General features: G+C 36.8%; 5 protein-coding genes and 2 long non-coding RNA genes across 9 annotated transcripts; 5 read left to right on the forward strand and 2 right to left on the reverse strand.

The window, feature by feature from the left end:
* Positions 1-7,511: 7,511 nt before the first annotated feature.
* LOC100892093 lies at positions 7,512-11,724 on the reverse strand. Its single transcript, XM_011677514.2, has 4 exons — positions 11,542-11,724; positions 9,830-9,870; positions 8,711-8,840; positions 7,512-7,904 (listed from the first exon to the last, which is right to left on the reverse strand). Exons 1-4 carry the CDS (start codon positions 11,629-11,631, stop codon positions 7,803-7,805), a joined length of 363 nt encoding a protein of 120 aa, XP_011675816.1. The 5' UTR covers positions 11,632-11,724; the 3' UTR covers positions 7,512-7,802.
* Positions 11,725-15,576: 3,852 nt separating this feature from the next.
* LOC100892646 (protein FAM227B) lies at positions 15,577-45,226 on the forward strand. Of its 3 annotated transcripts, XM_030976886.1 has the most exons (18): positions 15,577-15,679; positions 17,709-17,854; positions 19,576-19,684; positions 20,533-20,676; positions 21,548-21,568; positions 24,340-24,452; positions 25,101-25,205; positions 26,176-26,274; positions 27,519-27,623; positions 28,024-28,150; positions 29,391-29,522; positions 30,786-30,943; positions 32,050-32,204; positions 33,173-33,250; positions 33,963-34,107; positions 35,048-35,101; positions 37,441-37,473; positions 44,688-45,226. In XM_030976886.1, exons 2-18 carry the CDS (start codon positions 17,765-17,767, stop codon positions 44,802-44,804), a joined length of 1,785 nt encoding a protein of 594 aa, XP_030832746.1. In that variant the 5' UTR covers positions 15,577-15,679; positions 17,709-17,764; the 3' UTR covers positions 44,805-45,226. The 3 variants fall into 3 exon arrangements, with proteins under 3 accessions (XP_030832746.1, XP_030832748.1, XP_030832747.1); XM_030976888.1 differs by lacking the exon at positions 35,048-35,101; XM_030976887.1 differs by lacking the exon at positions 21,548-21,568.
* Positions 45,227-48,266: 3,040 nt separating this feature from the next.
* Positions 48,267-58,774, reverse strand: LOC591788 (N-acetylgalactosamine kinase). Its single transcript, XM_791339.5, has 9 exons — positions 58,621-58,774; positions 56,638-56,726; positions 55,420-55,543; positions 54,783-55,023; positions 53,392-53,490; positions 52,103-52,255; positions 51,473-51,683; positions 50,377-50,581; positions 48,267-49,554 (listed from the first exon to the last, which is right to left on the reverse strand). Exons 1-9 carry the CDS (start codon positions 58,683-58,685, stop codon positions 49,350-49,352), a joined length of 1,392 nt encoding a protein of 463 aa, XP_796432.4. The 5' UTR covers positions 58,686-58,774; the 3' UTR covers positions 48,267-49,349.
* Positions 58,775-58,977: 203 nt separating this feature from the next.
* Positions 58,978-64,777, forward strand: LOC591808 (39S ribosomal protein S30, mitochondrial). The gene is made up of 4 exons (XM_791359.5): positions 58,978-59,691; positions 60,343-60,451; positions 62,354-62,515; positions 62,954-64,777. The coding sequence occupies exons 1-4, from the start codon at positions 59,005-59,007 to the stop codon at positions 63,223-63,225; spliced, it is 1,230 nt and encodes a 409-aa protein (XP_796452.3). The 5' UTR covers positions 58,978-59,004; the 3' UTR covers positions 63,226-64,777.
* A 39,931-nt stretch (positions 64,778-104,708) lies between these two features.
* Positions 104,709-108,338, forward strand: LOC100893806. The gene is made up of 2 exons (XM_003730584.3): positions 104,709-105,043; positions 106,284-108,338. Exons 1-2 carry the CDS (start codon positions 104,968-104,970, stop codon positions 106,715-106,717), a joined length of 510 nt encoding a protein of 169 aa, XP_003730632.1. The 5' UTR covers positions 104,709-104,967; the 3' UTR covers positions 106,718-108,338.
* Positions 108,339-113,786: 5,448 nt separating this feature from the next.
* Positions 113,787-116,126, forward strand: LOC105439907. Its single transcript, XR_971443.2, has 2 exons — positions 113,787-114,198; positions 115,338-116,126. It is a non-coding gene; the product is annotated as an uncharacterized LOC105439907 (long non-coding RNA).
* A 15,606-nt stretch (positions 116,127-131,732) lies between these two features.
* Positions 131,733-135,542, forward strand: LOC105439908. The gene is made up of 2 exons (XR_971444.2): positions 131,733-132,113; positions 133,808-135,542. It is a non-coding gene; the product is annotated as an uncharacterized LOC105439908 (long non-coding RNA).
* The last annotated feature ends 8,637 nt before the right edge of the window (positions 135,543-144,179 follow it).

The raw sequence follows: 144,179 nt of genomic DNA on the forward strand, positions 1-144,179 counted from the left end.
GTTAAGGTTTTTTTTCCTTTTTTTTTCTTGAATTAAAATCAAACCAAGGCTATCTAATATAACAGTTATTGACTGGCAGGGGGTATATAAAATTCTTTGGACCTGAAGGGGGTTATATTTTCCCTCATGACCATATTTTCCCTCAGCGCTGTGCGCTTTGGGAAAATATAACCACTTTGGAAATATAACTCCCTTTAGCAGTCCAAATAAGGTTATATTACACCCCCTGCCAGTCAATAACTGTATAATGTATCAATTGTTTGATGTGGTATAAAAGTACATGTATGTGCATACTTTTAAAAGGTTTAATACCATCATATGTAAGTGCATTTATGTACTTGGAATGTATATAATTGGAAGGTAATATTTCTCTGTTGTATATGTTATAATCCTAGTCAAGATATGCGATTTCAATAGATTTTAAATATTATGTATGATACTTGATCATGGCAGTGATTTGGAATTGTTCTTTATCTGGCAATTCCATTAACAGATGATCACAAAAAAATTAATTATTATATATAGTACACTTTGTTTTGTAAAATCATTGGTCTGTATATCTAGTTTAGTTCAATTATTAGATCAGCATGGCAGTGATTTGGAATTGTCCTTTCTTCTGGCAATATCATTAATAGATTAATTTGAAAAGTGGGATAAATATATCAGTATGCTTTGTTTTGTAAAATCCTCTATCTGTGTATCTAGTTTGGTTCATTTATTAGATCAGCATGGTAGTGATTTCGAATTGTGTTTTTTTTCTGGCAATACCATTAACAGATGATTATGAAAAGTGGGATAAATATATCAGTGTATGCTTTGTTTTGTAAAATCCTTCATCTGTGTATCTAGTTTGGTTCATTTATTAGATCAGCATGGTAGTGATTTGGAACTGTGCTTTTTTCTGGCAATACCATTAACAGATGATTATGAAAAGTGGGATAAATATATCAGTGTATGCTTTGTTTTGTAAAATCCTCTATCTGTGTATCTAGTTTGATTCATTTATTAGATCAGCATGGCAGTGATTTGGAATTGTGCTTTTTTTCTGGCAATACCATTAACAGATGATTATGAAAAGTGGGATAAATATATCAGTGTATGCTTTGTTTTGTAAAATCCTTCATCTGTGTATCTAGTTTAGTTCATTTATTAGATCAGCATGGTAGTGATTTGGAATTGTCCTTTTTTCTGGCAATACCATTAACAGATAATTATGAAAAGTGGGATAAATATATAAGTGTATGCTTTGTTTCGTAAAATCCTTCATCTGTGTATCTAGTTTAGTACATTTATTAGATCAGCGTTTTTCAACCGGGTTGCAGCAGCACACTGGGGTGCCGTCAGACATCACTAAGGGTGCCGCGAGATGATTTGAGTAATATATTTGTTTAATACTTTTTTGGAATAACCTCTATTGATGAAAATCAAATATTAGAAACCGCTAAATTATGTATTTTTTAGTGAGGAAATGGCATTTAAAAGATTTTAAAGTTTCCTTCTCATTTACTTCCTTGCTCCCAGCTTTTAAATATGATTTCTAGTAGAAAATGCCTGAGTACCTCAATAGTAAAGCAACGAGGTTTCTATTCCACAGTGAGATGCCCAAATAAGTACTGTCTAGGCAATATTTAGAAACAGGATATTCCTGGGCAATGAGATGCCTGAATATCCTCGTATTTGTGCGTCGAACTGACCGCATACAGTGATTTTTTTTTGTATTCATGTATTGGCAGCAAGGTCCCCGCATACACTTAATTTGATATTTTATCTAGTGTTTTGATTATAATATAATTTTGCCTTCATATTAAAAGTGTCATTATTTAATTTGCTCGCTCAATTCGCTTTCTCTGCAAAATTTAGAAACAAATTTCCTCATGTGTACGTGGCATGTGACAAGTGTCAGAGTGATACAAAAATTAATCTTTTGGAAGTGAATTTGAACTTTGGGGTGATGCAAAACTTTTTATTTATCAAAAGGGTGCCGTGATTAAAAAAGGTTGAAAAATGCTGTATTAGATTATGCAAAATTAAAATGTTCTTATCAACTATATCTGTGTAATGAAACGTACGTAATGATAACTAATTCTTTTATAGTTTGCATGTGTGTCTCAAAAGATAATATTGAATTTTGTATATTATATTATATCATACACAGGATGTCAAAAGATGCATTGCGTATAATCGCCCAAAAGAAGAAAGATCCCTCCCTTCTTTTCCTGAATGGCAACTTGTTTTCTCCATAATAAAACTAATTTCGTTTTGTTTGGTCTTTCTGTAATCCTAAATAGCAATTCTTTTTGTGGGACAATAAATTATTGTGCCTCTAAAGTGGAAAGAAAAGAGAAAATGGTAGATAAGGATTAAAAACACAAAAATTAAATATTAATTTGTTATTATTGTTATAAATGGTAATTTTATTGATTACATCCATAATACTGAAATTGTTTACTGTAAGTGTAATACGAATTGATTATAAAATGTCTTGCAGCTGCTTTTATGTCTTGTCTCTAAGAAACTTTGAAATATTTCTCTTTTTTTCATTAAGAATGTAATTTTTGTACACATACAATAATGTTTAAATAATAGAAAAGACACTTGTTACCACTTGGTGAATTGTATATATTTTATCTTCTATACTGAAAGCCTGATAACATCTCAAAGATGTATGTTGACAGTGTTTATTTCTTTTAGATTTGTTTTTATTTTCTGTTTTTTGTTGTGTGCTTTTTAATTCGTGTTCTTTCATAAAAGAAAATTACAGCACAATCATATCTGTATTTCATATACATTTTGTAGGTGTTAAAGGTATAGACCACTTTTGGAATTGCCCCCTCTCAAAAAATGAAATGGAAGCTCTTATTACCGATCATGTGAAAGAATATGATTTGACTAATACGTGATGATACAAATTTGGCCAAAACGCCCACTGATTGATATATTTAGTAAATTATCATATCAATTGCAGTAGGCCTACACACCAATACTTATATGCTAAATGATCAACCTTTTCTGATCGATTCAACAACGTTTCTTTCACAATGCAATCACATGACCAGAACTGGTCTATACCTTTAAGGTTCTAAATCTTGCTTATCGGACGATTACTTTAATCATACTTCTGGATGTACAACTTTGTACAATTAAAGGTTCTTTTAAAAAGAATATATGAATTTAACATGCTTTTGATTGTGAGTAATGTTTCTTCAGGAATACTGGATATCAAGTAGCATAAAATCCTAGGGTGGTGAACGACTTTCAGTGAAGCGTTTAGGGAGAGGGAAGACTTAACTCCGTTTCATTGACGATCAGCCATAGACGAAAGACTTTATGCATGGCTGATTATCAATAAAACGGAGTTAAGTCTGTTGTCAATTCTGTTTGTTGCTACGGCTGGCAGCCAGTGAAAACAAATTCGTTTAATCAAATTATGGAAATGCAAGCATCACTTTAAACAAACAGAACTTTGTTATTCCTGGCTTATTTTTCCTGATAGAGGTGTCATATGAAAGGGCAGAAAATGAACTTTCTAGAAATGTGATTTTCTCTTTGAAATTCAGATACCGCCCGCCAAATGACTTTTTGGTACCCTCTCTACAAATTGTTTTAAATCACTCATGCATGAAATATGCATATGAGTTGCAAACTAATGAAAGGGGAGGATCTAAGCTTTACAAATATGTGTCATTTAATTATAATAAGTTATGATAAAATATCAATAATTCTCGGTTTCGTTTTTTCGGGACGCACTGTATATTGTTTTTGTATTAATACAGACATTCAGTAAAAAAAAAAAAAAAACAAGGATGTGTGGGATACAGAAAAATGGTTTTGCAAATTCCATACAAAGCTGCATCCGGAATAAACATATTGATAAAAAGAAATAAATTAAAAGAATTAGACAATTGATCATGAAACTAGTTTTGAAACAAATACGCCAATTAAATAGTAAAGGAGGTACTATGTATATTATACTATATATATATTTATATATTTATTTGTATGTTTCCAAAAGGTAGGACAGTAATGGGAAATTTCAATTTAAAGGTTAAGTCCACTCAAAAATATTGAGTAAAATCGGACAACTATATAGTGAAGTGTATAAAATACTATGGTAACTTCAATTTTTTTGAAAAATTCACTCATTTACATATTCATGGTATAAGGTCATGAAATTCACAATTTTACCCATAAATCGTATTTAAGCATTCTTTTTCACTTCATATATTTTTTAAACCATTTGGAATAACAATACAACAACAAAAAAATCAGAAGAGCCAGGTTATTCCTTATGCTATCTCTTGTTTTGATAATTTCTTAAGTATCTCATTGTTTTTTTTAACTTATGTATTTTATTGTTTTTGTTGTTTTATTTCATTTCTAACTACAATTTTACTATTTTGACCCCAAAACAAATACCTGAACTTCAAAACAAGATTAAACAACCAATGTTTTATCTCTTTTTAGGAAAAATGATATTTCCGTATGTTTTGTACACAAATCACAAAAATGACAGATTTTCGGGCTGACGTGCGAAGACAAAAAAATAAATAAGTCATGAAAGGAAAACTTAATATCTGCCGCGGTTTCGGAGTAGTCGCGAAATTACTACAGGATTGGTCAAATTGACCCCCCCCCCCTCCCAGTTAACATAGGGTTAAGGACAGAGGTCCCCTAGTTGATTAGCATAGTAGCTCACATATGCTTTTAGCAGTCACGCAAAACAAACACTCGCAAACTATTATTCAATAAGATCTGAGAATGCATACTATTATTAAGATCTATTAGGAATAAATCTTTGTCAAAATGATTCCATAAATTGCGGTAAAAATAATTATTCCACCTTTATGACCAACAGTGTACCGATATTACATCATGTTGGCATAAGATGACACAAAAAATGGATAACAAAAATGTTTGTGACCTAACAAAATATGAATGATTTCTGAAGAAGTTTGACTAGGACGAGAGCTTAAAACAGGGACACAGGGACAACCTGCGCCATTTTTTGCTTTCATCGTATTAAAGGGATAGTTGAGTTTAATTTGTTGCAGAGGGTGCTACACAAGATAATTTTTTTGTGAGATAATGAAAAACTGACTTAAATGACAAATCATCTTTGATAGTTAAAAATCGGTTCAGACACGACTGAAATATCCATAAATATAACGATTTATAATATTTGTGGTGCCCCACAAATATTTGATAATTTGAACCAGCCGTTTAAAAAATCATTATTTGTTTTATTCTAGTCAATGCCGATAATCATAAGAGCAATAGCCATGCACTTTGAAGGCATGCGCGGTCTGAAACAAGAACTCAGCTATCCCTTTAATGTTCACACACTTATAAATGAAGAGATTAATATCAGAACACACTGTAAATTACCATTTCAGAGTGGACATTGACGTGTACCCTCTCACCCCCTCCCTCATTCATACAGTCACATTATTGACATGGAGAGCATGGTACAAACTTTAATAAACTCTGGATGTGTTTAACAATATAATTTATTAGCAATCACCTATTAACATATTCACATAAAATTGTATAAAATAATTTACAGCAAATAGCAATAATATAAACCTGTGATGACAAATTAAGTTGGTGTCCACCCCCCCCCCCCTACCCCCCACCGTAAATATTGAAATATGTAATTCTCTAAAATAAGTGCAAAATATCACATTCTTTTGAAACACTGTGCAGGATATTGTGAGACTCTGTAGGGTAATCCACAAATTATGAAATATGGAATAAAATACCATTTACACTAGAATGAAAGTTATATTATAAACTCCTGTAAATTTGGCATGCATATACCTTCAAACCATAAGCATTTTATGTTCAAATATGTATACCATAAAAACAAAAAAAAAGCTATTCATGAAGTACCTTCAATACTTAAGGAATGATACATGTATTTCTAAAATGTCCAAAGTGAGACCTCTCCATGTTTTAAACAATGACATTTGGGGTCGGTTTAACCATGTGCTAACAACTGATTTAGAATATTGTGTCTGTCTAGGACAAGCTTCAATTGCCCACTTCAGCTTTAGAAGTAGAAAGATCAATCATTGAAACCTGAGAGGCTAGGTGATACAACAGATACATCCGACTGGGATAGAAAAAGAAAAAAAGGAAGGTCAAATCGGGGCAGTGAAAAAAATACACGGGGGCTCGGGGCGATTTAGCCCCCGAAAATCAGAAAAGATCGAGCCCCATAAACTTGCATAGAGTTCAATGCAAAACAAATTTTAGAATGTTATTTTCATGCAGGCAAACTTGAAAAGTAGCCCCCGAAAAATAAATATTAATTTTTTCCCTGAATTGGGGTGTAAAATAATTGCATATATCTGTATCTGAGCTTTTGTATGATGCATACAAATATTCTAAAAAGTAAGCCACATTTGAAAATACTGACAGGTATTGTACCTGTGAAATACTGCACAGGACCATAATACGCATCGTTGATGAAGACTGGTAAAATACAGTGTCTAAAAGTTGCAAGCATACCAAATGTGGAATAATACATGTAATAGATTAATCATACTTTTAGGACAGGTTTGAGCAGACAAGAAAATTTCCTGTTTTGTGGAAAATTACCCCGATGACCAAGCAATTTAAAAACACTGTCTCATGTTTTTTTTTTATTGTACGTGGATGAGTTTCAAAATTGCATGAACTGGGGTGCTCGAATGTGTAAATACATTGTATGTTAAAGGAAACCAAAACCTTCATACTAAGTTACTTTTATTTTTAAAGTTTAAGATATTTGAAAAATATCAGTGACAATTTGAACAAAATCGGGCAAGGAATAAGGAAGTAAGAGTGTGTGTGTGTATTGGGTTTTTACAGACGTGTATCAATCAGATATGATTATTTACGTCTGGGACCGACCTTTAAACGTCACCATCCGAAAGACGTGACTCAGTTTCGAACCTGCGTCCTCGGCTGAATTAGTTTGTAACTTCCACTTTTTAGCTGGATTACAGGCGCACGCCACAACGCCTAGCTTTTTGAAATGACTAGTCACTAGAGGGCGGTATTCAATTTGATGACATCATCTGTGAACAACTCTCCATGCCTTTTGTACATCAAATTTAATGTTTGTCCTTCTTTCTTGTGATTGAGATAATGTACTCCCCCGAAAGCAAGATATAGAATGCAAAATGATATTCTACTTCACATGTTATGAAGTCGGATCAAGAACACAAATAAATACGAAGAAAACAAAAAAATTGTGAAATTTTATGTACAAAAGGCATGGAGAGTTGTTCACAGATGATGTCATCAAATTGAATACCGCCCTCTAGTGACTAGTCATTTAAAAAAGCTCTTACTTCCTTATTCCTTGCCCGATTTTGTTCAAATTTTCACTGATTTTATTCAAATCTTTTAAACTTTACAATAAAAGTAACTTAGTATGAAGGTTTTGGTTTCCTTTAACACACGTTTACATATGCAAAAGGCTAAGACACTGGATTTTTATGCACATGCAATGCAAAATGCTTTGGTAAGGGACAAAACATTTTCCTCCTGTGATTCAAATGTGCAAGTTAATACAAAAATTTAAGAATATAGTGGTACAATTTCGGTAATACATCTATATGTTATACAGTTAATACTAATTTGAAAAGATTTGCTTATATGGGACACATAAGCACTCACTTCGACAATATTTCAGTCATCGTGCCGACTGATCAAATATGCTCTATCTCATTCAGGAAAAAGAGGCGTGGATATCGCTAAGATCCCTGTAGGCTCAAGAACAAAATAGTCCATTGTATATTTTCATTGCATCCTTTTCAGTCGCGTTTAAAGTAGAAAGCTTTTCCTTGCGCCCGAAGTTCCTCCTCAAATTGGCCATACTCTTGGTCTATGAGCTGTCGAAGTGCTGCTCTTCGCACCTGTAAATGGTACACAAAAGAAAATCATTGATATATATATATATATATATATATATTTTAATATTTGTTATGGTAATATCTAACCACTTCACTATTCCATCTGACAAGGAAATAAACATGGGAAAGTATGAACATGGAATTCTACAAACTGTACAGCAAAGTTTAGGTCCATTTGTTCTTGGAAAATGTAACCAAATGATCACATACCAAACTTCTTTTCTTTTCTTTTTAAAAGATGAATATAGACAAATACACTCTACTATAATACCATCATAAGCTCTTACATGTATATCAACAGGCACTCCTGCATCATAAAAGCCTTCAAAGTGATGTAGGTGGGTTTACTATCCAAATACTGATAGTGCTAATAATCATTTCTGGACATTAAAGCTCATATATCATGGACCAATATCTCTTTTTCAAGAACCCAAGTCAAAATACAACACTGATTACGTACATGTTTATTTAAAAAAATTAAAAAATGAATTAAAAAGACAGCACTGAGAATTACTATAAATCTGCTGTGTAGACAGTAATAACAGCCCTTACAAATTGTTTTTACAAATGGGTTGTGTTGAGTACAAATTATATCACAGATCTTTACAGCTCCATGAGTACTCTTTTATGAAGTATACAATATATAAACACAATATAAAAATAATGTACTCTTCTTGTAAATGGGTCTTGAAATCTTTTAACGGTTTTGGAAAGAGTGAAATGGGGCATACTGGTAGTGGAAATAGCTGTGTGTTTCTTTACAAAAATAAACAAATGAATAAATAGCAATAATTATTGACTGAATTTACCGCAATGAGGGTTTTGCCAGCAATGGCAATCTCGCCTTTAACAGCGGATTTTTCTGTTTTCAATCTCCTATGTGCACTGGCTTCTTCTAGCTTCTCTGTCCACACTGCCTTCTGGTTGATTAGAAGTTCACTGAAAGGAAAACAAATATAAAGAAGTAAATAAATATAAAGAATAGTATAATTTTTTTTTTTTTTTTACAGGGAGCAGTATTTGCTCATGCTGCATCTGCACTTTACAACACCATCTCCTCTCGATCGAAGGTATCATCCACAATGTGAAAGTTTAAAACCCCTAACAGGGATTTGCAAGGCCCCTAAAACCTATTACAAAATGTATCCGTAGCAGCAATATAAGTTCATGAAAAGATTTGCAAAATTTCAGATCAAATGACTCTGCGGTTCTCTCTGTAGGAGCGAAGAATGAAACCCTCGTTTTGTATACAACAATCGGCTGAATAAAACACTGCCAGTTGCAAAATTCAAATTTGAAAAGAAAAAGTAAGGTAATTTTGCCAAAAATGAATATTTTGCCACATACTTTCAATTATGACTTTTTACAACATTTTGACTTTGACCATTTTCACTGTGCAAATCCCTGCAATGCCCTTTAAAACACTCCTTAAAACATAATTGTTTGGAAAACATCATTACTGAGCAACCATTTTTCAATTACAGCACACACCTTTGATTTTACATCTCCCTCCTAAGGGCATAGAGGCAGTACCACATCATTGATTTGCACTATTAAGGCGCAACTACTTCAAGATTGATGAATGAAAATCAATTTTGTGCATACTTGTCTAAATAGACATGTACAGTATATCAGTTTAATAACATGCGGATCAGTTTAATAACATGCGGTTCAGGTTTGAATTCATCTTTAAATGAACCTAATACTTCAGTCCCACTACCAAACCGACTCCACACCAACTGATTTTGGGCTATTACTATTAGGGGTAATGTAATTTTTTTGTTGGGTCTGGACGTAGTCAGGCTGGGGTCCATCGATCTCGTTGGTGTGACTGCATGAGGTATTAATGTGCGACAAATCTACCTGTAATGAAGTCATTGAAAATATCAAATACAAATGATGCCTAAAGGAGTCTACTTTGAACTTACTTCTTCACAATACCTTCTCGAGCTGCCATAAGTTCATCATACTAAAAGGGAAATGAGAAGAAGAACAGAATAACTTTACATGATACAAAGTGTTTTTATAGAAAAATCTAGTCTAGAAACATTTTAAATGACATCATTCACTGTTTTAAATTATTTCATGCACTGTCACTCTGCCGGCACGTTGCACAGACATCCCAGTTTAGCTGTATTTGGAATCTAACGTAACACAGCATTGTCAGCATTACACATAAACAATGAATAGGGTAGCGCGCCCAGTATTCGGTCAATTCCCAGTATTCGGTCAGACAGCCGTTTCAACAGCTGTAACAATTTAAAAAATAATTTATGAGCCACGAAACTTGCACAAATCAGGCAGCTGAACAACTTTTCTTAACTCTCAAAATTAAATCAGATTTAGGGCCCCGGAAAGATCTCCAACTTAGCTCGAAATTGGTCAGTGTCGCACAACTTTCCGCACTTTCGCGTTCTCTTAGCACATGCGCTAACATGCATAGCCATATGTAGAAGTCTATTGCGAAACAACTACGAGTGCTGTCACAATGAATTTAGTATGTGTGTGAAGAGAATCACTTCCGTGTTCGCTCCATCGCAGCGAATTTGCAAATGACGCACTTGCTGATGTGCAAGAGGTATTTATACGATACCCTTGCCATGCGGTATCGCTCAGCCAGTATTCGGTCAACGCATTGACATTCAGTGCTTTATCGCGCAATTGTGTGAAAATAGTGCGCAAATACGCTACGCTCCTTTGCAACGGAGATACCACGCACAAATCGCGTGACCGAATTCTAGTCGGCGCGACCGAATTCTGGGCAGAAAAATGCTCCGTCTTCTTTCGGAAGTCTTTTGCTTATCGTTATTCTATATTTTCAGTGACTATAAAATCCTGTTAGAGGAATAAATTTCTTTTCTTTTGATGGGTAGATTGCCCAATGAAAGAGGTAAGAATTCAAAATATTAGTGATTTCCCCTTAAGTGACCGAATACTGGGTACTCTACCCTATACATTAACGATATTGACTTGGAAGGACACAAATCTGTTTAACAGCAAAGTAATAACATCTGTTTTGTCACATATAGATATAGTACTGTTATAAAAGGTCTAGACTACAGTGTATACAGTCTATAGTCTAGACCTAGACCTACTAAGTACTATACAGTGGCGAAATGAGCAAAAGCGTTTGGGGGGGGGGGGTGACAAAAAAAATCTGAATCACCCCACTCTAACATGCAGGCCCCGCTGAACGTTTCTCAAAGCTTTTCACGCTTCAATACATTATTACTCTTAATCCTTGTCTGAATTCATTTTCGCTCATCCCGCGTGAAGCGCTGAAGCTTTCAGACAGTACTCAGTAGATCTAGACCCTAGACTAGTAATATCTACCCCCGCGCCCGGCCGTGCCCTCTCTCTCTACCGATGTTTCATGCCCAGTACTATAGGGCCCTGCATCGTACACATCCAGATCCAAAAGGGGAGGAACAAGCACCCCCCCCCCCCCCCCCCTGCGCCTTGCCCTTGCCTTTCCCTCCTCCACATCCACACACTAGTAGTAGTCACACATAAACGAATGTCTCTACCGCCGGTACACGAACACCATTTTTAATGATATGGGACTGTACTGAGTGAGGGCAGCTAACGTTTGCTAAACTCAACTAAAAGACACAGCAAAAGACTCCAAATAGCTCCTTACCTTTATCCGTTCCTTTTGTCTATGCAGAGCTCTCTGTAAACTTTTGTTTTCAATGTTATTTTCAAATCTGTAAGATGTTGCTTCACTCATTTTTAAAGTATTGTGGATGAAACAAATTTAAATGCGAGAGAAAGCTTATTGTTGTTATGGATACGATCAGGTAACCGCACTGCACCAGACCGGCGGTTAACCGGATAGTAGGGACTTTTCGATTTGCACGTTCACTAGTATTTACTTTTTGAACAGGCTGATAAAAGAAACGAACTATGCTCCATGCATGCAGCAATAGAGGCGGCGAACCCGGGGGGGGGGGGCACTCTCCCCCTATTGTATAAGTTACCATTAAGTACCCCTTTAACATAGGAAAGGTGCCCCTATTTTTTATTTAAATAAGTGCCAATTTTTATTTCGAATAGTTGCCCGTTCAATGCATTTTCCTATAATAAAAGTGCCTAATTTCCACCTCTGAAAATTGCCTCCATTTAAATCTGACAGGTGCCCATTTAACTTTAACAAGTGCCCTATTCTTTAGTTATAAATTCCCCTTCCCCTTCTGATAAGATTAGTGCCCCTTTTTTAATTTGACACGTGCCCCTTTTTCTTTCTAATAAATGCAATTTGTCCTACTCATAAATGCCCCTTAATTCTGACACCTCTGATAGATGTCTCTATTAAAATCTCATATAGGTGCCCATTTTAATTCTCACAATTGCCCTTATTAATATCAGGTGAGTGCCTCTTTCCAGGTACAAGAAGTGCCCCTTACCATTTCAAATAAGTGCCCCTTCACCTCTTATAATTGCCTCTTTTCATATCTCAAAGGGGTCCCTTATATTTCGGCAAGTGCCCCTTTTCATCTCCAACGAGTGCCTTTATTAAAATTTGAGAGGCACCCCTTTAAATATGTAATAAGTGCCATCTATAGTTTCATCTGCGAATAGTGACCCATTTGTTATGACATGCGACCCTGCATCCTTTTTAATTAGTGCCATTTTCCTGATAGTGCCCATTTCCATTGTAAGAAGTGCCCTTTTTCTGTTCTCTGCCTTTCTTCATTTCTGGTGAGTGCGCCTAATTATCAGGTGCAAGAAGTGCCTCATTAATTTTCACCTCTGATAATTCCCCTTTTTACTTTGACCACCATTTTTTTCTTCTAATAAGTGCCCTTTTCCCTTTGGATAACTGCCGCATTTTCACCTCCGATAATTCCACTATTTACTTTGACTGCCACTTTTCTTTTCTAATTAGTGTCCATTTCTCCTTTGGATATGAGCCCCTTTTCCTTTCAGCATGATGTGCTCCCAATTTTTTTTCACTGAAATTTGATGTAATTATGTTTTTTTAATTAAAGATCTTTTCAGTCTTTCATGACAGTGGCGGATCCAGGCCCCCCCCCCCCCAAATGATCGCATTTTCAGCCGGCGCGATTTTCAACTTTTCGGGAGCGGACAAAAAAATTGGGCTCCACCCCCAAGAAATCCTGGATCCGCGCCTGTTTCATGATTAGATTGTGCTTTAAATCCCATCGAATTTGTTGCACATACTGTGACCTCATATAAATCTCAATATTTTTTTTTATTTGCTCCCTTCCCTCGCTCGCAAATAAATATTCAGATCGTCAGACACCAAACTGCATAGTATGATTGCCTACGCAATATCTTGGAGCACTCATTATCATTTCACAGATGTAAGATATTACTTACATATTATCAGTATAAATATTTTATACAACTCACTCCCAGATCCTAATCAAATGATTGGTCATGCGCGGTCACGTGTGATTCATTTACTAAGCCTATTGCATCATAATTTGTATAATATATCAGTTCTCATAATATCGAACATTAATTTTATTCTCTTATGACATTTTACTAGACTTAGCAATATAGTTTTTTTTTTCGTGTTCTTGTTCACAACCCTTTATGAATGTTATTTGTCATACTTTAATATTTGAAAGGTGTTGTAACAATTCAAGCTCTATGCTTCATCACCTTTGTGTGTTTATTCTTTAAACTGTATAATAGACATATAAATGCAACTTGTCTTTGATAAAACATTGTTATAATATTCTTTTCACGTGAATTTAGTCAATTCCGATGAATTGTGAAATTGTGAACATGCATAAATAAATAAATGTAAAAAGATAAACAAACATTGAAATCATTACTGATAATCTTATCAAAATGGAGGGGTATACAACAATGTTTAAATATTGTATATTTTTGCTATCAGATTTCCTTTTCTAGGTACCCCTTTTTCCAGCAAGTGCCCTTTTTTTATTGGTGCTCCGCCGCCCCTGACTCCATGTATCTCTGTTGATCAGAAATACCCAGTATCGTAGCTACGGCGGGGGGGGGGGGGGGGGGGGCACGGGATGATTGATTGATTGATTTTTATTCGACAAGCTTCCAACATACAACAATATACAATAATAACAGATCAAAAATAAGTCAGCTTGAACAGGATAACCCACGAAAGCTCGAGAGCTTATTTCCAGTGGGGTCCCTTACAGACATGTATACAATTAATAAGTTAAAATAGTAATATTTAAAGACAGATAAGAAAATTAAAAGAACTACTTATTAAAGATAATAATAATAATAACAACATTAAACTGATGATAGAAATGATATTAAGTACAAGAAGAAAAAGAAGAAGGAGAAGAAGAAAAAGAGGAGAAAGAAGAAGAGGAAAATAATGATGAATTTGTAGAATTTCTATAACGTACGAAAACATAAGTATATACAACATGAAAAAGTATGAACCGACAGAAGAATAAAAATTTCAATCATATAACATGTCATTCACTTCTCTTCTCTGTCTGTCAAGTATTAGGTATTCCTTTAATTTCCTCTTAAAATGATCATAGTTTCCTATTTCTTTTACACCATTGGGAAGGGAATTCCAATGTTTTATGGCATTGTAATAAAACGAATTTCCAATACCACCTACTCTTTCTGGTAAGTTAAAGTTGAATCGTCTATTTCTTGTATTATAATCATGTACGTCAGGGCACACCCAATCGGAAAGATAAAGCAAATTTGTAAAATGTAAAATGTTCACACTTAAATGAGGCAAGGGTTATATCCGCCCCTTCCGCGGCTTAGACAAATGAATGCTGCTCCCTCAAATTTGACAGCGTGTTTCACGACTGTGTTCAGTGCCGCGTGAGAATTCTAGCTAGGGCCTAGGTTTGGAATAATGTCAACTTCATGAAAACAAAGTATAATAAACCGCAAAATGCCCATGCACATAATATATATTTTTATATATATATATATAAATATGTTTACATCACTTTTGGTATTTTGATAAGAAAATACAATTTCAGAAGTGGTGTACTCACCTCGCTCAGCTCTTCCCTCCCTCGCAAAAGTTGCCTGGCTATTTTGAGGAAGCGAGGTCCATGAATATACCTCTTTGCCCGATTATCATCATGATTCGGGTAGCATATGGCGCCCGAATACATTTATTTATTGTATTTTAAGATCTATATCCAAAAAAAAAATACAACAAAGTGTTTTTTCCCCCTCTTGTTCACTTCTCGCAAAATTGATAAATCAGGATGACTTTATACATCATCTCCTTTATTTAGAAGTTATCGGAATACTAGTATGCGTGTTAAAAGTCAGTGGCGGCATGATCCGGGGGGGGGGGGGGGGGGCGGCCCACTGGGAAATTGAACCCCCGGGGCCGGGGGGGGGGGGGGGTGGGTATTCAGATTCGGTTTGGACGGTCTGCCGCTCAAGCCTCGAAACCTATAAGGGTCATTTTTTTTCGAAGTAAAGCCCATTTTTCACAAATTTCGGGTGTTTAATTGCCATGCAAAAACCCAATTTTTTTTTGAAATTTTGAAAAAACGGACCCATGCATGTTTAGGGATTTTTGTGTGAAAAAGTGACCCGTTAGAGCGGCTCACCCCCGTTTGTCTTTATATGTGAGTACCACCCCCCCCCCCCCCCCCCCCATATGAGCACCGATTGTCGAGTTTATTTCCCTTCCATGCATGCATGCACTTTGGCTTTCTATACTAATTGCAAGAACTAGTTTAGCGCTTTCCATACTTTGTCGTTGATCGGCGCGGCGTCGTCAAGGGTCGAGATTTTCCGAGAACTCAATAAACTCTACAAGAAATTAGGTAATATAAACAAGACCAAAATACTTTTTATCACGATGAATTCAACATGATAGAAATAATGTGGGTATAAACGTGTTGGGCTGTAGATTTATGTTGGACGTAGGGTCTGTGCTAACTTGCTAGAATTTACGGCTGGCAATAATTCAGACGTCAGATCAGCTGCAGTGCTTGCGAGAGGCTGAGCCGAGGACGTACAGTACCGTATACCCGCCCGGGCCGGGCCTATAGGCAGGCCTTGAAGCTCAGCGGCGGCTCGAGCTCGATTTTTTTTTCCTTCCTCTCTTCTACTCCTCATCCTAAATTCTTTTTCTTATTGTCTTGTTCTCCATCTTCTTCTTATTATTTATTCTCCATCTTCTTCTTCTTATTAACTTTAGGTCTAGATCTAGAGAATCTAGATCTAGATCTAGACTAGACCGAAAGCTTCAGTCTCTATAATCGTCGGTTGTTCCACTGAGACTACGTCTGGCTCCACTAGACCTCCGGTTATAGAGACTGAACGACTGCCTATGCCAGCCTGTGTTGAACTTATTCCGCTAGATTTTAGCCGCTAGGCCCCTCCCACAAACTTGCCACGGCCGTATTGTTATGCCCCCAAAATCCAAAATGTCATTTTACCTCGTCCATATCCAATTTTAAATTAGGCCTAGGCTATATACATCGGTTCCACTTACTAATTTGATGTAAATAATCCGTTTAATGGTCCCTTTTAAGGAAATTATGGGTCAAAATCGACATCCATGTTGAAAATCTTGCAAGCCGTCCGTTAAACTCTCGCTGCCGTCAATCTCATCCCTTCTAGTCTACGCCGAAGGCAAAATGATAATGAAGGAAAAACTGTGCGCCATCTACACGTTCGTAATGGCGTTATCACAGTTTTTTCCTTCATAATCATTTTGCCTTCGGCGTAGACTAGAAGGGATGAGATTGACGGCAACGAGAGTTTAACACGGCTTGCAAGATTTTCAACATGGATGTCGATTTTGACCCATAATTTCCTTAAAAGGGACCATTAAACGGATTATTTCCATCAAATTAGTAAGTGGAACCGATGTATTATAGCCTAGGCCTAATTTAAAATTGGATATGGACGAGGTAAAATGACATTTTGGGGGATTTTGGGGGCATAACAATACGGCCGTGGCAAGTTTGTGGGAGGGGCCTAGCGGCTAAAATCTAGCGGAATAAGTTCAACACAGGCTGGCATAGGCAGTCGTTCTGTCTCTATAACCGGAGGTCTAGTGGAGCCAGACGTAGTCTCAGTGGAACAACCGACGGTATAGAGACTGAAGCTTTCGGTCTAGATCTAGACTAGAAAGTCTAGTCTAGACCCTCTATTTATTTTCCACCTTCTTCATTCTCCATCCTCCATCTGATGATCATCTTCTTAATCTTATCTTTAGAATTAGAAGTCTAGTTTAGGTGAGGTCTAGAGTCTAGTTGTAGATCTAATTATTCTCCATCTTCTCGTTTTTCTTTTCTTCTTCTTTTCTTCTCCTTTTTCATTTCTTCTTCTCTATCTTTTCTTCTTTCTTCTTCTTTCTTCTTCTTCTTCTTCTTCTTCTTCTTCTTCTTCTTCTTCTTCTTCTTCTTCTTCTTCTTCTTCTTCTTCTTCTTCTTTCTTCTTCCTCTTCCTCTTCCTCTTCCTCTTCCTCTTCCTCTTCCTCTTCCTCTCCCTCTTCTTCTTCCTCTTCCTCTTCCTCTTCCTCTTCCTCTTCCTCTTCCTCCTGTTCCTGTTCCTGTTCCTCTTCCTGTTCCTCTTCCTCTTCCTCTTCCTCTTCCATTTCCTCTTCTTCTTCTTCTTCTTCTTTCAACCAAGAACTGAGTGGAGATGTTACAATTATTTTTCATACGCTTACTCTTTTTACAGTAGGCCTATACATTTTGTGTGAACACCATAATACTTTTTTCTTCTTCTTTTCTCTTCACATTTGCTGGAGATCAGCAACAAAATGCTGCATGTAACTTTGTTCATCAACAGGTTTGAGTACTCATTTCCATTCTCTTTTCATCTTCATCTTTCTTTCAGGCTCTATTGTCCAGAAACGAGTTGGACAGCAGCAGCAGGAAGCTGCGGAGTTGACAATGTCAAGTTCTAAAAGAAGCAACAAGGCAGACTCCTTCAAGTATCCTGTCCAGTCTTTTGAAGAATGGGTGGAAAGGGAAAGAAATGGGGTAGGTTTGTAGCCAGTGGTATCACTTCATGTTGACTTTGTGTACCCATGAAAGTTAAAAATTCAACAATGAATAGGGGTAATTTCGGGGATATCAGAGATGCCAAGTTCAAAGATCAGCCATGCCTGACATTTCCGTGAGGGTATATCGTGTAGCATATATAGTGTACGTTTAGAAATCGCGTGTGACCTGACGTGATAGCCGGCCTGCATGCATGCTACGTGCATGCGATATGCGTACACGAACCCTGCAAGGAGCTAGCTGAGGCCCGGTAGTGTAGCAATTACTACTTTTTTTTCTTTTTTTCGCAGTCTGGCCTTAATTGATGCGTGACAAAAATTCAGTCTGGCTCTGATGCGTGACAAAAATGGTTGCCATGCGTGACAGCGTTTTCAGCAGGGTTGATCGGTAAATACCGGTGGCGGTAATTACCCGCGGTAAATACCGGTAATTACCGTCTGGTAAATAAAATGGGAGTCCGGTTAATATGTAAAAAACAGGAAATGTGATTTGAATTATCTATTTATTAATGATTTTACTTGTTTTTAGCCTCAACAACTGAAAATATTGTTCTGAAATAATTAGCAGGACCATTACTCGTAGTAGAAACACACAAACAGATTTATAAAATCCACAATGCATACATACATGTACAACACACATACACAAATAGTACACACCAGAGCAACCATACCGGTACTCACGACACCACCATTGTTATTATGTTCAAAATTGGACAATCCCTATGAACAAGTGAGTGAAAAAATATATTTCCCAGTATTTCCTGGTGAAAAGCGGTAAATACCAGTAAAAAGCGGTAAATAATACCACTTATTCATACTGTTCTCCCTGAGGGCCCTGCAATCATATTAACAAGTAACGAGAAGTTATACATACTCAGGAGACTGAAATCATTCAAAATACCTATTGAAGATCTTATTTTTTTATTTTTTTGTTTTTTTATTTACAGGTACATGTCATGTCAAGTTTGGTTAATGATGTACTATTATATTTCTAAGGCATTTGTCAAGAGGTCTGCTGTCAACATCTATGTTGACAAAAAAAAATTAAAGCTAAGTCAACAAGACGAGAAAAGGTCCTGCAAAATATTGAGGAAAAAATTATGTTTGAAAATAGAATGTGCTTTATAATTATATAAAATTCAAGAAATATGAAGTCAACTTGAAGGTTTAAGGTTGATCTGCCTTAGGTTAAAGGATATTGAATTGATAGTTATTATTAGTTATGTTTTTTTTCCTGCTGTCAGCATTGAAATATTTGTTTATAGTACAATTGAATGGCCTCATAAAAATCAAAGTAGAGATGATATCAAGCTCGGCAATATAACCAAGGACAGGGCTATTTCCATTTGATTTTGGTATCAAAGCCTTTTGCAACATGGTTGTTAAATATTTTTTGCGGGGGGGGGGGGGGGGGGGGGGAGGTTTCAGTTTTTTATTTTTGGGTGCAAATAATTTTCTCTTCGTGAATTTCATAAAAGCTTGCTCCTTTTTTCAAAGTAAACAATAAACATATTTTTTTGACAATATATTCTGTGTTGAGTAGAATTTTTCAATTACAACCTGTATGTATTGAATTGGTATCATAATTTGTTGAATAATTTTCTTTAACTATCTACATTGTACATGTACATATTATATAACTATTTTTTTCCTTTTTTTTTTCTCTCTTGAAACCAAATCACTGTAAACCAAATCTAGATGGACTGGCCTATTGTTGAGATGGATAAGATGACCGTTGACCTCAAATCAGGGAAAAGACTTCTTGGTACACACGCAGAGATTGTTGAGGCTCTCTCTGAATTTGCTTGTATCCTTTACAAATTCATCACCTTGCATGTTTGAGCCAGAAAGACAATTACTATAAAGTATAAACTTAGCAGTTAGCTATTATGTTGCTTTGCACTTCAAATTTCATAAACTTCCATTTTCTTAGAAAAGGACTTGTGAGAAGAAAAAAAAGTGCGGTTAGTAAATTAGGTGCATGTATGGTTGAATACTTTCCTTTTCTCTTTCCTTTGAGAAAAGAAAGAAAAGTATATATTTATTTTCTTAGTGCAGGACAAATTGAAGATGTGCTTAAAAGGTATAGCACTTAGTTGTCACTATTCATTTGATTGAGTGCAACTTTTTTCTATCTCATTCGTCATCAGATTTTCCTCAAACCGACTTGATAAGAGGGTGAACTTCCCCTGTGAATCACTCTACTACCATGCGTCTCCTTTTGTTTGTTTAAACAATTTGTTTGCACATATATTGCTTAAAGGCATATTGTTTTACAATGCCAAATTTAAAATGCGTGGCCCTACGTGTTATCAGCATCTGTGATATAATGCAATATTGAAGCCCAAAACAAATTGTGCTTCAAAATGATAATGAAGTGCCTCGAAAAAGTAAAAATCTTTGAGTGACCGTTTTTACCATACCCATTATCCCCAATAGACTGTAGTGTTAAAATTTTGGATTCCAATCATAAATATCTTGATAATCAGAAGGGGGATCAGCTTGTTATCGTCATGGGATTCCTTATTGACCTAAAGGTTTATAATTATGATTGCAGCATGAGCTAAATCCAGGATTTTGTTTAGAATCTGAGGCAAAGATACCCAATCCCTTTAACAGTTGTCCTTGACCTCAACAACCTTTTCACTCATCTAGCATTTCCTATTCACATTCTGGACAACTTAGAAGCAAAGGTGGACAGACTCCAAGAGCGACTAGATGTATACGCTACTCAGGTCGTTACAGATGATGGCCGGTCGTCACGGTTACAGAATGAGCTCTTCCACTCTCCTGCAGCAGGTAACACAAAATGATTCACTTATTTTTGTTTCTCTCTCTTTTTTCCCCCTTGAAAAATGAATTGCATTCAAGGTTTTATTTTAGGAACTCATGAAAATTTGAGTCTGAAACTTGCAAGTGATGAGTTATGTAAAAGTCATGAAACTCATTCAAATTGTTTTTCATCAGAAAATTGTTACATTAACACGTCGTACATGAGAGAGAATGTCAGGCACTTGTAAATGTTAATTCTAAAATGTAATATCATAGAAAAAGGATTGATTCCACACATTAAACATTTGATGAAACTAGTGAAGCGAAACATCAAACACAACAGAAAACTTTAAGAAAATATAAATTAAATATCAATTTGGTGTTTTTTTGTATGTTGTAGTTATTACATTGGTTTCAGTCAGAGAGATATAGCTAATTGTCAACTGAAGTGATTAACCTCCACAAAGAATACAAAAGGTGAAATAAGCACGTTTTCAGACATGCCAACTGTTCAGATTAAAGAGGAACATTCCTCTTTTTGGGAGAAGATAATTATCATTTTAATGCAGGTGTTCCTCTTCCTGTACAAATTTGTCTGTAGTATTGAATAGGAGAGTTAGGATTGTTTCTCTTTTTTTTGAAAATAGCATAATTTGTACAGATTTCTGATTTTCAAATGTTGGCATGTATGTGTTTTACAAGACGCTGAATGTATCAAGGGATAACTGGATTGCACATTGCAAAAAAACTTTTTAAAAAAAAAGTCCTTCTGTAAAAGCAAATGTTTGTATTTTCCTTCCAAAAAAAAATAAATTGTGAGTTGTCTGTAGAAAACCTTTTTTCTGATAATTTGAATTTCTGAACCTTTAATAATCATTGCTACCTAATGTGTTGCCAGGCCCTGTCGTATACAAGCCAGGTATGTATAGTGTGCATTGCATCACTCGTAGAACTAGACACACTGCATCGTTCGCTCACCTGCTTTTCAATTATTTTTTTTTGTTCACTCATGCAAGCGACCATGTTCATTATTTGTTTGCATGGATGGTAGAGGGTGTTTTGGAGCTGTCAGTCCATCTGTCTGTCTTCTCCTTTTTTTAGATGACACTAGCACTTGAACATTGTGCACCATTTAAAGATAAACTCCAGTTCTGGTAAAAAAAGAAAATTAATTCTAACATAATCAAACAAAACTTACACTGAATGTTCAAGATTACAAATAAATGACATGTGCCAAACAATTTTGGAAGAAAATGTATACTGGCTGAGTAATGAGCATAGAAAGACAAGGATCAAGGTAGTACTAGCTCCCACACCATGTGTGTTGCCACATATATAGCTTTCTGTGTACAGTGCTTGTTACTTTACCAAGACTCGGTCAAATTTATTATGATTTTGATGACTCCAGAACCTTGCAGTGCACACCAATACTTACATGCTACATGATCAACTGTTTCTGATCCTTTCCACACCTTTTCTTTCGATCACAATGCAATCGCATTACCAGTACTAAAGTTTATCTTTAAGTGAATTTATTAGACTTTGCTGAAGGATTGTGTGCCTAGTACAAGACATACAACCCTATATCAACAATTACGCACATGTTTATTCACATCATGTATAAATTTTAAAAAAGAGACCCCCCCCCCCCCAAACAAAAAACAAAATCTGCTATTTCAAATAATTGAGGAATGAACTGATTGGATTTAGGGAATGAGAGGTAAATGTTTACAGATAAACTTCAAGCCATAATCTACTAGAATCACTACTGCAAAATCCCTACTAGCGCCACATGTAAATAAGGATTACCCTCACATTGCACATTTGCAATGTATACATCTACTTCTTTTTCTTTTCATTACAAAAATCTCTTGTGAAAACTATACCCCAGCACTATAACACAGGCACCAATATAATTCAGATGGGGTATCACGACCCCACTTTCGTTTCTCTCGTTAAAACTTTGACAGAGCCACTATACCCCAGCACTATAACACAGGCACCAATATAATTCAGATGGGGTATCACGACCCCACTTTCGTTTCTCTCGTTAAAACTTTGACAGAGCCACTATACCCTAGCACTTTAACACAGGCACCAATGTAAATCAGATGGGGTATCACAACCCCACTTTTAGATCTTGTTAAAACTTGGACAGAGCCTTGCAGCTCGCGTGAGAGATGGCAGCTGTACTCTTCATCATCTTACGTAATAGTGTAAACAAACTCTATGGGGCTCTGCCTGAAAGGAAATGAGAAGTAGGAAATATATATTTTACTTGTTTTAAGATATTTTCATCTCCAAACGTCACTTATATTATAATTTAGATGAAGACCATAATGAAAGTTCAAACGAAGCAAAATGACCCAGAATTGGCAATATAATAACAATAATTGTGGAAATTAGCACTCTTTCTCCCTTTCTCTCTCCCTCTATCATGCTTATCTCTCTCTTCCTCTCTATCACCCATCAATGTCTCGGCAGGGGGATTAAATTGTATAGCGCTAGTGTTTACTTTAGGCTTAGCTCTAGGAGTAGTGAAAGTCAAATGAGGGTTTCAATTTTAAACAACGAGTATTCATCATGTGCACCATTCAAACATTCGCTCGTTAAAAAATGCACTAAATTAGGCAAACCCCTGCATAATGTTCTCGTTCCTTTTTTCTCCTAGTCTTTTAGATGGATAACAGTAGTTATAGTTCACTTATTTAGTTATTTTTTTAGAAAGTTAGAGTTAAAGATATTGTTGTTGTTCGTCTGTTTGATGCACATTTATGTTAATTTTGTTGTTGCATAATTGCTCCTGCATGAATTACATATATTGTTTACGTTCTCACAGTATATGTTTCTTACAGAGAAAACTGTCATGTTTCATTTAGTGCAGTGTTTAGGTGTGCAGGACCAGTCATTGAAGCACCATCTCTCTGTTGCAAGTGTCACATGATTATGTAGATGTAGAAGGAGCAGTTTGAAGAAAATAATGCACAAATGTATGGTATACTTGTTCATATCTGTCACATAGTCTGTTTAAATGATTCCAATTACAATGAAATTAGTGTTTGAGGAATATCAGACAGGAGTATTGTATAATAATAATAATAATAATAATTACAGTGCTTATATAGTGCCTAACACTTACATGTACTGTCAGAAGTCTCTAAGTGCTCTACAATAATGCAGTGCAGCTGTTACGCCCGCTGCGTTTCAAGGAATAAATTCCTACCAGATACCCATTTACTTCACCTGGGTGAAGTGTGGCAAATGTAGATCAATGCTTGCTAAAGGACATTAGTGCAGCGGCGGGACTCGAACTGCGGACCTTGTGATCGGCAGTCCGGCGACATATCCACTCGACCACAACACCTCTACCATATAAAACCTGTTGGATCATGCAAATCTGTTTGACTGATACAGGATACAGGTTGTAGATATACTCATGTGGGTCAGTATTCTTTGAAACCTACCTATTGATAACTATCAGCTTAGATGATGCTAATGATAATGATGGCCTCTTATAGAGGCCATTATCTGTTAGCTGTTATCCGCCTCTGCTAAGCCCTCATGCATTGAGCTTGCTCTAGAATGAATTATGGGATAATAAAAGTGGGTTCTTGTATAGCGCTCATGTCTGTCAGACATGACACTCCTGGCGCTCCCTTATCCTTATCAATGTAACTATTTTTTTGACAGTGATGCATCGTGCGGCAAACAGTGACATGGTGAAAGCGCATCGTGTTCAGGAGAAAGACAACAGTACTGAGCTCCGAGCTCTTATTCTGGGCAGCAAGGCTAGAAGTCTTGAGGTAAGCCACAAGCTCAGTATTCTTTGATTAGTTCTTCTCCGATATTATATGAATATACCAAGCTGTGAGAAAGTATAGTGGAAATTACCCATCTCAGGAGGGACTGGCCTGGTAGTATTCTATCTGAGGGGCAAAGCTCCGAGGAAAAAGTAGTAACTATTGCCAGTCCCTCCGAAGATATATAATTTTCGCTATACTTTCTAACTAAATGCTAGGTATATTTGTTTTGTATCTCTTCTTTTCAAGTAATTAAAACAAAATAAAAAAATGAGACAATATAGCGCAGGCCTGGCTAAAGTACTGGTGACATCCTGCAAATCACTTTCGTATAGTGGGGTTCGATAGTGGGGTATGATAGTGGGGTACGATATGTACATATCTAGTGGCAAGACCCAATAAACGCACACCCAGTGTGGATGCGCAGTAGTGCCTTGGAAGAAAGTATTAAGTAGAGCATGCAGAGTTATGCCCACGAAAACATAGTGAAAGCTATTTGGAGCTCTGGCAGAGAGTTGTTTTTCCTAGTGAAATTATGTTTTATCACCTGAGCACCAATTGAGCAATCGTGTATTTAGAATACTCATGAATATTCATAGAAGGGATATAATTACTAGAAACTGTTTTGTTGTCTTTTCCTCTGTTCTAAAGGTGATGAGCTACCCAGGCTTCAATAAGAATGAACTAACAGAACTTCCTCATGGCCTGGAAGCGCCTCAGATCTTAGATAGAGTTACCAGGGCCCAGGATTTCAATGTAAGTCACTTTGATGTGGAGGCCTTGCACGTTTCACGACTCTTGCTCCTGCAGCACTTGATCTGCAGCCAGTTTCAATGTACAGTGTAAATTGTAAGTCAGGTAGTAGCGGTCCTAGACCGGGGCTTATGAGGCTCAAGTCTCCCCCACAAATTCTTCTTGAGTGAGGCACATGCCGAAACTTAACGCAGCAATTACCTCCAACCTACCCCCCCCCCCCATTCCGCCACCCCTGTAGCCCCCCCCCCCCCCTATTATTTTCTTCTAGGACTGCACCTTTGCACAGAGTTTGCAGGTTTTACCTGCGGCATTCGCTCTGTAGACAGTTCACTAAACATTAGTGTGAACTCTGACCCATTGTTTTATATCAAAGCTCAAGACCCTTAAAGCCGGCCGGACTGCACTAAAGCTCTACCTCAAGTGCCGTCTCGGGTCAGCTGTAGCAGTTTGGTCCTGTTACTCGCTGCATCGTTGGTTCCACTGAACTTTAGAATAAGTAGGGTAGAGTTTGCAAGATGATCATGAGATGGCGCTGTGCAAGTCCATCAGTTCAGTCTCGCTTTAAAGTCTCTGACATAAATGTACTATCCAAATACTATTTAATGTTTATAGTGTGTATACATGATGTACTCCAATTTTCGTCCCCTTTTATTCAGTCATACCCAATTTGTCACACTAATAATTACCCCTTTAATAATCATCTCCTTGTGATACAGTTGAAACAATTTTTTTCACAAGGGGAAAACAAGCTACCGATATTCCTGAATCTCCACTATGAGGCTCCATCATGCACATTAATTGCGTTTATTAAACTAATGCACTGAGTGGGACGTTCTCATGTTTGAAACATCTGTGGATATTTTTGGTTGTTATTTGTACCATGCATACATGTGCTAAAATGTCTCACTATGCTCTAATACACATCTCATCATAATTTGTTTGCTTTTGATTATGTTATCCCCTATTTTAGGCTGGATTCAACAAGTTTTGGAAGAAACTGTTCCTATCGGAAGCATCGGTGGCTGTCATGCAAGATATGTTTTGGTGGTTCTTCATAGATAGATACGAGGTAATTAAGTCATTCAACCCATATTTATCTAAGTTTTTTATGCCTCCGTTACGAAGTAGCCGGAGGCATTATGTTTTCGAATTGTCTGTCCGTCCGTCGGTATGTACGACGTCCCGTTCTTGTGATCACGTTATCTCAAGAACCGATTGATGGATTCCTGCCAAACTTAGGTCATGTATGTATCTTGCAGAGCCAATGAATTGATCGGATTTTGGGGTCACAAGGTCAAAGGTCACAGGACTCATTATGTATGCATAAATAGCTGGTGATCACATCATTAGAACCGATGGACGGATTACCATCAAACTCAAGACATGTATGTATCTTGCAATGCCAATGAACTGATTAGATGTTAGGGTCATGAGGTCAAAGATAAAAGGGTCATACATGTATATGAAAAATAGCTTGTAATCACGAGATTCTGAGAACCTGTTAATGGATTACAATTAAACTTGAATTTGAAAAATTGCTTCTGTTTTGGTTTGTGAAATCGCTCTATGGCGGAGGCATCATTTTCGACTGTGGGCAGTCGAAGTTCCATCTAGTTTCTTGTATCATGGTTTCCAGATACAGGTATCTTGAACATCAGGGAAACTTGAAAATTAGTTACTTTCACTTTAATAATGAATAAGGGAAAAGATCTGTGGTATGCTCTCCCTACAGACATCAGACTAGCAGACCAGTTGAAGGGCTCCAAAATATATAAAAACATATTTGTTTGATTCGGCCTATAATTAATTGTTCTCTCCCTTTTTTCGGTTTATTCTACCTATATTGTACTTTTGAGTAAGTGCCTTTCAGTTATTCTTCTTTTGCACCTGAAAGCCTTGAGCAGACAAGTTTAATTCTTCCTACATGTATATATACAGCCTATATTAACTGAATACGGTAGATATTAATGTAGGTCATGTTACTGATACTACGGACAAAGGCATTGGGGCACCAACTTCTGGTCCTTCAGGATCACTTATGTGACCTTCTTGTGTGATTGCTTTTGCTGAATGTTATTTGTGCAGCACTTGAAAAAAATCTTCCTGCCAAGATGAACGCGTCTGTCAAATTATTTGTCAAAGACAATCAATATCAAAGATAGGCAAATACACTGGAAGTACAATTCCCAACAAATTGGCTGATTTGCATGCCAAAACATTAGATGGCCACAAGCCTCTGGCTTCCGAGAGCTATAATAGAGAGAATCAGCAATTACACAAAATGATGTTTCATTCATTTTTTTTTCCTTATAGCCTAGGAAAGAAGAGGAGAAGAAAAAGCTTTTCAACAGGATTGCAGACAGCTTTGTTGCCCTGTTTGTCAGTGTGAATCCAGAAATCAAAGATAAATTCTTTGTGGTAAGTTGTATGCACTCATCAAATTAAACCACCTACGATGTCACATGTAGATTTGTATATTTAAATCATATCATGTGAAGCAGGAAGAAGTCTTCTGAAAATGTGTGTATAATTGATTGATAAAGAGTTGGAAATTATAGCTTGAAACTCTCTCGAATAAAATTCTCTTTTTGCTTGTGGAAATGAAAAGTGCAAATTTTGCAATCCGTCATTTTACTTTATACTTGGTCTGATCCAATCTCTAGTTGAGATATATTAAAACTAAAACAACAACAACGATGAGATATACTAAGATCTTGGATGTGGTCAGAAAACACGTTTTTATGATTGTGTGTGATATACAAATGAAGAGTGTTAACTTGCCAGTGAATCTATGTGTTGATTTGATTCTATTCCATAGGTGTATTCAGACTGCTTAGCTCAGGCTGTATTTGCAGCATACTGGGAAGCCTTCATTGACTCTCATCATCAGCTTGGGGATAGATTCAAACAGAACATTGCTTCTATCTGCTCGGAGCTCACTGCAGGTACCCTATCAATACAAAGCTTCTAAAGAAACAAACAAGCCTTGTTCAAACACAAGTGATGCAATAGAGTACCGAAGCTGTGACGTCATAAAAATCTATTTTTAGAATTTCTCAATTTGTTCGTCATATTCCGAAAGAACATAAAAAATAATGTCCAGATGTCGAAAACCAATTGAATATGTTAAGTATTGGCTGAGATATGACCATCTGAATATAGGAACTCAGTGTTATATGCTCTGGCTCCTAATGGTTAGGAGCCAGAGCATATAACACTGAGTTCCCATAGGACATATATTCATTCAGATGGTCATATCTCAGCTAATACTTAACATATTCAATTGGTTTTTGACATTTTGACATTATTTTTGATGTTCTTTCGGAATATGAAGAAAAAATTGAGAAATTCTAAAAATAGATTTTTGATGACGTCACATTTCACCACTCTATGAACTGGCTCATTAATCTGCTGTGGCAAAATAAAAAAACTAAAAAAACTACCAACTCGTATTGTGTTCCTATATCTTTATCTAATGAAGAACAGATATCAGTACATACATGTAGGTATGCTTTTTACTATCAGCTTCTGTTTTTAGTTTTCTTTTTGCCTTTCATTAATACTTAAATAATTTAATTAATATATTATTTATTTACAACCATTTTGGAGCTATTTGTTGCATCATGTTTGAACGAAGCTGTGGTCATTGTACATTTGCATATATACATGTTTCATTTTTTCTCCCACATTGATGATAGATATCTGTTCACTTGATTCACTTTTTACATTCAAATCATGTATTGCTTGTAACAATTATGTATAGCCGGCAATAATATGCCATGCCATGCCATCATGTGTTCTTTTAATACAGTGTTTGCCGATTCAAATTAACCTGTTGACTACTGGAACTGGGTGGCTACTGTATGAAGCCTATGGGAATAAATGAATTCAGTAGTCAATCGGCTTAGAAAGTATGCTACAAATGTGACATATATAGTTATTCTCATCAGAACATGGAAGATATGTGTCTTTCACATCATACATGTACATACTGTAAATGCCTGTACATGCATGTAGCTCTTTGGAATAGCTTCATCAGTATTAAAATGTGGAGGTGTTGTAGTCGAGTGGTTTTAACATTCGACTGGAGATGCCAAGGCCGTGGATTCAAACTTAGCGATGGTATTCAGATATTATCAAGATGATTACAAGATTATCTTTGACATCATTTTTTTTTCCCTGCAGGTGTGAAACCCAAGCCGTTGTCATGGAAACACTGGGATGTGAAGAGGTTACAGCCTAAGAGTATGAACAAGGAGAAAGAAGAGGATAAGCATCGAGTGGTGCTGATTAAGGAAGGTCATATCAACAAAGATGGTGAGATTTATACACTTGATTAAAATTGTCAGTAGTTCCAGTAGGACTGCACAGATGTATTCTTTTAATAGGCCCATCTTCATCAGCTCGAGTTTGCCAAATAACCTGCTATTTTCAGACTTGGGATATTACCCCGAAGCTCGAAATTACGTCTTCACCAGACTGATACGCTCATCACAAACTAGCTTGGACGGGCGCAAATTAGCCCGCTATTTCCCAAATAGCGAGATATTTTGGAAACAAGACCAAGATTTCTCGGGATATTCTCTCGACCAAATATCTGCTCTTTGCAACTGCGGGCTGATGAAGACACAAATTAATACCCCCTTCGCATACACAGATTTTCCTTACGAGTCCTTACGGATCTCCAACTCGTAGTCAATCGCAAGCATCCGTAAATAACTCGCTGGTATCCGTAAATAGCTCCTCACAACTTGCAACAACTCGCAGACACTCGTAAGGATCCGTGAAAGGAGAGGCAAAATTTTTGACATGTCAAAAATCCTCTTATGATTGTCCACGGATTTATTTGTCCGTAAATTACTCGTAAATAGGTCGTAACAATCCGTAAGTATCGTAAACTGCTCGTTTCAACACGTTACCATCTGTAAACTGTTTGCAAGAATCCGTTAATGACTCGTAAAGATTTCTTTAACTATTTGTTTCGGTTGGTTTACGATTTGTTTAAGGATTATTTACGGATTATTACGAGTGCTTACGTGTTGTTTACAATTTCATTCGGGTCGTGTTCAATGGCTTTATGGATTGTTACGAGTTATTGCGAGCACTTTACGTGTAGTTACGAGTACTTTACAAATAGATACGTATACTTCAAGTATTCTTACGTATCGTTTACGTTTTGGGGGAAATGTATAAAAACTGCAAATTTGAACACTGCATTTTCAGATGTTATTTTTTTGGATAAAAATCGTAAGGACTCGTAAATACTCGTAACTTACTCGTAACTATTTGTAACAACACGTTAACAGGTCGTTACTAACATGTAGTTATCCGTGACAACTCGTAACAAATCGTGGAATTCTGCCGTAAGTATATCGTAATAACTCGTAACAAACCGTAAATAGCTCGTAATACCTCGTAACAACTCTTAAATCGGTCGTAAAAGTGGCCAAATCGTAAGGATCCCTGAAAGATCCGTGAATTTCATAGGGGGCTATTTAATGTGCAGTTTAATATATTTCATATAACAAATTCTTTGTGTGGAGTTTATGCTGAGCAATGTTTCTTTTTACCTTTGTTCAGCTGACTTCTCCATCAATATTGACATACCGGATGAAAGCGATTCCCTTGCCAATGAACTCGGTTCTACCATATCGCGTGAGATGACCCTTCTCAATAAAGGTCACCGCTTTCCTCAAACCGGAGCCACCAATGCTGAGGGGGCTCAAACTGAAGTTGAGGTCAGTGTGAATTTTGCTTTTATACTTGTTGATGGTTGATGATGATTGTTTTACCTGACTGCTAAAAAAGCATGTACATGTATATGCTTGTAAGTAAAGCAACTAGAGGACTGATGGCTTTAGGTCCTCTCTGTGGGACTTGGTAATGAGGATTTATGTCTTACTAAAGGGCACAGGGGCATTGACTTGGTTTTGAGCCAGGGACCTCTCGGTTACACGACCTCTGCTCTACCACTGAGCCACTTAACTCATTGCAGATCCTAATCAAATCATTGGTCGAATGCAGACATGTTTTGAGACTATCACAACTATTTCTGGTTTTATTCAACAATATTAAGTATACGATGTGCACTTGTAGACGTAGAGTTGAGTGAGCGTATAACGCATGGACACATATGCTTATACTCATGTAGTACTGCACGTGTAGGACTGGTAAAGTATTTGCGCTTATACTCTGTGTGCGCGCTAAAGTAATCCTTGTAAACAGATTTATTTGTCATTGATAATGCATGGGCCAATCTTGAAATGACTCCTTATTTTATCAAACAACAAGGATCTAGGAGTTCCGTTGTATAAACTAAATGATACATGTTTTCACTTCTTTATTCTACTGTCTATCCGCTCTTGTTGAAGCTCTATAAGCACCTATCCTTTAAAATTGTCAGGAGTGATTGTATAATGAACACATGTGCATCATTTGTACAATGTGTCCAGTGCTTAACCCTGACCAAAGTCGATCACAAATCATATGTGACCCAGTACCCCAAAACCACCAAATGAAATTGCAAGACCAACAATTCCATATTAAAAGGCAATTGGCTGGAATGCTCCCTGGTAGAGTGGAAAGTGTGTACTATGAAGTTCAGAATCTTAATTGAAATCAGTGACAAGTGTCGTAAACAAATGCATTGGTTGGTTAAGTTGTAACTGGTCACACGTTTTACATACATATAGAAACAATTATTTATCATAATTTTCATTATAACATGATTTTTAATGCAATGTTCATTGTTAATTGTCAATTTACCCTCCCTATAATTTCTGTTGACTGGCAGTGTGAATATTATGAATAATACCCTGTATTATGGGCCTACCTTTTATTCTAGTCCCACCAAATAGGACCAGGACCTGACTTTGAGAGAGTCCTCTTTAACATCAAGGGTCGTAGCCCTCTTGTGGCTCACTACCTTCATATGAGACAGCTGGCTGGGAACCAGAACATTGGCCGACACGTGCGCAGGACAGAGGTCGAGAAACTACCGTATCCTTTGAAACATCTCAGCTTACGAATAGTCTGTTTGGAGTCAGAAGTGTTCTAACTTCATTTTACACAGAGTTAAAGGTATAGACCAGTTTTGGAAACGCCCCCCTCTCAAAAAATGAAATGGAAGCTCTTATTACCAATCATGTGAAAGAATATGTTTTGACTAATACGTGATGAAACAAATTTTGCCGGGAAACCGCCTACTAATTGATATATTTGGTAAATTATAATATTGATCCAGACTGCAGTCATCACGATCGCGTATATAGTCCCATATGCATCTTTCTGTTTACAGTGCTTGTAACTTTACCAAGACTGGGCCTAATTTCTTATCATTTTGATGATTCCAGAACCTTGCAGTACACACCAATACTTTATATGCTAGATGATTAACCTTTTCTTATCGATTCCACGTTTCTTTCACAATGCAATCGCATGACTAGAACTGGTCTATACCTTTAACAACATTCTGGCTCCAAACGGACACTTAAATTGGATAAATAGGTTTGCGTATTAGCAATGTGTATATATATTTGTCATTAATATTACAGCTTATTGGGGAAAAAGGGAAGAAAGGAAAAGAGAAATGAAGGAAAATAAAAGAAATTTAAAATACCCCATCATTATTTGTCTAATACAGGTACATTTATTTATAATCTACAATGAATAAGAAAGTGAAGTAAAAGATCTAAACTGAGAAGACTGGATTAAAGAGCTTGCATTTTTTTCTTCTTCAAATTTAAAGTTTTTTCAAGTATTTTATTATTAACAATCTGACAAATTTCATGTGTTTTTTGTCCCTTAGACCACCAGCAACAGTTATGAAGATATTACGATTATAAGCTCAGTTTACTATTTGAAAAATTAGCTTCTAAGAAGCCTTTCAGTTTTTGCAGTCTTTTTCATTCTGAACTCATATTGATTGCATACTTATTTGTGACCCTTGACCTATAACCTCTGACCAGTCCGCCTGCACCTACGTATCGTGAGGTCATCAAAGACTCGAAATGCATGGCCAAGGCTATGAGTACAGAATATCAGAAGTAAGTATCATTTTCATACAAATACACACAACTCTACAATGATCGGTTTGCCAAGATGTCCCACAAAAGCATAAGCTAATTTCATTAATTTTGTAGAACCAATAAATATTGGAGGTATGATTCCTATTTGTCTGCCTTAAAAACAATTTCATATTCCTCTCGTTTCTGAAAACATCCATCTAATGTAGGTAAAATACACTGCATCTGTAATTTTGTTTGCTTAGGAGATTTCTGATCTTCACTAGCTGTAGCAGGTGTGCAGGGGGTAATATTTCATACCTGCCAACCCTTACAAATAATCCAGAATATTCTGACTTTCTGGATTTTTAGGACCTGAAAATTCAGAATATTCAGATTTTTCAATTTTTCAATTTTTTTTGGTTTTTTTTTTTTTTTTTTTTTGTGTGGTAGTGGTGGTTCTAAAGCCAAATTATGCTTGTTTTATCATGTGCCACGATTTGAGAGTTCATGTTCTGTGTTAGTTGAATTTTTTGGTTCAAATTTACCGTGTATTGCCAGTCACACTGCCCCTGCAAGTTCAATTTCTTATTTTCGAAGGCATAGTGTGCTAAAAATTCTTAATTCTTATTTTCAAATGTTGGCAGGTATGATATTTAAGTGCCTTGAGTAGGCCTACCTTGCACCGTGGAAGAACCCCTCATTCTTTTTATTGTTAATTATTATGATTGGATCTCTTGAATTTGCTCATTAGGATTAGTGAGATACTGAACAAGGAGCTAGCTGCTATTGAGAAGCAGAGAGTCCAGCAGGCAAGGGAGATAGAGGCTCTTAAATCACAGATCCTTCTGAGGTCTCATGATACCAAGATCCTAAGTGAAAAGATTCTAGATTTCAGGGTGAGTATAAATCTAATGTAGCCTTGTCTATTGAAGATGAAAATGATGATAGTAGGAATCTGATGATGTTTACCAGACCATGATAGTGATGATGAATATTTGAATCGAATTGAATTGATTTATTTCCATATTTCCAGAAAAAAGGAAAACAAAAACAGTATACACATTATGCATAGTACATGTAATTATTCAACAAATTAATGAGATAATAACATTAGAAGAAAATATCAATAATAACAAAAGCAGAAATACCGAACAAGATAAGACAAATAAATTAATGTCAATGTGGGCGATTATAAAAAGGGGTGAACTTATAGCATAAACCTATACTTGTATTAATAAATGTATAATTTATATTGGAACAGAAGACAAAGCAAAACAAATTATCATTTGACGTAAATAAATTACTGCAGGTATTAACATGATGATGATGATGATAATGATAATGCTGTGGATGAAGATGATGAGGATGAGGAGGAAGAGATGGAAGATAGTGATGATGAGGTGGAGGAGGACGATTAGCATCGTGATTGGGAGGAGAAGGAGGGTATTGATAATGCTGCTGTGGATGATGATGACATTGATGATAAATGATGGTAATGATGATGATGATGAGGAGGAGGAGGATCATGACTAGGATCATGATAATGACACAGATGATGATGAAGTCAATTTTGGTGTTGTTAGTGACTGAGGGATGAGAAGGTAAAATAATATGGTGGCCTACATGTAGAGAGTGGGTGGGAGAAAGAGATATATAGAGAGATAGAGAGTGAGAGAAAGAGGAGAGGGGATGAGGAAGGGAGAGAGTAAAAGGAGGAATTGAGGGTGGGGGTGGGGGGGGGGGGGGGTAACTGATACCAGGGACTACAAGTCTGTTTGTTTTTTAAAACAACATCACACCTAGATTTTGTCTCATCATGTATGCGTTTACTTGTAGGACCCTGGAAACAGGAGTTTCCAAAATGTTCTGGACTTATCATATTATGTAAAGGTAACAGTTGAATGGCATGGCATGGCTGACTATGTTTAATCTAACAGTTACCTGTGTATTATATCTTTAACTGCATGACCTGTTGAATGTATTTACAGGAAATATTGAGTTGCAATGTAATTGCGGACATGTTTTTGTTGATTTGTAAGCTTGTTTACATGATAACCTCTAATAAGTTATCAACTTTTAATTTCATTTTATGCATGATTGATATACAGGAACTGGCTCTAATATGAAGTTATTTTCTGTAAACGTGGCAAATTAATGGTCCACTGTTTAACTAGAAACTTTTTAATACATGTACTTGCTGTACATGTATATGTAGGGTAAATGTATGAAACTTCTGGCCATTTGTACATGTACATGTCAGTGGTTGAAATTGAAGTATTTGAACACATTATTCAAGATATTTTTCCAAAGTATTTTGCTGAGAAAATGGTAGTCATTTATAAAATTATAATGCATGAAAATGTTGCGTTTGCCAAACGGTTTTCATAACACTACAGTCTATTGGGGAAAACGAGTAATGTAAAACCTGTCACTCAAAGATTTTTACTTTTTGGAGGCACTTCTCGATCATTTTGAAGCTCTATTTTTTTAGGGCTTTAATATTATACCATATTACGGACACTAATTGCACGTAGGGCCGTGCATCTCAGATTTAACATTGTTAAATGCCAAAGGCCATATTTTGGCAAATTTGTCATCTGGCGCATTTGTATACATCTACATTGTATCTCTATCTATCTAAGTATCTTCTCCCGATTCGGAGGTTGATTGCAACATCTCTCCATTTCACTCCATCTTCTGCCGTTCTGGTGCACTCTTGCAGTTTTAGTCCATTCCAGTTCTTGACATTCTCTTCCCAGTTGCTTCTGGGTCTCCCTCTAGGTCTACTTCCTTCCACTCTTCCTTCCAATACATCCTTTAAGAGGCTTTGGTGCCTTTTAATATGACCAAGGTATTTGATTTTTCTCTCCTTAACTAATCCTACTAGTGCAATTTGTTTACGCCCTGCCATGTGCAATATCTCTTTGTTGGTTTTCATTCGTTTCCAGGATATTTTCATCATTCTTCTGTAGATCCACATTTCAAAAGATGTTATTCTATTTTCCATGGCCTTGTTTATTGTCCATGTTTCTGCTCCATACAATAGGACAGACCATACATAACAGTTTACTAGTCTCAACCTTTAGAAGCGCAAATTTCACCTTTCTATTTGTGAATAATCCTTTCATTGCCAGAAATGTATTCCGAGCAATTTCTAATCTTCTTTTTGTTTGTTTGTTTTTATTTGTATACAACCATTCTCAATATCAAACAAAGTCTCTTTCCTCGACTCTTAAAAGGACACTTGAGTGTTTTTAATATCTTATAGCTTTATTGGACCACAATTTCTACATGTACATGTACTGTTGTTGTTTTGTTGTTTTATTTTTTATGGCGTGTATCATTCATTTATGAATATTGACGCCGAATTCAAGTTGCATTAACAATTTGAAATGGAAGCAGAAAAGAGAAGGACAAAAAATTGATGCTGTTCAATTTTTCACATTTTGCGGAGATACCTCCAGGGAACAGTGTAGCCTACCTAAAAGACTTTTTTTCTTTTCTTACTGCATGCTTTTCAAAGAGGGATTAGAATAAGAACCCTACTAATCCGCCAATCGGCCCTTCCTTCCTTCTCCCCCCCCCCAATTTTCTTACTCAAAAGGCAGGGAATATTGTTAGATGCCATTTTTCTTTCTTTTTTTTTTTTTTTACTCAAAGGTGGGGGGGGGGGGGGGGATTGAGGGAAAAAAAGTGCTCACTACCACCCCTGAATTATGCAATTCGTGGTCAAGATGTATCTTTTCATAGCTACTTGTACCTCAAGGGTCAATCTACATCTGTATCATGAGAAATAATTTGAACAGTTTGATACTTGGTGTTATTGTTTAATACTATATTAAAGAACATGCCAACCTACAATGTATGTATGTATTTGTTGACATGGGTCATTCCCAATAATACACTAACTCAGTATTAAATTATTCATGCATGTGTAGTGTAACTTGTATAATAGAAGCTCTGTGCTTGTACTTGATATAATTAACAGTAACAACAATGTTTAATGGTATTTAAACTACTAGAACTAGCTTTCAATGGTAGTCTCACAGATTTATCTGTGATGATGCTTTAAATAGTGAATTTAAAAAGAAATTGTACTAAAAACGGTATAAATTCATTCTTAATATTGAGAACTTTGTATAATGTAGTAGCCAACATGTAAGGTCGATTTTTCATTTAAAAAATACTCTTAAAACATGATCTGTTTGTTCATTCCTTCTTGTTTTCAGGGGAAGGAGGGTATGCTCACCATTATGAAGCAAGTAAGTTTATTTTTTATTTATTTATTTATCTATCTATCTACATTGACATGTATTTATCTATTTATTCAATTGATAATTTAGTTGGTCAGAAATTATTTGTGTATTTTTGATGGCATATGCATGACGGCTCAATAGAGGAAAAAGAAGGAAATGCATGCAAGGAATACCTCAAGTATTCCTACAGATTTATATTTGATGCTTTGTGATTTTTTTTTTAAACGAAAGTTACTGTTAACTTTACTTGGCCAAACAAGTAGTTCTTGGAAGTTCCATTTTCCCCACTGAAGGAAAAAAACAAGACATCTCTGGCAGTGTGTGTTGTATTTTTTTAATTTCTTTTTATTCTACTATCTTTTGACATGCTTCGTCTCTCTAACTGAGTCCTGTATAGATTTCAAATGGAGTATTTTGCTATCAATGAGGAGCCACAGAAGTAGGAAATTTCTTTCTTTTTTATTGAAAACTATACAGAAGACCTCCAGGAATCCAACCAACGATTATGGCCTAGATATATTAATGCTTGTGTATGTTAATGAGGAATAAATGTTGTGGACACCAATTGCTTGATGCAATGTAAAGTACTATCACACATGGGACGTAGTCCGATCTCACTGCCTCAAGCAAATCCTTTGCTCCAGGGGAACAGAGTATCAGGAGGAAATATACTCTTGGACAAAGATTTTGACTATGTGGGAATTTGAAGGAGCAGTATTTATGTGCTCAATTATGCCTCTTCTTGTTTTACCTTGATATCTATCCCAGTTTTGTAAAAGCAAGCAACCAGGGTGGGCAATGTATTTGTCTCGCCTGCGTAGCAAAAAGCGAGACATAGGCGCCGCTTTTCCGGTGACAGCGTTGACGACGGCGTCAACATCAAAAACTTAATCTAAACCTGAATTTCTAATATAATTTTGAAAGTATAAGTTCTTATTTAATGAAGTGAAACTTGAACTAAATCCCATGGCTAATTAATTGTCAACAAAACCTTATGTTTTTGGTATAATACCAATTAAGACTTGTCCTTTCCTGGTGGGAATTTAAACAAAAATTGGTATACTATTACTCAGTCTCCCAAAACATCAAGAGCAATCCAGAGAATGACATAGATTTTTATTTTAATCATGACGCAGCCAGCAAAAAGCACACATTGTTTATTCTTCTTATCTAAATACACAGCACAGGGGGAAAAAAGGGTCAAGTATAAAGGTAGAGGAAGACAAAAATGAGCTTGGCCCCCAAATTAGTTTTCTATTTTACCCTAACTTTCCAATATTAATGATTGAAGAAACATCAAATTTTCTTTATACAAAGTACATGCATGTATAGCCAAGCACGCCAGAAGCAGTTTGGGATTGAGGGAAACATTCCGGGGGGGGGGGGGGGGGGGGGGGGGGCTCACCTTTCAGGGGCTCATGTCTCCTCACCCGTAATAAAAACACACACGCTTTCCCATGCCATCTTCTCACAATAATTACACAGGCACACATTTACACTCCATACAACACTCATACATACACACACCCTTCAGAATATTTTTATAAAAACGTATAATAAAAAACCAGCAAGGTAAATTTAAAAAGTGTGAACGCTGTATTAAAATAATTATCACTATTCTTCAATGATCACCATGAATCTGGGGGATCAATATGTATTATAATGTAATACTTTCTAATCTAATGTCAATTAAAAAGATGTTAAATCAAGCAGGAATACCATACTGTTAGTTAAGAGACATGAAATTAAATTAAATGTTAAATAATATTATATAGGTAACTATACAAGTTTAATTAAAGGTAATTCAAAGTTTTGGGAAATTTTGAAATTGGGTGGATAGCGATTCTTTACAATTTTGATATATTTGGATGCTCCTGTGGATTTATTATAAGCACTAGAAAATTTAGCCCCTAATACCACCTTCACATACACAGATGTTTCTTACGAGTCCTTGCGGATCGCACAAATTCACGGATCTTTCACGGATCCTTACGATTTGGACACTTTTACGACCGGTTTAAGAGTTATTACGAGCTGTTTGTGGTTTATTACAGATTATTGCGAGTTATTACGATGTATTTATGGCAACAGTCCATGATTTGTTACGAGTTGTCACGGATAACTACAAGCAACTAACGTGTTAGTTACGACCTGTTTACGTGTTGTTACGAACAGTTGCGAGTAAGTTACGAGTATTGACGAGTCCTTACGATTTTTAGCCAAAAAATAACATCTGAAAAGGAAGTGTTCGAATTCGAAGCTTTTATACCTTTCCCCAAATCGTAAACAGTTCGTAAGCATACGTAAAGTAAATGTATCTATTCGTAAAGTACTCGTATCTACACGTAAAATGCTCGTAATAACCTGTATCAATCCGTAAAGCCATCGTAAAATGACCCGAATAAAATCGTAAACAACACGTAAGCACACGTAACCATCCATAAACTGCTCGCAATAATCCGTAAGTAATCCGTAAACAAATCGTAAACTAACCGTAACGAATCGTAACAAAAATCTGTAACAAGTCATTTACAGATTCTTAGGAGCAGTTTACGGATGGGTACGAGTCGTTGCGTGCGGTTTACGGATGGTTACGGATTGTTACAAGCTATTTCCGGACAAATCAATCCGTGGACAATCGTAAGAAGATTTTTGACATGTCAAAAAATTTGCCTCTCCTTTCACGGATCCTTAAGAGTGTATACGAGTTGTTACGAGTTGTGACGAGTTATTTACGGATACCAGCGAGGACTTGTAAGAAAAATCCGTGTATGTGAAGGGGGTATTAAACACTTCTGCTTTCGAGAAAAATTGAATATACCAATTTACCGGTGCTCGGCCGGTAAATTTTAATAAATTTCAAATAGCACCTACGGCCGTACAATATGGTAGCTGCGACCATGAAAATCTCAGAATATGTAGTTGTGATATACAATTTCCAAACAGGAATAGCAAATTAGTCGATTTAAGTCAAGGAACATTGTTTTATAGCTTAATTAATATCTTGACCTTGAGAGGGAGTTATACAACATAAAGACTTTATTTATTTACAATGTCATAACTGTAGACTCGATTTTCAATCGCGACAACGTTCACTGAATATTGTAGGATCGCATATGCTTCCAATATGTTCATTTGATCCAAATTTATGACCCCATACCAAAACTTTGTATGTAGTAAAATTACTTTATAAATTAGTTGAGATAGAAAAATGTCTACACTGGACCATGCTTAAATTAGTTAAGTGTAACGCCCTCTGCATGGCTGCAAATACAAACGTGATAGTGAATCGGCGTACTCTTCATAATAATAATAATATAAATATGATAATTATTATAATAATGATAATAATTATAATAATAATAATGAATGATAAATAGAGAATAATTAACAATAATAATAACTAATAATAATAATCATCATCATCATAAAAATATTTTTATTACACAATGCTAACAGAGCGCTTATTATATGACTATAAAGAAGCTTCTTTTCTCACTTATGAATGTGATTCTGCTTACTTTTCATAAAACTGATGACGAAGATGATGATAATAACCATAGTAATAATCATAACAATAATAAAAATAATGATAATAATAATATAACAACTACAACAACAATGATAAAAGTAATGGTACCTAACAATTATTAGATAGAGCATATTTGTGTTAATTTCACTTTTCCTATGTCCTGTTTCAAAAAGTATGGCACGAAGAAAGCCTGCATTTATGACAATAAAGATATGATGTCATAGTAAACAAGAGCCAAAAACAGACAACAAAAAACATAAACAGAGAGTAGATTCCATGAACGTTAAGACATGTTTAATGGGTAAGGGTGATTAGCCTTACTTTATGATAGCGAATACATTCTTTCTCTTGCCATCACCATGTGATATCAAGTCATTCGCACGGTCTGTCATGTTCATGGATTCAACTTGTTCTCTGTACACATTGAGAAGACGGAGAGAATGCAAGCGTACCTTTGACATTGTAGATCTCAGGTAGGTTTTGACCCTCCGAAGTGTACTGGAGGAACGCTTTACTGTCGCTTTTGTGGCGGGATGTACATGTACGAGATGCAGCTTAAATAGTTTCACAACCTGCGATACGTATCATTTTTTGTATTCCCGACCTTGAGATGGCGCTGATGATCTTGTCCACTGACAGGCTCAATCCTGGTTTCCCGCTGGTTTCCTTACGATTCTCGAGTACTTGAAGCTGGGCTTCTAACCCAGGTCCATCGAGATTGCCCCCAAAATGGTTGACGACACATTCCATTGACTCAGGTGGGACCTCATTACGTGACCACGCCGACATGAGTAGATCCTCTGTCGCAGTCAACACAGTAGTGGTAGTGGGGGTAGTGGTTATTTTACCTGACTGCTAAGAAAGCATAAGTGCTTGTAAGTAAGCAACCAGACAGCCGACATCTTAAGGTCGTCTCCGAGGGACCTGGTAATGAGGATTAATGCCTTCAATGAGACCCTTTCCTGGAGCCCTGATACCAGCACATGATCAAAGGCTACGAACCAAACGCTCCTGTACATATCTTTGGGGGTCTCGAAGAGGTGTGCGTCTGTCTTGTAGTATCGGCATGGAGCTCTTAATTGCCGAGGAAGGTCAGGCTCATCTTAGTTGTGTTTGGCAAATGTTGGCGTTCGCTGCCAAACCTCATCAAAGAATTCTTCCCTTGTCATCTTGCTGAGTTGCACAATTGCTGCCTACGTTAGTCTTGCCACTTGCCCAGCTCACACTTCTGATCCTTGAAGCGCCGTACTGAGCCTGTCACTCACCTCGAATATAGAAAGACTCATGAGAAGGCCAATTGTGAACTTGAAGCTCAAAAAAACTCTCAAGAATCCATTCGCCCTTGACTGCATGTCCACAGCTCCTCTATAGTATAGAGCCTCCTTAATAACGGCTTGCAGGTGGGTTTCAACAATTTCATGAGAGGTCCAAGAGGTCTTCCTGGCCAACCACTTCTCTAGGCCCTCGACATCTTCGCATCGCAGGTTGAGAAGATTAAAGAAGTTACTATTCTACTCTGTGTGTCCTCTAATTGGCAGCCGCCTTGTTTCGCCAGATATTTCAAAGTTGTGAAAATAGTGAGAAGGTACTGGGAATTTTGTTTTCTTTCTTCCTGTGCCTGGGTATTCAACTTTTCAGCAATGTTTGCACCCTGCCATAGTTTATTCATTTTGTAGACCAGCAGTTGATGACCTTCGCTCTTTTCATGCTTGAGAAATTTCTCGGTTGCGTTTTTCCAGTTTGTGAAACCACGTTTACTGAAGCTCTGCTCACAATACCTGTACTGGGGACGTTCTGAAGGTTAAATGGTTACTCGTCGACAAATGTGGCAGAAAACGGCACCATTTCCGTCATTTGCGCCACTGTCCCATTCAATCCAAGATTGTGTCTTGTACCATTCAATTCAAAATCTTCTTCCAAGCTTATCTTTGAAATTGCATGTTGTAGGTTGATTTGGATAAACTAGAGCGCAATTATTCCTCTCAGATGGTGGATGGTGAGCTTCTGCCTTTTCTGGAGAAGGAGTGTGCATTTCTGCGTCAGAATCCGAGGACTGAACCATCTGCATGAGACTGGGGGAAAATCGGGAGGAGGCCGGGGCTTGGTATCTTCACGTTGAACAGATTCAGAAGATGTCGGGTGAATTTCCTGTAATGCTTGAGAGCTTTAATGAGTTTTTTGCTCATGTTTTGCAGATTGTACCTCATGAGATGTTGATGGTCCTTCTTTGGATTTTATTTGTTCTTAATTCTGTTTTCCAAAGAGATTCAAGATTGACTGCATGGCACTCTTTGGCACTTTCTTGTAGTCCTTTTTTTTTTTTAATCCTCCTGACTTCTGCACCTGAATGATTTTTCTTCATTTGTGACCAGTTAAATTCTCATGCAAACTTAGATGTTCTGCAAATAATGATAATAAAAAAATAAAAGCAACTAATATTACACGGCTAATAAAAGATAACGATTCATCTAACAAAAAATATGTAAAATTGAAATTACCCTCACTTTATTCTAAAGCAAAAGCAGACTTCAAAGAGTATAATGCCTACTCTTTAATTTTGAATATTCTTTCAGCCAAGGGCTTATACTTCTGAATCCTATGCAGTCATGCATTCGTGGAATGTTGATATAAAAGGACACAGATCTCTTATTCTTCCTAGCCGATGAATAAAAACGGGGGAATTAACCCTCTCGTGGTTAGAACCTCACCTCTGCCATGGGAGCCTTCTCTAAATGATTTTCTTTAAAAATACCCATGCTGGTCTACGTTAAGTTGAGCTGACCGTCAAATTTGTACTAATGTTGTCCTAATGTCCTTTACCAATATAAGAAAAATGATTCTTCATTAATACACCTCTAATCGATAAACAAAGAAATAAACAATTATAGATTCATTAATTGGGATAACAGCGTAAAGAGTTGTGCTAAATAAAAGAGCTTTAATACTTGAAGGGTGCTGCGAATAGAAGAACAAATAATAGGCCTACTTTTTCTTGATATGCGGGTATTGCTATTCTCAAACCATCCATTGATAAATATAGGGGCATGCAGAATGTTTAGGAAATTAAATTCCTGTTTTCTCTCCTTTTCTTTGAATGGAATATTCTTATGTGTCAGTCAATTCAGGTTTTAATATTCTTTATTTTATTTTTGGTTAAAAATATACAAACCAATCTCCTTTACTGCTGATTTTTTTTTTTTTTTTTTTTTTTTTTTTTTTTGGGGGGGGGGGGGGGGTCAACTGCCCTCGCCCCCTACTTCCGACGCCTATGTGTATAGCAAGTAACTGTACACAGGTACAGGTACACTCATACAAATCCTTTGATAAAGTACCGACAGTTTTTAAACCTGTACAATTTGTTTCTAAATTTCCCCATATACCGGTACAGTTTACTGTATATCTCTTCTCTAACACATGACATTTTTGCAGAATATATTTTTAATATGTTCACAAAGACTCCCCCCCCCCCCAACCAATTTATTTTAAAAAAAATAGAAATAAATCTAGAATAATTGCAGTAGCCCTATGCATAACCTACTGAAATATGCAAACATGGCAATGTCTCAAATGTAAATGTGCATGTATTATGAAAATCATTTCTATAGGCAATACAATAAAATATCTTGCAATATTATTTCTTGAAAGTCTTTACAATCTAAGATTTCTAAATGATTTTAAATATTTCCAGGACAAACCCGGCCCTGCCCGCACCCATCCCAGAAGTTTAAAGACCGAAAGCAGCACGGCGGAAGAAGAGGGAGAGGAGGACAATGACGAGGAGGCAGATTCAGAAGACGGAACTTGAAGGATTATTCAAAGGCCTCCCTCTAACGAGGCTCTCTCAGATATGCCGGGATAAATCATGGCAACTTTTCCAGTGTGGTTTTGAACATGTAGGACTAAGCTTTTAATATTTTTGGTACTTGTAGCTGGTACTAGTAGGCCCAGAGTTGACGTGGCAGATGGGAACAAGCCTTTAATAACACTTGCTACTTTACAACACCTTGAAAACCGTCCATGTGAAACTGTGCAGTATTCCAAGACTTTGACATCTTATGTTCTTGAAGCAGCCATCTAATTTTTTATTTTATTTCTTATGAGATTGATGATTGTGCTAATTTAAACAAAAGTATGCAATTCTTCCACATACATGTATTTAATTTAAAAGTGACCTTCCTGTCTGAGGTCAGATACGGATGCATGTGAAGGGGTTGGGAAATGATAACGGTAAGATAAAGAGAGAGAGAGGGAGGGAGGAGGGAGGAGGGAGGGAGGAGGGAGGGAGGGAGGGAGGGAGGGAGGGAGGAGAGAAGAGAGAGAAGGAGGGAGAGAGAGAGAGGGGGAGGGAGGAGGGAGGGAGGGAGAAGAGGAGAGAGAGAGAGAGAGGAGGGAGAGAGAGAGAGGGAGAGCGGGGGAGGGGAAAGAGAGAGGGGGAGAGGAAGAGAGAGAGGCTTATAGAGAAAAGGGAATGACATTTGTGTGGGGGTGCTCGTGTGTGTGGGTGTGTTTAAGAGAGAAAGAGAGGTAGAGGGAGGGGGAGGGGGAAAAGATGCACAACAAAAACTAGACATTCATGTTTATCATATATGTATGTGTGTGTGGCATGAAATTTCAAAACTGTATTCTGAAAGGACTGAAGAAATTTCTTAAAACATAATATGCCAATATAAATTTACACTGTAAAACGTAGTTTGATGCAAGTTGTATCATTTTCTAAAAAGAACTTTACTCTTTTCTTTCATAATTTTGTTTAGCTTGAAACAGATTTTCAAAATCCACTTCAATGTATGTTCTTTAATAACAGATTGTTCTGAAAAATTTAGACAGTCCATGCTAATTGAGATGCATGCTCAATGTGTGCTATCCTTTTATATTTCAATGAGTTTCAATTATACTGTGTTGACAATGACAGTCAAACTATTGAATTCTTAAAAAGATGTGATATTGTCATATAAATAATATTTTTGCATTATTTATGCACTTGAGTTTGAATGTCTGGTAAAACAATGTATTTGTCTCTTGGAATTATCTTATCCAATATACTTCCGAGGTGAAATGCCCCCCCCCCCCCCCCCAAAAAAAAAAAAAAAAAAAAAAAAAATAGGCAGGGGGCTGATATAGAAGTCTAGGGTCTCTCACTGAAACTTCTTCAAATGATCTCAGTCATCATTGTATGATATTGTAAATTTCATATTTTTATGAATGTAATATATTTGTATGATATGTGAATAAATGCAAAACTTTCCACTTTAAATTTGTATGAATGTTAATACATTGATTTGTTTTGTGATCCTTTGTAAATTAATATAGCCAATTCTTTATGATTTATCTCCACACACATACATCAATGATCTACAAACCAGCACTACATGAATAAAGTCCTTCATAAATACAAGACAGAAGCATTACATGTAGGAAACAAATATGTTACCATGATAAAATTTTAAGAGATAACTTTATTATAGGCACACGTTAATGTAGATCAATGAGTTGCTTTGTAGAATTTTTTACAATTTCATTAATATCGAAGATTCAAATATACATAAATACTAGACTTGGAAGTCCTATTGTAAAAGTCGTACTAAAATAAAAACTAAACTAAAGATGGCAACAATTATATTTATTGCATTGTGATCAGTACAGTTGTCACAATTTAACCCATTAAACATTGATACAGGGAGCACCCACCTCCAATAGGTAATGTTAATCATGTTGGTCAATTCCGCATATACCGCATATACATGTAGCATAGACACGCCCACGATGCATCGCGCCTCTGATACCTCGGCGATTTCGTAGACACACTAACTTCCGGTGAATCTCAGACTCGTATTCTGCTATACATTGATAGCTTTTAAAGCAGGGTCGCATATTTGAAGATACCAAAGGTCTCCCTTTTTTATTAAATTTTTTCAGTTATATGTGGTAGGAAGAATTGCATCTATAATCTACATGATCACTTGGTTCGAGTCAATGCAATTGATATACATATAGTAGAGGTATAGTGGATATGTCACCAGACTGTGGCAGCTCAGCTACAGCCGGGGTAATAATATGATACTTTGTATTAAGCGCAGTAAAATATATTCATAAAGTAGCTGCGCTATATAAATGAACCTTTTATATATACATTATTGTTCATTTTGACATTGCATCTACCTTTTATTTACGTGCCGTACATGGAAGAACAATCGTGCAAAAAGATCAAATGATTGGGTACATTTCCAATGATTGACCCATGCACATACCTCAACAGTTCCAATTCCAATAGAATTTTTGGCTAATTATGAAAGACCAGTTTCACATATCACTTGATGTAAATATACATACAGTGGAACCTTGTTTAAAGGTACCATGTCCCATTTGCAGGTAAAAAAAAAAAAGGTTAAACTCCAACTGCATAATAAAAGACGATACTAATTTAGAACTTCTCTCAAAATGAAAGCGCTTGAAAACTGCTTTTAGTGGGAAAACAACGACCATTAGTTGTCAAATCGACTTAAGTGATTGCAATCACTAAGTAATAGTCTGATTTTCAGACCCTTTTACAGAATGGTCTTTCGTTTTGAACTAGTGCACAAAGGTTCAATCAGTTTAATTTTGGCCATCACAAGTAGTGGGTTATTGATGTAGATAAATGCTCATGTACATAGCTGTTACAGCTCATTTTATGTACCGGTATGTTATTACCAAAGAAAAAAAGATGTCACTCATTAGTGTCTGAGTGTGAAGTCTAGAAGATAAACAGGTTTCCTTGCATAATTTGAATACTAGGACACTGCTAATGTTAAAATTTCACAAGTAAGACATACGTGACATATTCACAATTCTTGCAAAGTTCTACAGAATTTGATGTTGGCTGCAAAAGGGACATGGTATCTTTAATATAAAGAACACTCGTTACAAGGTAATTTATTTCAGTTCTACATGGAGTTCCAAATTCTTTTAAAGGAGAATCTTACCTTAAAGGTAAAGACCAGTATTGGAAATGAAATGGAAGCTCTTTATTACCAATCATGTGAAAGAATATGTTTTGATTAATACATGATGATAAAAATGTTGCCGGAAAACCGCCTACTAATTGATATAATTAGTAAATTAGTTTATCTATTGGACTGTGAGAGATAAACGCACGTGTCGCGCACGACTGCGTTGTCCCATATACATCTTTCTGTGTACAGTGCTTGTAACTTTACGAAGACTAGGCCAAATTTCTTATCATTTTGATGATTCCAGAACCTTGCAGTACACACCAATACTTATATGCTAGATGATCAACCTTTTCTGATCGATTCCACGTTTCTTTCACAATGCAATCGCATGACCATAACTGATCTTTATCTTTAATAGCATATTGCTGTAAAAGAAAGCAGGACAATTACAGAAGCGGATTATTGACAGTTTGAACCAAATCGGGCAAACAATAAGAGAGTTATGAATTTTTGAAAATTGTAATCACTAAACCTAATTTCTAATCGGCCACAAGAGTGACTACGTCACAATCAGAGATGCTAGTCTTCAGGCTTTTGCCTGATTTCAGGCCCAGACAACTTCCCGCTTCAGGCTTTTTCAGGCTTTATATTGTACAGCACATATGGGACCGTAACATGTTCTGGCTTCTTCTCAGGCCCAGTGAGTAAAACTGACTGGCATCCCTGCACAATACACTGACCGAAATGCCAATTAGAGATTCACAGAGATGTAGTGATTTCATATTTCGAACATTCATAACTTTCTTATCATTGGTCTGATTTATGTCAAACTTTCGCCATTTCTGTTTCTCTTATTTTTCTGCTTCTGTACAAACAAATGAACTCATTGCAATGGTTGGATTGCCCTCCAAAGCCCTGATATAACAAGGTTTTATTAGAACAACGTAATTTCCTTGGTCACATTGCAAGGAGTTGGCTATATGACAAGCTGCCATCACATTTAAAAAATAGAAGGCACTTGATTTTACTACCATTCCAAATATTGCTTGTCTTCTTTATACATTATTTACACCTGTACATCTTATCTACCGGTATGCTGTCTCTAAGCACTTTATAAAGTATAATAACAATCGCCTGAAAAAAACAAATTTTGTATAGGTTGAATGTATAAAATTGTCCTGAAAAAAGTTCACCTGGCACTCTATAGGTTAACGGTTTACGAGAGCAAAACATATTTAGGCGATTGGTATACTTAAACAGAAATACTATTACTGATTCAGGCATCTCTGCACACAATGAATGCACATTCTCCACTCCCTGGTGAACATTTTAGCCAGTAGCCATTTTACACATCCTACATATACCTGGTAGCAAATTAACAATACTAATATTTTCCTTCTTTACACGTGAACTGAAAACTATAGCTGATAGATAACTGCACCCCGGCCTGGCTGTGTCGCGAACAAACTTTCTGTGACCTTTGACCGCCTGTTCGGATCCTTGGCGTAGAACTCGTCCTCCACCTGCTTGAGGAAAGCCTGGAGGGCATCGGTGGGTACCATGGAAACCGTACATCCTGCCCATCCTGCTCCAGTCAGCCTGGAACCCAAAGCACCTGCCCTCCTGAGGAGTGATGGGGTTCGTTAGAGGAAGGGAGAGTGGGATAGAGTTGGATAGAGATACATAGAGAGTGTGGGAGAGAAAGGGAGAGGGAGGGGGGGGGGGGGAGTGAAGGAATAATAATAATAATAATAATACACAACATTTATTAGGTGCTTAATACCGGTGTTTCTAAGCGCACCATTGTCAGACTAAAAATTACCAACCAAAACTTAAAATAAACACACAAAATTATAAATCTGTTCTGAAAGAAAGAGAGAGATGATATATGTTATGTTGAGATTGATTAGAGGGGAATGGGGAGGTAAAAGGGTGAGATAGAGACACAGAGAGCAATGGAAGGAGAGAGAGTGAGTGAGACGGACAGGGAATAAGGGAGTGGAAAAGATAATATATGAGTTTTGGGAATAATTGGGTGAATGGAACGGGGACACGGAAAGCGAGATATAACACGTATCATCAGGATACAGTCCATTTTTAAAATATTTTGTATAAAAATCATGACAATGTCTATTAAAGTGGTCCATTTTCTAAAGTTAACCATGTTCTAAGCCAAAGCAAAGTAGAGTGAGACGGATGAAAAGACGTTATCATTGTTTCTAACCTCTCATCATGGATATACATGTAGTACTATCTATCTCAGTATCTTCTCCCGGTTCGGAGGTTGATTGCAACATCTCTCCATTTCACTCTATCTTCTGCCATTCTGTAGTACATGTAGTACATGTAGTCATTTATCCACTTCACACTGTTTGGACAATTATCAAAACAAATGTTACAAAATTATAGAATTGCAAAAGAATGTAAAGAGAAGGCTATAATTACTTGCAAACTTCAACCAGCTCATCCAGTTCAGGGCAACTGCACTCGTAGAGGTCTCTGCAGCTAGCGTGACTGTCGTTCATCAGGTCGCCTAGTAACTGTGCAGTGTCCTCCGCGCCTGAATCCTTACACAGGGCTTTGAACTTCAACACACGATTCGCCTCGCTGAAGACGTGCTTGGCTCGGTTGTGGAGCTTGAAATATTGCACTGTTTGGAAATGAATATGGTAGGGTCAAGCCTGTCTCCATCACTCAAAAGAAGTGGAGAAAGTGGCCTTCCTTGACGGGGTTTTAGGATACATATTTCGTACTAAGAGACAATACAGGTGACCACTGGATGACTACATGAGTGGCCTTTATAAAGAGCTGGCCACTAAGTCAGTTTTTACTACGTGTAGCTGTTGTTTCCATTCTCAATGGTACAGAGTGTGGACAATGTGTACATTAATACCTTGATAATGATGAAACTTAGTGTTTTTCTGACATCAACATGTACTTGTCTGCTTTTACGCATTAGATGACAAATCTTTCATCCATGCAATCACTACTGGATTTAAAAAAAGGGTACCTTCTTTTCCCTGTAGATAATGGGTTAATAAACCCGAGTACATGATTAATGGCAACTCTAGATACTGTTTACTTTTACTTTAATTTTTTTCTTTCTTTTTACAAAGACATCAATTTGCTTTCTAGAGATGCGATGACTACAACTTTAAGAGAAAAATATTAGAGGCAGGAAGAAAGAGAGATAAAGAGACAGATCAAGGGAAAGAAAATTGCTACAAGTGAGCGATAGAAATACATAGTGTACACACAGATAGATTACAAGATACAAGTGAGAGAGAGAGAGAGAGAGAAATAGAGAGAGAGAGAGAGGGACGGAGAGAAAGAGAAAGAGAGAGAGAGAGAGGGACGGAGAGAAAGAGAGAGAGAGAGAGAGATGGAGAGAGAGATAGAGAGAGATAGAATGAGAATGACAGACATAAAGAGTGAGACAAGGCCAGACAGATAGCGTAACAAAAAGTATGTACATGTAAGAACACGGAAGAGAAGGTGAGAGCGGGAGAGAAATTATAGAAGCAGAGAAAGTTTTCCTTACCATGGAGGGTGTTTGGACTCAAGCTCTCACTGTTCAGCTCATCTTGGGACACGCCCAGGATGCCACACACCTCCTCCTTGGTGTAAGACTTGGGATGCAACAATTGGCCTACCAGCTCCTCCATGTCAGAGAGGGAGACGCCAAGAGCCTTCTCCACGTCGGCTAGACGCCTCATCTTTCTCCACTCCAGCCCCTTGGACTTGGCTAGAATCTGGCCGGCATGGAGAGGAAGATTATACTAGTATGATTGAAAGAGCTACACAAATTTTCTTTACCAGACAATCAATGCCTAATAGAGATGACCGTAGCATATTAGTAGAGATAGTTGTGACACACACGCACACACATGGCACCAGCAGGCATGGATTCATAGAGCTCCAAATAGTTTCCTCTTACAGTAAATACAACATACAATCTATAGATCTCTAGGAGACACTGTTTATATATACATATAAATATATTTAATTTGACCAGGGAAAACAACTCACAGCGGCCTTTTATTGCTTGCATCTTGCTGTTCATCACTTAAAATTGATTTTTTTTTTTTTTTTGGGGGGGGGGGGGGATGGTAGAGAAGGGTGCTAGTATAAGGTATGAATGTATAAATGGCATTCAATCTTGGAACCTTACCTGGGAAGCTAGCCTGCATTCCACTACCCTGATGTTAAAGTGTGATGTAGAAGCCTTCTGCAGCTCAACGCAGCTATTGGCTACCACAAAGGTCACACCTTCCGGAAGACTTACGTCATGAGCTCGGATCGGGTTGAATTCGATGTGTTTCGCCTGGAGGTAGGGTATACAAGGAAAGTCAAACCGGTGTAGGATGGCATCCCCTGAGATGGGGGGTATGTAAATTGATGGATAAATACATCTAGAGGCTTACCCGACATGCTTTCAACAAGCCTGGGGGAATATGAATATTGGGTCTGTTTGCACTGTAACATATGGTCAACATAGGATTGATTATATACCTCACTTAAGAAATCCAGCCATCTGATTGGTCGAAACTGGAGTCGTGATTTTAGCCATTCCCGTAAACAAACGAAAAATGCCATTACTCGTTAATAGTCAATATCTCTACACTAGCACATTGCTAATAACCCCATATTGTGAATCTGATCCTCCTTTTAAAATATTGTATATCAACTACTTTTATGCTTGATGAATTTTTCAACTATTCATTTGTAACCTATTTTGATTCTTCTTTTGTAATAACATCCACCGGAACATGTTTATTGATGATAATTCCCATTTTGGATTCTATTTCAATTAATTGATTTGATTTGATTTACAGTATATGGAATATATAACACATTTCTCTTTTGCTATACTGCTCAGCAGTGCAGTGGTGATTTTCATGCCTACATTTTTGACCAATCAGAGGCCTTCAATCATGACATGGAGCATATGATTTATATAACATAAAGTGCACTATGCTGATGCCATTTTATTTTTCATTCATGTTCTTTTTAAAGTGTAATTCAATGCATGATCAAGTGATAATGGGAAGCTTCAACTTTTCGCTACAATTATTCCACATTTTGTGGTTTGGCTCAATACCTATTTATAAACCAGATACAAGAGAAGAAAGGACAGAAAAATACAGCAGCATACATTTTTGTTTTTATGAGTGCATTTGATGCTAGGAATTTTAAAATGGAAAAAAAAGGTTTTAATTCATTAAATTGGCAACACATTGACAGAATTAAAACCAAATCATTGTCTTTCGATCAAAAGTGGCCATTTAAAAAACTTGTGGACAACATTCTAACCATGTATATTATTTTCAGAGACATTGCATTTTATCCTATCATTGTAGTGATAAAAGAAGAATATTATTGTTGCCAATTTGAAGGACAATATGTGATCAATTTATCCTGTCCTGAAAAAACAACAACTGAAAATAACTTTGAACATACCGTTCCAGCTTTGGCAAGAAAGCAGATTGACTGGTCCATCCCTCCACCTTGGGTTCCGATGTAGTGCTCACACCTCATGCATATGTCTGCAAGTTCTGTCTGAGAAACAATGCAAGGCCAATTATGGTACGAAAAATAACAAGTTGTGTCATTATCGATTCAACTCACAAAATAGGGGTGATCCTGATTCTTGGATCTGGTGGTTGCAGCTAGAGCAATTTAGAAATGTGCTTCTGAATTATTGCAACCATTTCTATTGAAAGCTATTAATCACGGTGTTGTGTTGTGTTGCAAACTGCATTAATTGCCAGTGAGTCACATTGTACTACCGGTATAGGGTACTGTATTCTATTGTATTGTATTGTATTTAGTTCATGAACACTCATCAAACATGCAGCAAAATAATTATATTAATCACTTCAAAATAGATAGCATAATGATGTAACAAACAAGAGTTGGATTTTAAGTAAAAGGTCATTAAAATATCAAAATGGGGGGTGACATTGATGAGAAGCAAATCCCCACATCATGACGGAATAGGTTAAAAAAAAAATGTGTAGAGAAATTTACCCATGTTATTTCTGAAGTTTCTCTTGCTTTTGATCCCATATTACCACAAAACCTCATTACTAACCTCATCAAATGGGCGATCATGGGATTCCTGACTGACCTAGACGGTTTATAATTATGATTGCAGCAAGAGCTAAATCCAGGATTTTGTTTAGAATCTGAGGCAAAGATACCCAATCCCTTTAATATACTCCTCAACAAGTTTCCTGTACATTGCTCTAGGTGGATTTTATGACACTTGCTCCAGCAGTGATTGCTCGGTGGTCTATTTCTTACAATAACCAACTTCCAAAATATCTTTACTATAGTAACCCTCACCCTATATCTTGGACAAAATAAAAGCCTGGAGCAATTGTCAACTGAGCATTTATAAGGTCAAAGCACCTTAAGGTTATAATTTGGCATAATAGTGTTGAAAGCAAGGTTGGAAATAGTAAATTGACAAGTTGGAGAAATTGATGATTGTGAGCGATTGTCCCCAAAGTATGTATCAAGCATGATCACTATAATAATGATTATCTGTTTTTTTAAAGAGCGCTTAATATGAAATATTATCTTCAAGTTCTTGGCAGATTTTAATACCCTGGTCATCGGATGAACTCATGCACAATGTGTACCCTCTCCACTCTCTGGGGAGTATTCTGACCATATGGTCATCATGAGGGTATACGGCAATTACTATTAAACACAAAGGCTTTCATCGTCCTACCACTCCTGGTATGTAGTGGCAAACATAGATTAATGCCTTGCCAAAGGACATTAGTGCTGTATCGGAGATCGAACGTACCCACAACCATCGCTATCACACAAGCTCTACTCACCTTCGAGAAAGCTAAGCCATTAGCTTGCATGGTGGCAAGCCCTGCACAGCACACCAGGGCACTGGAACTAGACAGGCCAGCGCTATTGGGAATGTTGCCATCGACCATGATGCTCATGCCCTGGGGGGCGTCGGTCATCCCGGCCCTCTCGATGATGCCTCGGATTCCACACAGGATGTAGTTGTGCCACTCCGGTTTGGACTGGACGATGCTGAATGATGTCACGCTGGTCACAAAGTCACTGTGGAGTATACAGCAATTGGGTTGAAAGTTAACCAAAGATTTATTATCATAATTATGAATTATCTCTCATCACATGCCTGAATCCAAATCCAAATGTTACCACTAGATGCCCACTGGGTCTCAACTCCCTGAATAGCTGACAGGGATGTGCTGGTGTACCACTACACCGGCGCTTCCCCTTAATCTTATTCAAATAGTGCAGTGTGTTCTAATGTGCACAGATGGTAACTTTCCTAAACATAGGACCTTTCTTTTCACATAATCAGTAGAGGCTAAAGATGACATAAATACGGTAGTAATAAAGATTATGGTAAAAAGCTCATTAACACATACCGGTTTGTATAAACAACAAATTAAGACACAAGAACAAAATGTATTTGACAGGAGTCATTACTTGAACTTAAGATTTATGTTGCTCAAGTGTAGCTCAGTATTGTCATTTGTTGCTACAGCCATGATGATGTCCTGTTCTATCGCCATTGGCAGCACAGAGTAGCCACAGTAGTCGATGTGTTCCCCTGATATAAAATGCAAAAAATATATCTACATATAGAAATAGATATAATTAACAGCGATAACAAAAATTTCATATGTTTATCAATTTATTTATCTATCTCAATCACTTAATCACCAAATGATAAATATATAAATAAATAAATGAATAAATAAATATATTAATTAATAAATTCCTTTGTTCATTCATTCCTCATTCATTGACTAAGCAGAGAAGCGGCCACTGTACAAGTAGGGCAATTCCACGGTAACGGAAGGACACTCAGACAAGATTTTTGAACTTCAGGTTCATACTAAAAGAACTGTTTTATTAGTATAAGATGTGAAACAGTACAGATATAATAACTATATAAGTGCCTTTAATTCTCCCCAAAAAAATTGTCATTATAGTTAAGTAGTTTAAGAATGTGCATATTAATTATCTCGGTAACGGAAGGACATAAAAATGGACATGGTTTTTCCAGTTAATTAGTGTTTATCCAAACTTTGTGAAGTTGATGAAGCTTTCCACTTGACTGAAACACATTTTGTTCCCCATAGTTTAATACATACTAATAAAACATTTCTTTTAGTATGAACCTGAAGTTCAAAAATCTTGTCTGAGTGTCCTTCCGTTACCGTGGAATTGCCCAGTAGCCTTTCTAGACAAGTATAATAAATTCTTTTCTTTGGTATTTTTGCTTTTTTGGAGAGTGAGAGACACTAGGTAAATAACATTAAAAAACATGTAGACAGATGACTTTTATAGAGAGGTGGCCAGTGGCCACTAATACAAATTTGACTGTATAAACCCATTAGCAACTAGAGATTTGGTAAAAATGGCCTATATTACTACTCACTGGAAGATGTTGCAAAATTGCTCTCATTTTGACATTGTTCTGAACAATATGAAACATGCGCAATTTTTCTATGCAGAATTCTACTGTTGACATCGTAAGAGTTACGCATGTATAACATCACGGTAGACCCTAGAACTGATACTATAGCTTGTTGAAAACAGACGAAAACGAACAGGCGGTTTCGGGCGGTTCAGTGAGTAAAAGGAGGGGCGGTTTTAGGCGGTTTAGTTGCTTAAGGGTTAACCTGCAGAACATCTTACCTATCAGGTTCACTCTTCCAGAAGCTCTTGCCACAAATAACGGCTTCTTCTTGTACTTGGTCTCAAAGCTCGCACATAAGTCATCGATTCTGCAAATAAGGATACAATTTAAAAATATTGGACACAATACCACACACATACACACACACAGGTGCATACGCAGCAGGGGTTTTGGAGGTTGAACTCCCCCCCCTCAATTTTTTTTATATGTGTGATTTTTGTTGAAACCCCCCCCCCCCCCCCCCTCATTTTTTTTTTGATTAAAAAAAAAAAAAAAAAAAAAAAAAAAAAAAAAAATTATTTGTTTGTACCAAAGGGTGATCCCCCAAAAGTGACCTTACCCCCCCCCTCCCCTGAGTCATTTCAATTTTTTTGTTAGTCGTTGCGACATTTTTGGAAATAAAAAAAAAAAATAATAATGATTTTGCGTATGCCATTGCACACACACATGAATAAACAAACAAACAATACAACAAAATAAAAATAAATGTGTATCAGATTGAACCGTAACACTACAAAACCACAAAGACAGAGCAGCTCATCAATTTATTCAAAGAAAATTTGGGTGGGGGTGGGTGGTGGGTGGTGAGCACTATCAGAGTTCCCCTTTACACAAATTCAAATTTGTTTAAAAAAAATTGTCTCTATAATTATGCTGATTTTAACAGAAACAACAAATATAATTATCATTTCTACTACTACTACTACTACTACCAACATTTGTTGTTATTATCAATATTATTACTCTTTTATCATCATCAATATTTTTTTCAAGTCTCTTGATTGACCGTTTAAAATTGAAATTGAATAATAAATTACTGATGTAACATATCAATTAAAAATTAGGTGTTTTCATACTGTTCTGAAGGCCGATATAACAACCTATACTACAGAATCTACATGACTTCTGAATACTACCAACAAAACAAAAATATTTGGACATCGTTATCTTCTCTATCTCTTCATTATATTTAATTTTAGGGCTATCAAAAATCTGTGTGTAGAATTCATCTGACAATAGGCCCATTTACTTCTTTGGAAAAAAACCAATGGGAAATGTAACTTTAAAGAGTTATAATATAGAGTAACAATATAAAAAAATAATCCTCATAAGTAATTCTGATGGCCCCATGCATTCTAGAAAATTAAATCCGTCAATAAATAAAGAATACATTTTAAAAAAAGGAAACAATTAAGATATGATTAAGAAATAATTAAATGAATAAATAAGGAAAGCATCAGAATTAGATCATCATCTAGTTACTTTTTTCAAATTGGATCTGTTCATTATTAAAAAGCAAAGCATAACAATTCACATGTTGACAAGACAAGTGATAAATATTATTATTATTAATTATTGACAATAATTATTTGATAAACCTCTATGTGTGCCCCTTAGGATGCGTCATGCGTGTGTATGATATACAGTACGCAAAACTCAGCGTCTATATCATACACACGTTTATCAAATAATTATTGTCACCTGTACCTCTCTGCTAAGCTTTAAGAGAGAGGTGCTCAAGATCCAGCTCCGTTAAGCTACGGATGTCTTTTTAACTGCACATAGCTCATTGTAGACCTTTTACTGAGACACTACATGTATATATACACCTGCACAGCACCTACAATCAGTACGAGAATACACCCGACGGTGGCCTGTACTTATAGCGAAGAAGAAGAAGGTCTAGACTAGATAGATCTAGGCCTACCAACTAAAACAACCACGTAAAAAATAAAAAATTAAAAAAAAATCAAAAATAACAATAATAAGAAGAAGTTAATAAACAACTCAGTTCACACATTTCTGTCTTCGTCTTTGAACTTGAAGTTTGACTTTGATGAGTCTGACTTAATTTGAATGTTGTAAATTGCATGTGTTTGAACTTGAAGTCGAAGTTGATTAGACTTTAGAGACTCAAGAGAGTCAGTACAGTTTTACAGTAACAACAGTCAGTCATAATGTCAGTTCATAATTCTACCTACCTTTTCTTTTGAGATTGAGGGGTCTCACAAAGAACAGGTGGTTGATCCGTACTGCTTTCCTCCATTTTCACAGAAACCTAACTTTACAGTTACACTAGGCCTACAGTACAGCAAGTTAATGGACGTTGGACACTCCCCCTTCTAACCTCAGCTCAGTAAGTTCACCTGATCAATACATGTACACGCTATATGTAAAACGGCGTGTTTTAATACAAATTCATGTTTTTATCTAAATTTTCTAAATAAAATATTTAACAGATTTAAAATATTATTTTTTCACTTAAATTATTATTTTAATTAGATTTTAAATTAGATATATGAACAAATTGTTTTTTCTTTGATGAAATTATGAAGTACAGCTTTAAATTTGGCAACATTTTCAAGATGGCAGCGCCCTTGCGACTTTCTGCTGCTACATGTGCATCGAAATTATCAAGATTCCAATGGATTTTGCCACAATTTGTGACAAAAAAGCTAAACTTTTCATCTGAGACCGCCGTTGCCGAGTCAAATGAACCACAATATCCACCTATACCCCCTCCAAAAGACAGTAAAGGAGAGTTGATTCGCATCGCCTCGGAGCCAGTACTCGCCGCCGAAACTCCGGCGGAGATGATCTACGCTCTGACCAAGAAGTACACGTGGAATTACAAGATTCACCCTTATTCTTATCATCCGGGTTTCGTCGACTTTTATAAACACATTACGAAGACTGAAGTCGTTGAAGGGTTTCCTGATACCATAGAATCATGGATTGAAAGTGAAGAGGTGCAGAATCTGACAAATAGTGTATCGGATATTGCACGTAACGTTCTCTTGAATGATCATGCGATGACATACAGACACAAACAGAATACCGTATGGAGAGACAGAGATGTGGGAAACCAATTGTGCAAGAACTTGATTGGTTGTATTATTCCTTACCTGGCAGCATCTAACAAACATCTAATGGAGGCAGATGTAGACTTTGATGTGGAAATGCAATCCTTCTGGCAAAGAGGATCGCACAGATTTTATCAGTTTCTTGGCAAGCCTCTTCTAACAGTCCGAACAAAGCGGCCACTAAGAGAGGTGACTCATAAGCTTATTTAGTCTAGTGATGTCTCTTCAAATTATGTGGACCTATAATTTTAAGAGATTATTCATTTTCAGGATTGGACTTCCTGGGTGTCATGTTTGTGATTTGTTTTAATTCAATTTGAAAAGATTTTTAAAGCAATACATTAGTCATTACAAATACAAGTTTTTATACAATGAATCAACCAATCATATTGCAGTTTTTACTTTTGTTGATGATTATGAATGGAACTGTTGGAACATTTATGCTCATACATGTATTCTTCCTCATTTCTATGTTTGTTGGTATGTTGTTGTTTGTAGGTTGAATCAGTACTCCTTTTACAGATATTAAAAACAAAATTAGGCTTTGTACATATCTATAGTACAATGACTGATGTTCAAGTGGTTATAATTTATTTTTCTTGATTTTTGTTATTTTGACATTGTTCTGTGTAGTTAAAATGTACTAGATTTAGATTTTTAATAGACTATATTTGTTGTTTTCAATGCAAATAATATATTTTACATATTGCACATTTGCTTATGTCTGCAACAGGCTGTGTTTTTTATTTTGTAAATCATATTTAATTTCTCAATTATGTTAATTAAAGATATTAATACTCATTTATATGTTTGTTGTCTCTCTACTTATTTCCATCTTAGTTTGTGGAACAAGATGCAGACTTATGCCAGGGATCCATAGCAGACTGGCCGTACGACCCAAACACAATCAGTATTTTCAAGCAGAGTGGAAATGCAGTATGCTTCCCAGGTAAATATCTTTGAAGAAATTATGAATAGTCTTACACGCTTAAATATCCATGATGCAATTTTTCACAATTCGCTCACACACTGCAGGACTCAGTATTTTTTAATTTTGTTATTATCAGTGTGCAAATCATACATGGTTATAAATAAACCACTGCTTGCCTACTTCATATTTTGTTTCAGAATTTATTTTGAGAAGTCTTTTCTACAGCTTTGTTTCAAAGTTTTTGAATTGTAAGCCTTACATAAGACTTATAAATCAGTCATTTATCCAAATGCAAATCCTGCGCTTGTTAGTTGTGCTACCCTTTTCTATTCCAAGATATCAAATTTTACAATTCCTGAAGTAACTGTTTTTGTCTCGCCTGCGTAGCAAAAAAGCGGTGACGGCGGCGGCGGCGGTGATGGCGTCAACATCAGAAACTTAACCTTAGGTTAAGTTTTTGAATTGTTGATATAATTTTGAAAGTATAAGTTCTTAGTCAGTGAAACTTGGACTATAGAGTTATCAAGTATCCCCATTCATGTGAGTAGAATTTCAGGTCACAAAGTCAAGGTCAAAGGTCATTTCAGGTCAACAGACTTGGACTATGTTGTGGTATCATCATCGAAAATTAAGTTTTTGAATTTTTGATATAATTTTGAATTTTTAAGTTCTTAGTCAATGAAACTTGGACTATATGGTTATCAAGTGTCCCCAATCATGTGAGTAGTATTTCAGGTCACTAAGTTAAGGTCAAAGTTCGTTTTAGGTCAACAAAATTACATCAACAAAATGGCATCAACATCAAGATTTTTTACAAATTTGTTTGTTCAAATTCCATGAAACTTGTATGCATTTTGCAAGGGTTATCAAGTATCCCAAATCATATGACACAAATTCCAGGTCACAAGGTCAAAGGTCATTTTAGGTCAGTAGACTTGGATTATGATTTCACAACTTAATATGAGCATAAATAATTAATTTTTGTTATTTGTTCATGATTCTTAGTCAATATGAAAATGCTGATTATATTCAGAGGATTTCATTATTTGGGGCTTGCAAATGGGCCACCCTGCCTATAAATAATGTTCCAACCTCAATTTTTCATCATATCGAATTGCGTTATGCAGGCGAGACCGCCGAGAGCGTTTCCCTTGTTAAATTTCAAGAAGAAAGAGAAACCATATTCCCCATTATAATAGAAACATGTGTATGTAGATAGATATCATTTTGGCTCTAAAATGTGCAAGTGTCATGGAAAGGGTTAAAGTATTATTAGCATCCTCAAACTTGCCCAGCTGTCTCTCTACACTTTACCAAAATTCAGGCCTTGGAATTGTTTCTCAAAAAACGACCCAAACCTAAGTTTGTGACAACCCGCTAGGCTCGTTTTTTAAATACGTCTTTAAATCAAGTAGTATGTATCATGCTTGAGAAACCAAAATCACTCATGTCAGACAGACTAAAAAGTTGCAAATTTTACGATTTACTACAGCATCAGGAACTGCACCCCCCCCCCTTTGATTCTCGTCTTTTCAAAAACGCATTATCTCATACGGACCTTATCTTGCCCTGTATTTCCCTTCTTTCAGAACAACAAAAGCCATGACTCTGAAACACTGAACTTTGTAAAGTAGATGCCATGTCCAACTTCAATTTTTATTTTTTTTATTTTTTCACATTCTGATAAAAATCAAGATAACGAACATTTACGATACAAAGTCAATTTAAACAAATAACACAACAGAACAGAAGTATCAAAATGTGGGGGGACAAACAAGGCCAAAGGCCTATCAAAGGCTTGTCCCCAAACTATATCAATAATTAAATGTAAATTAAGAGGTACAATGTTGAGTCTCAACTCTCAAGTAGTCTATTTCGGAGACTGTCACATAAAACATGTTTACATTCTTCTTCTTCCAGGTTTCAAGCACGGTGCGGGCCACCTGAACGCCCATACCCAGCTCTATCTTACTGAAGAAAGGAGGAGTAAGGTGGAGGAAAAAAGCATTCTTCCAGATATTCTGCAAGGCCAAGGAATCTCCACCTCCTTTGCATGGCTAAATGCTCTTGCTCTCTATCAACGTAAGGAGATTCTGTTGACATTCTTAGGCTTTAGAACAGCCAGGATGGATCTAGGTTTTTGTGGGGGGGGGGGGGCACACATCCTTTAAGAATTCTGACGGGGGAGGATATCTTGTCTTTTAGCTATTGCTTTATTTAAAACCATCTAACAAGCGAACAAAGAAAAAGAAAGAAAGAAAAATAGGTGATCAGATTTTCTTTGTTACTTGTGGATTAAAGAATTACAATTTTGGGTTCAAAACTGGGAAAGGGGTGCACAATACTTTTTAATTTTTGACTATTTATAATGTAGTATTATATATCTCTTTTTTGTTTGTCCAATTGACAGGAATCTGATTACCATGGTAATAGTGCTTCTGTATAGTGTGTAGAGTCAATAGACATCTTTTAGTATATAAACCTTGAATATTATTGTTATAATTGTTTTTCATCTTGCAGAGCACTGCTGCTACAAAGACATCCCACGCCCCCTGACCTGCCAGACTATCGTCACTGACGGCAAGTACTTCTCCTTCTACTGCTACCAGCTTAACACACTCAGATTGGACGACCTCATGGGAGAGGGCAACGACCTCCGCAACGTCTGCTGGCAGGTCCGGGACGTTCCTCTCTTCTCAGCCGTGGAGGAGGATCAGGTGGTGGATTTTAACGAGGATGTTGTAAAGATGATGGTGGCTTTTCTAGCTAACCCAACCATTGGGGAAGGCTGAGATTTTTCTAATGTTTTCAGGAAACTGTTGATGTGCTTGTACCACGTGCAATGTAGGTACAATCAAATCTTTATATAAAGTCCGACCAAAGGAGCAAAGAAAAGTGGCCTTTGTAGGCAGGTAGCAGTTATGTACAGGTTTCTCTAGTATATGTTTCAATAAGAATGAAATTCAAGGGAAACTGAACCTGTTGTCTTAAAGCCCCACTGCACTACTTATAGCTACTGGTGCCCTCTACAAAGCAAACAATGCCTATGCGGTGACCGTTGGTCCCCCATGGTCCCCTTTTTCTTATGTTAATTGAGAGCTGATTTGATGACTGAGATAACCACCTGTCAGTGACCATGCAGGGAGGTCTAATCCCTTCTGGCCAAACTAGTGCAGATAGGCTTTAACAGACAGGTAGTCTTCCTATGCAGGTGGTAACTAAAGCAAGTTTCCCTTTATTTATTGTTTGAATGTTTTCAGGGAACTCTTGATACACTGGTACTACTTGCCAGTCGAATCTGTATAAAAGGATGTAGTATTTTTGTCATTTGTACACCGTACACTCGTGTTACTTTCAGAACTTATAACACAACACTCAAAGATTGGTATTTTTTCTGACTGCTAAGAAAACATGTACAGTATATTCTTGTAAGTAGGCAAGCATGGGACCGATGACTTGAAGTCCTCTTCAAGGTACTTGGTTATGAGAATTAATGCCTTCAAATCATATGAAAATCTCATTATGTACCTGCTATTAACCATGCAAATCTCTTTAAATATTATTCAATTTGCTTATCCCGATTACCTATTTGTTATGAATAATAATTGTGTTTCCTCTGACTGTTCAGTCAATGTAAGGGGTTTCCAATTCAACAAACACATTCCTGAAATATTGTGGAAAAGCCCATTTGCGATCAAGGACCGTTTTCATTAGTACATGTAACAAGTTCCAACATTCTGTGACAATTTGCTCTTAGCCTCAGCCAATCAGATGCATCAATTGGTTTCAGGAGCTTAGGACAGGTATTGTTTAGCATGTAGAGAGGTTTCCCAGTTTAGCTTGCACATTCTGTCTTCGCCTACAAGCTGACTCAGGCAGACCCTGTCTCAAAACTGAGTCGCGTCTTTCAGATGATGACATGAAAGGTCGCTCCAAGACATGAATAATTAATCATATCTGATTGATGCACGTCTGTAAACAATCCATTAGTGTTACACACACACAAGACCCAGCTCTTGGTTGTACACGTAGACTCTAAACAGGTTCTCTGGTAGTTCATTCAAATTTGCTTGCACCGTCTTAGCACTGTTATTGAAGCTGCGTTTCCAGCGAAGATATCTGAAGGCCATTTTGATTGTTACTCAGTATTTGTTTCTTTGAACCTGCTAAATGTAAGAACAGATATCAAGAGCTGTAACTGTGATCTCAATGCAATATCATGGATTTATTTGCACATATGCAACCAGGGGAGTGTTTCACGTAGATCCCAAGTCAAACTTAACTCTAAGTTGGACTTAAAAATTAAGGAGAGCCATTTGTAGCCTTAAAATGAAATATATTGTAAAGCACAAATTCAAGTATTTCAGCCTTTTTATGAATTCCACATCAAGAACATGAAATCTCCCATTATAATAGAAAATGTGAATGATTTGAATCAACATTTAATGCCTTTTAAAATATCTTTTACAAAATGTTTTCAAAAATGCTAACGGCTTTCCATAATCGTTAGGTCCAACTTAGTGATAAGTTCAACTTAGGATCTTTGTGAAACACCCCCCCCCCCCCAGGTTTCATGTCTTCTTTCTTGCTTTGCATGGGTCTTTTTTTTTTTATGGACAAAACCAAGGCTTCTATTTTCCATCATTACTGGAGCAGAACAAAAGAATGTTTTGACAGTTATACATGTAGCCCAATATACAGCAGTGTATGAAACTGGAGACCTAATAGTATGCCCTACAATATAACCATTGGAAGCAACTCATTTTCATTTATGACATATCACTTTCCAATCAGGCTAGCTATTCATGGGTTAACACTTGCATTGCTTTGTTCACCTCTCTGCTCGGTCACTTATTTGCCACATGTGCAATTTTGCACAAAAAAATCGCCACCAATCAGCAGAAGGATGGCTTTGTCCCACACAATAGATGTTTGCAAAATGACCCATTTCCAGTCATGATTAGCTCCATGACAATCCTGTTAACGCTGTATACCCGTATTTAATAATCTCACATTTAAACAGTTAATTGATCTTGAGTCCTTTGGTATATCTCCCCCATAATAAATGCATTGTTGCATTTAAATAGTTAATTGATCCTGAGGCCTTCGGTATATCTCCCCCATGATAAATACAATGTTGCATTAAAAGAGTTAAATGATCTTGAGTCCTTTGGTATATTTCCCCCATAATGTACCAATGTGGCCTAATTGTAGCACAAGAAGATTATTTGTGTGGCATATAAGGAGTTGATAAAGTATGAATTGGGATTTTAAGTAAACTATACATAATGATAAAGACACGTTTGGCACAATGGTCGACAAATGTATTGTTTACACAGAAGTAATTTGCTCATTTGTAGAAATAAATAAATATTCAATGACTTTCTTACCAGGCACTGAACACCTAATTTCTTGTCCTTTATTGCCATGATTTTATCTGTTGTTTTAGTTTATTTTCTTAATTCTGTTTTCTTTTGTTTTCTCTACACCTCTCTTTAGTCATGTAGGTTTTAGAGCTAAAACAAATCCATTGTGTCTCTTATACGATTCTTTGGAATGGCGAATGGAATAGTATATAGCACATGGGTTTACATTTACATCAGTGTCTTGCTTTCAAACATTAAATACTGATTTTCTAAAGTAAAAATCTGAAAGGTAGTCTGTCCCTTTTGCAGGCTGAACATATACAATTATGTAAATCCTATGGTAAACAAGAGATAATACCAAATAAAAACCCCTCTTGATAACTGGTAGTTGCCTCTATTTGGAATTATATCGACTGTTAGGGGTTGCGAAAAATACGCCTAGGTCGTCTGATTTTAAGACCCTTGTACCACATAGTTGTATTTTTCTCCGTTAGAAGAATACATTAGCGACTCTTACGTTGATCGCAACGTCTGCACAATATGATTGCAAACGTCATGTTGCACTTTTCAGCAATTCGTTTTTTTCAAGCAATGTACCGGTACTAGAAGTGTAATGACAGGCAAACAGATGTTGAAAATAAAGAGAGCTTTTTTGGTTGTTTATTATACGTGTAATAATGAATGATGAAAAATGTTAGTCCACAAGAGCATTAGGGTGGGAGTTGCCTAATAACGAATATGCCAAGGCCATTGACAGTTTTATATTCTATTATTCACGGCAGCGAGACAAAATGCAGACAGAACACATTTGAATTAAATATATTCTAAGGCTCGACTGGAAAGCTAGAGAATTATCTTGTAGTTTTAGGTTACATGTTTAGGGGCATTAGAAGAAATCGCGGCTTTAAATGGAATATCAGACTGGCTGGCATTGTGAGTGAGCCGCGAGACGCAATATCAATATGGTACTGGAAATGTTAATCAATGCAGAACAACCTATTTACTAGTAATTTTGTATAATTCAGTCGTAATATAAACTGCTTGTAAGGAATTGGTCGGGAATTGGTAGTGACGCCACCAAGGAGCCTTTAGATGCACGGATATGTGTTGACCGCGCCAAACGGGTCGCGCGAGGAGATACGTATTCCTATGCTTCTAACAGAAGATTTGTTTTTGTTGATTTGATTTGAGTTATTAGTCAAGTTCAATGTAACATAAATACACAGAGTGAAACGATATCATAAAATGAAAATAAAACAATAATAAAAATGATAACTTAGGATAGGATGACCCGTGAAAGCTGAAAAGCTAATCAACTATTAAAATAACTATAGGCCTATATAAAAATATGACCAATAACACTAATTACAGTCCTTTAGAAATTAATCAATATCTTATCAATTTACAAGTTATAGATATGTTAACATATCAATTGATGCCATTTCTTGAGTCTCAATGGATAGGTAGCCTACCTCTTAAGTTAAAGTTTCAAGTTCTAAACTTCTGAATTGCTTTTAAGTAGGTTAGTAAGACAATCCAGAATTTGGTTATATTAAAATAAAACACAATTGCCTACTTGCTACTTTATCGGGTAAAGCATAGTTAAATGGGCTACTTGTCGAATTATTGTTGTGTAAATGTCTAAACGCGAGTGGAGTTGTTGCCAATATCATGATATACATCAGAATTAAATATTCCATGCATGTGGTTTAGTCCCACCCACCCCCCCCCCCCCCCCCACTCAGTGTTACTTAGGGTACGCGTATGCATGTTCCTTCGCTTTGGAACCCCCCTCCTATCTCCGGTGTGTAAAGTCAATACGAGCCGGACTTTGTTGCATTTAAAAGTAACCCTTAACCGGAGATTTTGGGAACTTGAATGCGGTCCCTCCGATCCCAGAGTGGGGAAGGGGGGGGGGGGGGATTAGTGCAAGTAGTTTGGAAGTGCCGATATTAACTAACACAAATTTCTCCATACTTACAAGCACCGATCTTGAGATGCACACTTGAAGACGTTATAGTCAGTTTCGAGTATACTTGAAATATTTGAATGACATTCCTGCTTCTCGACATATTTCGTTCTTTTGTTTCAAGATACATGATGTACGGCTAGCAACAAAGCTGCTTGCAAGGCTTTCGACAAGTATCTTCTGAGAAGGTATCGATAATCGAATTTCTCTTGAGACGGTGCTTCATGTATCCTCCCGCAAACTGCTAAGGATTCACACTTGAAAATCTATATCATTGACACATCAAGCGGCGATCATTTTAAATAAAACCTAATTCACAAATTGCTTTTTCAAATGGTAAAAAAGAAACGGACAATAAAAGCAAAAGGAAACTTAGAAAAAGGTCGTTGCAGTGTGACTCGCGCTTTATCAGGGATTTGGACGAGTCTTCAGAATGTAATTGATGCCATTTTGACACCCCGCAATCGTGATACATTTTGTATATTTATTTTTAATTTCTGATATTAATTTTATACAGGGTGGCACATATCACCGATTTGGTGCTTTTCCATGAGGCCATGTTTGGTAAGAATAAAACAAATAACAGCAGCAAAAACCAAATGGATAATTACACAAACGTATAAACAGGTCAAATACAAATTTATTGGTATCCTAATGAAAAAACTGATCATTCAAGAATTATCCTTGATCATTCACAAAAAATATGTAAATGGAATTTTCAATTTAAGTAGAAAATACATGAAAAAAAAAATAAAAAAAATAAAGAACAGATGATAACCACGTATTTAAAAGAAAGACAATAATGATTGAAAACGTACATTTTTTATAACCTGATATACCAAAATTGTTATGTACATATTTACATTAAATGGCTCTTTAATTAATACACTTTGATTGTTTACGAGAAAGCTGAACACTGGATACATGACATGTATGAATAAATGATATAACGTTAACAATGTCAACCAAATTTAATAATTTTGCAAATAGGAAAAATTGGTTAGCTTCACACGAAAACCCCACAGCTATCCACTAAATTATTGGTTATATGCCTACACATATGATAAGGTAGAGGGGTCCTTTTCATTGCGTTAATAGATACGCTAATTTAAGTGTACCATTCACCAAAACATGTTTTGCTCGTGTAAGGGGTTGCTATACTGTATTCATTATTATGAGCTTCAAATATATATGTTAGTATTTCAATATGTAAATAAAAGGCTAACGTTTAGACATTAAGACGTGGAATTGATTTGAATTAAATTAGACATTAAATAAGGAGAGGATATTATATTATTTTCACGTTGGATTCCCCCTTTGCCTTTCTACCTCTTCTTTTTTGTTCCTCGAATACACCCGACGGTGGCCTGTACTACAGCGAAGAAGAAGAAAGAGAGGGGCTGTGCTTTTCGCGCCACTATGTGCGTATGAGATGCCAAAGTTTGCCTTGTTTAAAAATTACTTAAAACTCCCTGTCGACAAGTTCCATGATTGAAGAGGTATCCATAGGGAAATGAGACGCACATCTATATCAAATACATGGGGGTCGGGATGGGGTAATTAGACAGAACCATACATTTTCAGCATTTTCATACAATAATAATGCACATACTAGATGAACTGAGGAAGAAAAAAAATAAGATCCATGACCTTGGTAATATGAACACCGTGTCTTGCTTGAAGTACAGTGCTCATTGCATTTTAATCGAGATGGCCATGATTGATGAGATATAATTTACATTTTTTGCTTCCGCCAAGCGATAGCCAAGTCACATGAGCTTGCGCATGCTGGTCATGTTTCAGTTAGTAGTAACACAATAATGGTTTTATGGAATGACTTTTATAGCGGCAAATCCAGGAGGGGTATAAATCTGAAAAGTCTATGATAAGCAAGTGAGCCGGAAACACGTGGGGGATGCAAATTGTGTTCACCTGGTTGTTTCTTTTGTTAATTTGAATTTATGTCAGGCAGGCGCGTACACAGGGGGGGGGGGGGGGGGGGGGGGGGTTAAACGTGTGTAAACCCCCCCTTTTTTTTTTTTTTTAATTGTTCCCATAGCTGACCTAAAAAGGTGACCTTACCTCCCCCCCCCCAACGGAGCCAAATGTCAAATTTTTCAAATTTCGAGACCAAAAAAAAAAATTAAAAGTGTCAAAAAAAAGAAAAAAAGTGTCCTCTTCCCCCCCCCCCCCCCCCGCTTATTCAGCGGCTGGCTGAGTCGTTGCGCTTGAAAAAATCATGCGTACGTGCCTGATGTCAGGACTACTTTTGCTTGTGTCAGAAGATGTGTCAGAACATCTTCAAAGATTCGCTGTCAACCCGTGCGGTATTGAAACACAGTAATGATGGATAGAGGCATCTTACGAACATGGTGGTGATAAACAAACCAGATCCCCAGGGAAAACTCGTCTCGCAGCAAAATTAGTTAAAAGTTCCTAGTTGGCGCAGCCGCGTAATATAGAAGTATCGCCCAAAGGAAGCTTTATTATGTCGAAGGTGCTTTCGTGATGACAACCATGAGGAGACGTCTGAAATAGCTGTTATGAGATCATCGTGATCATGATGTTTACTCAAACACCTTCATACGAACGAAAACGTGTTGAAGTTTGGTAATAGTATTCTGGCCCTCCTTCGAGTAAGCCCCTTTCACACCGGGCCATACGTAAAGATGCGTAGTGTTGCGTACCCTATACGGAACTATACGCTGAGGGGAGCAAAGGGGTACGCGAGATGGACGCAAAAACATATTTATTTTTTCGCGTACTTTCGGCATAGATACAAGTCTACTCAACACTACGCTACTGTACGCCATGCCTACGCAATTTTAAGCTACCCTACGCCAGTCCGACAAAGCAGCAAAGCGTACTATAAAGGCGTCCTAGATCCTACATGCGCATTTACGTACCCTTTACGCCAGGCCAACGTAAATGTACGCAACCACACGCCAATTGCATAAGCCGTAAGAACGCGGTGCCTATGCACAGGTTACGTAACCACACGCCATATGTCGCCATTCTACGCATAGACTACGCAAGGACTACGCCGAAGCAACATTTTTTTCATAAATACGCAGCCTAATTTCGGCGTACTCGGCACGCAACACGACGCAACTTTACACAGATCCGGTGTGAAAGCGATCGGTAGCTTACTAACATGGACACAGTCGGCTTAATACCTGATACCGGTTAAGTGACGGTCCATGCACCCCAGGAAGCAAAAGGGGGACGGTGTTTCACGTCGGAATTTCAGGAGATGAAGGGGTACCTGTTGGAAAACCATTCCCTGAAAGAAAAAAAAAATCATTTCGAAAAGTATCTTTGCTCCCTAACCCCGCCCCATGGAATATTATTTCAGAGGCATTTTTTTTCTTCCTCCGTCTTCCCAATGATTGTTGATGAATTGATTTGGAAGGTTGTTGGGGGAAAAAAAAAATCGAAGTTAACAAAGCTAGGTACGAACTGTGATGTAGCAAGATTATTTAAAAAAAAGGGGGGGGGGGGGGTGTGCACCAACAAAATCACAGCGTCCAACTAAATACACGTGGTATAGCGATAGGGGTCAGGGGTATGGGTAGGGTTTAAGTATTGAGCATGATGAACCCCAACTTCCGAGGAAGATCCCATTTTACCAAATGAACAAGGGCCCTGCCCCCATCCCTCCCCTGCACCCTCTTTGCTACGTTGATGGCTACGAACTCTCAAGTCAAATGCCACCTGTATGAATCAGATATGATGATGTCCCAAAACATGAATCGATTCAAAGCTTCGGGCCATATGCTTATGATCCAACCATACTCCCACTGATCCCTTTCCAATGAAAATTGATTTACGAAACAGGATACGAGAAAGGCCAAACAAAACCATCTGTTCTTGTTCGGTTCAAAAAGGGTTAGAAAAATTAAAAACGCCAAAAGGTCTTCACAGGTTTCTTTTACCACGCCCTAGCAATCCAAGTAAGCGAAGTTACTTATCTCTAATGAGTAGGAAGCTCGGCAGCGGTCCTAGAAATGGGCTAGGAGATGGTTGCTCACCTCCCCCTCCCTTAGTTCTTGATGAAATATGAATTTAAGCGAGGTACAAAACAAAAGCAAGATGTCCGAAGAAGAGCCCCAAAGAAGATACAAAAGACCCAACCCCATTATTTTTTCTAGGACCGCCCCGCGCCTTATGAAGCCAGTGCAAACAAGCTTTGAACGCTGTTTTTAGCTAGCGTGTGAAAGACCAAAGCAGTTGTCAACACAGTATCTACGTCAGCAAATAACGCCTCGTGCAATGCGGTAACCTTCAACCGCTTGCGTTGATTCCAAAGCTGCCAACAGCACCCATCGAGTCAAAAAGATAACGTACGTCGTTGGTTGAATGACTGAAGTTACATTATTTCTTTGTGATGGGGAGGTGTTATTGGATATCACTTAAGACGGAGAGCCGGAGACAACTGCCCACACAAAGATGTTAAAGAAATACTGCCGATGAATACCTATAGGCCGAGGATTAAGACAGGCACAATATATATATATATATATATAGAGAGAGAGAGAGAGAGAGAGAGAGCTAGGGGGGGGGGGGATAGAGAGAATGTGTGCGCGTAGATGAGTGGTTCAGAGAGAAAGGGTGAGATGTACCCTTCGACGTTAATCTTTACTTCATCAAAGGGGAATTAACCTCTCAACTATGAAGCCTTATCAACACATAGAGAGTAAAACAACGTTTCATTTGATATAAAAAGCATTGCTGTAGGCCAAAGAATATGGTCTTGTAAGTACAATAAAGAGACCTTACTTTGCTTTATTTACGATGTCGTCTGTTCCCCAAGAAAGCTGCCATTTTGTCGAAATTTCCCTTCAAAACTTCTGGGTTGTGACGTATCGCAAGGAGAACAGATTGTGCGCGCGGCGTGCGCGTTAAATGTCAAACATGGTGTACTGCCAAGTGTTTGGTTGTAAATAGTTCATGAAAAACCAAGGGGAGATCGTTTCATCGGTTTCCAGACCATCACAATCGCAATAAAATATTCAAGCTGTAGGAAGCATCTCTGAAGGTGGAGAAATTTCTGGACAAAACAGTACAAGTACGACAGGAAAAACGATGTGATCTGGAGTGATCATTTTACAGTTTACAGCAAGGAAACGTACGTACACAATAGCGGTCGAATCCATGCGATACGTCAGAGAAGGGGCAGCGCGCAAACACAATGGCGACGTTCTGAAAATTGTCAGAACCGCGAAAGACGAAGGGGTCTGAAGAAGAGTTACGTCCTCCCTTTCGTCAAATGTATGATGTTTTATATTTTTCAGATAATGTTTTAAATGGCCTACAAACTGAAATTATCGTGTAGCAACCAGGTTAGAGAAGAGCAAAAGAGAGAATTAGAGAGGAAAGAGTGAAAGGATGGGTAGAAGAGTAAGAGAAAGAGAAAGGAAACAGTGATTAACATATATATATGTTTATAGAGAGAGAGAGAAAAAGAGAGAGAGAGAGAGAGAGAGAGGGAGAGAGAAAAGGGGTGAGACAGAAGGGGAAGAGGACAAAAAAGATTGATAGATAATGAGATGGTTAATAAAAGCATCAGCGCGCATTAGCGCAAAGTGATGGATGTGAAAAAAACAAGAGTTTGATATTTCATGCCAAAGGCAATTCCTCACTTTGCCGACACGTAGGCCTAAAAGCATATCATCGATGAATTTCCAGCTTTAGACTTAAGTGAATAACATTCAGGGATGGTCCGGACTAATAACAGTATACAAATAATAAATGCAAGGCTTTCCTTCGGTACATCAATATACATCAAAGAAAATGAAAGGTGAATTGACGGTAAAATTGTTCATGATAACACCATTACGATAATGGTAATTGCTTAATAAAAGGTATGTTATCTAATTGATTAATAATACTTTTGTATTACAAAAGTCTGGAATAGCCTATTTTTGTAATGATATCAAATTTAATGAAAAGATCTTTGTTAAGTTCCATGTTAAAAATGATTTCACTTACCTGTTACGAATGATTGTATTTCAATAGTCAGAATGCGAATTGCATGCATTAGTATAGTTGAAAAGTAGGACACAAAGCATGGTTTGTCCTGCCTAACAACACGTTTTATATGTAATTAGTATTCTCATTTTTGAAATACAATCACTCTTGATAGGTTAATGAAATAATTTTAAACATGAAACTTAACAAAGAGTTTTACATTAAATTTGATTATATTACGAAAATGGTGCATTCCAGATTACGACCTTCATCGAAACTGACATAAAAATAACGGGAGAGCCCACTAACTATTTTGCATTTTAACAAAATCAAATCGAATCAAATCTAATTCATTTAAATATAATCCACAATACATGTACATAAAGTAGTTTACAAGTAAATAATTGAGAAGTAATCAAGTATACAAAGAATCTACATGAAATGTAAAAAGTAGAAGTAAGAAATACACAGTCTGGGGTTAGCATTATGGCACTAGTAAAACAAAAGCAAACAGGTTAAAATGAATAGGCGAGTTTCAGATTATTCTTTAAACAAAAAACAAACAAGCAAACAAACTAACAAATAAAGATAGCAGGACAGTACAGAAGTATTATCCAGGGAAAAAATACGGTTGACGTCCTGCCAAACTCTTCCTACTTTTTCCAAATAACCAGAACTCATCCTTCGTCTTCAATATCATCCATGGGTAAGACTATAATGAAAGATGGCATAAGTGGCTAAAGTTTCTTGATTTGATCCCCCGTATCGTGTCCCACTCGCAAAGATAATCACGGAAAAAATCTCCACAAGGTATGTGCCAAATATTTTTTTTTTTGAACATCGACGATATGCATACGTAGCCCTCGGCAAGTTTACAACGAGGGTCCAGGGGCGTCTTTATGAAGATGGGGGGGGGGGGGGATTTGGCATGAACATATCTTTTTGTAGTCGCATAGCTGTATAATAATACATCAGTCTTCCTTTCAACCCAATCTACATTATAATTTGTGATTAGAAAGTGCACCTAATTCCTTTCATGTCCACAACTATTTTTTTACCTCAATTGTTTAATCTTATTTTATGTAAATCTGTCCCCGAACGAGAAAATCATACCTATTATTTCAAAATCGAGTTCTTTTATTGCTGTATGTGTACGTAAAAAGATTTCGTAATTGATTCTGTGGCTGCGATGGTTTCTTTTTGTGGTAATAAATCATTTCCATTTCCATTTCAATTTCAATTTCAATTTCAATTTTAATCAACCCTTGGGATTAGTCGTAGGCCATTTTGGACCATCAGACAGTGAATTTATGTAGATACTACTGCTACACAACAATGAGAGATTTAACCCCCAAACCTAGATCTAAAGAACGAAAAGAAGAAAAAGGACTTACTCGCACTTGTCTGGAAAGGCCCTCTTGTTTGATGACCAACTAAACCATATATTCATGAGATTTATCTTTTAAAGCATAAATGTTTGCCTTTGGTGAATTTTTCAGGTAAGACATGCGATTCTGGCTATGTGCCGCCCTCTCGCTGCTTAGATCAATACTGCTATTGTTGTATGCACTATCTCGACGATTATTCTCCCAGGAGAGATCATGATCATATGCAGCAATAACATGAATAGAGTAGGGGGGATCGGCAACATGTTATGTGTGTTCACCATGACCATTTTGGTTTAATTTGGGAGTTACAGGTTATTGTAAACTCGTACATCGGATGAGTGGCAATATACTTTACTTGAAAGTGCGTGTGTCAAGTTTGTCATACCTTGAGCGCTATACACGAACCCACACTCATTATTATTATTATAAGCCAACATTTAACTGTATCAATTTAAATCAATCTTTGGTTTGGACACGTATTTAACAAATCATGAGAAAAAGGTAAAGTTAATTTCCCCACAATCCAGAAGTTAACACCCCCGGCGAAGCGCTACATTATTACTGAGAGAGAGAGAGAGAGAGAGAGAGAGAGAGAAAGGAAGAGAGAGGAAGAGAGAGAGAGAGAGAGAGAGAAATCCCCCAACAAAGATAGTTTAAAATTAAAAACCAGAACCGATGTGGAATGCAGTCAAATATTTATACAAATGCTATATCTAAATCCTGTATGCTTATATTTTACTTTCATAAGCATGGTAAGCAAGACGGAAATATTCTGCATTCATTGTTAATAGTGTCCCCCATGTTATTCATCAATTACCATTATAAAATCATGTATGACACATCGTGCTTACCACTACATTTGGGGGCTTAGCAATGCATTTAAACGATCCAATTTGAAAATATATTGCAAATTCATCTGAGTTTCAAAATCATTATCTGCTTATGGTGCTTTTGCGATTAACGCGCCTATGGGATTTCCGTCACGAAAGATCTGGCTCAGTCGTATTCAATCACTTTATCTGATCCCGGATTTTGTTCACTCTTGCAACCTTTTATCTGATCAACACAAATGTTATTATTTGTTTATGTTTTCTTCTTTGCAGTCGTTTCTCAAAATACATGATAACTGACAAAAGGAGGAAGCAACTGAGAGCGAGATAAATCTGCATTTAAATTAATTTTGGTCAGCCTGACGATGGTATTGGTTAAAGATGTCTGACTCATACACGACGAGATCCACAAAAATTGAACTTTAATAAAAAGGTTATTAGTATTATAAAAAATATTAATAATGTGTACAAATTCATTTACAAGTGAAACATAATTTCACGTGCTCCTTACTTTCTACTGTTTTGAAACAGAATTGTCGTTTAATAAGGTTGACACCATGATTATTTTGATCAAATTATAAAATCTGATGTTTTCTAATGTCGGTCAGAAAAAAGCGTTCGAGTTAATCAAACAATTAATCCTTTAATCCTAATTACGTTTTTTTTAATATACACAAGATTATATCAATGTTTTATTAATTTCCTGAGCCTATGACCTACGTGCAATGCTCTCTCTTTAGGATCCATCATATTTCTCCCTTAATTTAACTTAGTCTTATGTATTATTCTCTCCTTTTGTATAACTCAATTTTTTGTTTGTTAATGTAACATGCCAAATGTAAAAATGTATTATCTAACATGTGAAATATGAAAATAAACTGAAACTGAAACTGAAACTGAATTACACGAATTCACCGCACAACATGGGAGTTTCTGATGTTTGTCCCAAAGCTGCATGTTATTCAAATTGCCAAATTTTGGCATTCAGTGGGACTTTCCCTATAATATTAACTTTCGATTTAAAGAAAAAACACAGACAAGGGGAGAAATGAAAGTCTCTCCATAGGGATTTACATGAAATCAAAGCAAATATCGATAATATGCATGATCAGGTGTTATGTACACGTTATAAAGCCCGGCACTAATCTGTTTTTCCTCGAGCCATGACAAGGATATTAACTTAAATTCTAAAAAAAAAAAAATCAAATTTACATATTCGTATCTAATATGTATTTAATTGATTATATTATGAGTTTCAATTATTTCTTGCACTTTGTCAAGCAGATTACTGACAATGATATATAGTATTGATGAAATAAATTATACATCTTGGATAATGTTACTTTGATTGATGTATAATATACCATCCATTTATTTCCTTGTTTATTTCTTTCTCTCTTTCTTTCTTTATTTCTTTATTTAATTATTCATTCATTCATTTATTTACTTATTTTTCTATTCATTGATTTTTTATTTTTTGCATCAATAATTTTTAAGTTGGATATGTTCTGAGTCAGAAAAAAATATGGATAAACCATGACGAATATAAATATTAAATGCTATACAGAAATTATTACACCTTGTCTCTTTCGAGTTTATTGCATTGTCATTTCTTGAGGTATTATGGAGGCTGAATTATGTTCGGCCGGGAGAGCAAAAAACAAAAATCCAGGCTTTTCAAACAACTGTTCTTCATTAGCTCTGGGGCTAATGACATTACTCAAGGAGGTCCACATCCGATTTTGAGGGATAATCTGCCTTCGGGGCCAAGACAACTGGGTCATGAGAATATCGCATTATGGGTTTAGTCCGAGATGGTTAAAGAGAAGATTGGAGTTCTGATAAATACATGGAAAATAACAATTTCTGGGTTTTCTCCTTCTTTCTTAAGACAGGCAACACATTTGGATTTCAAGGAGCACATTTACGGCCCCCGAAAACAGTATTGCTCTTCAAGTGCTCATATCCGAATTATTGCAAGAAATAGCTGGAAAACGTTGGACAAAATTTTCATTTCACAAGTGTGTGTAGTCCCATATACTCATTCTATGTGCAGTGCAAGCGATTTTCATCAAGATTGAATCAATTTCTTTTCTCTTCGGTTATTCAAAAACCTAACATTATACATCAGTTCCTATGTACTACATAAGAAATATAGCATTAAGTGCGTTCCAAATATAGCTACTATTATAATCATTAATATCATTATCATTACATCGACGTTTCAAAAACGCTTCCGGACAGCAGTCTTTCAAAATGTAATAGCTAGCATTATCATTAACCAGAATCAAACGGTTTTAATTCCCCCCTACCACAATTATACAGAAAATGGAGGGGGTGGAGGTTTGGAAAGTTACCCCCACCCCGTATGCCTCAAAATCTTTCTTAGCCCCCCCCCCCCACAACAAAATCTCAATTTTAAATTAATTTAAGCAAGTCAAATATCGAACATTTATATAAGAACCCCATAAGCCCTTCCAAATCCCCAACCCCCCCCCCTGAAATATGTTTCTAGAACCACCCTTGTGAACATGGAGAGGAATGGAGTCAATATCAGCTGGTCTTAAATCATTGACTAGATTATCAGCTAAAACGGTTTCAAGCAAATCTGCTTAATCGTTTGAAAGTTGTGCGCCCAATCATTTAAAGTTCGCACATCATTTTGTGGATCAGATAATTAATATTTACTTTGCAAAGGACTGAATTCGAAATCAATTCAAGAATTAAAACAGCATCTCTCTCTCTCTCTCTCTCTCTCTCACTCTTACTCCCTCTACATTTTATACGTACAACATCATGATATCAATACTATGATATACAAACATGTACAGTCAAGATCGCATAATACGTGTCTTAGTATCTTTATTTCTATTCTCAGTTTGTATAACATATATTGCAATACGTAGAATACAGAAATTATGTTCTTACAAAATCATTGTAAATATATTAATGTAGCTTAAAAAACATGACATATTGAATTCATAACTAAATTAGGTAGTATGAAAATGAGAAGACAAAAAATAAACAAGAAAAAAGGCCACAGGGGCTTTGTGAAGTATGCACACTTTAAATGAAATAATACGTGATAACGAAAATGTCATCTTTTGAAACCAGCAATTCTAAAACCTGGTAATCAAACAAATTCCAAAGTTAAACATATTTCTGAATGATCCTTTACATTTTGTCGATGGCATAATCATTATGAAGCCTTGAAATTCTAAACTTGCTTTCGATTTCTGCATGTGGATCAAATCCCCGAACGCCAACGCGATCAAATACTGATCATCAAATTGCAACCTCCTTTGTAAAATTCTTCTGTTTCCAGTTGTGCATTCGCCCTATTGAGATTTCTTAAAAACTAAATACCGATCCTTAAATGACTTCTTACGGGGAATTATATGTTTATCCACGACGTGATCACACAAGTCATTCTGAATGAGAAAAAAAGGAAATGCACACCAGAATGCTATTGAAGAATTCACATCAAAGTTGCTCTTTGGAGGAGGGGAAGTGGGGTAGCTTGTCACCAAAAATAATTCATACATAAGAAATTCTATTTTCATCCCTGTGTATTTATATTTTTCAGATGAATGTACATACAAGGACAAACAAAATGTGTGTAAACTGTTCATTCTATTTGTATGTTAATTTAGATTTTAGGAAAATGATGTTCATTTTTAACGATGCAAAATCCGGATAGTTTTAAGGCAGTCCATATAATAAAACCAAATGGAGCAACACAGAATAACACACACACATCCACACATACACCCACACGCCAGCACACGCACAAGCACAAACACACTCACATACACAGAGAGACAGAGAGACATATATATAGAGAGAGAGAGAGAGAGAGAGAGAGAGAGAGAGAGAGAGACAGACAGAGAGACAGAGAGGTCACAAGAGAATGAAAGAGAGAGCGAAGGGCGCGGGAGACTCGAGGGTATATGATATCAGGAGGGCACCGTTGGTGCATATTGGATTATCCGATGAACGAATTAGGACATTATAGTCTGCAAACTGTCAATTATTCTGAGAAAAACATCAGAAAAGGATCGGCGACGAAAGAATTGTGTCATGGGAGAATATTTTGATAGGGATGTTACCCCCCCCCCCCCCGACTCCGTGAACGGAGAGATACCATGCGCGTTCCCAAACTCTCCGGCTCGCAACAAAAGAAAAAGGTCTACCCGTATTGACTTTAAATACCGGACTTTTGCTGAAAGGTGGGGGTCGCTGGGAACACGCATATGCGTACCCTAAATAACACTGAGTGGGGGGGGGGGGGGAAATTTGGGAAAATATTCCAGAAGAGTCGACACCGACCTCAATGTCCATCCAGGAGGGACACAGTACAGGGAATGCCATGGCATGAAGGTTTCATCCGGGGGCGGTAAACAATGTAGGGAGAGAGATCTAGTAACTAATTTACATTACTCCGACATTAAAACCATAGATGATAAATATATGGGTTAAATTAACAGAGAATTAAGATGTAAAGATGGGCATTAAAATGACAACGTGGGGTTTCCGAAGGGTTTGGGGTTTGGCCGCAGCTTCTCTCAACACTATTGTTACTTTTACTTACTGAAACATCTTTTGCTCGTGTGTGTGCGTTTGTGGAACGCGTGTGTGTGCGTGTGAGCGTGTGTGTGTCTCTCTCATTTTATTGCGATATTTCTCTCTCTCTCTTTCTTCCAACTCTCTCTCTCTCTCTCTCTCTCTCTCTCTCTCTCTCTCTCTCTCTCTGTTGACATCAATTGTAGTTATCAATAATTAGAATGAACCATAAGTTGATATTATAGATATATTGACTGCTATGAGAGGCATAACCGTTATTATGGGCTCAAGGAGACGTTACATCCTGCTATGACCACGAGAGCAGTTATGAATATTAATGCAGTCCATATATCTTTTATATATTCCGAATTCACAAAGAATTCCATACAAAGAATTCTTACCTAATCCTTTTCTTGAGTAAAGACTGGTTATAATATCACAGAAAATCTGAGACACTGTCTGTAAATCTTCGCTGGAAAGTTGCCTCAATGTTGCTCAATGTAGCATTGTTCAACATAATAAAGAGAGGTACATCTACAGTCGTGCATCCCTACCCCTCACACATTATACACGCACTCAAAAAAACGTATCCCACACACACTCGCGCAGTGGCGGATCCGGAGGGGGGGGGGCCGGCCCCCCTGAGAATATTTGATTTCCTTTTTTGGGAGATGCCCCCCACCCCCCCCTGGCGGTCAAGAGGGGGGGGGGGGGGATACAAATTTTCAATTTTTCGAGGGCCCCCCCCCCCCAAAAAAAAGTTAGTGCTCACTATCCCCCCCCCTCCCCCCTCCCCCCTCCCCCCTCCCCCCACACTGAGCGCATTTTGGCCGGCGCGATTTTCAAATTTTCGGGAGCAAAAAGAAAAAAAATTGGGCCCCCACCCTAAGAAATCCTGTATCCGCGCCTGCACTCGCGAGTGCACGCAAGCACATAACATTGCAGATTGTTGTCTTTTCTGACCTTAATTTCCATTTTGTCTTTCGCATTTTGTTAGAGTATGAACTCAAATTGTGCAATTTTCATAAAAGAGAGATCAAATCAAATTAAGTATTTTTTCCTTTGTTTGTCACATCTCTTCCATCTAACTTCCATGATGCGTTGCTGTCTGAAACATGTGGAAAATATGCAGGGTATAAGGCATATCCATATCTTTCACATCCATGTTTAGTTGAAGAAAACAAAGCCTGACTTTTGCCTATAAATATATTTCCTTTCCTGATTGTCTAATTCCCCATGCAACGCCTTGTCTCTTGGGTCCGGTGACTTTTAAGATAAATTAGAAATTTCAAGAAAACAACACGTAAGTATTGGGATTTTTTCCTCCCCCAGTATTCAATCATTCGAATACTCTCCGGGTGAAAATGGGTACCGATGCAGATGATCTGTGCTGAAAATACATCACCTGCAATGATGGAGGTGGTGGTGGCGATGGGGGCAGTGGCGTATCCAGCCGCATTATGTGAAGCTAGTGTAGGTTCTCCTTGCAGGGGGGCCAGGAGAAACTCACTGAAACTTGCTATCGGGGTTTGAAAAGGGCCTGCCCAGATGCATTTACCAAACCTCTGTCTTACGAGGATACCGCACCTCTCTTTTTATCAATTGCTGGATACGCCACTGGGGGTATAGAGTTTTAGGTTAAATGATTAGTAAAATCGATTATCGATAGTTGCATACTTCCTGATATGCACTTTATCGGTCAATTCGAAGGCTAGGGCACTTTTGAGCAAACCAATTTTCGCGAGTTTTTCGAAATTAGCTAGTGCTCACTCAAGCGTAAAATATTGTCAATATTTGTGAAGGCCGTCCGATTGTTAGACCCTTTCCCATAATTTCGTTAACAAAATCATACAGAAATCATGAAATTAAACTTTGGAGGATATTCTATAAAGGTGTGCTCTTTTTTAAAACGCACTGTATTATATTGAGCTGATGGGCATAACCTTTCATGTTGGCAAAGAGCAGGAAAAGGGTTTTCTTGCATTGGTTGAGGTTTAGATCTATTCACCGCAACCCGATTCGAGTAAGCATTCGTCCATTGTGAATTCGTTTCTGAGAAGCATGGCTATTGCACCCGGTGAGGTGCTTAGGACGGCCTCGGTTTCTACAACGACTTGGGCAGTGCGACATCGATCATCTGGATCACCTTGCATAATTATCTGGTTTTGAGGTAAATGCATCACAGTGGAAATACAGACCATCTCATGGATTAGTGGTTGCAAAAACATTACAATACCCGGATATAATGCGTTGCGTAGAGATATAATGTCACTATAACGCATTCTCATGTAATCCTAAACACTGATTTAAAGCCAATTTACTCTCTCTCTCTCTATCTATCTCCTTTTCTCTCTCTCCCTTTAGTTCCCTCCATTTCTAGATGCCTGGAACGCCCCATACCAGTACAAAATAGATATCCCCATACCAACTCATTTACCCAATTGTCTTACTTTTTTTCTCGATTCGATGTTTTGTCAATTTGATTTTTTTAAACTTTGTTCTCTGACTTAAACTCCGAGAAACATTATCATTAATATACAGACCGGAATTAAGCTTTGCCCGAATTTAGCGAAAATAAAATCACTAATAAAGCAACCAAGATTATCCCTCACGTCATTAAATGAAGATGCTGGGCGGGGAAATGGGGCGACAACCTTCTGTCTTCCAGTCTCCTCTGACTCGTCTATCCTGGCTGACATACTCAACGCGGATACACGCCCCTGGGAGAAGTCCACATTTCCCATGAGACGCGAAACAGCACCCGCTTTATCGGACCACAAGAGGTATCATGAACTCGTCCACCATATTGACCTTCTATAATATTGATCGAAGTCAGATTCGAAGTCGCCTTGAATTTCTCTCGATTAAGCTCACTTTTCAGTAAAATAGGAATGAAACGGGAACGTACTCACAACCACATGTGCGCAAAGGCGACATATATAAATGCTATAAAATCTGAATTTCATTGTATATCAGTGGATATGTGGGGAAATGGAAAAGTTGGGGGAGGGGGGGGGGGCTTTCTACCAAGTTTGAAGAATATAAGGTTTAGACTCTCTATAGTGTATTAGGGAAAGAAACTGTATTATTAAAATATCCAATACAAAAGTTGAAGGAGTATAAAAGACAAAAACAAAGGAAAGAAAGAAGAAAAGGAAGAAGAGAAAAGGAGGAAGAAGAATAACACAGATACGAAGAAGAAGAAGAAGAAGAAGAAGAAGAAGAAGAAGAAGAAGAAAGAAAGTAAGAAAAAAAGAAAGAAAGAAAGATAAGAAATAAAAATCGGAACTCACACGCGGATGCTGTCGCAAATTCCTTTCCTGTGATTATCAAGTAAAGTAATGAACGGCACAGCAGCCTTAGCTAAGGTCAATCTGATTTGAGGGATTAATTTGACAAGTGATTGCATGAAAGAGGATCCGAGTGAAAGGTCATTGCTGGAAGTAGCCCCGGGTCAGAGGACAGACAAACTAATTAGGTCTACCAGGTACCAGTGGCGTAGCGACCGACCAGTCATTGATTGGGCATTTGCGTCACGGGGAACACCGGATATACTCATGTTGGTGGACTGTAAGATAACAAGGCCATAGAGTTAGCAAAACTTGGGGGAGTGGTTGCGAAGGTGTCGTGGTATAGAGGTTCATGCACTTGACTGTCAGTCCAGGGGTTGTAAGTTCGCATCTCAGCCCGGTCACTCTCCACGCAGGTTAAACGAGTACCATGCAATCGCTGGCTTAATAATACTTTGTATGGAATAATCAAAGTACATTTTCTAAAAGATGTCTTCTTAGAGTAACATTAAAAAAATTGGAAGAACGATATATTAAGTTATGAAAGGTTACACTAAATGAAAACAGTAATGTTTTTTTATCGTAAGCTAAGAACTTACAGATATATGTCAAAAAGAGGTATATACTTGAAAATTATTTATTATGGGATATAGATAAATCCCATGTATTGAATTATTGAAAAATAAGGCTACGCAACATTAGAATTATGGTAGAAACGGGACGACATCGGCAATAAGACGTTGATAATCGTATATGTTCTCTTTGTTTTTAATGAACTGTCAAGTTCTAAATAACCAGAGAACCGATTTGTTTGACAGTATTATGAATATAGTTCCGTCATTTTAGAATATGAATTTGGAAGAGAAATTTCATTTTGTACTCCAAAGTAATGACTTTGACATAAATAGTATCTGTGAACTAAGTATAAGTCAAATGTATATAGACAGAGAAAATTACTTCATAAGACTTAGTAATGTACTTTAAATCACCTTTAATTTACTTACAACCATTTACCTGATATCATATATTTATTATGACCTAATGTATGTATTGTGTACCAATGTATGTACATGTATTTTGTCCTAATGTATTGTTGTTCGTGTCTTATCATAATCCGACCTTGTGGATTTGTATCAATAAACTTGAAACTTGAAACCTGAAACTTGAATCAAGGGATGTGATTTTAAGATGGGTAGGGGGGGGGGCATAAACCACTGCAATAGCCCAACGGTTTACCAACTTAAATGTACGAACATTATAATCAAATATTAGCAAATCATAATCCAATTATGACTCATATGGGACGTACAAATGAATATCGATATTGCCCTTGAATGAATTTCTTTTGTATCGGAAAGTCCTTGCGATCATGTTTGAACGGATTAAGAAATCCACATTTTCTGAAGCAAGAAACAGAGACAGATGAGGATAAACGTTTCGTCAACCCAACGCTGTTTTTTCTGTCGTGTAATCATGTGTTTACATTAGCACTTTCTCATCACCATTTCAAGTCATGTTTCGATTAAGTTTGCTTCCCTGCGGAGTCACTTGGTCTCAATTATCAATTACCCTTGATTTGGCCGAGTAAGTTGGTCAACTATTCTTCCGGCGAAACATTTATAGGCAGCGAAAAGATACATGACGATATGCTCAATGATGAAACCTTGTCAAAATTATCAGTAACGATCCGTGGCGAATACAAGAATTTCGTGCGGGGAGGGGAGAGCGGCACCATTCTGAAAAGCCCCTGATAAGGAAAACAAACAAACGAACAAACAAACAAAATATACAAAGAAATAAACGAATAAAGAGACGAAGAAACAGATAAAGAAAAAAACAGAGAGACAAACAAAGAAGTAAACAGACACATAACTGTTAAACTTATCTTCTTTTAAAAATAAAACAAATTGAGTTGGTGGGTAATGGACGTTTGTCAATGGTATTGCTTTAATTTGTTTGGTTGAGCTTATATTGATCCTGCAAGGGATAAACGACAGGCGGCAATCAATCACATAGAATTAGAGATGCATAAAGACAACGACAAAGACAAAAAAGGCGGCTAACTTTTGTTCAAAATTTAAAAAGTATCGATTTGCCTTCAAGCAGACGTGAAAGCCTTGTCACTCTCTAGTGATCGATAAATGGTTTATGCTTTTCCGTCTCATTTATCAACAGAATCGACGTTTTAGATCTGTTCCCATCCGCGAATATTTCCAACTTACATCGTCTAAAGACAGCGTGTAATACACACTCATGCTCCACTTAGATTGTTATATTTAGATACTAATTATTTGAATCTTGCTTGGGTTGTCTTGCCTTTAAATTATTGACAAACACATATCACATTAGATAGTTTCAAAGTATATGATTATCAGAATGGGTGTTGATATACAATCAACGAAAAGTACTTTGATAAATTTCACATAGGCCCTATATTTTGTTAAAAAATAACTCTTTTTGGTACTCCACACACACACACACACACACGCACACGCACACGCACACACGCGCGCGCACACACATGTATATATATTTATCTACAAATGACCTCATATAGAATTAAGAACTTTAGAAATGAAGAAATTAAGATTCGCTTTTAATAGATGAAGAAAAACAAGAGAAATAGATCAAAAATGAATGTAAGCAAGTATGAAAAACTAGGAAGCTTAGAAAATTACTTCACAAATTTCCAATTTGGTTATCAGTTTGTGACGTCATTGCCTCATTGACGTTTTATCAATTGCTTTATATATTTTTTATTATCTCATTAGTTTCCCTTTTTACCCCCCCCCCCAAAAAAAAAAAATTGTTTTCCCCATGCCTTAGCCCAGGTTATATAATTTATATCATAGTGCTTCTTCGATTTATTTTTTTATTTATATATATATATATATATTTATTCATGGTTTATTTCCAATTTGTACATGGCAGCCGATGGCTTAATTGCTCACAATTAACACAAATTCATACAAAACATAGTATGGGTATATTGAGTTCATAATCATTAAACATACAATAAAAGGTTTGATAGTATGAAATATTACAGTCAAATAGATGATGGACATGTATATATAAAGTTAACAGTACGAACATGGATCCATGGGGAGAAATCATAATACTGAGCAGTCATAGAACATAAACACTTTCATATTGATTTGCTTTGATTTGATGATATAAAGTGTGTCCCAGGAAAAAACCAATTATTTTGAGTGAACTATGATCTTTAGGAATATGTTTACTTTCTTTTCATGAAATGAGAGTAATTACTACGCAGACCCACTTATCTGGTCACGACGAAATTAGCACCAGTGGATTGAATAAAACAAGTAGCAGTATTTTAACCCACTTGTGTTACTTTTTAATCTTTCATTAATTACAAATGTATTTCTGACTTGAACGTTTTGTCTATTAACAGATTGTATGAATTCTTGATGAAGAAATGAACTTAGCTTGCATTAGTACAATTGCATGACATAGTGTCGATTGCCTTGGCTGATGGTAAGCATGTCATTGGCATCTTTATGGATTTACGCAAGACATGATTGTGACACTCCTGATCACTCTATTCTTTTGAAGAAACTACAGAGTTATGTTGTTAAAGGAACAGCCTTAAATTGGTTTGAGAGTTACTTATCAAACATAAGATACAAAATGTGGAGTCCCACAGGGCTCAATATTAGGCCCGCTCTGGTTCTTACTTTATATCAATGATATTTCTCATTCGTTAACTGTCTTACAATATATAATATCATTTTTGCTGACGACAGGAATATATTTCTCTCCTATTCGATTCACTTTTCTCATTGACACTGAAAACGACCAAACCTTGCCAAGTAGTTTCGATGTAATATAGTATCGTTAATGAATCTTGATTTTGATTTGATTTGATTTGATTTGATTTATTGGTTTCTTCACCTTTTTTCTTTTTTTCATCATACATTTTCATAAACATTATGGTTTGATACAATATTTTAAGTGTATATAATTTTATACAGATAATAAACGAGATTAAACAAATATATTGAATGCATAATTAACATACATTAAATGCAGGAGGGCTACAGAAATAAGCAGAGTTGCTTGACGTGCCCGCAGCCCTCAACTTAGATACAACAATACAAAATATAAATAAAAAAGAGGGTGACTTGCAGAGAAGAACAGGAAATGAGAGAGAAGGAGCGTTGGTAATTATACAATAAATCTGATACATCTGCTGATTGAATGCAGGTTCATTCATGAATGGATAAACGATGCTTAAGGACACACACTACATATACTTTAGAACCCACAATAAACCAGCACAATGTGATATACCATTGGAAATCTTTCATCTCGGCCTGACTGCCCTTTTTAAGCAAAACAAAGATGTACTTTCTTATCAAACAAGACAGTCAAATAAATTTTACTTATCCAATCCTAAAACCGGGGGGGGGGGGGGGGGGGGGCAAGGAATTGTATTGCTACAGCACACATTTGTTCACAATTACCTTTTGATTTTTCTTTCTTTCTGGGATGCACTGTCCTTGCAGTTTAACTGACTGCTAGGAAATCAAGTCTATTGTAGGTTAACAACCAGTCAACCAACGGCTGTAGCTTCTCTCTGAATGACTTGGCAATGAGGATTACCAAAGTGCAATAGCGCATCGACTTTGTTTCGGACCCGGGACCTCCCGGCTACGAGACCACTCCTCTAAACACTAAGCCGTCGCTTTATCCCTGCTTTGTAGTTTTCTTGAAATTATTTCCTTTCATGTAATCTCGGCAATCGTTCGTTGATAATGGTTCTTTCCTCTTTCAAACCACAAAACGGATGTTACCATCAGCAGAGAACCCCTCCAAACGATTCTAATTCTGTAATTTGATTATTGTTTTTCGTTCAATATTCTCCTTTAGTCTAACTATAACGAGATCAATTATTGTTTCATAAACGCTTTTTCATAAGATGTTAAAATAGTAATGTGTTTTCTTCTTCGCATGTAAACGCCCATCTGAAGTATAGGGGTAAGAACAAACAAGAGCTATACTGGAACCTCAAGGACACTTAAACTAATTGTTTTTTTACGCCTTCAGCCGTCTAGTGACGCAGGTTAAATGCTTGACCGTTGTTGATTATTTACTCATGATGTAGGTGAGCATATCAATGTTTTAACGATGCAAACAAAGACAATGCGTGTTCGAAATAAGGGCATTAGCTTGGGCGTTTACCCGATACAATGCACTGAATATATATTTTATAAATGGATCTATATACATTATATAAATAAACATCAATCTAAATCTAATTTGATGATATATAATTATGATCGAAACTTCAAGACGCCCTATATGGGTGAGCTATTGATTAATAACTATAACTTATCAACGGGGTTCTCTTCTTTGCTTTCTGTCAATCCTAAATAATCAAATATATACATATATATATATATATATATACATATATATATATATATATATATATATATATATATATATATATATATATCTTTCTCTCTCTCTCTCTCATACATATATAGATATATATGCATGAGCTGATAACATAAACAGAATGGCTACGGAAATGTCGTTTTAGTTTTAGTTTTACTTTTACTTTTGCGGTTGTAATAAGTAATCTGCTTCTGGCAAATATATATATACCTGTGAAAAATGAGAAGTGATTGAAGATTTGTAGTATTATCATTCCATTTCTGGTGTAGATGTGTAATGTGGTATGAAGAAATGCTCTCGGGTGTTCTAGTTAGAATGGCAAGTCCACCGAGCTCATTTCTTGCTCAAATCGATATGAGCGCGTAATTAGGGAAATAGGACGTGCCACAAATCAACAAAGCATCTACTTACACGAATGATTTGATTTGCCAGGGTATGGTATATCCAAACTATGTTAACCAAATGATGACATAAAAGTTTGATTTCCGTAGTGACTATCCCGTGTCTAATTGGGTAGACCTATCAGGTTTAATGACCTACTTTACTGGAGGCACTTGAAATTGAATTACCATAGAAATGGCTATGTCAGAGGTGTGTCCAATGTACATTACCCCCATTTCCCTAGCATGCGAGTAGGAGAAAACTGACCAAGATTACAATTTTACATCAGAACTTCTTTTTATGGATATTCCCTGCTTGATTTTGCCATGTAAAAGTCATTAGATATCGCAATGATGAAACCATGTGGTTTCAGGTTTAATGGTTAAGTCAGCCTTATCATCGCAGTCATCGTGTCACCTTGTGAAATTCAAGGCCCCTCTTAATAGGGTTAATTTCGAGGGGGAAATACAAAAGTACATCTGCCCTGTAATAGTAAGCTCAATTATAATACTTCACGGCACTGTTAACATTGAACTAGATGTAGGCATATGTAGTGAAATTTCCTTGAAGGGCTTTCGAACAAGTTTTGGTCATCATGGCTAAAAACTTTATATTGTTTGGGGTATTTTTTTCACACCGATTAAACCGAGGTGTTTGGGGTTAGTCTGTCTAAACGACATGGCTTTGGACTTGACCTGATTTTAAAGGAATCTGAAATAGCATTCGACTTGAATACTCATTTGTGCAAATCATAATGATCGAGGTTCATAATATGAATAACAAAATAAAATTGTCAGGGCACTGCAAGCGTCCTTTACTACATGTTAGGTCGGACCAGGCGTGTACGCAGGGGGGGGGGGGGGGGGGGGGAGGGGGGGTTGTTTGGGGGGGGGGTTAACCCCCCCTTTGGTATTTTTATGTGTATAAACCCCCCTTAAAAAAAACCAAAACCCCCCCTTTGGGTTTTTTTTATTTTTAAATAAATAAATAAAAAATAAAAAAAGTATTCCCATGGCTGACCTAAAAAAGGTGACCTTACCCCCCCCCCCCCAACGGAGCAAAATATCAAATTTTCAAATTTCGAGACCAAAAAACAAAAAAAGTGTCCTCTTCCCCCCCCCCCCCGCTTATTCAGCGGCTGGCTGAGTCGAGTGCGAAATTATCGGCCCGATTTGAAAATGTTAAACCCCCCCCCCCCTTGAAAAATTCCTGCGTACGCGCCTGGGTCGGACCCATCGTTCTTCTACGATTTAAAGCGGACTTGGCTTTTACGCCGAACAGAGAGGGTTTACATGAACTAAACAAAGTCGATTTATTAGTATTCATATTATTATTCAGAGCCTCAGTCAGGGAGATGATATGTGTTTTAATTCAGTATAACATGGAACTGCTATTTCTTTGAAAATCGGATTGCGAGAGGATCGTACAGTATGCGATGGGCTTTAAATTGAAAATATGATGAGGTAACTCATTGAATACTCATTCCCATATAGAAATAATATGGTAAAAACCTCGCCCCTCCCCCACCCGTATCCCCCCACCCGTATCCCCCCCCCGCCCCAAAATTATTTTCGTCTTCAAATCTTTAACGAAAATAAGAAATGATGGAAGTAGCCTATTATATCTACACAATTTATTTAATAAGCATCATTCAATGTATTTTATGAAGCAAGGTAGACAGTTTAGGTAGTTTAGGGCCATTCCTTAATATTAACAAATTCCAAGGATATGGATATATAAAATATTAAGCAATAAAAGAGAAAGAAAGAGAAAGAGAGTAGAGATGAAAAGAAATGAACAGAGTGTCGATAAAGAGAGGGAAGTCGAGAATGAAAGTTGATTTAAGGGTGTAAATTAAGGAAAGGGAGAGCGAGAGAGAGAGAGAGAGAGAGAGGTAGCGAACGAGAGATAAGTTAAAGTGATAGATAGGTAGAGCGACCGACAGATAGAGAAAATATATATATCTATATATATAAGTGGGAGCAGACGAGGAGAGAAGGGCAAAAAAAGAAGGGCAAAAAAGAACACCATATTACGAACTATCCTCGCATTTTCTCGGCAGTGGGTGCGTACCCAGGCGTTTTTCTTTTGCGAAGGTCAAGTAGATCTATTCATCTGGGTAATTGGGAAACGAGAAGTTATTGGATTGTTACCCCCTTGGCACTGGACACGTCTTTCCACCCTCTGACATATGTTGCATTTTGTAACAGACACTTGCCAGATTTGAACTCGAGAGATTCAGTCAAGATTGAAACAAGCCTGTCTGTTTCATTTACCCCTTGTTACATCTGATGAAGACAAATTTAAACTTTCTAAGTACGAATCCTTTCAACTATTCAAAGCTCAAAACACCCACACACTTTTATTTGTTTTAATTTTTTTTATTTAAGTTTGCAGTGAATGTAGAATCCTGGCTTTCGATTCAAGGGGCTTCGTGTCGTAAGTATTCACGTCTGGTTATTCCACCTTGAAATATTTGATGCTAGCTTACTTGCGTTTTGAATGACATTTGGCAATTAGCTTTACATGACATGATTACGTTAATTAACTTAATCTTCATAATATTTCATAAATTTTAGTAACAAAGACTGATTGATTGATTTGTTTTATCATTATTATTTGAATAATGCATTTGCTGGAAATTTGATATCGCGTGCTTCTGTAAAAAAAAATACACCATATCTTCCATAATCGAAAGATAAATTTTAGTTCTGGTCACGCGATTGCATTGTGTAAGAAACGGCGTGGAACCGATCGGAAGAAGGTTGTTCCTGTAGCATTAAATAGAAATATAACAATGGTAAGGAGTGCCAAGTGACAAGTATTAGTGTGTACTGCAAGGTTCTGGAATCATCAAATTGATAAGAAATTTTGCTGATTGAGGTGTCATATGAAAGGGCTAAAATGAACTTTCTAGGAATGTGATTTTCCTTTTGAAATTCATATACCGTCCGCCAAATAACTTTTTTGTACCCTCTCTTCAATTTTTGTTTAATCGCTCATGCGTGAAATATGCATCATATGAGTTGCATCAAATGAAAGAAGATGATCTCAGCTTTACAAATATATTTCATTTATTAATTATAATTGTGATTAATCAATGATAAAACACCGATAAAACTCATTCCTGTGCGTTATTTATCTCAATTTAATGAGTTAATGCATTCAGTTAAGTGTGTCATTATAGTGTCAAAGTTTATTTGCCTATTTGAGTAAGATTACCAAATATTTGTTTGTGTGTATAGGCTACATGTATTTCAACATCGCCTTCAAAATCCTAGTTTTTTATTGTATAGATTTTTAAACCAAAAGTTAAGTCTCACCTTTTAATGGCTTACCTCCATTATATCTGTTGATCTAGAATGCTATGAATTACACAAAATACATGAGCAAAATAGCCAAAATCAACAGAAAACTTTGAGTCAATATTTGTTGCATGCACTATGCCATTCATGGATAGAACCAATTAGAAATGCTATTTGTGAAACAATGAAAGGGTGAAAGAAAGAATAATCGATGCCAATTTGGGGAGGCAAGGCTGAGTTCTTTAGATTTCGAGAACATTATTTTACTGGTATAATGTTTTTGCATACCAAAAGACGTTAAAAGATGGGAGTTGTTGCTACCTTGTAGTAGGAGACCAGCCTGTAGGTCCCGTGACCAATCTCTGGGAACAAAGGTTTGAAAGTGTTTTTGTGTTCCCTGATGAATACCGAACCATTTTGACTTGGGCTGCCCCCTTGAAAATCCCGAGCATTTTCGTGAGGGGTCAACAAAGGTCATACAGGGTAGAGATTCAAATATATTTCAATCGTGTCGATATGCATATCAAATTACGCGTCTGGTCATGAGGATTCCAAAAATATATAGTTTGCTATACCTCCGACCTTAAATAAGGGCGCTCCGGTCAAAAACGTTGAAAGGTCAACACACTTTTGACAGGGGGTCAAATTCACCAACACAGTTAACCTTATCAAATTGCATATCAAATTACTCGTCTGGTCATGAGGATTCCAAAAATGTATAGTTTGTTATACCTCCGACCTTACATGAGGGCGCTATGGTAAAAAAGTTCAATGCACTTTAGAAATTCACCAACACAGTTAACATTGTCCGATTCTAATGATTTAAGGGTCTAATAATATGTTTTCTGACATGGCAAATTCAACTATTCAACTTTCAAAAGTAAAAGTACTTTCCTTGACCATGTACATTCAAAATGGCTGCCGTTTCGGTGACAAACATCTAACAACTTCTTATCCATGGGTTTGAGGGAAATTTAAAGGTTATGGCAACCCCTTTTGATTTTAAGAGTTGCTTAGTTGAATTTGTTATGTCAGAAAACATTATTAGACACTAAAATCATTAGAATCGGACGATGTTAACTGTGTAGGTGAATTTCTAAAGTGCATTAAACTTTTGGACCATATCGCCCTCATTTAACAACCTATACATTTTTGGAATCCTTATGACCAGACGAGTAACTTGATATGCAATTTAATAAAGTTCACTGTGTTGGTAAATTTGACCACCAGTCAAAAGTGTGTTGACCTTTCAACGTTTTTTGACCATAGCGCCCTTATTTAAGGTCGGAGGTATAGCAAACTATACATTTTTGGAATCCTCATGAGCAGACAAGTAAGTTGATATGCATATCGACACGATTGAAATATATTTGAATTTTTACCCTGTATGACCTTTGTTGGCCCCTCACGAAAATGCCCGGGATTTTCAAGGGGGCAGCCCAAGTCAAAATGGTTCGGTATTCATCAGGGAACACAAAAACACTTTCAAACCTTTGTTCCCAGAGATTGGTCACGGGACCTACAGGCTGGTCTCCTACTATTGTTTGGCGTTCAACAATTATGGATAGAGCAACGTCAATCTGGCGCTGCTCAGTGGCTGCCGGGCTCACGATCAATTGGGCAAAAAGAATTTCCGTTTCGTTTTAATAAAATTTGGAGTGGACTATTATGCTAATATTATTATTATTATTATTATTATTATTATTATTAATATTATTATTATTATTATTATTATTGTCATAACAATTCTCATTATTATTATCTTTATGTTTTTGTTGCTATTAATTTTATTATTACTTTATTATTATCTTTATTATTATCATTATTAGTCTAGTAGTAGTAGTAGTAGTAGTTTCCATGTCACTATTATTTGCTGTTGATGCTGTTTTGTTGTATCTGCTTTCTGGTCAGATATTGTCGGATTTAAATCAAGACCCCGAAACCCAGATAGAATTTTTGCTTATTAGAATGGGGGAGGGGGGGGGGGGGGGTGACTGGATCCCCACGTATAAAAACCTCTTGGAAATACTGGTGAGATACAGATGTCGTGCAGATAAACAAGCCATCATCTGGTTTTGATATTATACAGCGGGGATTCCTTTTAGGGAATTGCAAGCTTATAGTTTGTTATCCAGGCATACTTGCTAGATCATTGATATGTCCTTCAAAAAATGTAAAGAAACATAAAATTGAAAGTGTACATAGCCAGCATAAAAGAGGAAACGTATTGGCTAAGATAATGATCTCAATTTTTGTAATACTCTGAATTGGAAATTCGGACAAGGAAAAAAAACAGAAATAAAAGTGAAAATGATATCCCCAACCTGAAACATCATTATGATAGTCTTTTATTAACACCTTAATATTGTTAAATTTAGGACATGACCATTTATTTTTCTTTGGATGACATCAAATTCAAGGCCTATTTTGCTCCCGTTTTTAATGAAATGCTTGATCCGCCCCTGAACCTGGTACGAAAAAATGGTTGACGAGCTGATAAAAGAAGTCTGTAATTTGTTTTCAATCATTTCAGAGAGAAACAGTCAGCGGCGAGAAGACTCCACCCTATTTGAGAAATCATCATTAGATTATCACCAAATATTGACGGTAAAGAGTATAGTGAACAGTCAACCTGCTCGGAGAAGATGAAGTTGACAATTTGTTTCATCCTATCGGCGATTCTTTTCACGGTAGCCCTCGGGTGTGGCCCACGATTGTTCGGTCATAATATCCGTAAGTTGATAACAAAGAAGTTACCACGTACGCGTATTTTCTAATTCTAAGTTAACAGCCATTTCATGGGGATGTAATAAGTATTGCTAAATAATGTAGTTGTTTAATATGTCGTGTGCATCTGTTGATAAGTTTTTCTCATTCTGTCTTTTTTACCAAGCATTGCAAACGGCGATACTATATTTTGTGTGTAAAAAAAGTTTACACTCAGAAAATTATTTATTGTCATTTATTTTAAAAGTCAGCTATGAATGAAGGGTTATTATACATGTTTTGAAAGAGTGTTATTTCACAAATCGTTTGGTATCATTTTTTTTGTGTGGCATGTGTTCACGCTTAGATGAACATGAGGCATTGTTTGCGAGAGTGCAAAAATCTACTTGCGCAAAAGTATTAAAATGTGAAAATGAATTGAATGTATCAATTTAGATGCATTGCATATGCTTTTTCAGAAGCAAAGTCACACACACACACACACGCACACATAAGGAACACACACATACACACACATATTTAGATGCAGACAGACCGAGTCCTTTGGAAGAAACAATTCATTTTGATGTTAATGCACCAAACTTTCATTCTTGCAAAATATATATTTTAATATGATTGAATTTAAATTTCGTTTTGATATGGGAAATTTGCTATTTAACAGAAATGTTCATCAACGTAATTATGACTTAGCTGCGTGTATTTTTCATTTATTTGAGTTTGCGAATGCGTGGAAGTGTGCCGTGGTGTGTGCGTGTGGGTGTGTACGCGTATGTGTGTGACTCACTGAGTGTGACTCTGTGTGTGTTTTGATATCTGTGGCATGATTCATTTTGTTAGGCATGTTATTTGTTATTTGCAAAGACCGAATTAATACCCAAATCTCAATTGATACTTAGGCATCACTTTAACCCAAGTCGATTTTTGCACTCTTTTAATCAATGTCTCACATTCATCCAGGCATAGAGCGATTTTCTAGGTGTAAACTTTTTTTTTTTTTTTTTTTTGGGGGGGGGGGGAGGATGGGGTTTAACTTAGATAAAAGCATCGATTTTAATAGCATTTATTCCCCATATCTAAATTACCAAAGATCAAGAAAAATGGCCTCAAAATCAAATATATTATGGCACATGTGGTTTTCATGAAAGCAAAAGAAAATGAAACCCTTCGCAGGATAATTTACATGGTTCCATTCTAAAAAAAAATGTTGCTACCATAATCAAAGATTATCTTTTAAATAATTTTCTGTATACGACAGGAAAATTAACGACACAGTCTCCAGGACACAGCATTATAAAATTATATTAAGAAAACTTTATTGCATATATTTTTAGCCAAACCAAGAGGATCCGGTTCCCCAGTATGGCACATTACCATCGGTTTTAAAGGCCCTCTCTGTAACATCCCGCGGGAGAACTGGCTAGGTGGAAGCAAGAAGAGGAAGCGAGATGTTAGCCTTGGACAATGGAATATCAATCATTCCATGGTCTACTTCAGAGGAAAGACCTATGAGTTCATTGATTCTAAATATCGACAGGTAGACGGAGGAATAGGGAGAACCTGGCCTTTCAGCTGCCCAGGAGCGCAATCTTCCCTGACCGGATATAGCGAATGCACATCGAGTCAGGCGACAGAGATGGCGAAGTGGTATCATCGGAACAACAATTACAATGTAGCCTTTAACAATTGTCATATGTTCGCTGAGTGGCTAATCAATAAACTATTGAACAATTCTTGTTATGTAACATCGAGTGACATGTGAAAGGGAGTTCGTATTATGACTATGAGATTCGAGAGCCATTATCATGGAAACCGTGAAAAGAAGAGTACAATCGAATATATTACATGTATGTGTAAATAGGTTAATGACAAAATAAGCAAAGACAAACGTTGATGGAATCAAGAATCCACATATTAATTCGAAGTAAAACAAAACAATTTATTTTTCAAATCAGGAAAAAGGATATATATATATATATATATATATATATATATACATAAGAAAAGAAACTTAAAAAAACAATCAAGTTAGCTTAACATATATTTCTTGCACGTTAACGTTTTTTGCGGCTGCAATATTGCTTTTATGTACCATAACTCTCGTTCTTGTATATAGAGTGAAACGATGGAAGGAAAAAGAAATAACGACAACAACAATAACAACAAATAAAAAAGAGCATATATGTTTGAGAAGGAATTTAAATAGAGGTCTGTTAATTGAGAGAAAATGCTCCCTGATAGTTATCATGTTATATCAAGTACATAATATGTTTATCATATAGGTCAGGCGAAGATATGACATAACCATTCGATTTTCGGTCAATCAGCATAGTAAGACTAAATTTATGTTAATGAGATATTATGCCTATACTCAAGCTTTGCATTAAATGTTAAAAAATTACGCTTTTTGTATAGATGAGCCTCCACCACTTGAATCGTATTCTCTTAGGAGAATTATGTCCGCCTACATGTTATGTTATAATAAGTTCATATGCATCTGTATGCTTTGATCTTTAATTAGATTTGAAAAGAAAAGATACTTGAAACGAGATAAAAATATACTCGTGTAAAGTAGCACATTTTTTGGTAAAAATAGTGAGACATACATATCGTAAGGATGTCTTACATAGGCAACAATAGCTTCATAATAACTTACGTAAGTTCAACGGAATCTTGAATTTTAAATAAGGTAACAAATTATCCTTATGTCTCATTTTCTGTTGTATTTGACTGTTTCCGCTTTTTTATGTTCAATGATATCAAATATTTTACTTGTCCAGTTCATGCGTAAACTTAAGTTAATGATTCACATTCGGCTAAGATTATTTGTCTTTAAGTGTAAAATGTAAAATTTGACCTTATTCATGTTACTGTAATAGCCCTATATTTTATAGCATGTTTCTTCGTAAGAGAAATGATACGTCATTGAAATATGAAATTTAATGTAATATTAAAATATAGCATGACTTAAAAAATACTGTTGACATTTATCACGACACGTGTCTGTTACAAGCGCTCACAAAAACGAAATAGGGAGAAAGAGAGAGAGAGAGAGAGAGAGAGAGAGGCTTAGAGAAAGGGAAATGAAGTTTGTGTGGGGTGTGTGAGAACGAAAAAGAGAAGAGACTTGAACAAAAGGAATGCGTGCGGGTGAGGATGTGCATGCAAGAGAGAGAGAGAGAGAGAGAGAGAGAGAGTAAAGTAAGGGAGGGGAGGAGATAGGGGTGGCGGTTTCAGGGTAATAGATACAGGGTAAATGGCAAATGGAGCAAAGGGAAGCACCATAAACAACCGAAATAGAGGTTCATGCAACACCCCCGCCCCATCTTTCCTAACTTGTGCCGAATGATGAAAGTGTCATAGTTCGCACCACGCCCAAATCTTGCATCACCCTTTTATCTCCAGGGCTCACACTGACTTTTGCAGCAGGGATTCGCTTAATAATTGAATATCAAATGAACTGAATTGTTATAAACAGTTATATTAATTGGATGAGTTATGAAAGAATTCAATCCTGCACCTGTATTACAATTTTGGCGTGGGATTGCCTGGCCTCAACCCAGATTGGTAAGTCAAAGCTGGAACATATTATAATTATACACGATATGTACCAATACATGAGAAAGAAAGAGAGAGAGAGAGAGAGAGAGAGAGAGAGAGAAAGAGAAGCAGAGAGAGAGAGAGAGAGAATGGAAGTATTGAATGGAGTGTGGATAGAGAGAGGGAAGATGAGAATGAAAGTTTATTCAAGAGTGTAATTTAAGGAGAGGGGGAAAGAGAGTAAGAGAACGAGAGAAGGGTTAAAGTGATAGACAGATAGAGCGACAAGATAGAGAGACAATGAGAGAGAGAGAGAGAGTGAGAAAGAGGGAGAGAGAGGGAGAGAGAGAGAGAGAGAGAGAGAAAGAGGTAGAAGTAGGAGGGGAAGAGAAAGGAAAGGGAAAAAATGAAGGACAAAAAAGAATACCATATAGCGAACTATCCTCGCATTTTCTCGACAGTGGGGTCGTACCTGGGCGTTTTCTTTTGCGAAGGTCAAGTAGATCTATTCATCTGGGTAATTGAGAAACGAGAAGTTAGGATTGTTACCCACTTGGCACTGGACAAGTCTGTCCACCCTCTGACTTTGACAGATGTTGCATTTTGTGACAGACACTTGCCAGATTTGAACTCGAGAGAATCAGTCGAAATGAAACAAGCCAGTCCGTTCGATTTACCCCTTGTTACGTCTGATGAAGACAATTTTCAACCCTCAAAGTAAGATTCCTTTCAACCATCCAAAGCACAAAAAACCTACGCAGTTTAAATGTCTGGGATTTTTTGTTTTTAGTTGTGTTCGTCTTAAGTGAATGTAGAATTCTGGCTTCCGACTCAGGGACTTCATGTTGTAAGTATGTAGGCTAGGTCTGGTTTTTTCACCATTAAGTCCTTGATGCTTACTCGTCATTTGAATTAATTTTAACGATTCATGGTAAATATTTTTAAACGTTGTATCATTTGTTAACTTCAAAAAGCAAAGACATTTTTTAATCATCATTACTTTAACTAGGCATTTGTCGCAAATTTTAGTTGTCCTGGGTGTGTTTCACAAAGATCCTAAATCGACCGTAACTCAAAGTTGGACTTTAAAATATGGAGAGCCATTTGTAGCCTAGAAATAAAATATATTCAAAAGCAAAAATTAAGGTATGTCAGACTTTTCACAAATTTCACATCAAGAACATGATATCTCCTTGATAATAGAAAATATTAATGATTTGATTCAACATTTTAGGCCTTTTAAAATAATTTTTACAACATATTTTCATAGGTACTAATGGCTTTCCATAATTGTTAAGTCCAACTTAGAGATAAGATCAACTTAAGGTCTTTGTGAAACACCCCCCCCCCTGCTTCTGTAAATAAATGCTTCATATCTTCCAATGTCGAAATTGATAAATAATGGGAAATTAATACTGAAAAAAGGCGGATTGAGGATTCTATAAAAGGGTACAATAATTGATAAAAATAATAGACCCCTATTCAGTGTCCTCCTATATAAGTAAAGTATTTGAAACTGGCATTTTGGATAAGATAATTACATAAAGGGTGCGCGCAAATCACCCAACATTAGCACTTGTGACAATTGCTCCGGACTTTATTCACTCAAAGATAATGTTAGGGGATCGTTATTATTAGGGTTTGGATTCGGCTAAGCTTTAGGCTTCTGTTTAGGTTTAGGCTAATGCTCAATTAGGTTAAGGCTTCTGGTCATGGTTAGGGTTTGGATGCAATTGTCTTATGATAGGTTAGGTTTAGACTAAAGGGTAAAGTTGGGTTAAGTGTTTGTTTTAAGGGTTGAAAAGAAGTGCCCGGCCAGTGTCAGTATATGACATCTATAAATACGATGCACTTGCCGCAGGAGCACCTGCCATAGAGGATTTGAAGTTCATAAAATAATATAGATTTATATACCTCTCTTTAGAAATCTAGCCATCTGAATGGTCGAAATTGCAGTCGTGATTTTAGCCATTCCCCTCATACCCGTCAATAGTCTTTTGAAAAGTGCCCTCATACCCGCTTACCGGTCAATAGTTTTGTTAAAGATGCACGTTGCCCCGGGGAACAGGCCGCATAAATCAGATTCCAATTGGTTTACGTGTTAAATTTTTTTGCGCGAGCGCGGACACCATACAGTGCTTTCTGTCTGCGATTCCCAAATGATTAAAACTTTCAGCCTTTTTTCCAGCGAAGTTAAACAGGCAGTTTCTCAGATTTTCCGTGATGTTTTAACCAATCTTTACTCAATAAATGGATAAGGTAAGAATTCTTGTTAGATTATTGTTTCAATTCGGCATATAAAAGACATATCGACTGCTTCAATATTCAATACATCTTGCCATGACCCCTCGGCGCATGGCAAGATTTCCGCGCGTTCCCTTGAGCCCATAAAATAGCCAGGCTTCTCAAAGCAGTCGATATCTCTATGATATTGACTGTTATATACCTCACTTAAGAAATCCATCCATCTGATTGATCGAAATTGCAGTCATGGTTTTAGCCATTCCCGTAAATAAACGAAAAAATGCCAACCCAATGTAATAGTTCGAGGGTAAAATTCAAGTTACCGGGAAAATAGTTCAGTCTTGCTTAAAAACTGGTTTGAGCGATCGCGGATACCATACATTGTGTGTGTGTGCGAATCGGTGGTCGCTAGACAGCAAGAACGCCAAAAGGGTAAATGAATTAGTCTTATTATTAGCCGTAGATCTAGGTCCAGATATAGATTGTGATTTTATTGTTTGCGGTAACGGTGATACAGGTATTGAAGATTGTATAAAGCAAGCGTTTGAATTCATTTGGTGGATGAAAAGTCGAATTCTACGCTGTTTTGTGCGTCATTGCAGCGCTGAATTTGGTGTGTTTGTCGCTAATTTTTGACAAATTTAGATAGCTTTCCTGATGGTATTTCATGCATAATTTCTGTTATATTGATAAGCATTGATTCTTGTCCTTACCTTTGACTTGTTTCTTGTCTGTCATAGTCATTTAATAGATGAATTACTTGAATTCTTAGCACATTTCAGTAACACAAAAAAATCCAGCCCGTTCATAGTCCCACGAACGTATTTGTATGTACCTTGTGCCCTTACACTGCTCAGTCTGCTGTCTCGATAGCGTAAACAAACTTGATTATCATGATTGGTAAGTCGCACATGTATTCTATGACCCTTTCCGGTAAATACAAGTATTAATAACTGCTTTAATTTTCGAGACATAGTTGTTTTTACACGCTCTCGGGAAGGTTACAATCGAGCTATTGCCCTCGGCAAGCCTCGGGTAATAGCTCGATTTTAACCTCCCCTTGAGCGTATAAAAACAACTATGTCTCTCAAAGCAGTCATTAATACTATACTATACTATGAGATGTCATGGCAGGATGCAACGTCCCCGAGAGCCATTATAGAAACAACTATGTCTCCAATATTAAAACAGTCCATAATGTCTTATATATACCGAATTCACAAAATAATCTACAAAGAATTCTTACCTTATCTTTTTCTTGAGTAGAGATTAGTTAAAACATCACAGAAAAATCGGTGAAACTGTCTGTTAAACTTCACTAGAAAGTGGCTTGAATGTTACGATCATTCGAAAATCGCACACACTTATTTTACCAGGGTCTAGTGATATGGAATTAAATTTCCTCTAACATTTAGAATAGCTCTTCAGTATCTGTTTTTTTTTGTGTTCCTTTTTATGTGTTTTGTGTTACATATTGTATATCTTATTTTCTCAAAGGGTTGACCTCTAACAAGGTTTATTTCCTTTTTGGCTACTGCCTTCCACATTTTTATAATTCATTTTGGTTATTTTCATACATTTGTCTGTTTATATATGTATTTTTATCTGCTTATCTCTTGAGGAGAAATAAATGAAACTGAAACTGAAACTGAAGCGACCAAATCGCACACGCACTATATGGTAAACCAATGGTATCTCAGCAAACGGGCATCTTTCTCATGAACTATTGACCGTTACTGGCATTGTGCGTTTCTTTACGGGCATGGCAAAAATTACGACTACAACTTCGACCAATCAGATGGCTAGATTTCTTAAGAGAGGTTAACCCTCTCTCCTACCCCACCCCCCATAATTGCCGACAGTGGTAGCGCCCTTTTCCCAATCCCATTAGCTTAATTTGTTAATTCGTTAGTCTTCAAAACTCACTTTAAAAAAGAAGAGTATTTTCAACAGATTTTAAGCCTCAGTTTAGTCTCTCCTTCTTTACGTTATTTGTTATGTTGATCTAGAATGCTATGAATAACATAAAACAAATGAGCAGAAAGAGCCAGAAAACTACGGAAAAAAATTCTGTGGGGATATGACTGGATCCCTTAAGAAAAGCCTTTTTGGACATGCCCGTAAGATGCAGATGCCGTGTGATAAACAAGCCATCATTTGACTTCCATAATGATACCGTGGTGATGTTATTAGGGAACTGCAAGCTTATAGTTTGTTATCCATGTATACTTCCTCGCTCATCGATATGGCCTTCAAAACATATAAAGAAACATAAAAGGTGAAACGGATATCTGGAACCTTGCCAACATAGAAGAGGAAACATCTGGGCTTACTTAATGAATTCAATTCTTTTACGGTTTTGAACTGGAAACTGAAAGAAAAAAAGAAATCAGACATATCAATGACAAACACGATGATATGGCCCATCAGCAAACACATTATGACAGTCGGTTAGCACTGCTTTAAAAAATGGTTATATTCCTATTAAGTGCTACCTGTGATAAACGGACAAACGTGTCAAAACATTAAAGATAACATTGATGATTGTGATTAAATTGTGTGAAAGAAACGGACCGGAATCATTTGAGTAAGATTGTTTAGTAGTACATACGAATTGATGTTTACCGTAAGGATTTGGAATGGCCAAAATAAAAGAAACGGACCCAATTCTAATGAAAATACACATGCACTCAACTATTTAACACAATTGGTAAGAACCCCAATACGAGGGTAGTTATGTGTTCGGCCAATTTCGGGCTTTTTCTTTTAACCCATCATGATTTTATATCGTTCCGTTTAAAGGGTCCCAACAAATATTAATCACTCCACTTCAAAATGGACAAAGCTTTACCCAAGCTGGAAAACAAATTCCCTCAATTATTTGTCCCTCCTACGCATAATTATACCCTCGTGGCAAACTTTTACCCAATATTTTGAAGAGCATAAGTACAGGAAGTGAGAATGAGCACCTACACACGCATGCGGCATGAAAGTTTAATCCAAACTTTTCAGCCATATTTGGAGTACGAGGGCATATGAAGAGCAATCTTTTCCAGGGACGTTGCTGCTATATTCTTCTTGCAGACCACCATACAAAGAATGTGAAAGCTTATTAACAAACTTTAATCTTTATCAGAACTGAACCTTCTCTTTGATTTTTGTTAGGGGGGGGGGGGGTGTGACAGTCCTAGCCGCCCGCCCTCTATTTTAAATCCAGGTATATACAAGTCGAAGGATGTGCGCCCTCCTTCACTTTGAGGTGATGGCCATTTTCTTTTATATTCAAGTCACCAAATTCAAAGAATAGTTTGCTCCCCCTTTTTTTTAAAAAGAGGCTGGATCCGTTCCTGAACCGGGAAGGAGAAAATGGGTACCGAGCTGATAAAAGAAGTCAGTGCTTTGTTTGCAATCATTCGGAGAGAAACAGTCGATGGCGAGAAGACTCCACTCACTCTATTTGAAAGAAGAAAAACAAATCATCATTAGATCATCACCAAATAGTGGCGATAAACAGTGCCCAGCCAAACCTGCTCGGAGAAGATGAAGTTGACAATTTGTTTCATCATATCGGCGGTCCTTTACACGCCAACCCTCGGCCTCGGGGCACACGAGATCCGTAAGTTGAAAGCAAGAAGTTACCACGCATTTATTCTTTATGTCTAATTCTTAGTTTACAGCCATTTCATGGGGATGTAATAATGATTTTTGTTTGATAATTTAGTTGTTTAATATTTTATGTGCATGTTTTGATAAGTAGTTTTCATTAAAGTAGTCTGAAGGCACTACCCCTTTGTTCCATAAGGTAGTTTACGTTTTACTAACCATTGCCAATGACCATACTAAAACACTAAGTCTTTCTTGGCGTTATAACTAACTGTAACATGGTGGAATTTACGTTTTATTTGTTAATTATAGAGATACGTTGTATCCTGTTATGTTATGTCTTTTCAAAAGGGGAAGTTGGTCTATGGGTGTGTTTACATAATCACGACATTATATTTGACAAAATTTGGCGTAAAGAGAGTGAAAAGCAAGGGGGGAAATAAACGAGAAGATGAAGAAAGGTAAACAAAGAATAACATTAACAAAGACAGAAAGAGAAAATGAAAAATAATATCACACGGATAGATAGAAAAGATGGTACAAGGAAAAACGAAAAAAAACATCAGGGAAGAATAACAAATTGAAAGAAAGAAGAGAAGATGATAGACTGCAAGCAAAATAAGAAATAAGTTAGAAAAAGAATATGAGAGGAAGGTAGTTAAATGAATACAGAAAGAAAGATATATAAGAATGTCATAAAAGGAAAATGCAAAGATTTTTTTAAATTTCTTTAACAAAGTAAAGTTGTAAAAAAACGATAAGAATGGATTTCTTGGAATAAAAGAGGAATGGAAAACAAACAAAAAACAACAAAGAACAAATGGAAACGAGAACAAAATATTGGAACAAAACAAATCTATGACTCGACGATCAGGCCCGTGCTGTCATAGAAAGTTTTAGTAACAGGAACGGTTCACGTTGCTATGGCATTGCCGGTCTTATCAGGGTAAAAATTGCGATGGGTGTGAAAGCAAACAAACGGTATCTATATGGAGCAGGATCAGTCTTACGTAGACAGGTCTAAGAAAGTGAGTGAGAATGGGATCTAACTTGAATAAAACCATCGATTTTGATTGATGGATAGAAGAAAATGGCCGCAGAATCAAAATATATTATGGCACATGTGGTTGTTATACGAGCAAAAGAAAATAAAATCCTTTGCTGCAGCATGTTTAGAATGGTTCCGATCTAATTTTCCGTGTTTCCAGGCTACAACCATATTTATTCAGATAACTTTATTTGATACATTCTAGCCGACAATGACCACGGAGGAATCGGTGAGGTAGTCATGCACCTTGCCATCGGTATGGAAAATCCTCCATTTTGTAACGTCTCGTCCGATAGGGTCGGAAGCAAGAGGAGGAAGATTGGAAAGCGACACGACATTGTCCTCGGAAAAAGGGTACCGAATCATTCCATGGTCTACTTCAGAGGAAAGACCTATGAATACGGGCCAAGTAATTGGGTTCTACGCGAAGGAGGACTAGGTAGAGTCGACCCTCTCAAATGCCCTGTGGTATCTTCCAAGGCAGGGCGCAGCGACTGCACAGAGGGTCAGGCGACAAGACTGGCGGTGTGGTGGCAGGGAAGAAGAGGTTACCATTTCTACACTCATAACTGTCATTATTTCGCTGATTGGCTAATCAATAAACTAACGCATAATCTTTGTTACGACTTAACACTTTGAAACGTTAAAAACAAATCAAGTAAGTTTTTTTCAAATAAGGAAAAAGGATATATATATATATAATCTTTTCTTTTTGAGGAAAAGAAAAGAAACTCAGAAATAATTAAGTTTGCTTTACTTATGGTTTTCGCCCGTTATCTTTACAGCTACAATTATGCTCCTGTGTACCATAACCGTCGTTCTTGTATAAAATGAAACGATGGAAGAAAAAAGAAACACCGACAACAACAATAACAAAAGAAAAAAGCCAATTTGTTTGAGAAGGAATTTAAATAGAGATCTATTACTTGAGAGGAAATACTCCGTGAAAGTTATCATGTGACATTAGGTACATTATATGTTTATTATATACGTCAGGCATACATAACCATTCGTTATTCATTTAATCAGGAGACTAGGACCAAATCTTTGTACATGTACATGCCTATATTCAAGCTTTTCATTTACAGATATAAATTTACGCTTTTTGTAAAGATGAGCCTTACCACTTATCGTATCATCTTACGAGAATAGATATATCTGCCAACAGGCTATGCTATAATACGTTGATATGCATTTGTTTGCGTTGATCATTAATTGGACTTGAAAATAAATGATGCTTGATACGTGATAAAATTGTACTTGTATAATGTAACAAATTTCTTTGCAAAGTAAGTGAAATACTAAATAAATATAATAATGATGTTGTAAATAGGCACCAATAGTTTCATAATAAATTACGTAAGTCTAACCTAATCAACATTCCATTTTGAATAAGGTACAAAATTGTCCATATGTATCATTTTCTGTTTTATATTACTGTTTCCCCTTTTTAAAATTGTCAATGGTATCAAATATTTTAAATGTCACGTTTATATGCATCCGTATGCTTTGATCTTTAATTTGACTTGAAAAGAAATTATGCTTGATACGTGATAAAAATGTACTCGTATAAAGTAAAAAATTTCATTGTAAAGTTAGTGAGAAATAAATATCATAATGATGTAGTACATAGGCACCAATAGCTTCATAATAACTTACGTAAGTTTAATCGAACCAACATTTCATTTTGAATAAGGTAACAAACTATCCATATGTATCATGTTTTGTTTTATATCATTGTTTCCCATTTTTTTTTAGAATTTTCAATGGTATCAAATGTTTTACATGTCAAGTTCATGCGTAAACTTAACTTAATGATTCACATTCAGCTATGATTATTTGTCTTTAAGTGTAAAATGTAAAATTTGACCTTACTCATGTTACTGTAATAGTCTTATATTTTATAACATGTTTCTTAGTAAAAGAAATTATACGTCATTGAAATATGAAATTTAATGTAATATCAAAATATAGCATGACTTACAAAATACTGTTGATCATTTATCACTGCACCTGTCTGTTACATGCGCTCACAAACACGAAATAGGGAGAAAGAGAGAGAGAGAGAAAAGGAGAGAGAGAGAGAAAAGGAGAGAGAGAGAGAGAGGCTTAGAGAGAGGGAAATGAAGTTTGTGTGGGGTGTGTGCGAAAGATGAAGAGAAATTGAACAAAAGGAATGCGTGCGGGTGAGGATATGCATGCAAGAGAGAGAGAGAGAGAGAGAGAGAAAGAAAGAGAAAGAGAAAAGTAAGGGGGAAGGGGGGGGGATAGGGGGATAGGGGGTAATACATACAGGGTAAATGGCAAATGGAGCAAAGGGAAGCACCATAAACAACCGAAATAGATTTTTTGTTTCTGCCATCTGACGGTGGTAGAGGTTCATGCAAATCCCCCGCCCCATCCTCCCTCACTGTCTTGTGCCGAATGATGACAGTGTCATAGTTCGCACCACGCCCAAACCTTGCATCACCCCTTTTATCTCCAGGGATAACACTAACTCTTGCAGCAAAGATTCGCTTAATAATGAAATATTAAAAGGAGCTAAATTGCGATAAACTGTCATATTATTTTGGCTGAGTTATAAAAGAATTCAATCCTGCACCTGTATTACAATTTTGGCGTGGGATTGCCTGGCCTCAAACCAAATTGGTTAGTCAAAGCTGGAAAATAATATACACGATATGTACCAATACATGAGAAAGAAAGAGAGGCAGATAGAGAGAGAGAGAGAGAGAGAGAGAGAGAGAGAGAGAGAGAGATAGGAAGTATTGAATGGAGTGTGGATAGAGAGAGGGGAGGTGAGAATGAAAGTTTATTCAAGAGTGTAAATTACAAAGGAGAGGGAGAAAGAGAGGGAGAGAACGAGAGAAGTTTTAAAGTGATAGACAGATAGAGCGACAAAATAGAGAGACAATGAGAGAAAGAGAGAGAGAGAGAGAGAGAAAGGGAAAAGAGAGAAAGAGATAGAAGTAGAAGGAGAAGAGAAAGGAAGGGAGAGAAATGAAGGGAAAAGAGAACACCATATTGCAAACATCCCACGCATTTTCTCGGCAGTGGGTACCTTAATAGAGAAAAAAACGTTTTCTTTTGCGAAGGTCAAGTAGATCGATTCATCTGGGTAAGAAAGAAACGAGAAGTTAGGATTGTTACCCCCTTGGCACTGACTTGACACGTCTGTCCACCCTCTGGCTTCGACAGATGTTGCATTTTGTGACAGACACTTGCCAGATTTGACCTCGAGAGATTCAGTCAAGATTGAAAGAAGCCTGTCTGTTCCATAACTTCCATTTACCCTTTGTTACGTCGGATGAAGAAAAATTTAAAAATTCTTAGTACGAATCCTTTCAACCATTCAAAGCTCAAAACACCCACGCAATTTAATTTGTTTTTAGTTTTTTATTTACGTTTTCAGTGAATGTGGAATTCTGACTTTCGACTCAAGGGGCTTCGTGTCCAAAGTATTCACGTCTGGTTATTCCACCTTGAAATCTTTGATGCTAACCTATTTGCCTTTTGAATGGCATTTGACAATTAATTCTAAATAGCTTTACAAGACGTGATAACGTTACTTAACCTAATCTTCATAACATTTCATAACTTTAAGTAGCAAAAACTGATTGATTGATTTGTTTCATCATCATTAATTGAATGAAAACTACCCCAAAGGACAATTACCCCCTGGAATATTAACCCCCGGAGAATCACCCCCCCGAGGACAACTACCCCCAAGGACAATTACCCCCCGGAAAATTACCCCCGGAAAATTACCCCCCGAGGACAATTACCCACCGAGGACAACTACCCCCTGAGGACAACTACCCCCCGAGGACAACTACCCCCGATGACAATTACCCCCTAGCACAATTACCCCCCCGAGGACAATTACCCCGCCCCCCCCCCGAGGACAATTACCCCCGATGATAATTACCCCCGATGACAATTAACCCCCCGAGGACAACTACCCCCGTGGACAATCAGGATTCAATAGCAGAAGACGATCTGACACATTGAGAGATAGCTACGAGCCCATAAGATCCCCTGCATGAACCCATATTCTTCAAATACTATAGCACGTTGTCTTCTTCATTACTACACAAGGATGTACGTTTTAGGTAATTGTACAGCGCTTTTCAAAATGCATAGAAATACATATCTCTGGAGCAGCGTCATTTTAACTTTTTGTTAGTCACGGTACCCTCTTAAGAAATGAAAAGTTTCTCCCAAATCCCAAAGTCTTTACAGACTATTAATTTTGCATGACTCTGGCTCTCGTCAAGTGCTATGCACACACGTATGGGCACATTTAAGAATAAAAAGGAGAAGACATTTTCAAACTGGTAAAAAAATTAGTTTGTAATCCACACACTAGAAACTATTTAAAGTACTGTATGCGGGCACCTTACCGCCGAATGTACATACATAAAAAGTGATATATTCGGTCATGACCTCGATACACGAATATGAGGATATTCGGGCCTCTCGTTGCCCTTATTTGCCTTGCTGTCAAAATATTGTCAGCCAGCGACGAAGGAAGACACTTTAGTATCTTCAAAATTTTATTTTCTCATGTAATTACATATTTTAACCGTTTCTGGTATTTGATTTTTTTACAACATCAACGTTTTCCAAATCAGTTTCTTGCGTTGAAAAACGCTGTGCTGGAGTTGTGAAATCAAATGAGATAAATTACCAGAGAGCAAATATTTATTTTCTTTTGAAATGGCACCGTACATATAAATTGAAGGCAATTTCTTTTTCAAAATAATTTAACGTACACGAAAACATATACTTCAGCATGACAACATAAATATATAGATAACGTGAAGAAAGCCTTAATTATGGATCATGGCATGGATGAGCAGGCACGTAGACACGGGGGGCACGGGGGGGGGGGCACGTGCCCCAAACTTTTTTCCAAGATCGGTTGAACTTTTTTAGACCCCTCCTCAGGACGTCGATCGAAACACATGTATGTGCCCCCCCAAAAAAAAAAAAAAAAAAAAAAAAAAACCCATCAAGCTCTGGCTACGGCCCTGTGGATTAGGGCCCATTATACATACAAAGACAAGTGCACGATCAGCTGATTAAAAAAGTTACAGAGGGTGCATAAAGGAAATCTTGCATCCTAATTTCTTTGTTGTGCTATTGATGGTGAGAGAGGCTGTAATGCGTACTCATCTGCGCACAATGAATTGTTCAATTTCTAAGAAATGTATTTCTGTTCTTTACTCGGTAGCAAAACTACAGGGGAATTGGGCAACCTCCACCCCTCCCCCCAATATCGAATTGAATAATTTGAAAAGACTGACATGAACTTCATAAATAACAAAGAAAATGAAGGTTTATGCAATTTCCTGCAAAGAGCAATTTGGAGAGAAGCTTGCGTTATACTTCACAGTGTTATAAATTCCTCGGGGGTGATTGTCACTGTCCTCGGGGGGGGGGGGGGAGTTGTCCTCGAAGAGGGGAGGGGTAGTTGTCCTCGGGGATAATTGTCCTCGGGGGAAGTTTTCCTGGGGGATAGTTGTCCTTAAGGGTAATAATAATAATAATAATAATAATAATAATAATAATAATAACGTTTTATTTACCCAGGGTAGCCACTTCAGTTAAACTGCTCTTCCAGCGGGCCCTGCATAATATAATATGTTATTACTACCCTTCTCCAATCTAATATGCTGAGCGCCTAGCTAGAAGGCAGAAGGTCCCATTGTTATAAATCTTTGGTATGACTCGGCCGCGGTTCGAACCCACGACCTCCCGTTCATGAGGCGGGCGCTCTAACCACTGAGCCACCATGCCCAGTAGTGTCCATGGGGGTAATTGTCCTCGGGGGGTAGTTGTCCTCGAGGGGTAATTGACCTCGGAGGTAGTTGTCCTTGGGAGTTAATTGTCCTCGCGGGGTAATTGTCCTTGGGGGTAGTTGTCCTCGGGGGTAATTGTCCCCGGGGGGTAGTTGTCCTCAGGGGGTAATTCTCCGGGGGGTAATTTTCCGGGGGGGGGGGGGTAATTGTCCTTGGGGGATAATTGTCCTCGAGGGGTAATTCTCCGGGGGTAATTTTCCGGGGAGTAATCGTCCTATGAGGGTAGTTTTCCGGGGGGTAATTTTCCTTGGGGGTAGTTGTCCTCGGGGGTAATTGTCCCCGGGGGTAGTTGTCCTCAGGGGGTAATTCTCCGGGGGGGGGGGGGTAATTGTCCTCGAGGGGTAATTCTCCGGGGGGTAATTTTCCGGGGAGTAATCGTCCTACGAGGGTAGTTTTCCGGGGGGTAATTTTCCGGGGGGGGGGGGGGTGATTGCCCAGGGGGTAATTAGCCTGATACGGGTAAGGAGTGCCAAGTGTTAAGTATTGGTGTTTACTGCAAGGTTCTGGAATCATCAAAATGACAAGAAACTTGGTTGATTGAGGTGTCATATGAAAGGGCTAAAATAAACTTTCTAGGAATGTATTTTCCTTTTGAAATTCAGATACCGTCCGCCGAATAACTGTTTGGTACCCTCTCTTCAATTTGTTTTAATTGCTCATGCCTGAAATATGCATCATATAAGTTGCATCAAATGAAAGAAGGGGATCCCAGCTTTAAAAAGATGTGTCATTTATTAATTATAATTGTTATTAATTAATGATAAAACACCGATAAATCCCGGTTTCGTTTTCTCTGGGACGCACTGTACAGGCTACATGAATTTCAACATCGTCTTCAAAATCCTTTTTTGTTATGGTATAGATGTTAACCAATAGTTTAGTCTCACCTTTTAGTGGATTACTTTCATTATATCTGTTGATCTAGAATGCTATGATTTACACAAAATACATGAGCAGAAATAGCCAAAGGTAACAGAAAACTTTGAGTCAATATTTGTTGCATGCACTATGCCATTCATGGATAGAACTAATCTGTAATGCTATTTGTGAAACAATGAAAGGGTGAAAGAAAGAATAATTGACGCCAATTTGGGGAGGCAAGGCTGAGTTCCTTAGATTTCGAGAACATTATTTTACTTGTATTATGTCTTTGTTTTTGCATCCTTAATGTTATTGTTATTGTTATTATTATCATTATTATCATAACAATTATCATTATTATTATCTTTATGTTTTTGTTGTTATTAATTTTTATTGTTACTAGTATTATTATCCTTATAATTATTATTATTAGTTTAGTAGAACAAGAAGTAGAGGTAGTAGACTAATCGTATTAATGTACATTTTATTTGTTTTTTTTTTATGTTGATTTCTGGTCAGAGATTGTCGGATGTAAATCAAGACCCCAAACTCCAATAACATATTTTGCCTATTCGAATGGGGGAGGGGGACTGGATTCATACGTTAACAAACTTTTTGATCATGAGCGTGAGATACAGATGTCGTGTAGACAAACAAGCTATCATCTGGTTTTATTATTATACAGCGGGGATAATTTAGGGAATTTCTAGCTTATAATTTGTTATCCATGTATACTTCCTCGTCAATCGATATGTCCTTCAAAAACAAAAGAAACATAAAATGACATTGGATATCAGGAACATTGCCAACCTAGATGAGGAAATGTCCCTCCCACCTTCCTGTGCTAACCTAATGATCTCAATTCTTTTAATGTTTTGAATTGAAAATCTTGACAAAGAAAAAGATAACATAAATATGCCCTATCCGGGAAAACATTATGACAGCCAAGTTGCACTCTTTACCACAGTTAGATTTCTATCTAATGCTACCTGTGATAAACGTGTCAAAACATAAAAGATAACGTCAAGTACAGGTCATGCGATTACATTCTCGAAGGATGCGCCCCCTCACTTTGAGGTGATGACCATTTTTTAATTTTGATCTCCTTTTTTAATGACATGCTTGATCCGCCCATTAACCTGGTTCGAGGAAATGAGGGACGAGTGGATAAAAGAAGTCTGAAGTTTGTTTTCAATCATTTCGGAGAGAAACAGTCGACGACGGGAAGACTTCACCCTGTTTGAAAAATCATCACTAAATTATCAATATAGTGGCGGTACAGAAAGACCAGACAGACCTGCTCAGAGAAGATGAAGTTGACAATTTGTTTGATCATATCGGCGTTTCTTTTCACGCATACCGTCGGGGCATTCCGAGAGTTCAGGCACGACATCCGTAAGTTGATAACAAAGAAGTTACCACGTATTCGCTTTCTTCTTTCTTAACTCTTAGTTAACAGCAATTTGAGGGGATGTGATAAGTATTGCTATATGATTTATTATTGATTTAGAATAGCCTGAGGATAAATAGAAGATTAAAGAATAACAATAAAAGGAGAAAAGCAATAGAATAATGGATAACTTATAAATAGTGGAAGAGAGAAAAATTTTCTTTTGACAAAGTAAAGTTGTAAAAAGACGAAAAACTAAGGAATGATACAAAGCAAATGAAAACAGAGCATTAAGTAGAATGGTAGTAGAATGGTTTTTATTTGACAACTTCAAAATGGTAGCCCGAAAGCTAATTTACATTGCAAGTTTTACAAGTATTAAAAAGCATTTCAACAAAACTTAGATATAGACAAGTACACATAATACACAGTCGGGTAGATTATAACTAATTACATATTCCCTACTTGCAAACAAATTGATGATACAAATAAAATAGATTCGGCATTATTATTATTTCTGTAATCATTGTTAAGTGAGGAATATTCATATTTTAAATATACATTGAGGCTGATTAATTGAGTTATAACAAGTAAGTACTGAAGATTTGTTTAACTTCGAACCGTAATGCGCATTAAACGAGAAAAATTAATGATAATTTTGTGAAGGAAACAAAACATGACGATCAGGCCCATGCTGTCATAGCAACATAAACGGTTCATGTTGCTATGGTTTTGCGCGTCTCATCATGGTAAAAATTGTGATGAGTGTGAAGGCAAACTAACAGTACTAACAATGGATGGGTCCAGTGGATCGGTCTAGCGTAGACAGGTCCAACGAGGTGAGTGAGGATGGAGTCTCACTTGAATAAAATCATCGATTTTAATAGTATTTTTTTCCGATATTTAACCTATCATGCATGTAAGATATGCCCGGAAAATTATGGCATATGTGGTTTTTATTCAAGCAAAAGAAAATGAAACCCTTTGCAGCATGGTTTACATGGTTCAATTCCAGTTTTTTTTTTTTGCTACCATAACCAAAGATTTTCTTTAAATATTTTTCTGTATACGAAAGGAAGCTGATCGATACGGTCTCCAGGCTACAGCCATATTTATTCTTATAACTTTATTTGATATTTTTTAGACGACCACGGAGGATACGGTTGGACCGTCGAGCATCTTTCCATCGGTTTTTTTTTCCTCGATTGTAACGTCCCGCCCGCTTACCGAGGTTTAAAATATAAAAAGGGGAAGCGAGACGTTCGCCTCGGGAAAAAGGTATTGAATCATTCCATGGTGTACTTCAGAGGAAAGACCTATGAGTTCGGTGCCAATAGTCTGGTCCTACACGAAGGAGGAATAGGAAGAACCAACCCTCACAGCTGCCCTACAGTGAAACGTTCCTGGGCTGGACGCAGCCGTTGCACAGAGGAACAGGCGACAGATCTGGCGGAGTGGTATCATCGGAACCATAATTACAATTTAATCACTCAAAACTGTCATAATTTCGCTGAGTGGCTAATCAATAGACTTTTGAACAATGCTTGTACCAGGTAATGAGTGACGTGTTAATGAGAGTTTGTATTATGACTATGAGATTCGAGAGCCAATTACCATGAAAACCGTGAGGGAAGAGTACAATTGAATATATTACGTGTATGTGAGAAAACAAGCAAAGGAAGAAAAGATGGAAACAGTATCTACATATGAATCCGAAGTAAAATACAATAATTAACTGTTTAAATAGGAAAAAGAATACGTGTGACATAACAAAAAAGAAGAAAAAACACAGAAATATTCAAATTGGCTTAAATGGTTTTCCTCCCTTAACTTTCTTTGCATCTGCAACAATGCTTTTATGTACCAAAACCCTCGTTCTTGTACAGAGTGAAACGATGCAAGAAAAAAGAAACAACGACGATAATATCATTAATATAACCAATACGTTTGAGAAGGAATTTAAAATATTTGAGAGAAAATACTCCCTGAAAGTTATCATGTGACATGAATTACATTATACGTCAGGCGCAGATATGAAATAAACATTCGTTCGTTATTCGGTTAATCAGGATAGTGAGAAGAATTTGATGTAAATAATTATGACTATAGTCAAGCTTTGCATAGGTTTCTCCGTACTGTATACGCTTTTTCTGTAGATGAGCCCGTACCACTTTTATCGTATTATCTCAAGAGAATACATATATCTGCCTACAGGCTTTTTTAAAAAATACGTTGATATGCATCTGTATGCTTTAGTCTTTAGAAGTGCTTAAAAAGTATTGATACTTGTGTAACAAGTTCTTTGTAAAGTTGGTCAGATACTAAATAAAAATGATAATGATGTTGTACATAGGCTCAGGGGCGTACGCAGGGGGGGGGGGTTGTATTTTTATGTGTGTAAACCCCCCTAAAACAACCTAACCCCCCCATTTGGTTTTTTTTTTAAAAATTTTATTATATATTATTTAAAAAAAAAAATATATATATATATATATGCCCACGGCTAACCTAAAAAAGGTGACCTTACCCCTCCCCCCCACGAAGAAAAATGTCAAAATTTCGAGACAAAAAAAAAAAAAAAGTGTCCGCTTACCCCCCCCCCCCCCACTGAGCGACTTTTCGGCCGGCGCGATTTTAAATTTTTCGGGAGCAAAATATTTTGGGCCCGATTTTAAAACCCCCCCCCTTGAAAAAATCCTGCGTACGCCCCTGCATAGGCTCCATAATAACTTTCGTATATTAAACCGAATTAACATACCGTTTGAAATATGGTAACAACTTATCCATATGTTTCCTTTTCTGTTTCATATACTATTTCCTCTTTTGGTATTTTCAATGGTATACATATTCTACATGTCAAATTCTTGTGTAAACCTAACTTAAAGGGATAGTTGAGTTACGTTGCAAAGGGCGCTACACAAAATATTTTTTGGTGAGATAATGAATAAGTGAGTGTCTATTTTGAAAGAACATAAAATTTAAATGACAAAATCATCTTTGTTTGATCAAAATCGGTTCAGAGACAGCTGAAATATCCATAAATATAACGATTTCTAATATTTGTGTACAACCACAAATATTCGATGATTTAAAAAAAAATACCGTTAAAAAACGGCCTTTTACGTCGTATTTCAGCCAATGCCGATGTTGGCTTTTTTGTTGGCTTTTTCGTGTTGTTTATATTACACACAACCAGCCAGCCCATGTATTGTTATTTTTAATTAATTAATTGATTAATTAACGGTCACCGTATTTTTTTTTAAAGTGGAGGTGAATTGGTATGATCGTATTGGCTAAATTTCACACATCTGGGGTCTAAAATTACCTAAAAAAGGGCAGTAGAAATGTCATAGATATTAATATAAGGGCGATAACCATGCACTTTGAAGGCATTTGCGATCTGAAAACAGAACTCAACTATCCCTTTAAGGATTCATATACGGATATGATTACATGTTTTAAAGGTACACGTACTATGTCCCATTTGCAGGCCAAACAAATAAAAGGTTAAATTCCAAAGGAATTTGAAAGATAATATTAATTTAGAAATTCCCTATAAAAAGGGGGGCTTGAAAATATCTTTAAGTGGGACAATAACCACTATTAGTTGTCGAATCGACTTAAGAGCTATAGAGCCAGTAAGTAATGGTCTGATTTTCAGACCATTGTACCGAAAGGTCGTACGTTTTATGCTGCGTAAAGATTCAATCAGTTTAATTTTGGCCATTACAAGAAGTGGGTTATTGATGAAGACAAATGCTCATGTACCCTTTACAGCTCATTTTATGTATGTTATTACCAAAGAAGAAAAAAAAGCCAGTCCGTCACTCAATATTGTCTGACAGTGAAGTCTAGCAAGTAAATATGTTTCCTTGCATAATTTGAATATTAGGACACTGCTGACGTTTAAATTTCACAGATAGGACATACATGACATAATCATAATTCTTGCAAAGTTCTACAGAATTTGATGTTGGCTGCAAAAGGGACATAGTATCTTTAAAGTGTAAAATGTAAAATTTGACCATGATAGTGATTTTACTGTGATAGCCCTATATTTCCAGCATGTTTCATCCTAAAAGAAACGATACGTCATTGCGATATGAAATTTAATTTAAAATTAAAATAAAGCATGACTTTGAAAAAATGTTGTTCATTCATCATGTAACATGTCTGTCACATGCACTCACTGCTAAACAGAGGTGGAGAGAGAGAGAGAGAGAGGGAGAGAAAGGAATGAAGTTTGTATGGGGGAATGTGTGTATGGGTATGTGTGTGTGTGTTTAAGAGAGACAGAGAGAGAGAGGATGGCGGGAAGTAAAGTGTAAGCTCGGGTGGATGTGCGTAATAAAAAAGAGAAGATAGTGGAACAAAGGGTTTGCATGCGGGTGAGGGTGTGTGTGTGTGTGCGAGAGAGAGAGAGAGAGAGAGAGAGAGAGAGTGAGAGAATAAAAACAAGAAAGGGCAGCTCAACGTTTAAAAATGTCCGACTTCCAAATTAAATGTACCCTTAGATTTGAAGTTGCTTAAAGGCATCGTTTACAATCATATGTTAAATCTGAGATGCATGGCCCTACGTGTAAGTGTCTTTGATATGGTGTAATATTGAATCCCTAAAAAAAATGCTCCTCAAATTGAGCATGTTGTGCCTCAAAAAAGCAAAAATTTGGAGTGACCGGTTTATTACCATACTCATTTTCCTTGCTAGACTGTAGTGATATAAATTCCGTTAGGAAAACGCAAAATTTGATTTCGATTTCAAATCATTAATTTCTTGATAATCAGACAGGCAATTGGCTTGTAAAAATCACGGGGTTCCTGACTGACCAAAAGGTTGATAATTATCATTGTAGCATGAGCTAAATCCAGGATTTTGTTTTAGAATTTGAGACAAATTACCCAATCCCTTTAAAGGGTGACATGCAGAGATGTGGACAGGTCACAGAGTCGGAGACAGGTTATATTAGGTCATCAGAGTGCAATTAGAGTGGGAGGGTGGGGGGGGGGGGAGAAGAACCTTTATTCTGCGTCCACCTTTATACGTAATGTACGTGCAACTGATATCCAGGGGTGTCGCTAGACCTCTTTCAGTGTGTGTTGGAGGGGGGGGGGGGTTAGAAGCCACCGATTACCGACAAAACTAGCCACCAATTACCGAAAAATTTAATAATGACTATACCTATGTGCCAATGTCTACACATTTAACCCTTTAAACCCTGGGCGCGAACTTTTTATTCCCTGCAGTGACGATTTCGAGAGAGACTACAACTATAAAACTAGTACTTTTTCGGAGTTTAACCTTCCTATAAAATTAGCTTAAGAAAACAAGTGCTTATATATCACTGTACAGCCATTCGAACCGTAGAGTTTACAGTCACAAGCGCAACACTCTTTCCGATCACGAACACCGATTGTTTGCTCACTCTGGTTGCATATTTTTTAAATATAGCTACGATGCTGACTATTCTTGAAGAAAAGAATAACTTTTTGAGGTTCAGGAAATTTGCTCATGCAAATGCAGAAAAAAGCACGTGATTTTTAGCTTTTTTGGGGAGTGGGGGGGGGGGGGGGGGGGTGCAAATTTTCAAATTTTTGAGGGCCAAAACAAAAATGTGCTCCCTACCCCCCCCCCCCCCCCCCACTGAGCGGCTTTTCGGCCAGCGCGATTTAGAAATTTTAGGGAGCAAAAAAAATAAAAATAATAATGATCACTATCCCCCCCCCTGACCGACTTCAGAAATGCGCAATTTTCAGAATTTCGGGAACAAAAAAAATTGGGCCCCCTCCCCTGAGAAATCCTGGATCCGCGCCTGTGCGCACATAGTGAGCACATTTTTTTTTTTTTTGGGGGGGGAGGGGGGGTCCTCGAAAATTTTAAAATTTGCACCGCCTTCTTGAGCGCCAGGGGGGGGGGTGGGGGCCAACCCCCCAAAAAGGTAAAAATCGCGTGATTTTGCATGATTTTTTTTCTCAAGGGGGGGGGGGCGGGCCCCCCGGCCCCTTCCCCCCTGGATCCGCCACTGCACGGCCGACCGACACTACATCTCACCGAGTTCAAACTTCTGCGTTGATATAGTACACGAGGATAGACCCAGCTAACCCAACACCCCCTCCCTCTTTCTCTCTCTCTTACTCTCACCCCTCCTCTCTCAGGCTCTTACCCCATCTTTCTCCTTTCTTTCATCCCCCTTTACTTTTGTTTAATTTTCTCTTTTTCCCTCAAACAACATACAACTTTGAGTCAATGTCTGTTGCATGCAATGTGCCGTTCATGGAAAGGACCAATTTGAATTCTCTTTGTGAAAGAAAGAATAATTGATGCCAATTTGAGGATGCGAGGCTGAGTTATTTAGATCTTTAGAAAATTATGAGTTATTCTATGTTCATGAACGCCTATTTTACTGGTATTCTGTTTTTCGTTTTTTTGCCGCCTTATGATTATTATCATGACTATTATCATTATTATCATTACAATTATTACTACTTTTATGTTATTTTGGTTATCATTATCGTTGTAATTTATATTATAATCATTATTATTATAATTTGTTATATATTATTGTTATTTATTATTATTCTTCTAATTAATATTATCATTTTTTATTTTTATTACAATAATAATAATAATTATTATTATTATTACTATTACAATTATTATAATTCTTCTTCTTCTTCTTCTTCTTCTTCTTATTATTATTATTATTATTCTTTTTCTTATTATTATTATCATTATTAGTCTAGTAGTAGAAAAAGAAAAAGTAGTAGTAGTAGTAGTAGTAGTAATAGTAGTGACCATGAGTGTCGATCCCGGGGGGGGGGGGGATGGGGGGGATATATCCCCCCCCCCAATATTTCAGGTGGGGGGATGGCCTGTACAGTCATCCCCCCAATAATTATTCCTCAAAAAAAAAAAATTAAGAGAAAAATTAATGATGAGAGCCCGATGAGAGTAGTAAATGGTTATTACTCGCAATTGACCATCAATTATACACAAATTGGTATATCATTTTCATAATAGATCGACTCTCTACATACATATATGGCACTGTTTTTTTTAACTATGACCAAATACCTAAATGGCCCTTTGAGAGCCTGAAACTTTCCAAAGATAAAGAACTAGAAATCAGTAACAACTTTTTCTAGTAGCATGGACCTAGGTTAACCTCCCATAGCTTAACGAAAAATTTTCATCGTTGCTTTATGCGCATGAGGTATCCCTGAACAGCAAACTGTTTACGGAATTTTGTAACAAAATTGACATGCCATTTTGGTCGGAGCTGAAAAAAATATATAGCCACAAACAATATGTTTTTTTTCTATTGATAATTAATGAGCATGAGTGGATCTTAAAGAAACTTAACAGTAATCTGAATCAACTCCCCTATTTTAATGGAAAAGTGCAATTGAAAATGGCGTTTCGGACGTTAAATTTTCCGTAAACAATGTAGACCCTCATTTAACCCACTAGAACAACAAACTAATGAGATTGTATATGGTTTGAGTGAGTTTATCATTGCTTTATGCGCATGAGGTATCCCTGAACAGCAAACTGTTTACGGAATTTTGTAACAAAATTGACATGCCATTTTGGTCGGAGCTGAAAAAAATATATAGCCACAAACAATATGTTTTTTCTAAAGAAACTTAACAGTAATCTGAATCAACTCCCCTATTTTAATGGAAAAGTGCAATTGAAAATGGCGTTTCGGACGTTACATTTTCCGTAAACAATGTAGACCCTCATTTAACCCACTAGAACAACAAACTAATGAGATTGTATATGGTTTGAGTGAGTTTATTAGTTGCTCCAATTGATTATATTAAAAGAAAATATAATTTAATTATAGTAGCGCTTATATTAGAAATATACTCAAAATTTGAAAAAGTCGTCTCATTTTCCGTAAACAGTTTTGTAACGTCCGAAACAATTTTCAAGTTGAAGTAGCAGAAAATATATGAACAGCAGGATATATCTATCATAACATTTTGTTAACATCTCATGGCAGCTACCCACCAAAACAAAGAAATTTGCAATACATTACTACAATACTATTTTATAGTTAAAACCACTTTTCCGTTAACACTTGTAACGTCCGAAACAAAAAATACCAATAAAATGATAATAATCCATATTTTAAGGTATCTAGAGTGAATAAATAATTATGAAATAAATTATTATAAGTCCTCACACAAGTCAAAACACAAATCAAGTCTTTCAAATCCATTAATTTTTTGTAATCACAAGAATGGTGTTTCGGACGTTAAACAATTTTATTGTTAACACAAAGTCGACAAATTTCACCTAATTTTCGATCATATCTGCAAGTTACCATTTCACAATGGACACTCCTGTTAAAAACACTATTTTGATGATTTTATTCAGATTTAAATATAAAAATGTGTAGAAATATGATGCCAAAAATCAAATAATCCGTAAAATATCTAAATTTTCTGCAAAATTGACTTATAAAACATAAAATATTGAAGCCACACTTTGTGATGCAAGGCATGGCTGGCTGCTTCAGTATATCCTTAATTGTAATTTATCAGAAAAAATCTCATCAAAAGTGACTCATAACAAATATTCAGACACTTTAACAGCACTTTCTGGTATGCTGTTAGCACGTTTCGGACGTTACATTAAACTGTTAACAGACATTTTCATACTTTAACTAGTTCAAATGAGGGGCAATGATAGATGTGAGAATAGCAAATTTCATTTGTTCAACCTCTCCTTTTGCTATAAACATTGGTGTGTGTTTGCAAATCATGAGGTTTTCATTTTTATAGAGGTTGTTCCAAATGATGTCATATAACCAAAGCTTGTATGGTCAATTTACACTATCTGGTAGGTTACACAAATAAAAATCACCCACTTAAGCAAAACCCAGTGTGCGTGGTCATGACATGGATATGATACAGGTATATGAAGTTGATAAATTCAAGAAAATTAAAATGTTTTTCTAAAAAAATTATGAAAGATATGTATTTTCATCTGAAAATACATTTTAAAAAGAGCACTCAGTACATGTAACTAATCTATGTAGAAAGGATTAATACTGCCATTATCCAAAACTGGAATTGGCATTTACACTTAATAATGATAACAATTTATCAAGCAATTTTATGAAATTGGCTTGCACACTACATGACACACTCATTGGTTGCATACATGTACAATTCATGAGCACAAAGGCTTCCATTATAAAACAATAATCAGTAATCAGTATCCGATACCTATTATAGAAACTTGTACAACATAATGTTGACATAGCTGTAGATCTGCCAAATTTCCAAATGACAAGAAAATGGATTACCAATTTGTGGGGGTAATTAAAGCATGAACATGAAAATAAGGTGTAGCCTCTTCAAAATTAATTAATTCATAATTTTATCCTTTCATTGGATGAACTACCCTCAAATGTACTAGCCTTATGTAGAAATATTTTTCAAATGCTTGACCCTGATAACAAAATGTACATGTTAATGATCATTTCATGATCCTAAAGATATAGTAACTTCCTCAAATTTATGCAAGAATATCGGGATGTACAATGAATTAGGATTCCCATATTTCTTATTACTTAAATGGCTGGGATACTTTTATATACTTTTATTTGTTAAAAGTATTTTTGTAATGTTTTGCTTACACTGTACATATTGTACATGTATGTGATAGTGATATTATTGAATGACACACTACATGTATCTAGTTTTAGGCAAAGTACAAAGCAAGCCGATTAAACATCTATGTTGTAAAGTTTGAAAAAATTGATGATCTGATTGAAATGTTCACATCTTGTAACATCAGAAACAAACTATAGCATATATTGTACACTGTTGTTCATAACCTGCAAAAGAGAGTATGTTTGTAACTGAATTTTCTAGGAGTTGTGATGACTACAACTGCTATTAGCTCCATATTTCACTTTTGTTAGATCACATAAGCATTTTTAACTACACGTTCCTGAAATGAACAATATACCTTACATAAACTGAGTAGTCGATGAAGACAAACTAGGTGTATGTGCAAAACTAATTAAAACTACACAAGTTTTTCAATAAATGTTAAAGAAATATTTTTCTGCAAACAATTAATGTAACTTAGGTCAATAATACCTAAAGAAAAGCAATTAACTTGAGTAAAGTTATGATGTTAACAGTGTGTAACGTCTGGAACACCAGTGGTGTGACATATGAAAATTATTAGGCAATGCACTGGTTCCCCAATTTTTTTGGATGTATTTAACTTATATCATCAGTTGTTATAATAAAATAAGTTTGACCTAAGAAAAAAGCATTTTACCTAATGAAATAAAAACTTTTTATTGTCAAAACCCTAATTTGGAGCTATTTTTCACTTTCAAGGGACACAAAATCTGTATTTTTCAAAATAGAAAGTCAAAAATTTGCATGAATAATCTCTGAAACATATTCTTAAAGACCAACATATTTGTTGGTGAAGTTAATAGCAAATGAGTTTTATATCACAGTTATTAGATATGCTATAGTTTACAATAAAATTGTAAAAACTCAAAGTATTCATATCTGGTGAATAAATAAGGAGATAGATTAAGGTCCAAAATTTGCATTTCTCAAAAATATGAATAGTTCTGATCCTAAAAATACATGTTTGAAGTGAGTAAACATGATTTCATTTCAGACCCTATTGTGGACACATTTGGTATATGTAAAAAAAAAAACAGTGCCATATACGAAGTAAATGAGACAACCGTATATGAGACAAGAATAAATTGAATTCTCGATCATACGGCTAAATCAGGAATTGATGAATTTATTCAATTTGTTCAATCAACAGCATCATAGAAATGCAGTGCGCCAAATGCAAAGACGCAGCGTTAAAAAGCAACGAGCTAAATGTTATAAGCGCGAAGCGCAAAAGTAGCAATTTGCAACATCAGACAATCCTGGACAGTGTAAACATAGATGAACTCTGTCAAGAATTCGTGATGAGATCGGAGACAAGAAGAAATATTTTCGGACATTAGTATGACTTATAAGATAGTTCACTCGTTGTTATATTGTTTCCGTTCACCCTTTTTAAAATTCACGCCATTGTATCTTTATTTTTATTTTTTTCACTCATTTTATTTCCTGATATTTCCTAAAACATTTTTCAATTTTGGAGAAAGATTATTATGTCACAACTTACTTTTGTTTTTATTGAAAATCTGATGTAGGCCTATGTCACTGGCGTACTAGTTGGTTCAATACCCCAATAAAATCCAACCATGACTTATTTTTAATTTCATACAAGTGATTTATAAATGTTCGTGATATCACATGTTTTCAACAAAATTCGCGTTTCTCCATTTCTGTTGCAAACTGACACATTCCCAAATAGCCAGGAAAAGCATATATTTTGTATAGTTACTAATGCGCCTAATTAGTGGCCGTTAACACTATCAGTAGTATACAATTCCTTTCCAGAAGCTATCGCGACAAGCACTGCCGGGAGATAACATGCTACCCACCACTTGGGCTGTGCATGCAAAGATTTGCGAACGAACGTTCCATACGTACATCATGTGGGGAAACTGAATTCAAACAAGGATTAATCTAGAGAACAGTACAACGAATCGTCTTCTTTCTCTAATAATTTAGTGAAACGGCAAAGCTTCCGCGCTTTGCGCGGGAGGGGGCAACTGAATTCAGACTAGGATTAAGAGTTATAATTAAATGAAACGTCAAAGTACACGATACAACGTATCATCTTCTCTTTCTAATAATTTAATGAAACGGTAAAGCTTCCGCGCTTGGCGCTTGATTAGCGAAAATGAATACAGAAAAGGATTAAGAGTAATAATTCATTGAAACGTCAAAGCTTCCGCGCTTCGCGCGGGAGGGTGGGGGCGAATTGCACTCAGACAAGGACACGATACAACGAATCGTCTTCTTTCTCTAATAATTTAATGAAACGTCAAAGCTTCCGCGGTACGCGCGGAGGAAAGGGGACTTGATTCAAACATTAAGGATTAAGAGTCGAGAATGGTACATCGAATCGTCTTCTTTCTTTAATAATCTAATGTAACGTCAGAGCTTCCGCGGTACGCGCGAAGGAAGGGGGACTTGATTCAAACATTAAGGATTAAGAGTCGAGAATGGTACATCGAATCGCCTTATTTCTTTAATCATCGAATGAAACGTCAGAGCTTCCGCGCTATGCGCGGAGCAAGGGGAACTTGATTCAAACATGGATTAAGAGTCGAGAACGGTCCAACGAATCGTCTTCTTTCTTTAATAATTTAATGAAACGTCAAAGCTTCCGCGCTTGGCGGGGGAGGGGGGAAACTCCCCCTCCCTGTACCCAACCCCCTAGGGAACGCGCTTCGCTTGCTTACTACCACCCCCTAAAGCTTTGCTTGCTTACTACCACCCCCTAAAATGAAATCCTGGCTACGCGCTTGGGGAAGGGTGCAACTTGCCACACGCTTCTACCTCTTGGTTGCTTTGATCCATTGCCGAAAATGTTTTGGCACCTTTCATCCCCCCAAACCACGGATACAAATCGACACCCATGGTAGTGCCCTTGTCAATATTGTTTGTCGTTGATGCTGTTTTGTTGTATCTGTTTTCTGATCAAAGATTGTGGGATATAATAAGCGATTTTGTAATTAGACCATGGGCTGCCGGCGAGTCACGTGACTTGGCTGGGTCACGAGGTCATTTCCCCTAAAAAATCTCGCTTTCGAACCCGCTGTGTGCACGCTTCGTATACATACACGCTTCATATACAACTTACGTGTTTGTTTACATCTAGTTTTCAGAGTACAAACTCTCGGAAATTCAATCATACAATCGCCCATTCTTGTCTAAATTACTGCTTTTTTATTCGTATTGACAATGGAAGACGATACTGTGGTGTCTATAGATGACATAAAGTTGTGACAGTTCCTGCCCACAAAGATTATCTTCGCAAAAGGAACTTGAAAGTCAGCGGGCGAAAGGAGGAGTTTGTAGCGCTTGTGTTTGCTGCGAAGATGATGCCAGAGCTCGCGGCGTCAGCCACCTCAGCCGGTGTGGCAGAGCAGCAGAAGAAGGAACATTACGGAGACTTGTTGAAGACCCCAACATCTCAAATGAAGCATCTAATCACATGATGTTGCAAAATTGATTACAATTTCAGGTTTAATTGCATGAACCAAAAATAATTCCCAGGATAGCAAAATAAAGACACACGTGACAATATAATTGATATCCCCCATCCTCGGCCCCCTCCACCCAAAATAGATCTACCTTAGATTTTCAAACATGAAAATTCATGCGTGGGACCGACATATGAAATCGGATTGAATGTCAGATTTCAAGTCGGTAATCAAATTGCATTAGTGTAATATGTTCTAACATAATCATAACAGTACTTGATAATAACTATTTATTCATGTCTTCCTATCATCCGGGGTGAATATATTGCATTTTTCTTCTGAAACATCGCCAAGAAATTTAATTTCGGACGACACTGATGACTGGTGAAGTGGGTCGGTCATCGACGGGATGAGATCACGAAACTCGCTGTCAAAAGCCTCAAAAATCCATCAAATATACTTTTTGTCAACGATCTATTGCTAAAATCTAAGAAACAAATAATAAAGGTTAATCTTTCAACTATTTGTTCCTGAGATGATCGCGGTGATTCAACAAAGAAAGTAAGAAATTACACGCTCATAATAACCTCAGCACAAATGAATTGAGTTAAACACACGATCTCCAGAACAAAGGCAAAACACGGCAATTTTACTTCTTTTGACCTTTGACCTGACGAAGCTGGCGCATGCGCAAAGGGAATTACGAAATGGCTTATACAAGACCCCAAAACTCCGATAGCAGTTTTTTGCTTATTATAATTGGGGGGGGGGGGGGGGGGGGGGTTCTGTGACTGGATCCGTACGTTAAAGATATAGTTGAGTTCTGGGCATGTGATTGCATTGTGAAAGAAAAGGTGTGGAATGGATCAGAAAAAGTTGATCATGCAGCATGTAAGTATTGGTATGCACCGCAAGGTTCTAGAGTCATTAATTTCATAATAACTTTGACCCAGTCTTGGTAAAGTAACGAGCACTGTACACAGAAAGATGCATACATTTTGGTCACAAATTTTGTATTCTATTTCGTATCCTTGGTTTCCTTTCCCGCAAAGGCTTTATTTGTTTCCACTCCGCTATACCACACAGAGCTACGTGCACTTCCATTATTCGTTAAACACACTTACAAACGCGCACATGCACACACATACGCACACACACAACCACGCACGCATACACACATACACGCAAACGCACACAATATATACACACTTGTACAACACACTCACCAACTCATACACAAAGATTGTTTAAACACTTTTTCATTTTAAGTTTTACCTTAAAACATTTTTGATTGTTTTTTGGAGGCCGCCATCCTTTGCAAGCATCGCTTATGGTTTCGGTCTCCTGCACCTGGATAATACTTTAAATTTGTGATAAAATGTTATGGAAATATTAGGTTTCGTTATTATAATATATTATATTATATTATGTAAAATAACATTTTATTTAAGAAATTATTGGTTGCATTGGTTGTTTTATACCTTACAATATTCTGTCATATTATATTTGGAAAAATGCAGAAATAAAATATGACATTTGTATGTTCTTTGTTATTTTGTTATAATATATTTGCAAAAATGCATAAATAAAATAAAATAAAATCAAACATGGAACTACACAAATGGTGTCGGGCCTACTTACCTTGATTTTCTTACATGTCTATGCTCATTACTCAGCCAGTATACATTTTCTACCAAAATTGTTTGGCAAATGACATTTATTTGAAATATTGAACATTCAGTGTAAGTTCCGTCTGATTCTGTGAGAATTCATTTCCTTTTTTTTTACCAGAACTCAAATTTATCTTTAAGAAACGTCTTAAACATGACCGTGAGATACAGACGTTGGGCAGATAAACGAGCCTATAATCTGGTTTTGATATTATACAGTGGGGATTTTTTAGGGAATTGCAAGCTTATACTTTATTATCCAGGTATACTACCTCGTTCATCGATATGTCCTTCAAAATAATAAAGATACATAAAAGTTGAAACGGATATCGGGAACATTGCCAACATAGAAGAGGAAACTTATTGGCTTATCTAATAATCTCAATTCTTTTAACGTTTCGAATCGGAAATCTGGACAAGGAAAAAGGAAAACAGAAATAAAAATGACAATGATATGCCTCAACAAAAACACAAAAACAAGAGCTGCCGAGGTTTTGCTGCGTCATATCCAAACAAGCCTTTAATCTACCGGTAATTCCCTTTTCCCTCTCTATCTGCCTAAGCCTGCAAGCACAGTCTCTATTTTGATACTTTTCCACAATTCCTAATTCCTTGAGGAAAGCCTAGCTCTGTCTGCCTCTGGTTGTATCGGGAGCATTTTAAATACTGAACCTAAAGTATGTACCAAAAGACCGTGCAGTCAGCATAGTCTCACAATGCAGACACTGTTCCGCACGACCAGGGGCGGCGATTTATTTTCATGACCGGGGGGACGAAATGCGAGGGACGAGGGAGCACTGGCGTAATGAGCAAAAACATTGAGGGGGGGCACAAAAAAAAATCCGCATCACCACCACTCCTACATGTTAAGCAGGCCCTGGGAAGGTTTTTCAAAATGGGGGGGGGGGGCTAAAGTATTAACGATCAGGTAGAGCAAAGCAAAGCAAAGTGGGGCGTTCCAGGGGCAAAGCCCCAACGGTGTCAAGGGGCGGAGCCTCGTAAAGCTCAAGGGTTTTAGGCGTTCATTAAGGTCAGATGAGCATCCTGGGGGCGGAGCCCCCGGAAGCTCAGGGGTTTAGGCATTAAATTACGATCATGTGATTGTGAGCATCCAGGGGCCGCCTTATTGCCCTTGGTGGGGTCCAGGGGGCAGAGCCCGGGAAGTTCAGCCATTTCAACAACATTTGTAAATCAATGGTATCGAATAAGAAATAAACCACGTTTGAATCTCATTTGGGGGGAATTGCCCCCAAAGCCCCCCCCCCCCTATCAGTACGCACGGGAGGGAGCATAGTGAATGAGAGGGGTGAAGGTGACTGAAGTGACTGCCCCCTCACATGTTTTTGAAGTTTTGTTGCATTAAAAAATTACAGTACTTAGCAAAACTATAGTATAAAATCTAGTATTATACTTTGTTTACACCTCAATTTTCTCGGTATTTGCTTGTAAATTTTGAAGGGTATTTGGCGAGGGAGCGTAACTACCGAGTGAGAAGATTTTTTCATTTTTATTTGTCTTAACGCTGCATTCTTGGGCCCTCCAGAGCCTAAAAGTGTGTTGCATCCTTTAGTCAGTATTTGCTATACATTTTTTTTTTTTTTTTTTTTTTTTTTTTGGGGGGGGGGGGGGGGGGCACTTTTTCAAATTTTGAGGGGGGACGACGATACCCCCTAAAAAAATTGAGGGGGGACGTGTCCCCCCCCCGTCCCCCGGGATCGCCGGCCCTGCGCCCGACTGACGAGGGTATGTGCCTGCCAACTACCATTCTCTTCATTTGGCTTGCCCTGGCTCTCTTCCCCTACAAGGCATCGAGGTATATTGGCGAAGAATCTTTCAAACAATAGGTCCCTGGTTGAATATTTGTTCAGGGCTTTCATCCTTGGACGAGGTGTTTTTGCCCACGTTTGTCCCTCTCGACCTAGGTGTTAAATGGATTCCTGACCATTTTGCAGGCCGGGAATGAAAAGCAGTATTAATGCCTAACTAATTTGGCTACCCTGGTATATATTGAACAATTTCATTATTAATAATTAAATTGAATTTGAATTTATTAACAACAACACATCAAAATAATAATAGTACCTGAACAATCATACAATGCAAAAAAATAATAATGAAGCATGAATACATAACGGAACTGTAATGTTGATTGAACATTAATGGTTTTAAAACGATATTTTGACATAGGTGTGCACAACATTTTATGTACAAGATATAGACGTAAATATGTGTATTACTAATATTTAGGTGAAGTTGTTAATGGGAACTAGAAGTTAACAAGTGCTAGTCGAGGGTAGTTACATTCTTTGGAAAGATGATTATTATCTTTGTGTAACCGTTATGTATGGAAATTATTCTTTAATTATGTGTATATAATGTATGGATGTACTGTATATGATGCAATTTGTTTTAAAGAAAAAAAAAGAACCCTGTGGAAGGAGATATTGTTTTTCTTCAAAGATTTGTTTTTAAAATTTGTATGTGGAACTTGTTGGTTTTTTATTTAAACAATAAACACAAACATTATACAGTAAACTCATCCTTTTGTTTCATTTCTAAAAGAAAAAGTTTTAAGAAGCTAAAACATTATAATGAAAACAATCATCACTATCACAATCATCATGTCAACCTGAATACAATTGGACAATCTGAACTTTTGCGGATTTTTAAATATTTTTTTTCGGGGGGGGGGGGCGGGGGGCACCTGTCCTCGCCTCCCCCATTTAAAATCCGAGGATCATACCTTGAGTATATAAGTCGAAGGATATGCGCCCTCCTTCATTTCGAGTTGATAAACATTTATTTTTCTTTGCATGTCACCAAATTCAAGGAATATTTGCTCCCCCTCTTTTTAATTAAATGCTGGATCCGTCCCTAATCCGGGAAGGAGGAAATAGGTGTCGAGCTGATAAAAGAATTCTGTAGTTTGGTTTCAATCATTTCGGAGAGAAACAGTTGACGGCGAGAAGACTCCACTCTGTTTGAAAAATCATCACTTTATCAGCACCAAATAATTGCGGTTAAGAGCGACCAGTCAAACTTGCTCGGAAAAGATGAAGTTGACAATTTGTTTCATCATATCGGCGATCTTTTTCACGCCAATCCTCGGGTGGCCATGGATCACAGCGTTTCATCATTATATCCGTAAGTTGATAACAAAGAAGTTACTACATACTCTTCCAGCCATTTCATGGGGATTTGATAAGGTTTTTTTTTACACAATCTCTTTTTTTAAACATGTTGTGTGCATGTGTTTATAAGAAGTTTTCGTTAAAGTAGTCCTAAGGCACTACCCTTCGGTTCTTTAATGCATTTTACTTTTTACCAACTATTGCTAACGGCGATACTAAAGCACAACGTCTTTATAGGCTGTGTTACTGACATGCTGAAGTTAACCCTCCATGTGTTAATTATAGAGATACGTTGTATCCTCCTCTGTTTTGTCTTGTCAACATGTGAAGTTGGTAAATGGGTGTGTTTACATAATCCTGACATTATATTTGACATGACGTACATAATGAAATCTGCAGGACCCATCTGATTTGTAATCCCGACGGAAATTTTTTGTCAGGTAATTATTTATTGTAACATTAGATGGGTTGAAATCGACACAACTTTCAAGTTTTGAGACGCTCGGGGGGGGGGGGGGGTGGGGTGGGGAGGGATAAACCCGACGGATGAGGTAAGGTTGAACAATTTGCTGTAAATGGTGTTTGAGGGGACGAATCTGAAGGATAATATGGGGTGACTATTGTGGGACAGTCTCCAATATAAATGTGGTTACATTTAAAAGCAACTGACAATAATTGCGCATGCAGTTTGAAAGCTTCAGGTTTAATAAGACCTCATTCTCACTCACTTTGTGCACCGGTCCAGACTAGAACGGTCTACGTTAGAGCGATTCAATGGTTAAACAAAATAACATGAAGAACTTGCTAGAAAGAGTAAATAGTAGAATGATAAAATCAAGAATAACAAACAGAAAGAAAGAGAAAATGACAAAAGGATAAAAGTAATGTCAAGATGAGAAGAAAGAAAAACATAGTGATAACAAGATAAAAACAAAAAATAACATAAGGAACATAAAAAGAGAAGATTACAGAAAGATCAAGATAAAGAAAAAAATCAAACCTAAAGAAGATGAAAGGAGAAAAACAAAGAATAGTCTAAGGAGATTTTTTTTTTAAATTCGAAGAATAGGATAATAAAAGGTGAAACGCCCCGAATAAGACAGATTAATGGATAACTTGTAGCAAGAAGTAATGTAAGAGAGAAAAAATTAACTTTGAATATTTTTCTGATAAAGCAAAGTTGTAAAAGAAGAACAAAAGAAAGATAAGGGATGATTTTTTTTGAAGAAAATAGGGATGGAAAACTAAAAAAACCTACGATAGAGAACTAATGGATACAGAACATCAAACGAAAAAAGTGCATAATAATTTTGTGAGGGGATGACAAATACCTATAACTTGACGACCAGGCCGGCACGAACATTACCCGTGCTGTCACAGCGATCGTGCAATAGGAAAGGTTCATGTTACTACGGTTTTGCGGGTCTCATCATGTAAAAATTGCGACCGTGCCTATGGATCGGTCCAGTGGATCCGTCTAGCGTAGGCAGGTCCAACGAAGTGAGTGAGAATGAGGTCTAACTTGAATATTAAAGCATCGATTTTTAATAGCATTTATTCCCGATATTAACACTACCACGGGTCGAAGGTAATGGCCGCAAAAGCAATATATATTAGGGCACACGTGGTTTTAATACAAGCAAAAGACAATGAGCTTTTAGCACGATTCCATATTTATTCAGAAAACTCTATTTGATCTGTTTTTAGCCTACCGGGAAGGACCAGGTTCCCTAGTCACTCACCTTTCAATCAATTTTGACAATTTCGGCTGTAACGTCCGTAACCTTCCTGATAAATCGCTAGAAGTTTTGTGGAGATCGTTGTGGAAACGAGATATTCGCCTCGGATCCTGGAAAAAGGAGCATTCCATGGTCTACTTCAGAGGAAAGACCTATGAGTTCACTGCAGATAATGTGAGACATTACGGAGGAGGAATAGGGAGATATAACACCCTCAGCTGCCCAGTGAAACGGTCCAATGCCGGACACAGCCTCTGCACAGCGAGTCAGGCGACAGCGCTGGCGGAGTCGTATCATAACACCCATTCTTACAATGTATTGACAGACAACTGTCATTGGTTCGCTGAGTGGCTAATCAATAGACTATTGAACAATGAATGTAGAGTATAGTGAGTGGCATATGAAAGAGAGTTCGTATTATGACTATGAGATTCCGTGGAAGAAGAGAATAATCGAATATATTACCTGTAAGTGTAAACAGGTTAATGTAAAAAAGCAAAGACGAACAAAGATGGGATCAAGAATCCACATATATTGATTAGAAATAAAACATAACAAGTAAGTTTCCAAATAAGGAAAAAGGATATATATATATATATATTTTTTTTTATATAGGCCTACATCTATTTGAAATAATCTCTTAAGAAGAAAAAAGGAGCTTTTCAATAATCAAGTTAGCTTTAGTTTTGCTTTTTGCCCCGTCAATTTTTTCGTTATGTACCATAACCGTCGTTCTTGTATGAAATGAAACGATGGAAGAAAAAGAAACAACGACAACAACAGTAACGAAAGGAAATAAGAGCCAATATGTTTGAGAAGGAATTCGAATATAAAACTATCATTTTAGAGAAATACTCCCTGAAAAGTACATAATATGTTTATTATATACGTCAGGCGAGGATATGACATAACCATTCGTTATTCGTTTAATTAGGACAGTAAAAATACTATGTACATCTATATGCCTATATTCAAGCTTTGCATTTATTGATATAGATTTCTCCATACTGTATGTTTTTTTGTATAGAAGAGCATCGTCTACTTGTATCGTCTAATCTTAGGAGAATACAGTTTATTTTATAATACATTGATATGCATCAAATTCGTATTTGTATAATTTTTTTCATTCTAATTTTTTAATCACCATGATTCTTTTATTATATTGTTACATTTCTTGAAAGTGTCAAGAATTAAAAAAAAAAATACATTAAACAAATATGTATGTTTTGATCTTAATTGGACTTGAAAATAAATGCTACTTGATACGTGATAAACATGTACTCGTATAAAGTAGCACATTGTTTTGTAAAGTTAGTGAGAAAAAACATCATAATGATTTTGTTAATAGGCACCAATAGCTTCATAATAAATTACGTAAGCTTAACCGAATCAACATTCACTTTTGAATAAGGTAACAGATTATTCTTATGTCTCATTTTCTGCTTTATATTACTATTACCGCTTTTTTTTAAATTTTCAATGGTGTCAAGTATTTTTACATGTCAAGTTCATGTGTAAACTTAACTTAATAATTTACATTAGGCTATGATTACATGTTTTTAAGTGTAAAATTAAAAAAAATGACCTTACTCATCTTATTGTTAATAGCCCTATATTTTGTTAGCATGTTTTATCATAAAATAAAGGATACGTAATTGAAATATAAAATGTAATGTAAGATTAAAATAAAGCATGAGTTTAACAAATACTGTTGATCATTTATCATGGCACTTGGCTGTTACATGCGCTCATAAAAAAGAAATAGGGAGAAAGAGAGAGAGAGAGGCTTAGAAAAGGGGAGTAAAGTTTGTGTGGGGTTGCGTGTGTGTGGATGTGTTTAAGTGAGAGAGAGAGAGAGAGAGAGAGAGAAGGGAACGAATTAAGGGTGGGGGTACGTGTGTGTGTGTGTGTGTGTGAGGGTGTGCTTAAGAGACGGTGGATGGAGGTAAATTGTATGCTCGGGTAGGGATGTGTAAGAAAGAAAAAGAAAAAAGAGTTGAACCAAAAGTTTGCGTGCGGGTAAGGGTGTGCGTATGCGGGAGAGAGAGAGAAAAAGAGAGTTAGAGAGCAGTGAAAGAAGTTTGTGTGGGGGTGCGTGTGTGTGTGATTAAGAGAGAGAGAGAGAGAGAGAAAGAATAAGAGGATGTATGGAGGTAAAGTGTATGATTGGGTAGGGGTGTGTGAGAAAGAAAAAGAGAAGAGAGTTGAACCAAAGGTTTGCGCGCGGGTGAGGGTGTGCGCGTGCAAGAGTGAGAGAGGGAGGGTGATGGAGGTAAAGTGTATGCTCGGGTAGGGGTGTGTAAGAAAGAAAAAAAGAGGAGAGAGTTGATCCAAAAGTCTGCGTGCGGTTGAGGGTGCAGTATGCAAGCGGGAGAGAGAGAGAGAGAGAGAGTTAGAGAGGAGTGAATGAAGTTTGTGTGGGGGTGCGTGTGTGGGTGCGTGTGTGATTAAGAGAGAGAGAGAGAGAGAGAGAGAAATAAAGAGGATGTATGGAGGTAAAGTATATGATTGGGTAGGGGTGTGTGAGAAAGAAAAAGAGAAGAGAGTTGAACCAAAGGTTTGCGCGGGGGTGAGGGTGTGCGTATGCAAGAGAGAGAGAGAGAGAGAGAGACAGTTAGAGAGGAGTGAATGAAGTTTGTGTGGGGTGCGTGTGTGTGTGTGGGTGTGGGTGTGATTAAGAGAGAGAGAGAGAGAGAGAGAGAGAGAAAGAATAAGAGGATGTATGGAGGTAAAGTGTATGCTCGGGTAGGGATGTGTAAGAAAGAAAAAGAAGTGTGAAAGACACTTGCCAGATTTGACCTCGAGAGAATCAGTCTAGATTGAAACAAGCCTATCTGTTCCATTACCCCCTTGTTACGTCTGATGAAGACAAATCCCTAAGTACGATTCCCTTTAACCTTCCAAAGCACAAGCACCTACGTACTTTTTATTTGTTCATGATTGTTTGTTTTCAGGCTTTTAGTTTTCGTTTTCAGGGAATGTAGAATTCTGGCTTTTGACTCAAGGGACTTCGTGTTGTAAGTATTCAAGTCTAGTTATTTCACCATGAAGTTCGATGCTTACTACGTCTGATCGTCAACGATCGTCAACGTTTGTTGCTACGGCAGGCAGCCAGTGAAAACGAATTCTTTGTTATTCCTTGCTCATTTTTCCTGATTGAGGTGTCATATGAAAGAGCAGAAACTGAACTTTCTAGAAATGTGAATTTTTCTTCGAAATTCAGACACCGCCCGCCAAATGACTTTTGGGTTTTCTCTCTTCAAATTGATTTAATCACTCATGCGTGAAATATGCATCATATGAGTTACGTCAAATGAAAGAAGAGGATCTAAGTTTTACAAATATGTGTCGTTTATTAATGATAATTGTGATTAAGTTGTGATAAAACATCGATAATTCTCGGTTTAGTTTTGTCTGGGTCGCACTCTATATGTTTTACTATCTATTGGCCATTAAATCTCAAACGTCATAAGTTTCCGTTATGGTTGCATTACAAAAGATATAACTTCTTTCTCACATAAGTAATTCAAAATAATTTGTCTTTTATATTGCACTATAACGATAATACGTCAACTAATTTTCAGCCAAATATTCGAGTGATCTTTAACTTCTAGTTTGAATAACGATTAACTTTTTGTTTCCAAACCTTTATAGCTGTATGCAAGTTAGATTTTGATTTGTATAAATTATAAATTTTACTTTGTAAACATTGTGCAACTACTCCCTGGACTACTAATTAGTATTTTTAATAAACCAAATGGAATTTGAATTTGAAGTTGATTCACGTAAGAGTTACGGTTGAACTATTAAAACAATACAAAAATCATAAATAAACCTGGTGGTACAGTACGGTGGCCCCGACATCCAGGGACCTGGTCATCTTCAGATAGAGAGCGCGCAAATTGCGTAAGGGCCACGGCCGACAGATATTAAACATATCACCGTGTTCAAACTTCTGCATTGATATAGTACACGAGGATCGACACAGCTAACCCGACACAGCAACACATATATGCGTATCTTTCTTGCTCCGACGTCGATACGGCTCAACCCAATTTTTTTCTTTTCGTTTTTCCCTTTCTTTCTCATCTTCTCTTTCCTTTCTTATTCTTTCTTTTCTTTCTTTTATTTTACTTTTTTCCCTTTCCCTCTCATTTCCCCCTCTTCGTTGCCACATTTTCCGACCGCAGTGCCATTTTACCGACAATATCCTGATAGGTGGGGGGGGGGGGGTGTCGCCCCCCCCGTTACCAACGCCCCTGCTGTTAGCTAAAAATTGGTAATAGTAAAAAAGGACGCGCGCACATTTGACTCAATATAAGCTCTTGTGACATTGTACTCCGACGACGATTATAAAGATAACATAGGGGTTAGGGGAGCGTTATTATTAGAGTTTAAGTTCGGATTAGGCTTAAGTTTAGGCTTAGGTTTAGGCTTTGGCTTAGTCTTAGGTTCATGGGATATGGTTGCAATAGTCTTTAGATTATGTTTAGTATTAAGGGTAGGGTTGCGCTAAGGGTTTAAAGAAGGGTCCGTTCAGTGTAGGATATTCAACACGGAGCACATGCCAAAGGAGTAATAGTTGATTATAAACTACTATGAGATGTTGATTCTGCGCGACTCCTCCCCTCCTCCCCCCTCCCGAATTGCCGACAATGGAAGCACCCTTTTCCTTATCATCTTTCAGAATCCTTTAGATTAATTTGAGGGGTTAAGGTGTGAGTCGGGCGGGCGGAGAAATTACGCTCAGATTCCTTGGCCCTAATTTGGCGATAAATGTGCGGACCCTCGGCAAGAGACCCATACAGATAAATCTGTACTACATGATATATAAATGTATTTTATTAAACATCGTCTTCAAAACTCTTAATTATTTATTTCATTGATTTTAACCAATAGTTTATTCTTACAGTGGCGTCTATTCATTATATCTGTTGATCTAGAATGCTATGCATTACACAAGACGCATGAGCAGAACAAGCCCAAAACATCATGAAACGTTGAGTCAATGTCTGTTGCATGCACTTTGCCATTCATGGATAGGATCAATTTTAATGCCCTTTGTGAAACAATGAAAGGGCGAAAGAAAGAACAATTGATGCCAATATGGGGAGGCAAGGTTTCGTTATTCAGATCTTTAGAACATTATGATTTTTTTGCGTTCATGAACGCCTATTCTTTTTAAATATTGGTATTCTTTTTTTTTAAACCGCCTTATTAGTATTGTTATTATTATAATGACTTATATCATTTTTATCATTACAATTATCATTATTAATATTTTTCATGTTATTTTGGTTATCATCATCTTGTAATTTTTTATTTTCATCATTATCATTATCATTGTTAATTTTATTATCATTAATATTATTGTTATTATTATTATCATTTTGATTATTAGTATTATTATTAGTCTAGTAGTAGAAGAAGTAGTAGTAGTAGAAGTAGAAGTAGTAGTGTCCTTGTCAATATTGTTTGTTGTTGATGCTGTTTTGTTGTATCCGCTTTCTGGTCAAAGACCCCCACACTCCGAGAGCAGGTTTTGCTTATTAGAATATGGGTAGATGGGGGAAAGGGGGGGGGCTGTGACTGGATCCATACGTTAAGAAACTTCCTGGGCATGACCGTGAGATACAGATGTCGTGCAGATAAAACCAAGTTATAATCTGGTTTTTATATTATACAGCGGGAATTTTTTAGGAAATTGCAAGCTTATAGTTTGTTATCCAGGTATACTTCCTCGTTCGTTGATATGTCCTGAACAAAATATAAAGAAACATAACAGTTAATTGTCGATACAAAAGAGGAAACGTCTCTCCCACCTCCCTGGGCTAACCTAATGATCTCTATTATTCTAATGTTTTAAATTGGAAGTCTTGACAAGGAAAAGCAAACATAATAAAATCTGGAAAAAACATTATGGCACTCAGTTGGCACTCCTTACCATGGTTATATTTATATTTAGTGCTACCTGTGACAAACATGTCAAAACATAAAGGATGAAGTCGAGTACCGGTCATGCGATTACATTGTAAAAAGGACTGACTGGAGCCTAGAGGGCATTCAGGTAAGCTTGTTTATGTAGTACATAATAATTGATGTTCACTGTGAGGTCTAAGAATGGTAAAAATGAAAGGAAACGGACCCAATCATAGTAAAAATCCACATGTACTGAAAAATACTTGGTAAGCACGAAGGTAATTATGTATTCGGCCAAATTGGGGCTTTTCTCTAGCCATCACGTGTAATATATCGTTCCGTTTATAAGGTGCAAACAATATTTAAGGTTATACAAAGCTTTTGTATGAGGTCATGAATTTGGTTTCAAATGAATATATTGGAAGAATATACGATCCTACAATATTCAGTGATCGTAGTTGCGGTTGAAATCGGGTCTAAAGTTATGAAATTATAAATAATGAACTCTTTACTTTGTATAGATCCCTCTCAAGTTCAAGATAATAATTAAGCTATAAAAAAATGTTTCTTGACTAAAATCGACCAATTAGCTCTTCCCGTTTGGAAATCATATATCACAACTACATATTCTGAGATTCTCATGGTCGCAGCTACCATTGTACGGCCGTAGGCGCTGTTTGAAATTCATCAAAATTTACCGGGAGCACTGGTAAATTTTTATATTCAATTTTTTTTTCGAAAGCAGAAGTGTTTTAGGGGCTAAATTTTCTAGTGCTTATAATACATCCACAGAGGCGTCCAAATATATCAAAATTGTAAAGAATCACTATATCCACCCAATTTTAAAAATGTCCCAAAACTCTGTATTACCTTTAATCACTCCACTTCAAAATGGGCAAAGTATTACCCAAGCTGGAGAAGAAATTTCCTCTTTGGTTGTACACACAATCATGCCCTCTTGGCAAACTTTTACCCACTATTTTGAAGAACATAAGCACAGGAAGTGGAAATAAGGACCTACATACGTATGCTGCATGACAATTTGGTCCAAACTTTTCAGCCATATTCGGAGTGTGAGGGCAATCATTGGCGGATCCGGAGGGGGGGGGGGGGCACAGGGGACACGTGCCCCCCCCCCTCCGGCAAACAAAAATATGTTAAAATCAGCCCTAAATTCGCACAAAATGCGCCTAAAATGTACTGAAAACAAGGGGGGGTGCCCCCCTGCCCCCAAAAAATTATTACAATTTTTATTTAAACAAAAAATATAAAAAAATATGCCAATGGCTGACCTAAAAAGGTGACCTTACCCCCCCCCCCCCAACGGAGAAAATTGTCAAATATAAAAATTTAATGACAAAAAAAAAGTGTCCTCTTACCCCCCCCCCCCCCCGCTTTTTTGGACTAAAAAATATATATATATATGTTCTCTTTCCCACCGGGTGCCCCCCTGTGTGCCCCCCGTCAAGAAATTCCTGGATCCGCCCCTGGCATTTGAAGAGCAATCTTTTCCAGGGACGTTGCTGCAATACTCTTGCAGACCAACATACAACGAATGTGAAAGCTTATCACTTTATTTTCATCTTTTTCAGAACTCAATTCTCTCTTTGATTTCCAGGGACGTTGCTCAAGGTGAAATTGGAAGTCCAAAATATACTGTTAAGAGATGAACTTAAACTATGCATGGCGGAATTTTGTTTTGGTTTGGTGGGGGGGGGGGGGGGGCACTAGCCCTTGCCGCCCCGCCCCCAACCATTTACTTCACTTAGAGGGGATGACCATTTATTATTTTCTTTGTATATCACCATATTCAATGAATATTTTGTTCCCCCTTTTTTTAAGAAAGCTGGATCTGTCCCTGAACCGGGTAGGAGGAAATGGGTGACGAGCTGATAAAGGAACTCTCTGGTTTGTAGTTTTCAATCATTTAGGAGAGAAACAGTCGACGGCGAGACAACTCCACCCTGTTTGATCATTAGATTATAACCAAATAGTGACGGTAACAAGTGACCAGTTTAACTTGCTCGGACAAGATGAAGTTGACAATTTGTTTCATCATATCGGCGATCCTTTTCATGCCAACCCTCGGGAGACTGTTCAGCCACAATATCCGTGAGTTTATAACAAAGAAGTTACCACTTATTCGCTTTCTTCTTGTCCAATGCTTGATTAGCAGTCATTTCATGGGGATGTTTTAATGATTTTTTCTACATAATTTAGTCGTTTGATATGTTGTTTGCATGTGTTCATAGGTAGTTCTAAGGCACTACACTGTTCCACAATATATTCTACTTTGTACCAACCATTGCCAACGGCGATACTAGGCCAAACTTTTTTTCTAGGCTGTGTTACTGACCTGCTGAAATTTACCTTCCGTGTGTTAATTATAGAAATACGTTGCATCCTCCTTTGTTATGTCCTATCAACAAGTGAAGTTGGCCTATGGATGTGTTTACCCAATCCTGACAATACATTTTTTTTGACATGACGTACATTATACATATCTTTAGTGGGCCATCCAGTCTGACACCCCATCCCAAAGAAAATTTTCTTGTCAGTTATTTGTTGTTTCTCATGTCCATTTATAATAGTTCATACTTAAAAAGTTTGGTGCATGAGTTAGATGGGGGGGGGGGGGGGGGGGGGGGTCAAAATCCCCTTTGAGTTGTCTTTGGAAGCTCCCGGGATAAATGCAACGGCTATATGGTAAGGCCGACAATTTAACTGTGAATGGTATAAGTAATTTCTGAGGTCGAATCTCAAGGGTGAAATGGGGTGACTTTTTTGGGTTAGGCTCCCAGACTATGTGGTTACATTTAACACTAACAAGTTCGGGCTATTTAAGGTCTTGATACTGCCGGGGGGCATTATGCCCTCCCCCCCAAGATCTCGCATGTAAAGTGAAGTGTATAGAATACTAAGGTAAATTCAATTTTTGGAAAAATTCACTAATTTGCATATTTATGGTAAATTATGCAAATAAGGTCATAAAATTCACCCTTTTACCCATAAATCATATAAATCATATAGGGCAGGTGTAGGGAATTGGAGACCGTAGGTAATTGGAGACCACCAAGCTTGAACTCATCACTGTCTGTCCGTGTTGGCTCCAATATTGATATAGCGCCATTTGTGGCCTTTAACAACACTACTGCATATATCCAATTCATTTTGAAGACTGCAATGCGTTCTTTCTCCGGGAAAATCGGCAGAATTGACCAAGATAAGCAATTTTGATCTTAAAATTTTGCTCTGATATAATAACAAAATTTTCACCGAATGTTGTGGTGTATGCAGAAATTTAGGGGTGGCTCTTAAAAAGTAGTTTTAAAAGTAATTTTATGAAGTGTGCCGACCATCACAGAAACTTATGGCCATTGTGTGTTGTGAATGGGTGTTGCAATGCACATTGTGAATGGTGTGTGATCAGAAATGTGTGTAGGCAATGGGGGACACCAGGTCCAAGATGGGGGTCGTTTGTTGTGAATGTCGAGTATGCCGAGGACAGTCAATTACCCGATGCTGGTTGGTTAATTGAAGTTTATTTATTCCACATTTTACATTTAAAAAACAGTTTAAATTCTTTGTTAATTTTTGTATACAGGCGTATAAGAGTAGATTTTAAAAAAATATATTAAAAAATAAAAAATTTGAAATCAAGTATAATGTATGGGAAATAAGTACGAAATTTCGAAATATATAGATAAGACAGGCAAGGTAAAAAAAACAATGTAAAATGTAATGAGCCTAAATAAAAAGCATAGCTTGTATGTGAATAGGCTCCCGAACTGAGTAACACAATATAGTAGGTCTGAATTTAGAAGGTATTATATGAGTCGAAAACGGAGTAGTATAGTTTCTAGAAACGTACAAGGAGAGTGAATTTGAGAAGAAAAGAACAAAAAGAAGTGAAAGAAGAAGAGGCAGAAGAAGAAGAAGAGAAAGCAAATTGATGAAATCAATGGCATTGAAAAATAACATGTACAGAAATATTTTGGGCCACATTGTTTTAAAATAGTTTCAAAAAGTTCATTGGCTGCATGTATCAGTTTTAAAAAGTGTTTGAACAGTCCCATTTTCATTCAAATTGTATTTAAAATGCCTTGATTTGTAACTGTCCTTTATTACCTACACATGTAGGTAATTAGAATCCTTTGATGATGACGTCATTAATCATTGTAGTCTTATTAATCAGTTACATCATGACCACAATTTTGTTACCAAATAAATAGAAGAAGTTACTTAAGAGAATACAAACTTTCTGTATGTGTAACATTTTTCATGCTTATGTAAATTATGCAAATGTTAAGGGTCTCCATTTCCCCACACCTACCCTATTCTATATATGTAAGCATTTGTTTTACTACATGTATTCGTTAAAACATTAGAAACAATAGAAACAATAATACGACAAAAAGTTT

Source organism: Strongylocentrotus purpuratus, unplaced genomic scaffold (assembly GCF_000002235.5).
Source record: "Strongylocentrotus purpuratus isolate Spur 01 unplaced genomic scaffold, Spur_5.0 spur5_scaffold_9, whole genome shotgun sequence".
In the NCBI taxonomy this organism is placed as follows: domain Eukaryota; kingdom Metazoa; phylum Echinodermata; class Echinoidea; order Camarodonta; family Strongylocentrotidae; genus Strongylocentrotus; species Strongylocentrotus purpuratus.

What these genes read in the sequence shown, in the direction of transcription:
- LOC100892093 (XM_011677514.2), bottom strand. Translation starts at nt 11,631, where the DNA reads ATGAGTGAAGCAACATCTTACAGATTTGAAAATAACATTGAAAACAAA. An exon ending in GACAAAAGGAACGGATAAAG is followed by an intron (nt 9,871 to 11,541) that starts GTAAGGAGCTAT and finishes TTTCCCTTTTAG; the next exon opens with TATGATGAACTTATGGCAGC. An exon ending in CGAGAAGGTATTGTGAAGAA is followed by an intron (nt 8,841 to 9,829) that starts GTAAGTTCAAAG and finishes TTTTCCTTTCAG; the next exon opens with TGAACTTCTAATCAACCAGA.
- LOC100892646 (XM_030976886.1), top strand. Translation starts at nt 17,765, where the DNA reads ATGTCAAGTTCTAAAAGAAGCAACAAGGCAGACTCCTTCAAGTATCCT. An exon ending in GGCTCTCTCTGAATTTGCTT is followed by an intron (nt 19,685 to 20,532) that starts GTATCCTTTACA and finishes TCACTCATCTAG; the next exon opens with CATTTCCTATTCACATTCTG. An exon ending in CCAGGGCCCAGGATTTCAAT is followed by an intron (nt 25,206 to 26,175) that starts GTAAGTCACTTT and finishes CCCCTATTTTAG; the next exon opens with GCTGGATTCAACAAGTTTTG.
- LOC591788 (XM_791339.5), bottom strand. Translation starts at nt 58,685, where the DNA reads ATGGAGGAAAGCAGTACGGATCAACCACCTGTTCTTTGTGAGACCCCT. An exon ending in ATGGCTTAGCTTTCTCGAAG is followed by an intron (nt 53,491 to 54,782) that starts GTGAGTAGAGCT and finishes ATTGTTTCTCAG; the next exon opens with ACAGAACTTGCAGACATATG. An exon ending in TTCTTGCCAAAGCTGGAACG is followed by an intron (nt 52,256 to 53,391) that starts GTATGTTCAAAG and finishes CCCTACCTCCAG; the next exon opens with GCGAAACACATCGAATTCAA.
- LOC591808 (XM_791359.5), top strand. Translation starts at nt 59,005, where the DNA reads ATGGCAGCGCCCTTGCGACTTTCTGCTGCTACATGTGCATCGAAATTA. An exon ending in CAAAGCGGCCACTAAGAGAG is followed by an intron (nt 59,692 to 60,342) that starts GTGACTCATAAG and finishes TTTCCATCTTAG; the next exon opens with TTTGTGGAACAAGATGCAGA. An exon ending in AAATGCAGTATGCTTCCCAG is followed by an intron (nt 60,452 to 62,353) that starts GTAAATATCTTT and finishes TTCTTCTTCCAG; the next exon opens with GTTTCAAGCACGGTGCGGGC.
- LOC100893806 (XM_003730584.3), top strand. Translation starts at nt 104,968, where the DNA reads ATGAAGTTGACAATTTGTTTCATCATATCGGCGGTCCTTTACACGCCA. An exon ending in CCTCGGGGCACACGAGATCC is followed by an intron (nt 105,044 to 106,283) that starts GTAAGTTGAAAG and finishes GATACATTCTAG; the next exon opens with CCGACAATGACCACGGAGGA.